Source organism: Leuresthes tenuis, unplaced genomic scaffold (genome assembly GCF_036924035.1).
Source record: "Leuresthes tenuis unplaced genomic scaffold, fLeuTen1.0.hap1 SCAF_21, whole genome shotgun sequence".
Lineage (NCBI taxonomy): Eukaryota > Metazoa > Chordata > Actinopteri > Atheriniformes > Atherinopsidae > Leuresthes > Leuresthes tenuis.
This window is the reverse complement of record NW_027325375.1, coordinates 25,349,597-25,464,215: the sequence shown is the minus strand read 5'-3', so window position 1 is coordinate 25,464,215 and position 114,619 is coordinate 25,349,597. Positions and strand designations below refer to the sequence as shown.

The 114,619-nt window shown below is 39.5% G+C and overlaps 6 protein-coding genes across 10 annotated transcripts in view; 4 read left to right on the top strand and 2 right to left on the bottom strand.

Moving 5' to 3' along the window:
• The window catches only part of kcnk4b (potassium channel, subfamily K, member 4b), a 10,463-nt gene extending 4,395 nt beyond the window's left edge, over positions 1 to 6,068 (top strand). Inside the window, exons 3-7 of the mRNA XM_072374730.1 lie at positions 1,100 to 1,214; positions 1,338 to 1,498; positions 1,595 to 1,781; positions 4,664 to 4,806; positions 4,995 to 6,068. Coding sequence (XP_072230831.1) covers positions 1,100 to 1,214; positions 1,338 to 1,498; positions 1,595 to 1,781; positions 4,664 to 4,806; positions 4,995 to 5,603 — 1,215 coding nt within the window. The 3' untranslated portion in view covers positions 5,604 to 6,068. The remainder of the gene's footprint in view (positions 1 to 1,099; positions 1,215 to 1,337; positions 1,499 to 1,594; positions 1,782 to 4,663; positions 4,807 to 4,994) is intronic.
• Positions 6,069 to 10,642: 4,574 nt separating this feature from the next.
• esrra (estrogen-related receptor alpha) lies at positions 10,643 to 26,675 on the top strand. 3 transcript variants are annotated; one of them, XM_072374210.1, is made up of 8 exons: positions 10,643 to 10,949; positions 12,409 to 12,510; positions 17,007 to 17,390; positions 18,671 to 18,787; positions 18,896 to 19,009; positions 19,791 to 19,958; positions 21,813 to 22,082; positions 23,507 to 26,675. In XM_072374210.1, exons 3-8 carry the CDS (start codon positions 17,012 to 17,014, stop codon positions 23,758 to 23,760), a joined length of 1,302 nt encoding a protein of 433 aa, XP_072230311.1. In that variant the 5' UTR covers positions 10,643 to 10,949; positions 12,409 to 12,510; positions 17,007 to 17,011; the 3' UTR covers positions 23,761 to 26,675. The 3 variants fall into 3 exon arrangements, with proteins under 3 accessions (XP_072230311.1, XP_072230312.1, XP_072230310.1); XM_072374211.1 differs by lacking the exons at positions 10,643 to 10,949; positions 12,409 to 12,510 and adding an exon at positions 13,381 to 13,577; XM_072374209.1 differs by lacking the exons at positions 10,643 to 10,949; positions 12,409 to 12,510 and adding an exon at positions 16,563 to 16,866.
• A 1,555-nt stretch (positions 26,676 to 28,230) lies between these two features.
• On the top strand, positions 28,231 to 31,064 carry prdx5 (peroxiredoxin 5). 2 transcript variants are annotated; one of them, XM_072375059.1, is made up of 7 exons: positions 28,231 to 28,572; positions 29,662 to 29,796; positions 29,893 to 30,024; positions 30,168 to 30,206; positions 30,289 to 30,353; positions 30,696 to 30,814; positions 30,991 to 31,064. In XM_072375059.1, the coding sequence occupies exons 1-6, from the start codon at positions 28,477 to 28,479 to the stop codon at positions 30,799 to 30,801; spliced, it is 573 nt and encodes a 190-aa protein (XP_072231160.1). In that variant the 5' UTR covers positions 28,231 to 28,476; the 3' UTR covers positions 30,802 to 30,814; positions 30,991 to 31,064. The 2 variants fall into 2 exon arrangements, with proteins under 2 accessions (XP_072231160.1, XP_072231159.1); XM_072375058.1 differs by having other exon boundaries at positions 30,696 to 31,064.
• A 2,238-nt stretch (positions 31,065 to 33,302) lies between these two features.
• banf1 (barrier to autointegration nuclear assembly factor 1) lies at positions 33,303 to 36,329 on the top strand. Its single transcript, XM_072374522.1, has 3 exons — positions 33,303 to 33,394; positions 34,273 to 34,409; positions 34,832 to 36,329. The coding sequence occupies exons 2-3, from the start codon at positions 34,284 to 34,286 to the stop codon at positions 34,976 to 34,978; spliced, it is 273 nt and encodes a 90-aa protein (XP_072230623.1). The 5' UTR covers positions 33,303 to 33,394; positions 34,273 to 34,283; the 3' UTR covers positions 34,979 to 36,329.
• Positions 36,330 to 37,491: 1,162 nt separating this feature from the next.
• Positions 37,492 to 70,578, bottom strand: LOC140279301 (uncharacterized). Its single transcript, XM_072374420.1, has 7 exons — positions 70,315 to 70,578; positions 54,251 to 56,328; positions 53,650 to 53,952; positions 52,279 to 52,538; positions 48,559 to 48,623; positions 38,952 to 39,051; positions 37,492 to 37,894 (listed from the first exon to the last, which is right to left on the bottom strand). Exons 2-7 carry the CDS (start codon positions 56,310 to 56,312, stop codon positions 37,766 to 37,768), a joined length of 2,919 nt encoding a protein of 972 aa, XP_072230521.1. The 5' UTR covers positions 56,313 to 56,328; positions 70,315 to 70,578; the 3' UTR covers positions 37,492 to 37,765.
• Positions 70,579 to 78,998: 8,420 nt separating this feature from the next.
• On the bottom strand, positions 78,999 to 103,795 carry slc8a4a (solute carrier family 8 member 4a). Of its 2 annotated transcripts, none has more exons than XM_072375359.1 (8): positions 103,684 to 103,795; positions 99,121 to 100,539; positions 98,456 to 98,973; positions 87,551 to 87,657; positions 86,813 to 86,931; positions 85,599 to 85,698; positions 83,176 to 83,448; positions 78,999 to 80,824 (listed from the first exon to the last, which is right to left on the bottom strand). In XM_072375359.1, the coding sequence occupies exons 2-8, from the start codon at positions 100,462 to 100,464 to the stop codon at positions 80,445 to 80,447; spliced, it is 2,841 nt and encodes a 946-aa protein (XP_072231460.1). In that variant the 5' UTR covers positions 100,465 to 100,539; positions 103,684 to 103,795; the 3' UTR covers positions 78,999 to 80,444. The 2 variants fall into 2 exon arrangements, with proteins under 2 accessions (XP_072231460.1, XP_072231459.1); XM_072375358.1 differs by lacking the exon at positions 103,684 to 103,795 and adding an exon at positions 102,988 to 103,677.
• Between the last annotated feature and the right edge of the window lie 10,824 nt (positions 103,796 to 114,619).

Here is a 114,619-nt window from a genome sequence, read left to right as displayed (position 1 = left end):
GGGTTTTTGATACATTAAACCAGCATGGCTGAGTAATTATATGGACATACAGTATCTGTATGTCTATTTTTATCTGTTGTGATACAAACTGACTCTAAAAAAAACTTCTAAAAATACATGAACTATTACAATACAGTACAATAGATTTGACGACAGCTTACAACAACTGAACTGACTTTATTTATGACTGAGGTGGGCAGCGCTCACATACTCATTCCTCAGATGTTGGTCCTTGCAGAGTGTCGGTATTGTGGATCTGGTTTTATTGAACCAAATGTCAGATGTTTCAACAAGTCTTAATTTTAGTCAAAGCAATCTGCTGCTGCAATCTGATCGAACAGTATGTCAATACAGCATTTTCTACATGTGCATATTAAGGTTATTGTTTGTGTATGGTGATGCAACAGCTGCTTTTTCTGTTTGTTTTTAATACCTGGAGATATGCACTGTCAAGTCCAAAGGAGTGTCAAGACAAAATAATTAGAGATTAATTATGTGTTTTGTTGTCACCTCTTTTCCTCTTCTGTGGGATGTTTTTGATACTCATTTTGAATGCTTGCTGAGATAAATCCAGTTTGTTACAGTAGTACTCTCCAGTAAATGGTGCCCTGGATGATCGCCTATATCACTTGAAGGAAAGATCAGCACTTACTCCAGTTGATGTACAAACGAAATTCAAAATCATTGGAAGTTCAATTATTTTCAGGCAGACATACTTCGGTGTGGTGACACACTAACAAATAGCATGAAGCAGACAGACATGTCTGTACAATCAAAAATGCTAATCTATTGGATTTAATGATGCCTTCATACATCATGTTATTTCCTAACCTCATCATGCTCAGGTTTATTTTAGGGTAATACAGATAAATGCGTCAGCTCATCAGTGCTGGCTGTGGTTAATGGAGTTTTGATCTTAATCGTGTGATCGTGACAATTCTTTCTATTCTATGTCAGAAATAAACATGTATTTATATGTCATTTTGTAATCCCTAATTTGTGTATTTCATGTTCTCTCTTTTTATTGCTCATTTAAATATCAGTTGCTCTACGGTTTCATATAATAATCATTACCCTCTTCTCGTCTGTCTCATTTCAGGAGGTGGTGGCAGCTGTCGGTGCAGGTGTGGATGCCACAGGCAACAGCACCTATGTCAGCAGTTGGGATTTAGCCAGTGCCTTTTTTTTCTCAGGGACCATCATCACTACAATCGGTGAGTCTCCATCAGAACATCCAAGATCACAAAATAAAATGGTGTATTTTTGATAGAAATCTCTATAAGTCTTGTTATTTCTTTTAAACGATTGTTCTTCCACCCCTGACTTGGCTCTCCCAGGTTTTGGAAACATCTCCCCCAAGACAGAAGGAGGACAGCTGTTTTGCATTTGTTATGCCTTGGTGGGAATCCCAATGTTTGGTATTCTGCTCGCTGGAGTGGGAGACCATCTGGGTACTGGGCTGAGGAAAGCTGTTGCCAAAATAGAGAATCTCTTCTTGGTCGGACCCTTAAATTGAGATTTAAATATTCTCTTTAACTGTATCTGATTTACTTTATTTTTCTGATCACACTGTCTTGTTTCACCTTCCTGACAGAAATGGCGGGTTAGTCCCACAATTGTACGCGTGATCTCGGCCGTCCTGTCCATCCTGCTGGGTTGTTTGCTCTTTGTTGCAGTACCTATCCTGGTTTTCCAAGAGGTGGAGAAGTGGACCCTCCTGGAATCTGCCTACTTCGTGGTTATTACCTTGACCACAGTGGGCTTTGGAGACTATGTTGCAGGTATTCAACCACTCATCAATCACCCATATCTTAGCATGGCTTAAAACACATTGACACATAAAATGGAAACTGGGGCACCTTTTTCTTAGGGAGAAAGATTGAAATAAGAGAATCTATCGGTCAATTTTAGGTCAAGATGTTTGGTTAAGAAACATGTATATTCTGTTTCTATTCTAACGTTCTGTAAAGAAAACGTTATCATCATTATAATGGACATTTTAGCAGAAAGTACACTGAGACAAGCAAAGCACTTCTTGCAAAGCTCTCAAGGGCAACACTAGTTGCCAAGTTATGTTTTAGAATGGAGGTTATGTAGAAAAACATGCAATTTGTTGCATCTTTTGGCATTCAAATCCTGTGACTGCCAAAGTTTTCAGCCAGGTGACAAAAAAGTCTTGTCCTGCCCAGGGCCTCGTGACAAAGCGTAGTCACAAACCAGAAAACTTTGTATTCATGCTGATTAAATCATTCAGTCTTTTTCTTGCCACCCAGTACAACTTTCAACAAATATATTAGGACATTTGTGCAGCATGTTTTTTTGTTTAGCTGACAGAGCAGTTGGTAATCCAGCAAAAGGATGTTTACATGAGATACATTATTACATTGCATGTTGTAATGCAAGCCATGGTGTTTTTGTAACCATAACCATCTTATTTTTTATATCCATTCTAAGCCAAGTAGTTTGTAATGTGTAAAATGGCAACTAAAAGTGCAAAAAACAGCAACTGAATGCAAGAATCTCTCAATCTCAGCTCTTCCAGTTGACAGTCAAGAGTGTAACACCGTCTTTCAGCCTCGCTGGCCTCCAAACGTGGACTTTTTCAACTCTAAATCTAAATCAGCTGTTGATGTGTTTATTTCAAAAACTTCTGCGACACTTCATTATTGAATGCAGTCATTTAGGTGTGCCCTGGCATGAAAAAAACAGCAAAAATCATGTAACACGTGAATATCAACGCATGCTGATGATTTTCCACATTGTGATGGCTGCTCTGGCATCACATTATTGATGAGCCTCATTAATGTAACTATCAAACGTTTTTATTAAAGTGGTGTGTTTGTGCCTGGTGACGCTCTTTGTTCTGTGTGCAAAGACAAAGAAATTGATGTATAATTATATTTTTTCATGAAGGTATGGCTTTAAGGCGTCTATTTGCATTATGTGAGATTTGAAAGATTTATTGGAGACAGATCAGAGCATGTAGTTAACCCAAGTTATTAATAGATTTAAACACTTAGGCACTTGCATTCATGACTCTGCATAGAAATACTGACCTATAAAACTGTTTTTGGGAGCCAGAGCAACAGACACAAAGCATACAACTGCAATTCATGCCTGACAGTTTCATGAGAAGAGAGGGAGAGACTGCCAAAAGAGCTGCTGACTGGATTCCTCTGAGCAGCATACATGGGAATAAATTACAACATGTTAAAAATACAAATGCTGCTGTGCTATGCTGCCTGCTCTGTTCTGTCTGTCCATTCACAGTCACTGTTCTTACGTTAACACTTCAATGCTATCGTTTATAAATTTGCCTCAAATCCTTACTCTCCTCCCTCTCCGTTATGTGTTTAACTCACACTGAATTTTTACAAGCATAGTAGGCTTCATATGAGAAAGTGTTTGGATTGAGTAAAAGGAAAATCAGTTAACACAATATTCTACCAACAGATGTTTTGAGGAGTTCATTTAACATAATCAAGAAAGACTAATTTTACATTAGTTGGTGCTACAACCTCAAGGGTGGCTGTAGCTTAGGATGTTGATTACTTATAAAATGACTGGCTCAATCCCCATCTGCTAGTTCACATGTTGGGATATCTCCTCCCATCTTCCTCCCGTCGCCCAATAACATGCATGTTAGGTTAATTCCATCCGTCCATTTTCTATACCTGCTTAATCCAATTTAGGGTCGCCAGGGGGGCTGGAGCCTATCACAGCTGTCATAGGGCGAGGGATGGGGTACACCCTGGACAGGTATGCTAGGTTAATTGGTGTCTCTAAATTTATCCTAGGAGTGTGAACGTGGACGGTTGTTTGTCTCGTTTTGGCCCTGTGATGGAATGGCTACCTGTATAAAGCAGTCAAACATAGAACATTATATCCATCAGAATTGAGTGTACTACAGTTTCATGTAGAACAAAACTCACCCAGAAAGTAGACAGTAAAAAGGAAGTCTCATTTCCGTGGTTTGCCTTGACTCACAAACTAGTGAATCATCCTCTTCCCTTCTGCATGGAGGGATAAGCACGAGGTGTATTTTTGAGGCATAAGAGTTAGCAGCTGTACACCACCATAAAAAGCCTACAGGAGATTGTTTCTTTTTTTAAGAGGAAGCTATTTCAACACCACCTATGTTGTAGACAGCTTGTCATCAATGGACATGCTTTTATATAAGATCCAACCAGGCATTTTCGTGTTATTGGTTAGCAGGGGAGCTGCAACTTATCCCAGCTGTCATAGAGCAAGTGGCAGCTTTATTAGCTATGTTGTTATTATATTATTTTTACTTAAATTCAGTTAAACATTACCCTGGAATGATCATTGTTCGCCAGCACAACTAAAATCAACCATATGTTGCAGTTTATTTTTCGATAACTCTTCACTTTTAAAATATTTTTTGCTTTTGTGTCGACCTAATTTATCTGCAGATAAATTAGCTGGTATAACTTAATTAGTCATCCATAGATATAACTGTCAGCTGTATTGCATTATGTTCACTTTGCACAATGTCTTTAATTATTCAAGAAGATTTTCATGTAAGAGATTAATTATTGATTGTATAATCTGCTTCACAGTACGTACCATCTTAACTGTTTTTGACTCCAAAGAGATGGATAGATAGTCTTTACCCATTACCTCTGCATACTTTGTGTTAAAGGGGATTCTGGAGTTCCAGGGAGTGAGCACTGGTACAAGCCTCTGGTGTGGTTCTGGATCCTGCTGGGACTTGCATACTTTGCATCTATCCTGACAATGGTTGCTAACTGGCTTCGTGTTCTATCCAAAAAAACCAGAGCTGAGGTAATTTCTGTCCCGTTTTGTCAGTTTGATTTTGAGTCTTGAGTTACACAGAGTGAAAATAATCTCTTCTAGAACAACCACAGATGTATAATGTGAAGTTATAAGAAACAAATTATGGTGTGTTGGATTTTACATTTTACATTTGTCAAAAAGACAAATATCATCAAACACTCATCCCTCTCTTTTAGATGGAGGAACTGCGAGCTCATGCCACTGACTGGACTCAGAACATCCAGAATATGTCTGTGGACTTTCGCATTCCAGGCAAAATGGATGACCCCTTCAAAAAGCGGCGGCGGAAGCGCCGCCACGGCCCTCGCAGTCATGGTCACACCATATCAGCTACGGGGCCCCCTGAGGGGACAGAAGAGCAACATCAGAGTCAAACAGAGTCTGGATCTTACTCCTCTACTTCTTCCTCCTCTAACGGATCAGAATCTGAATCAGAAACAGACTCCCAGGCCACTCAGACGGAGCGAGTTGCTGAGAATAAAACTGCCGAGCTTGAAAAGGAGGAGACTCCTCCAGATCCCCACTTGTCTCAGCCTCTGGATTACTTTGGGGAGAACCTAGCCTTTATTGATGAGTCCTCGGATGCTCAGAGTGGTAAACTACATTTGGATCCTCTGCTCGATCCAACACAACCCAACTCTCGTCAGGCAAAGAGGAGACGCCACAGACGGCATGTTCAACAGAGAAACACCAAACTCAACAGCTCCAACAATAACCAGAAGCAGCCCAATGGAAACCCTAAAACCCTTCAAGATCTGCCACAAAAGCCTAAGACTGACACTTAGAAAAGAAAGTCATATCAACTTGTGAATATATAAGATACACTGGGTATCTTAGTATGATAGAGGAGGTCTCAGTAATGTATTTGTGTGAATATGCTTCTTAATGCAATTAAGATGAAAACACGTTGCTGAAGCCTTACAGCCATTTGTGGTTTGCATTATATTTTTCCTCTAAGCATGTGAGTGTGTATGCCTGTCAGAGATGACGAAATTCTTTGATGCCATTCTTCCCATTACTTTGTGAGGAGCTACTGCTCTCTACTGGGCTAAAACTGTACTGCACCAATGTGTCAAGATTATCCACCTTTTACAAAAATCCAGGTCATACAGACAGAAAAAAAACCCTGTGGTGACAAACCTGCCACAGCAGTGCGATGCTCCTACTGGAGAGATGTTGCTCATGTCTGACACAGTTACTCTTGAATCCTGCCAACAATTAAACGGGTACCAAACACGCTCTGAATTGTACATTTTTGCTATGTTACATTTTTTAAAAACTACCGTGTATAATCATGATATTTGCCTTTTGACTGCCACATGCATTAATTCACACTGCATATGCATAATAAAGCTTGTAAAAATGTAATTTTTAGTGCCCATCCCAAGCTTTTTTTTTGTTTTTTTTAAAACTGACCTCTAAGCAAGGTGCTCTCAGAATGACACATTCTGACGCCAGAAGTAGCCAACATTTCCATCAGAAACGGCCACATCAAAGTTACAATTTTCTCCACAATAACAACCAAAAAACGAAGATCTAGCTACAAAATAATTTGCTAACATCATTCTGCATCATTCTGTCTCTTTTCCTGGATTCCTCTTGGGTTTAGGCAAGACAAGGCAAACATTTTCCAAGACACAATAAAGAAAATAACATTGTGGCTGAAGTACTATGAAACTATGCTGTGGGGCAATAAAGACAAAAGAAGTCGCCACCCAGATCTAACTAATCAGGGATCACGTTGGTAGAACTCAAGGCAATATTTAATAATGAAAGTAAGAGCATTTTCATGCTCATAACGGGAAGATTGATGGGAAATGTTTGGACTAAACAGCTGTGTACCCTGATAAAAAAAATCAAGAGAAAACAAAGACTTCAGTTTTCTAGGGAGTATCAAGATTTAGACTCTGGAGCAATGGAAGAAGATCATGTGGTCTTATGAGTCTAGATTGACTCTGTCCCAGAGTGATGGTTGCATCAGAGTAAAAAGAGAGGTGGATTAAGTGCTGCACCATCCTGCTTTGTGCAAACCATACAAGCCTGTGGAGGCATTGTTACGATCTGGGGGTTTGGCAACATTATGTGTCAGTTGACTACCTGAAGATACTGAACAACCAGGTTTTTCCATCACTAGATTCTGTCTTGAGAATAAGGGCATTCTGGTGATAAGGGCATATTCCAAACTGACAATTCCAGGCTCACATATAGTTGGTGGTTCAAAGAGCAGGAGATGTCATTTTCACACGAACTGGCAGTTAAAGACCCCAGATCTTAACCCCATTGAGGATTTCTGAGATGTGCAGGGGAGACTTCATGCAGTGGTTCGACTCCTCCGTCATCAACACAAGATCTTCGTGAAAAATCACCCCGACTTTGGATAGAATTTAATGTCGTAGCTTTTTTTTTTTTAAGGATATGAAGATCATCTGAGGACAAGAACAGTTTTCGGTTTCAAAGTAAATATCATTACTTCACTGTAAATGTCTGATAGTGGAAGCCTCTTAGGAGAAAACCAGATGAAGAAACTTTACTATTTGACAAAAGTCACTGCAGCTCATTGATGCTCATTGAGCAGACATACAGTGGCGGTACTCCATCGGTGCACTTTAAGTTGGCAATTTGGCCCTTTTAGCTTGTGCTGGAGCTCTGCAGGTGATCCATGTACAGTAAGTGATACTGTCCTGGAAACCCTAGCTTTTTTCAATCTGAAACCACCACCAAGGACAAGCAGCCTGGCTCAGGTCACATGTTTGTATTTTTTATTTATTTTCTCACACACATATATATACCACATTATATGGTGAAAAATACATGTGATTTAATCTATACTTAGGCTACTCTCTTCCTTCTCAAAGTCAATGATGAGTTTTTTTCTCTTTGAGGCTCCACCAGCAGATGGCAGACACATTTGGCGTCCAAGATTGAACTCTGTACATCTGTGGTCTCTGACTGAAATTCAAATTTGTCACTGTTTGTGTATTTGCAAGCAGATTCCAAGTTTCCTCATTTGATAGAAGACAATATGGAATCTGCCATCAGGGTTGCACGGTTAGAAAACAAAACGATTCAAAGGAGATTAAACACTGAGCGCAAAAACCTGGCCTTTGGAAATTTGACACTTTCCTGCAGGATATGTCCAACGAAAAGGCAGCGATCTGCCGTTGCAATCAGGAAGTCTGTAGAGAGAGATGATGTGCAACAGCAGTGGGTGACCTTTTACTGGAGGACACACACTCAGCTGCTATAACGTCATCCACACAGCCACTGCAGCCTCCATGTGCTGCCACTAGAGGACGAATAGTGGGCGGCGTTTGTAGTGCTGAGGCACACTCCTGACCTGGATTCAAGGGGAAAATCCTCTTTAAATTTGTATCAGAATCTGTTATTTCTACATCACTGCACATGTGCACGGACATAGGCCGCAGTCTTCATGTCATTTTCAGATGAATCATGAAGCTGCTCCATCATGGATACATTAAAAAACATTTACCAATGGATGCTCTTCGCTCGGCTGGATATCAAATATTTCAAACAAATCATCTATACAGCAAATTGTTAGTTAACCTTTAGACATCAACAACTCAATGTTACCTGATGTCACTTTAGGGAAACAATTATTCATACTTGTAGAGACTTACCTTGTGGATGATCAGAGCAACATAACAGACATCCTACACCCTGTTTTAAGTTGACAGCAGCATTCAGCTTTTGTTAAAAATAGGAAATGCTCTCCTGTGAACCTTTTATTTGTTCTCACGGTTGATTCTGTCCGGTCCTTCTGCTGCACCAAGCAAAACTGACTGAAGATCAGCATGCTGAATCCCTCAACCCCCCCTATTTTTTTAGCAGTGATAATGATAATAAATGAGAGTGTTTGGAATACAGGTGAAGATTGTTTTCTACCAGTTGTGTAATACATGACTCATTGATGCAGTGCCTTTTTTGTGTGTGTGCACTAAAGGCACAATGGGTTCTTGATATTTATTAAGCCTATCAGCCTACACTTGTCTGGGGTCATGACCCTCTGTAAGGAGCACCCCTGGGACCCCAGCTGGCATTCGCCATGTGCTTTTTTTGCTTATCCTCTTCATAGTTTAAATATGTTGTTATATGTAATGTTACACACTCCATAGACCCGTGCACGCGAGATGAGATCATAATGCAGAAAATGGTAAAACATCAGCCGCTTCAAACACGTCAGATTTTCCTTTCTTCGTGTGAATCTTTCAGCGTGACGTGTTTCGCCTCTCGTCGGATATTGCAGACTCTGCAGCAGAAGGCTGTGATGCAGCCCCGCAGAGTTGCAGTGTCTGCAGCAGAGACTCAGTGACCTTGCTTCAAGGTCGCAGTGACACTGCCGTCAGTTTTTCCTCTCACGCGCGCTCCACGAAAACCCAGTCCCGAGCCCGCCGCACACATGTGACACACATCCAGACCCGCACCTCTGACACAGCTACTGGAGCTCAAGTGTGACCGCAGTGGCTCTGGCCGGGCTAACGTTTATTGGTCTATAATTAGATTTTGCTGAGGTGTCGGAGCAATACACACTTATCCAATTCGTGGTGCCATTACCACAGATTTCCTCTTTTCTACCTTGAGTTTAGGCCATAAATCAGTGGACAAGGTTGACAACCCTTTTGTGACAACTTCTGTCCTCTCTCGATACCAGCTGTTGCCAGGCATGCTGGAGCGCGCGGGGGCAGCCTATTTCGAGAAGCGGGAGGTTACAAACTTAGAGAGGAAGAAAAATCACTAAACTCTTTTAATTGTTTTTTTTTTTTTTAAAGCTAAATTGATTATTTTTTAAAAATCCACCCTGTTATTGGTAGACCATCAAACAAACAGTGTACTCCAAGCAGCTGTTTCTTTTTTTAAAACTACTATGTTTTGACATCTACCCCTTTTCATCCGATTGAAGTGAGCTCCTGATCCCCACTTCCTTGGCTTTAGTCCAGATAGTTTAGTAGAGTGAGCCGGGTCAGTGTCATAAGACCAACAGCATGACTACATTTTCCATAGAGATGTGCCGACAGGGACATGCAGCCCCTTCCTTATGTTGGTGCCTTTTGTTTTATAATCTTAATGAGAACAAAAACATTTCTTAGATCTCCTTAATAAAAAAAAAAATTAAAGAATGATTAATAACATGATATTTCCAGTCAAAAATAAGTAAAATAAATACTGTAAGTGGACGAACTGTGCGAGAATAAATTAATAAACTTATATTTAAAGATACAGTATGACAATTGTACGTAATTTTAATTGAGGAAAGGTTTGCATCCACAAAAATACCTCCAGATTTTGTCATGCAGCACGACTTTTTGTGGGCAGCTGATCTGAAATCAGCTCTCTGAAAGGACTGAATGTAAGTTGAAGTACAGTATTAGCATAAAAGTCGATTGGTTCTTTTGTTTTTAATCTTTTTTCATAAGTTGCAGGCCCCTATTTTAATGCTGATGACGCTGGTGGCGGCGTTTACGGACGTAACGGAGAGACAACGAACGCAAATTGAAGCAGAGGGAGGAGAAAAGGCACGAGATCGAGGCTACGTCATTAAGCTTTGTCAAGCCAGCAGGAAAACGTCAGGTGGTCACCGGAAGTCTCAGAGCTGAGTGTTAATAATTAAAACCAGGTTTTATGTTCACTTTACATATATAAGCAGTTTCGTGTATCTGGAAACTATTTGGCATATTCATGCAGTGGATTTTAACTCAGTCCTTTTGGTATCCATGTTGTTTTAAAACGTCATGCCTGAGAAAAGTTTAAACGTTTTGCGCGTAGACACAGTTTTATTGTTAATCTTTCTTACCGGACGTCCAGCCCTTCTTCTTCCAGTCTTGACGCTAATATTCAAGTACAACCCTTAGTTGTAGAAGCCAAAACGGGAATTTATAACGCCAGTGTACGGAACCGAACAGTCGTGCAGGACATTGTGTCGCCGGTTGCCGTTATCACCTTTTTTTTTTTACTGTAACGTACTGTAACGTCGTGAAATATGATGTGATGTGAGAAACCCTTCGAGACGCAGACGGCGCCATTAAACCAGTTCGACCGACTGTGGACTTTCCACCCGCAAAAGACTTGACTGACTTCAGATAAAACAGAGCAACGCGATGGTTTTACAGTTCCCAGTAAGTATCCTTTACTAGCCTTTACCTCCAAGGTTGTACGCACAGTATGTTTGGGGTGTTAATCTTTCTCTGAACATGTCAGCGGGCTATACGATGGGCTGATGTGCAGACACGATTCTCCTGGCAGAGCTGCAAGTTCGCCTGGCCATGTTACTGGGGCCAAGGGGCAAGAACTGCTGAATAAATAGTTGCATATATTGTGTAATAAGCTTAAAATCCTCCCACATGTTTTCTCCTTCCTAATTTCACTTATGCTGCTCCACTCTGTTTGATGGTGACTGTTGCAGTTACCGATAAATCGCCCAAAAATAGGGTAAGAAACAGAGTAAGTGAAGACTTCAGGTATATGGCTTAATAGAGATGCAGCGAATTAATTAATTGTCCTTCCGTGGCTCACCTCAGAGATTCACTCAAAAGGCAAGTCGTGGATGTGCAAGTAACACCCTCCACTTCTACAACTGTGCACACCTCAGCTTTTTATGTGTTTTAATCTCCCGAGTTTTTCCTCGCTACCATTTTAACACACTGAACTGTGTACGTCTCCCGTGCCTGCTGGACCAGGATTGAGATCACTGATCTAAAGGCATAATCCACTTTGGCAATTAACCTTTCAGTGGTCCAGGATCAGTAGGCAAGGTCACCCCAGGGTGCTGTTCTGGCCATCTCCTCAGAGCCTCAAACTGAGTTTAACGCACAGTCTATGTGATGCATTGTCAGTGACAGATACCATCAGCACCAGGAAAAAAACAGGAAAAGAAAGTTTCAAACCATTTCAGACTTAGAATAGAATCACTTCTCTAAGCTTTGGTGGGATTTCTAGTTTGTCAGTCATTAGTTTATGATTAAAAACTAAATTTGCGTGTCTTTTAAAAAAAAAAAAGTCATCACTTTACTTCCAAACAATATGTGCGGAGCCTGTGGTTTCCACAAATAATGTTGAAGTTAAACTAATGAACTTTTGCTGCATGTGTTTTTTTTATGTTATCCTCTTAAATCTGGGATCACAAATTACAAACAAAAGTGACACGGCACCGCATGCATGTAATTTGTTTGAATTTAAACAAAATTAATTATTTACAGAGAGTTATCACCAAACTTCAGCTTGTGACTTTGCATGTGTGAGGGACAAGGTGTTGGCTTTACTCCGTCTGTCCTTCAAGCATTCCTGTGACTGTGACCTTTGGAGTGTGTCACGCAGCGTTCAAGGGGGAGGGTAGTCAAGCGGCGTGAAGATTCTGTACAGATACACTGAGTTATATATATATTATAGGAATATATCTACTTGCCTTTGACTCAGAAAACTAAAGTGCTGGCAATGATTAGTTCTGCTTTGGTGCATGTGAAGATGTACACATAGAGGATTGTTTTATTTACTAGTCAAAATAACTTTTTTTATAAAAATAAGTTATTGCTGTGACCTGGCTGCAACAACACACAGAAGTCTTTGCTTACTTTGCAGGTGTCCTGATAACTACAGATCCAACCCACGGCAAGATCACTTCACCGAGCTGCCATCAGGAGTGAGGAATATATAGGTTTAAAGTTCCAGTTCAACAAACAGGTAAGCTTGTTCCCACATTGCCCGTTGTGCTGATGAAAAGTTTGGCTCCGAGTTGACATTTGAGCGAGGATTATGGATCCAGGTTCAGTTCCTTTTGGGCCGTGAGGGGCCTTTAGCTGGCACTGTTAGCATCATATTCAGGAAGGAGCCACAGACAAATGAGGGATGTGGAAAGAGAAATGCACCAAAAAATGAAAGGATTAAGAAACTTATTGCGTTGAATTTCATGTCTAAAACACTGAGTCTGGGTAGTTATGCAGCATTTTGTTTAGGATTCTATAGTGGTCATTTTCTCAGGAAAACATTGTAATTAACTGCAATGTTTGCAATACAAACTGTAAAAGGGTCTGAGACTACCCTGCAGGCCAGAATAAAATGTAAACATGGGAAGTTTTAGAGATAGTGTGTAAGCAGTTAAAGCATCAGTCTGCAAGACCTCATGAGGCGTTTGAAGTTGTTTGCTTTGGGGACACAATATGCAGCCTAGGTTGAACTTAAAGTGTTGTGGAGCATTAAGAAATACTACCTGGTACAAAATGCAGGCGGATATTAGGAAAATATTTATTGTGTACAAACCATTAAGTTAACCAGAGAAAATTTGCCATTTATCCTGCAATGTTGGATTCAAGGCTTATGTGATGATAGATTATTCTCTCTGCACCAAGCAGCTTGTTTTAAGTCTGGATAATGTTTGTTGTTGGGACTGAAATATTTCTTCAGTGTGACCTTGTGGCATAAGCCTTTTTCTCTGTTCTTCTAAAATCAGAAGAGAGCACAGAAATCCTCCAGTTTAATGGCTCTCTAAACAGCCAGCAGCTTGATATGACCTTCAAGAAATGATAATTTCCAGGCTGCTCCTGGAGCTAATGTGTTCAGCTACAGCAGATCCATCCTCATCTTACCAGCTGTTAGGGAAAGCCGATTGTAGCCCGGCCCATATCAACACGCAGCCAACACGAGCTAGCAGACGCTTGTAGTCTGGAAACAGATTTTCTGTCAAACCTGTACCATGAGATCACACCGTGGGGAGACTTAACGTTGAGAGCTGTAGTAGTCGCAGCTGTAAGGTAAGAGGCATACTAGTCCGGGTAACGGTGACATAAATAAACCTCAGCTGTAGGAGGAGAGAGCTAGTCAGTAAGGATTAACACTAGCTAGCTAGCTTAGTTAGCTCAGAATAGCTAACCTACAGTTAGACCGCTGAAGCTCGCTAATGCTAACGTCTAATATGCTGGCACTGGTTTGCAGTGAGCTTCACACGTTTCTATGGCAAGTAAAGTAGATAATAGGCCAAATAAGCCAACACCATCTGGCTTTACAAACACTTTTCCTTTTCTTAATAAAGCCAGGCACCAAACTCGTTGGTGTTACCGATGGTTATTTTTATTTTTTTTGGTAACATTTCTTTCATATTTTAAACCGACGTACATATTTTGCCAAAGCTGATGTCGAACTGGCCAGCGGTGCACATCGTAGAGGAATTTGTCTCTCTTAACCCCTGAACATCGCTGAATCACACTGTCGATTAGTTATGTTCATGCAGCAGTTCTGCATGTATTTGGTAAGCCATTGGCTCGGCTTTTAAATTCAGCCCAAGCAGGCTAAAGTTTAAACAGGCTGGGTTTGCTTTGACCCCCTTGCTGCTTGCCAAACAGTGCTCATAACCTGAGAGGGCAAACTCCAAGATAAAGTGTATACCAGCAGCTATAGGACTGTGACAACAAATACCATAAAACATACTAGATTTGCAGTGAGTGCATGAGGATTAAGTGTTAAGGTCCTAGCTTTCCCTGAATCTCCCACAGTCACCTGTCCTTGTCATTTACTGTAAGGTGTATATACAACACAATGTGAGATTTCATATGTAAATTGTCTCTGAGGACTGACTCAGTTTTTCCTCATGAAGCATTTACTTCTACTTCTCTTTTTTTCTTTTTTTTTTTTTTCCCCCTCTGTGGGTCTTGAACCTAGTTTATATCGTATGCCTCATAGTAATCAGCTTTGATCACCTTTTTAAAACACTTTCTCATGAACAGGCCATAATGGAGGGATAAAGGGAAAGGTATTTAGTAGATAAGCTCGATGGTGGGTTATCAGCACCATGTTTGCACACAGAAATGCAGAACACTGTGCAGCGATACGAGATGTGTCTGGATGTAAAGTAGATGGTTGTTCATTATGGACATCTTTTTGGGTAACATGATAATTGCGCAGACTGATTCGGACAAACGGCATGCAGCACAAGTCAGGACTGTACTGTTATTGATTATATCCCATAAAGTCCCTGATTGCTGACTGCATTTATCTGAGCATTGCTTCATCTGCAACTGTGGAAGTGTAGATATCGTAACACCGAAAAATTTGAATATCGCAATTTAATCATCTGTATATACTATTAGTTCAATTTGTAAAAGAAACCATTTTTATTAAATTATTTGTTTATTGACTATTCCAAACACCATGGGCTCAGTTCAGTCACCCATAGTTGTGTGCACAGAACATACTATGGTGTTTAATGCTCTCAGCGTCTGTGTGATGTAAGTTATCAGAGCAATAAAGCTGTTAGAAACATTTCATCTTTGATATTGAAATGCTTCACAACTTACGAAACTGCAACTTGATTATCAAACAAACTTCTACAAAACAAGAAGCAATGGTTGGAAGTCGGAGTGGATTGGCACTGTGCGTACGAGCCAAGCTCACAAGTCACTTTCAAGTCTTAACTGGATTGAAGGTATTTGGGCTGCACAGATCTCTCCTCGTCTTTCTCATGCACTGACCTATTCAGATGCAGTCAGAGCACAGTCATTCAAGTCGTTTTTCACCGACTAAGTAAAATTTAAAGGCCAGTTTCAGTCAGAATTAAAAAGCCTCGAACGCTTTGCTTGCCAATTATCTGTTTATAGTTTTGTAATTACAAAATTGGTAAATGTGTGTTATGAATAATAACTTTTCTGTTCACCTCGACGCAGGGGAGAGATCCTCGGGACACAGATGTCCATCTCATATCACTAAATTATGTGTCAAAGAGCTCAAACTGTTTTTAAGCTATTTGTCTTATTTGTAAAGGATGTGATGTATGATTGCTGTTCTGAACCATGACACCATGACATTGCTTTGGAACTAAGTTACTGAAAGCTGAATGAATTGCAGCTCTAAAAGCACGAATCAAAGTGACTCAAGGCAATTGGAGCAAACTGATTAGGTTTGCATTTGAAGGACAGAGTCTGCGTGCACTTCTAAAATATGAAATGCACTTATGAAATAAAGCACCTGTTTCAGATTTAAGTTTTCTTGCTAACAAAAGTATACTTTTGTGCTTCATGTTGAATCAATTCAATCTAGTCGGAAAGCCTTTGTGAACTGTAATGCTATTGTAACTTCTCTGCTGTCCAGTGCCTGTGTTTGGGTGCATAAATGTACATTTTATTTCTTTTCCATTTATCATCCTGTGTTGTGTAAGGAAACTATAAACTGCACACTGCCTTTGTCACGCTTGCAGGTTGCTGCAGTACTCTCTCCGCCTTACTTGAACATAAGTCATATCTCTGGATAAGGAGGAGTGCCCACTATTTATGAGCATAGTGACCTTCATTCAGTCACCTTGGCTATTTTAACAACTAGAAATACGACTGACAAAGACTTCACACCACGGGGATGAGCTGAGGACTGTGGAGCTTTATTTTAGGAATGAAAGGTTGTGGTTTAGTGAATCTTACGTGTTTTTATGGTCGCTGATGAAGAAATGGCACAAAAAACACACACACTAAGCTGAGCCAAGCAGGCCTTTTTGGGTCGTCAGCATGCTGATGATGCAAAATCCATTTGCTTTTCTCAGCCAGTGCCTCCAGCAAAGACAAGTGGCAATGATCCTGTTTTTTTTTTTTTAAGCAGTGTAGTAAAAGTTAGTTGTTTCCTGTTGGAGTAAGGCAGCATTTACATCACAGCTCTTCACCTTGCGTGAAGGCTCCTTTTTTTTCAGCTGCTCAGCTCCCTCTGACAGCTTTGTTTACACTCAAATCACTTCCACACATCAGGGTAAAACTTAAAGGCTGGAGATTGGGCTGTTTTGAGTCCAGTAGCCCATGACGAGGCACTGCTGGCATTTCGTTAGTTATCTCTGCCAAGGAGGTTACATAGTTTATGTTTTTTAAGATTACTCGACGCTTTATGTATTTACCCCCCTGTTAAAAAGGATGTCCTGTTAGGCAAATTATCTACTACAAAAGGGAATTTTTTAAATGTATATCTTACAGTATTTGCTGAGCTATACTCTAACAGAACTTTTAGTTCCGGTCAAAAGGACACACCTACTGATTATTTCAGCTTATAAACAACTAAGGAAGAATCTCAAAGGTCAGATTACCTGCATTCTTCTGCTTTGTTTATGTCATGTGTTGGCAAAAGAAGGTTTGATCTGGAACTTGTGTGGGGCATAATGTTCTATACCATTATTTATGTTGACCTTTCTTTGTTGTATATGTTTTTGCCTTCAGACATCATGTCTTCCCGGGAGCGTCGGTCAGATGTCTACATAAAGGCAGAACCAAGCAGTCCAGAGGGAGGCGGGGGAGGTCGGATCAGCCCTGGCGGGGCCTCTTCAGACTCCTCTCAAAGCGGAGGTGGAGGAACCAGAGGAGATGGCGCTAAACGTTACTCACCGCCACTCTACACACCAGCTCTGCGCTGTCATTTTAAAGATGAAGGCGGTGATGGCGCAGAGGAAGGCTCCACGGGAAACGGAGCAGGGCGATGCAAGTATGCCCTGAGCACTCTGCCCAAGAGGCTGTGTCTAGTATGTGGGGATGTGGCTTCAGGTTATCATTACGGCGTAGCGTCCTGTGAGGCCTGCAAAGCATTCTTCAAGAGAACCATTCAAGGTGGGATGTGTTGGCCTAACATTACAAGCAGTCTTGTAATGTTATGTGTTTCCGTGCCCTGTTTGTGTGAACCCTTTACATGCAATCTGTATATTTTCAGAGAGTGTTTATTATACCTGAATGACAGTACGAATGGGGTGTTGAGTAGTAAAAAAAGAAAAACAGTCATTAGGTTTAATTTAGCTGGAACTGACCAATTCAGAGTCATTAGCACAATAATCATTTGTCAGAAATCTGCAAAGGGCAGGATTGACATTAGGATTCACATCACATACAAATGTTTGTATCTTTGCTTCAGGACAGTCCTCACCCAGTAACTCACCCATCTCATTCGTACTGATCTGTTCAGGCTCTTATTTGCCAACCTGACGATCGGCCGTCGGGAACATCTAGAGGGTCTGTGACTCTCTGTCTGACCCCGTCTGTCTTTTTTCAGCCACCTCGACATGTTAATTTGTTGTCGGGTTGAGCAGTGAGAATTGCTGTTCAACGTGGTGTATTTCTGCTGCTTCAGCTGTGTTAGTTTTCAATGTGTGAAGCCTAAATGCTTTATTAAAGCATTTATGTAGAAAACACACAATATTTAGTTAAAATCGAGACAGTTGGATACTAGAAACTGAACTAATAGTACCAGCCTTCATACAAACATTTACATCTTTTACCTTACTGAGTCATTTGTAGACTCCTGCTCCATTCAACACAGCAAACTTGTTTTAATTGTGCATCAGAGTTGATAGTTTCAGGTTGTCTTTGGGGTGTGTTCAAGAGCCATTGTTTTCCCCAACGCTGCCGACATAAGGAGACACAGCTGGGGGCTCTATCGTCACTGCTTATGCTTGGCATTGGTTCGGTGTATAATGGCCCTTAAACAAGAACCATGAACATGTGGCAGCTGTTGCTGAGCTAAAATGGCTGGTCACACTTATATTTTATTTGGCTGTCTTTTGCTTTGATTTTGGCCTGTGAAACAGTTTAATGCAATATCGCAACACTCGTTTCCATCTGGAGTCGCTGTAATTTTTTGCTGAAACCTTAGATTGATGATTGGCATCTGAGCTCCTTATTTGGACACTAAACCTAAACTAAAGCAGCCCCAGGTTATTTGTTTAGCTAAGTCCAGGTGATGTCGGGTTGCCTTTTAATACATTATAAATTAGAGAATGTGTTTTATGAAATTAAAGACCCTTCATGCCAAATGCTTGTTCGCATTAATTGTATTATTATGTATGTATTTGCTTTGTCGCCTTGTTTATTGTAAACTGATGTTTTTTTCCGTAAAGGTAACATTGAATACAGTTGTCCTGCATCAAACGAGTGCGAGATCACCAAAAGGCGCAGAAAGGCTTGCCAAGCGTGCCGCTTTACCAAGTGCCTGAAAGTAGGCATGCTGAAAGAGGGTGAGTCTTTGGTGTGGACAGCCTTAAGGGTCCTGCTTTTTTTTAAAGTCTATGTTAATCGTGTATTTACTGGCAAAACTCAGACATACTTTATCTTTCATTATGTAGGAGTTCGTCTTGACAGGGTCAGAGGAGGAAGGCAGAAGTACAAAAGGCGTCCAGAAGTGGAGAACGCAACATACCAGAGTGCCCCTCTACCACTGACTAAGGAGAGTGAAAAAGGTGACAGTTCTGTTATTTTTTTATGTATATTGCAACAGACAGCACACTGCAGTTATTCCAGTGGAGTATTTGTGCAAATCAGATTAAAAGTGGCTCATTAACACAGCATTAACCTCTGTGTAAGTACCCAGCCAAAGCTCAAAGTTTAACATAAACATGCAAACATCTCAAGCCTCATGTTTGCTTCTCATCAATGACTAAAAGTTGGATTTTTGTGAGGCATTTAGCTTTTGGAAACTACCACCTACAACCTCTTATTAAAGCATAGTTCACAATTAATCACGAGCAGAATAAATCTGTTCAGAAATGGACGTTTTTCTTCTTTAAAACTTGTGGTGCTTATGGAGCTCCTCCTCCTGTGTGGGACATGCTGGGTGGGTAAGACTCAAACTGACTGAAGGATGTAAGCGAACAAAATATCAGTTTAGATCCCAAACAGTGCCCTCTACTGCTAAGAAATTGTGCTGCTTTTTACTGTAATGAGCAGCTCAATGTATGATTTTGAAAGAAATTTGATTGAGCTCTGCTGTTACAGAAAGCTGGTTCCATTGTTTTCATGGAATACTTACACAAATAGGTTAGTAAGAAGTCAGTTGGCTGGTGTAAAGTCTCTATTTGACATTGAGAAATGGACGTTTGCAGCATGAATATAGTGAATACACGGAAAAGCGGTGCAGAGCTAAACTGAATGTAGTTGTTTAGAGTTCCTGTTTTTGGAAAGAGTGTCCCTCTGATTATACACTGCAATTAATCTTTTTTGTTTGTTTGTTTTGTTATGTAGGTTCCTCCAACATCATCGTGTCCCATCTCCTAGTAGCAGAGCCAGAGAAGTTATTTGCCATGCCTGACCCTCTGCAGCCTGACACGGCCCAGCGTACTCTCACCACCCTCTGTGACCTCGCTGACCGTGAGCTGGTTGTGATCATCGGCTGGGCCAAACACATTCCTGGTAAGAGATGCAGAGAGGATAAAAGAAAGGAGGAGAATCAGCAGTGTAAGAGACTTAAAGTCCTTCTAAAAAGTCCTTCCAAGATACATCCTTCTTCAGCAGTGAGAGAGGGGCCTTTCTTCTGTTTGAAAAACACAGTGAAGCAGTTCTAATGAGAGGCACAGCAGCCGCCCCACCTTCTGTTACACCAAAAACTGACATGACAAATCAAGAAGTTGGTAGCTGCTGCTACTTAACAGCCATTTATATTTAGCTGTCCTCTGATGGAACATATTATCAGGGTCTTAAAAAGTCTTAAAAGCATTGAATTTATAAATTTGGAAATAATACCTTAAAAAGACTTGAAAATGTCTTTGAATTTTTATATATGGGTCTTAAAACTCTCTCCGTATCGCATTCTCCTCAAAAGTTTTGTTTGTCAACCACTATTATTTTGATTAAATACAGCACGGGCCAGCACACAGACACGGACCACAAGCAACAAACCAAGCAGAAACGCAACACAAGAAGTTTGTTTTTAACGTTAGTTTACCCATTTCATGTGTTATGGGGAAATGTAAATTTAACGACGCTTGGATGCGTTTTGCAAGCATTTTGTCACTGGATAAAACCGGTGGACAACAATGTATTCCAGGCTTTTTGCACTGTATGCAAAAAAAACATTCAGCTTGGTACCATGGGCATGAAAGCTTTAGAGTCTCATGCCAAGTCGTCCAAGCACATCAAGTCAACCAAAGGGAAGAATCAAACTTCAACCCTCTAACGTTAGCCAGCTAGCTGCTAGCGCTGCAGCCCCCCCGGCTACGACCGCAACTAGAGTGGATCTGCGTGCAGCTTTTGGGTCCACGCCAATGATGAAAGTTTCATTTTCATCATTTGTTCAGGACTCTCTCTCCTCCCCATATTCCCAGCATGGAATAAGTAGCTAGCTGATGTAACCAATGTTAAAAAAAGAACTGAACTGTGTTAGTCAAACTTTTGTGTGGCCTGCTGAAACTTTTTTTTTTTTTGTCCACATTTTAACATTTGTTTGCGAAATAAATGAACAAATTAAAAAAATAATTCTTTCCCGGTAGGTCTGTGAAATAGGTATTAAGTTTTTATATAAAAGGTCTTAAAAAGACTTGAATTTGACTTGAAGAAACCTGTAGGAACCCTGATTATGATGCTAACAGCTTATTGTGCCAGATAATACACTAAAAACAAACCAGTTCATATTGCTCAGCTTTGATCCGTCTCTCGTTTGTGAAAACTTTGGTTTGCACAAAGGATTGTGGGTGCTTTGAGAATGCCAAGGACAAACAGAAGCATCCTTGAAATGTCTTACAAGGGTTCATTGACATCAAAACAGTCCTTTGGCTAGATCTTACGACAGAGCAACCTAAAAACAAACGTTGAGGATCCGACCTTGACTTTGAGAAGTACCTTTAGACTATCCGTTCTCACTGAAAAAGTAACCAATGTGTTTATTATTTTCATTCGGGCTATGACCAGAATATTGCGAATCTGATTCTTAAAGCTGGTCTTCATGTTCTTCACAGGACAAACGCATGTAAGACTGTCCAATGAAATCTGAAGCTTTTTGTTTAAAGAATGAGTGAAAATCCCAAAGTATTGCAAGCTACGATGTCAGTTTGCTAAGTTCTGACCATGAATGAAGCCTAAGATTTAGCTTTGGTCCCTTAATTTGAGACTAACAGATTAAAAGAGCATCACCTTGTATGTGTGTACGGTATCATCATCCAGAGTAAGGTCACCAGCTGCCCACAGTTACTGCCATTTATTTTTAAAAAGTCTTTAATATTTCAACCTGTCACATCTAAACAAACGGTCTCTCTGTCTTGTCTCCTTCAGGCTTCCTGTCTCTGTCGCTGGCAGACCAGATGTCAGTGCTACAGTCGGTGTGGCTGGAGGTGCTGGTTCTGGGTGTAGCATATCGCTCGCTCGGCTGTGAAGACGAGGTGGTGTTTGCTGAGGATTTTGTCCTTGACGAGGAGATGTCACGCGTTGCTGGACTGACTGAACTAAATGCGGCAATTAGTCAACTTGCCCGCCGTTTCCGCGCACTAAACGTGGACCGAGAGGAATTTGTCATGTTAAAAGCCATCGCACTCACAAACTCAGGTACTTGAACTTTAACTCATTTAACTCATAAATCTTTGTATTTCAGGGCTCCAGACGAACATTTTCCCCCTGCAGCACTGGTGCTCCTATCTGAAAAATGTTGAAGCACCAGCAAAAAGGATAAGGAACAACGTTTAAATCTATTTTATCTCAACAATCAATCAATCAGGCTGTATTTACATAGCACCCCCCCACTCAAACTGAATGTAACACAAAGTGCTTTACAGAATACAAATGTGTAAATAATCTAAAATGAATTTTTTTTTTCTATTTTGACCACATAAATAAATGATTTGGTAATGAATAGAAAATCTACAGAAATGAAGAAACTTCTGTTCTATTTTAAAGGGAAAAAAAAGTCTGGAAATGCTGGAAATCAATAAGATAAACTTCTGTTTTATATCATACCGTTTTAAATAATCACTTAATATAAATTCTTTTAATTGAAATGCATATTTATGTTTCTATGCTAATTTGTCTGTATATTACCAAGGTATTTTACAGTAATGCTGTTGGGATGGATAAAATATTTATCTATGAAGTTGTATATTCGTTGATTAACTGGTTGATACGTCAGTCGCCTCTAACGAACTGCACGTGTTGTTTGTGAGTCAGACATTCACTTAAACTGTGGGTCCTGTTCTGAATTCTACTCATTAGTTGATTCCTGCCTTTTAAATGCTGCTGGCAGACGTGCTGCAGTTTCATCAGTGCATCAGAGTGGATGCTTCATGCTCTTTTGGAGCTCTTTTGGAGTGCATTATGTTTAAAGTTTGTGGTCGAGTTTGCAGCTGCGGTACGTGAAATGTGTGGCGTCTTTCTTTTAAATGCGTTTACTGTATAAACTGTAGAAAACTGATGTCACCAGCTAATTCGACATCTTATCCTCATTAGGACTTGTTTGTCTGTGTGTGGACGAGGGTCTAATTGAGTCATAAATGAGCAGAATTTTTTTGTTCATATTTAAAAACAGTTACAGTTAACCTTCCCCTCATGAGCTTCATCATGATTTTAAAGAGGGTGAAGTTAGTAGCACGGTTGACTCGAACTGTTTGACACTGACACGTGATGCTGTCATGCACCCATTTATCTGCATGTTTCACTGCAGCTGAGTGTAATTCACCAGCACAGCTGAACACTTACCTAAACAGAAGAAGTTTACGCGATGCTTCTCCAAATCACGTAAATAAAGTAAAGCTTGAGCAGTAATCTTCACGTCTGTCACGATCATGGTGGCTCACGGATACTAGTATGTTGCACAGGACGTTGGTTTGTCAGCGTTATCAGTTCTCATCGAGCTGTTAAAGGGACATTTGAGGCAGCAAAACATTTGTTTAGCTGACCGGAGGGGTGCTTACAGTTCTGTAATAAAGGATTCAAGCCTTACATGCTGTCTGACTATGTGCTCCCTGCTGCTTTGTCAGACTCCGTTTACATCGAGGACATGGAAGCCGTGCAGAAGCTGCGAGACCTCCTCCACCAGGCCCTGCTGGAGCTGGAGTGTCAGCGGCGCCCAGATGACCCCCAGCGGGCAGGACGTCTCCTTTTAACGTTGCCTCTCCTCCGACAGACTGCTGGTCGTGCTCTTACCACATTCTACAGCATCAAGACCCGTGGAGGTGTACCCATGCACAAACTATTTCTGGAGATGCTGGAAGCCATGATGGACTCTCCTTAGAGCGGGGAATCTGGAGAATTTTTGAGGAAGCAGACAAAGACCCAACAGAGATTTAGTCTTGAAGAGTGGATGAGTGGTTTTTAAAAAAGGAATGCTTTGATTAGAGAATTAATAATGAGGAAATTGTGCTCTTCCCCCTGAAGATGAGGGAAGTAAATGAGAAAAGGAAAACTAACTAAGTGGGAATTGACGATTCACAGTAAGATGCAACTGCCAAACTTCAGTAAAAGGCGCCAAGATCCACGAGTGAAAACATGTAACATAAAAGCCGGAATCCTTTTAATTTTTATCTACTTCATGGCATGCTTTGTCACATCATTTACATGCAGTTACTTCAAACCACTGGAGAACAACTTTTAGGTACCCAAGAACACGCTGCAATCGTGTAGCTTTTGAACTTTTTCAAAAAAATAATGCTTCATCTGCACATGAAAGCCATAATAACACATCTGGCAAAAGCTTGAGGGTCCAGTATGGGGAGGAATCAAAATGTACATGAAGTGCTTGTATTCACTATAGTTTAGTGTGCCGTTGTAGGCAAACCATAGGAATAACTTGCAATATGTTAAAAGCAATATCATGACTTGATTATTGTCAGTCACATTAAAAATGTGGATAATATGGGGAGACGTTTATTAGCTTGTGTGTATCGGTTGTTCTCGACTCTGGGCCCTGAGTGCTGATTGTTATTCTTTAAATTTTAGCTTCTGGTAGGAACTGGTTTGGTCGCGAAGGCCAGATGAGTAGATTTTAAAAAAACACTTCTTAAGGGAGAGAAACTGCAGCACTTTGGGTGGGGGAGGGTGGGGTTAGATAGTGGGGTCGAGAGCCTCTGATGTGAACTGCAGAATGCTTTATCTAAGGTTGTGCAATGGATTTGTAGTCCAGAGGAAGTTCATATGAGGATTGTGCGTCCGTAAAATGTTGTATGCAAGTCTTATTGGCACACAGAACCTGGCTTCCAGCATGTGTGTGTGTTCGTGTGCAGTTGAAACCAGTGAGATCAGGGAAGAACACAACTATATGACATCAAAGCTGGCGCAGTGACGACGGTGATTCGAAAATCTACGTGTGATCCTCTCTGCTTTTTTTATACTCCCCTCCTCCACTGAAACCACAGCGTGACCCGTGCAGCTGTGTGTTCGGACAAAAAAAAAAAAAAAGAAAAGAAAAGGCCGGTCTTATTTCATACGTGTAACACTAACTTATGTGACTGATGTGTATGTGGTGATATTTTGCTGCATTTTCTGCAGTAGAGAAGAGACCTGCATAAAAGATCTCAAATGTTTCAGTTCGAGATCCCTCCTCCCCCTCCTCCTGTGGATTCACATCTGTTGAACTTGAACTTGTAAGTGCCCTGCGTTGGGCTCAGGGCTACAAGAAACTTATGCAACATCTTCCTTTTGGATGTTGAAACCTTGCTGATAGCATCCTGAAAGTCCTCTTCTTTGATTCAGAAGGTTTGTAAACCTAAAGTAGAAATGAGCAAAAACGGTAAGCGTCACATGCAGAACTACTTTATCTGTTGTTTTAAAAAAGAAAAAAAAGAAAAAAATCAGATCCCAGAAAATATTTAATGGCCAAATGGCCATTACTCTTTTAGCCATGTACAGTTCCATATAAATAAACATGCAATTTGTAGTGAAAGATGATTAAGCCAGCAAATGTAATACTAATTCCCCATTACGATGATAGTTGTGCAGCTTACAGTGTTCTGATGTTTGTAAAGACTTGAAGCTCGCTTTTTCATACAGTTTCCCCTCTAGGATATAAGGGTATTTTATTTAAATTGTGACACTCTGTTGTGGGTTTGATGTTGGAATTAAGCTTTTCAATTCAGCCATGATCATTGCTAATTTTCTTCTTTTCTTTTCTCCGATCAGCGCCGTGTTCTACGAGGCTGATTGTTGTTTTAGGGATCAGCTTGCATGGCTCCATAGATCGGTTTGCATGAGGCTACAAAAGGCTACCTCAGGAGGCAGCATAAGCCAGACGGCCAAATAACTGTGGAGACAAATGTAACTCTGTATTTAGATTTGTCAACTTGAATTTGGACACATGGCAAACTGAACATGTTGCGTTTATTTGTTTCTCTTTGGAGATGGCCCACTAACCCTGCTTCATAAAGGTCGTACAATCAAACAGAACAGCTTGATCTAAGAGTAATTAGCACCACGGAGCAGAAATCTGGCATAATGGGGTCTGGTTTTCATATGTTACAGCTGTAATCTGAAAATATTTTCATCTCTGCTGTATTTTCTAATCAAATTGTTTTAATGTTTCCAAACATAACTATAGATGCCAGGGCCAAACAAGAGCTCTGTAAGTTTCCTCCAAGTAACTCGGTCATATGTGCAAAGGTGGACTGTCATTAACTTACAAATGTGGGTTTTTTTGGTACGCTGGGTCAGGGTGGAGGGTTTGTCACTTGCAGTGTCACTGTTTAAATTCTCCATTTATTTCTAGGTTCTGTTACTTATGTGCACATTAATATAAATGAGCAATACAAATAAATTACCAAACCTCACACATTTCCTTGTATAGCCACATTGTACATTTAACATTGCCAGTGATAATTACAGATAGCTAATAAACGTCATCTTATTTAGAAGTTCAAATCAATGTTTGTATTTTGAAAGACTATTTAAATGATTAAATTCTATTTTTTACTCAATTTATTGTCGTTTGTTGACACTGCTTTGTTTTTTGTGTGTGATACTGGCTGTGAAGTTCTGTGTGTAGGCTTTTTTTTTTTCTTTTTCATTTAGATGAAACAGTTTGATGTCCTTGTCTAAACATGTCCACATTAAACTCACTGTGAAAAAAGTTAGATCTTCCTCTGTCCGACGCTACAGGGAGTGGATAATTGTAGGTGCTTTGTGTTGTGTAATAAATGGACACACCACCACCACTAATCACTGGTCTCATCTCTACCTGTGGATGTTTGTCTGTGTATGTTTGTTGTTGCTGTTTACAGTTTGGATGCTGTCTGACAAATGAATAAAAACACAAAATCAGAGATTTGTAAATCTCATAAACCAACATTTTAGTTACAGTAAAACATAGACCACATATTGAATGTTGAAAGACCAGCAGCTGGATCTTTGGGAGAGGAATGTAGTCTCATTCTTGTCTGATATAGATTTCTAGCCGCTTTACGGTCTTTGATCTTCTTTTTTATGTTGTATGAGAAGACAGCAGCGTGTCGGGGTCGTGTTCTTGTGTCTACCAATAACAGAATGATGTCTGCTTTTGATACTGTGTTGCTTGAAGGCCCAAAGATCATGGGGATCCATATGTACTTTAAATTATGTCATATTTAAAGCTGTGTCGGACTTTACATTAAAGAAAATCTTTCTGAATTTGCTGAGATTCCCGCACCTCGGTCCATATTTACGTCTGAGAGATTCTGCCTCTCTAAGGTGCCCTTTTACGCCACCCATGACTTTCCAGCTCTGTCACTGGTTTGTTGCCAAGTAACCTGATCATTTGCAACATGTTCCTCCAGCCGTTTCTTACTTTTCCAGCTTTATGCTGCTCCTGATCCAGCTTTTATGAATCTTGGTCATGCCATCAAAGTCAAAATGAGTCGAAATCTTGATGATAAAGAACAATATCTCACTTTGAGTTTTTGATATGTTTTCTCTCTGACCTGTGAGGCTGCCATAGGATGCCGGGGGCTGCCAGAAGGTGACATTGTCTTTTTAATGAATTTACTTTTATTTTTTGCGAGTATTGACTGTCTGTGATGCTTTTTGTGTGTATCGTTATAACAGGTATGTGACTGGATGAGAAGATTAGCGGGACGGGGTTGAGTGTAAGGGATGGAGGCCTGTGAGTGTATAGTTTCCATCTAAAGTAAACGCAGTGACTGTATTATAGCGCTAATACTTTTTTCAATTAAAGAATAATCAATAACTACATCATCATCTGAACGTAATGATTGAGTAACAGGCTATAGCTAATAACTATACTGACAACCCGTTTGCGGATAACCAACGTTGATTTCCACAAACGTGGTAAGGCTGCGGCAGCGTGTAACAGACTTTTATGGCTGCTCTGGCAGCTGCCTTCCCAAAGCTGTGGCAGCTCAGAATGCCACCGGAAGTGCCACTGCTACGATTTGATCTCGGCCCTGCTGGACTAATAAATAGAATAAGTATGCACAATAGTAATATGAGTGCCAATGCCCACATGTACAAGGCACGTGTGTAGTGATGCAATTAGGGACGGTTGTGCTCATGCGCGTAATGTTTTACTATCGTGTTACTATAAGTATTTCCACCTGTGCTTTCTTTCTCCAGTGTGACATGTCTGTTTGCTGTATTTTTTAAAAACTTTTTCTCAACATATTTTTCATACTCTGTGTTAACTGAATAAATAAACAGAAACAACAGCAAGTTAATTTTCTGTCAGAATTCCATCTGCAGTGTTGAAATCACACTTCAGCTTCTCTCCAAACCGCGACTCAAACAAACCGGACATATGGCTCCTAGCTAGCAGATGGCGCAGTAAATAAAGATTTAGCAGGCCTGAATCTGAAAGCTACGTTAAATCCTTACAGCCAAACCCAGTGTGGGACATTACTAGAGCTGCTGCAACTAGTTAAGCTAGAGTGACAGTAAGGTTGGGGCAGTGAAGGGTGTGTGTGAGCCCAACAAAAACCGCAACCTTCTCATACATAACGCTAGCTAGCTGGGTTGACAGCAAGCTATAATGCTCTCCATCTCAGCCTCTCTGTTTAAAACCACGCGAGTCACCCAGTGTGTCAGGCTGCTGCACGTCTCTCCGATCATCAAAATGCCAATTCAGGTAACAGTTACAGCTAACGTTAGCTTCACTGCACGTCCTTGGCGACTTAAAAGACGTAGGCGTATTATGCTGTAAAGTGGCTCAACGACACTGTAACGCTGTTTTTGCCTATAGCTCGTAAAGCTAATGGTCCTTTACAAACACGTCGCCATGACACCTCGATGACTCCGACTGAACAAATTTGCCTATCATTCAGGCTTCAATTGAACCGCAGAAAATCTCAGCACAGTCTGCCCGACATGTTTGAGCATAACTTAAGACAAGCAAAACACTTCGCAGCGTTTTGTAAACGGCCAGTGATGATACAAATGTTAACACCTCTGTAGTTAACGTTACTCTTCTGCTATTTTGCTGTATTCGTATTAAGTTGCACCCGCTGATTGTGTCCACGTATGCATAACTGTGTTGGATCACTTTACATAAAGCTTTTAAAAGGCAGTCATCTATTTCCAGCTGTCCTGCGTGACAATAAAATGGCAGATTCGTTTTAATAACAAGGACCATAACTTTTTGAGGGTGTAATTAATATTTTTAGTGCTTGTTAAAACTTATTTTAGGCAGTGATTGAGTAAAAACACGGTGCTAAACGGGTTTTAAGTGTTGCGCTAAATTAAATCGGACCATTTATGTAGATCAACTCGAAATATCGTGTCGCCCCCGTGTGGCCATTAAGAGAAACACGCCCTATTGTAATTTAGCAGTTTTAGTCTCCTGAGACTGAGGTTGATCTGTAAATTATGATAAATGTGTAAACGAAATGTTTATCTGTAATATAGGATCCTATGCATTCACAACAAATGTAAGTAGGAAGGGCATTTTATGGTTCACAGCTTATCAATAGGTTGCATAAAGTATGTTAAACTGTCTCAGTGTGTAAAAACAAGAAGTATTTAAAAAGCTGAAAACAGAAGGCATCGTCTTCAATAAATGTTTGATTTACTGTGTTGGGTGCTGTGTTGCTCCTTAAGTAGGCAAGCAGGGATTTTGAACATAAAAGAGCCGATTTTTACTTTACAGTGACACTCACAGGGCCTGAAAATGTTGGCATTTTCCTTATTTTTCTTCTGCCTCATCTCAATCACGTGTCAGGTCGGTGAGCATCTTCCCGCTGTGGAGGTTCAGGAGGGGGAGCCTGGAAACAAGGTGGCGATGGATCAACTCTTCAAGGGGAAAAAGGGAGTTCTCTTTGCTGTACCTGGAGCTTTTACCCCAGGCTGCTCGAAGGTGAGACCCCACCCCGTTAACACTGCTCGCCATTTCCTGTACATGTCCATCTTGGCGTCCCCCCCCCCGACCTCATATTTAATTTGTTGCTTTCAGACTCACCTCCCTGGTTTTGTGCAGCAGGCTGAGGACTTGAAGGGTAAAGGTATACAGGAAGTGGCGTGCATTTCTGTGAATGACGCGTTTGTCATGGCTGCATGGGGAAAGGAGCACGGAGCAGATGGAAAGGTGTGGACTGCAACTTCAAAATGTGGTTTACAGTTGCAACACTGATAAATAGGAGGGTCGATGTTTCTTCAAAGATGCGTGAAATGCTAAATGATGCTTCAGACTGAAAGTGTGTTGAGCTTTTTACTGCTTTTTTTGTGCAGGTTCGAATGCTAGCTGATCCCACTGGAGCTTTTACAAAGGTGATGCTAATGTGTTGTTTATATCCTCTTTAAAGTTTTATGACTGTCTTTACTCATCAGCTTTTTCCTTTCTGCTTGCTAGGCAGTTGACTTGTTGCTCGACAGTGAGCAGATTGTGCAGGCACTGGGGAACAAGCGATCCAAGAGGTAATCATTGCTTTTGCTTAGTTCAATGGCTTGAGTTTTAAGCTTTTCAGTTCAGCTTTGCAGTGTGTTTGAAATCCGTAACGCATTAAACGAAAGTGAGATTGAGTGGTTTCTGGAATAAAAAATAAAAGCATTTTCACCTCTACTATTAGGCTCTTTAAATGCTTCAAAGTTCAATGCTATCATTAGTATTTATGGCACAGATGAGATCTGATCTGGCATAAGTTTAGTCTCATTTAGTCCTCTTTATGATGGATTTACAGGCAGCAGTGTTACTTTCATTTTAATCCTGTAAACTAAATCAGATTCTACCCTTTGTTTGTACTTTATTTTGTGTTTCAGATATTCAATGTTGGTGGAAGATGGAGTTGTGAAGAAGATCAACGTGGAGCCTGATGGCACTGGGCTGACATGCAGTCTGGCCTCCAGCATTCTAGCTTCGCTGTAGGCTTAGGCTGAGCCTGTTAAACCAAATTACTCACCCAGTGTTTCTGTGAAAGTTTCACAAATAAACCCCCCCCACTAACCTTTTCAAGCTTACTCCTCTTCCCAAAGACGGATCTAAATGTCATGTGGGTGCCAGTGTCAGGAACTAAGTTGAAGGTTGATTAATGCGCACAATTATGACATAAAAGACAATCCCAATGGCAGTTAACCAGTCTATGTATACTGTTACTTAAGAGTAAATAAAACTCACTCTGGAAGCAATAATCACAATGTTTTCTCTTGTGTTTATTGTGCATTAATGTGATATTTTTCTCAGTAATGATTACAAACACGCTGTTCATTCAGCCTTTCTTTACTCACAGCTCAGTCACAGCGCTGTCCCATTACAATCAGGTGGAGGTTTGGACTTTGGAACGCCTCGATTCCTTTCTTTTTCAGACATTCTGTTGTAGATTCTTGTTGTGCTAGGGATCATTGTGCTGTGGCATGACCCAGCTCCATCCAAGCTTTAGCTGTCGGACAGCAGTTGGAATCCAACTGTGTTGTCAATAGTTCGCATTTGGCTTGAGAATATTTTTGTGTACAGAGGAGTTCATGGTGGACTCAGAGTTCTGAGGCTGCAGAATTGTCGAGGTTTATTTATCACATTTAACAATTTGTCTACCAAAGAAGTCTCAGGTCTTCCTTATTTATAGCAGGTCTCTTCTTAGAGTTAAGATGTCATTACCTGGTAGGGACCCAAGTCAATTTATTAATACTTTATTAGTCCTCAAAGGGAAATAATTTTTCTGTAATTAGGGAAGCTGACGTGCACCTCATCAGCCTTACATGTGACCTCTGTAATATCTCCCGAGACCAAATTATTATCTAGTTTAAAGTTTTAACCTCTTTCACAAAGAGGTCCGAGGTCACTTCAGAGAGTTTTAGGGAACTCATACAAAGGGAAGACGTAGTGGAAATGTTTATACAGTGTTATTGGATTAAGACACCATAGTGAATGGATTGGTGTGTTGTTTTTGTAGCTTGGCAACAACTTAGCTGATGATGTCACACATAGTGTCGGGTAACACAGGTAAACTCTTAACAGACAACATGGAAAGAAACTCACAGCCAGTTCAACATCAGGGGTGCAGAGAGTTCCCTCTCAGTGACTTGTCCAGGATTACACCATCTGTCATTAACAAGCTCTGTGATAGGATAGATTTTAGCATCGTTCTTGCCACTATGTCTTGGTGAAACACATATTCCTGCTGAATCCTTGTCTGTACTCCCACTGGTGATCTCACACTTACAGTGCTGATTAAGGAAAGAAATGATTTATACTTCTTCCTCTTTTTTCTCCATTTTGCCCCTGCTCTGCATACTTGACATCTCCCCTTAATCGTCTGGATTTTGGATCTTATTGCGGGCGTCACTTGGGCACATACAACAAGAAATAACATACAAACACAGACTGAAAAATGTATAAATTAGTCACCAACAAGCAGGCAGCTGTACCAGTGACTCCACAACTGGGCTTGACCTAGTGCCAAAATAATCTTCTTTGCTGAGACACTAAAGTAGCAAATAAATGTATGCATTACATTTCTTACAACAGTGCAACTGCACCACCTCAGTCTCCTCAGTAATGATCTCATAGCATCATTGTACTGTAGTCTCTGCAGACTAGCTTTTCTGTAATTTGACCACAAACAAAGACGTCTTTGCCCCACCTGTACACACACTGAACTTCCACAAGAGAATACTTACCTGTCCATATATCATGCGGCATTGCCTATAAATATTCTCATCATCTGTTGTTCGGTAATAACATGTCCAAGGTATCTTAACCAAATTACAAACACTAAGACAATAAGCACCAGACAATTTAAATTCTCAGTATTTAAGACACTGGTCTTCTTTGGTTCTACAAATCACGACAACACCCTGACGATCATTGTGTTCATTATTATGTTCCTTTCTATATGCAGAACAGGTAGGAAGAAGCTCCTGAAGGCCATCACTAAAAATCACAAGATCATTTGCCTACATTTACATGTTTTACCAGTAAATGACCAACTTTGTTTGAACTGGTTTGACCAGCTTTCAGCTGTCTGGACACATATTTTATATATAGATTAAAAAGAACCAGGGATACAATCCCTCATTGTCAGACACCACTGCTAACCTCAAATGGGGCTGAGACTCTTGCCCCACCTAATTTGCATAGTCTGATGGGGATAACACTAAGTCAAGTTTCCTACTTTATATTTAGGCACCCCTCTTGACTCAACTTCACAGATAACGTTCTATGATTAACACGCTCAAACGCTTTAGATGCATGAAGAACACATAAAAAACTGGTATCTAATTATTTTCTTTAAGTTGAAATGATGTTCTCGGAAGTAAAACCTCAGAACTGAAAGATAATTAAACATAAGATACTGTCATGTTAAAAGACAACAGTGTACACTGTGAATCCACGATGATTACGTCTTGTGACGTCAGCGCGCCAGCGCAATGCATTGTGGTCGCCGGTGCTTCGCTCAAAACAGAAACCATACAGCTTTAGTTATCAGTTACGTTATCGGTTTGCCTAGATAGGACGCTAAAAGGTAAGTGAACACGCACTGATATAAAGTTAGCTTTGTTTCTATTTACTAAGCTCTCAAATAACGCAGAAAACTGGAACGTTATATATCAACGGAGAGCAAATTCAAAGAGAATAAGCGAAGCAACGTTGAAGCAACATTAGCGTGAAGGCGCCTGAATTACGAGCTACAGGTTTCCGTAGCGATAATTTTAAAGGCTGTGCTACTCTATTAATTATTTACGCATCACAAAATGTCTGAAAGCAGGAGGCACCCACCGCCTGCAAGCTTTGGTAACTTATGCAACTTATGAGGAAATAACCAAAAAGATAAATCTGGAGGTAGTGAATGTTAGCTTGTGCCAAGATTGTTAGCGCTGAAATGAGTTGCGCGCCCAATTCAACACTGGGTTTGTGTCCTGACTGTATGGAAATATAACTCCCTAAAAAGCAGATTTTTAAATGAAGTAGTCCAGTTATGCAATAGTCAGGTAATACGTGATTAGATACTACTCAATAATCAACACCAGTTTAGTGACTTTTTGCGGCAGCTGCTCAGTTTCTGTAAATATCAAATTTCCATCTAATGACCTTTAACCAAACAGTCCATTAGGTACAAACACATTGGAGCAGAGTGGATTAAAGTTGCGGATGCCATTGCGAACAATTATCCTTAATATATGGGCAATTTACGGTAGTAAAGAACCAAGGGATATACAAGCAGGTGCTTTCAGATTTTAATTGTAGACTTGAGATGATTAATTCACTAGAAATAAGTGGTTTAAAAAAGAAGCTGCCAACCTGCTCGGAAAGGGTAAGAGTTTTATACAATCCCATTAACGTGCAGCAAACAAAGGTGTATTTTGTTATCATCTAACATCCATCGTTGTCTTTGGGTTACAGCTCTGACAGCCATGTCGTCAACATCCCAAAAACACAAGGAGTTCGTGGCGGAGCCCATGGGCGAGAAGCCTGTCATGGCCCTTGCAGGCATCGGAGAGGTCCTTGGCAAAAGACTGGAGGACAAGGGTTTTGATAAGGTGACTGTGTGTGATTGATTTATTTTATGCTACTTCAGATTTGTCACAAAAATATTCTCATGCTTAATTTAACGTTTAATACAACAGGCTGTGAAGTCAGTTCCTCTGTGCTGGGTAGTGATTTAATCTGCTTTGTCTATCATCCGTCTCTGGAAAAGGAAAACTTGGGTTTATGTAAATATGCTAAATTGAAATGAAAGAAATGTTTTTAAATACAAACCAGTAGAAGACACAGTTGCCATGAAATTTGCCAGCTTTTGAGCGGACACCCTAACCTGTTTATTGTGTATAGAGTAAGGACGAAAGTGGTGATCTGTCATTCTGTGTAATGATGGTTGAGCAGTTATGCATTGTGACATAAAAAGTGTCACACCCTGGCCTCTCTTTCATTTTCTCTTCTGTGTTCAACTGTACTTCCGCAGGCGTATGTCGTCCTGGGGCAGTTTCTGGTGCTCAAAAAGGACGAGGAACTTTTCCGGGACTGGCTGAAAGAAACCTGCTCGGCAAATGCCAAACAGCAAGGTGACTGCTACGGATGTCTCAAAGAATGGTGTGACGCCTTCCTATAAACATTCGCTCACTGTTTTCTACTCCTGAAGTTCAAAATGTACATTACATCTTCAGTGATCTTGATTCAGTTCAGCTGTAACATATGTGTGCGATCCACACCGTACACGCTAATTAGGATGATTGACACACGCTCTTCTCAAGTAGATCCAAACCAATAGTAGCCAGTTCACTGTTTCTTCCATTTGTCGTTGAATTAGTATGTTAAATACAGGATAGTAGCAAGATGGGATGATCCTAACCGTCTGCTCACTGCCAGGAGCCACTTTTCTGCCAACATTTTGACCCATTTTTAGTGCTTGTTTTCATTACTATTAAGTCGTGTTACAATCATGCAAATAGGCATGGCTGTGACACGCCTTGTTACTGTTATTACAACTGGATATGATGGGTAAACAGCCGGCTCAAACTGGCTAGTTTCCAGTTGTGAGGGAAGGGAAGTAGCTCAATTTCATCACCAGTATGATCATATCACACATCCCCCAAAAAAGATGGGAATGCCCTTATTTTTAGGTTAAAAAACGACTGTAATGTACTGAAGAATTTGCCTTCTCTAAGCTCAACAGTGCTAGTTTGTTCTGTGTTTCAACCTTTAACCTTTTTATGAAAATGTTTTCACTTGTTAGTTTGGCACACTTTTCTTTCTGTTTTATATGGTTTACATGTACAATTCAGACTAGCACACATGCTCAATAATTGACTTGTTAGGGCCATCGGAGGGTTTAGGTTTAAGTTCTATCCTCTTGAATCTTAAACCATATCACAGTTTAGTATAACGTACTGTAAGTCCACCGCTGATATTTAAGTGATTTGTTGAGGAGGCGGGCTGTCTGTTCTGTGTCTTGCTGGGAATGTAGCTGATCGGTGTGAAACATGGAAGCTAAACCTTAACTGACTAAAAACTGGGCAATGCAGAAGTTTTGATATTTTAGAACTGTATGTGTACAAGCTGTTGTTTTAACTTTTGATATTGCCAATGAAGAAGCAACTTGGCTGCGCCCCACCCCTGGTCAACTCTGAGCCTATTTTACCCCGAAGGAAATGTATGTAAATAAAGATGCTGAGAACCCAAACACTGTCACGAAACTTAAGCACCAGATTAAGAAGTCAAATCGTTTGTTAGCAATGGCTTTAAATGCAGATAAAATTCCACCCACAGTGTGTATGTGTTCATAGCTGACCTTGATATTGTCTTCAGCTGTATTTCAAAACATTAGAGGCCTTTACTGCATGCTGCTGTAAAGATCTGGTTAAGTCTCAAGAGCTAAAGTGCATGTTCAGGCTTTTATCACATAATCTAACATGCATATTGTCTTATTACATGTTCCGGTTTTTAATCAAATAAAATCACAAGAGACTGAAAATCTTTTGATGACAGCGTGTTTTATTTCACTGCTTCATACTCCATGGTTATTTTTTTTTCCTGCAAAATCTCCAAATGTCATACTTGCAGGGTTCTGAAAATACATGTTTTTTTTGTTTGTTTAGTTTGAAATTGTCTGGAACAGGGGTTCAAAAAAGTTTGATCGTGTTAAAGATGCCACGTAATGTTTCCTGTTTCTTGGGATCAGATATGCAGACACTATTAAAGACCGGCTGATCCTTGAGTTCTCCGGAAACCACTGATGGCCCCTCGGATATGAACATTTAAAATGGCCACGTACACTTGTCCTTTAATCGTACATTAGAACTGCTTTATTTGGTCTTTGCCTGAAAGAAATACAAAATTATTCATGTGACAGACTCTTAACAGCCGGATGGCTGATTTTGTTGCAATGGCTTAGATTGAATCTCTTATACACCCCTGGAATGTGTTGTTTTTGGGTGGGCTCTGTGTGCTATTGAACTACAAAATCTGGACTTTACAGTGATCAGATGCACATAATTGTTGCTTAAGATTCACAGTAGCACCTATACGTACACACACACACTTTCACATCCACACCACAGCAACAGTATAGAAATGAGCAAAATGCTGAAATCTTAATAAAACCTTAAAATAAATCAACCGCGTGTTAAAATCCAGTCATAAAACAGCCGTTCTCCTCGGTTAATACAAGTAACTGCCAAAACACAGCTGAATGGGGAATGAAAAATACGGCGGGTGGATGGACGGGATGTAGCTCTGAAAATCAGCAGAAAGAAATGGGCAAAAAGCTCATTTTCTCTACCTTCAAATGGAAACTGAGTTAACGATGGAGGATGTATTATCTACTGTCTGTCCCTCATTTGCCAGATCTGTCATGGACATTTTCTCAGCGTGGAGCTGTGGGACTTGACCTGTCAGCATCTGAGACGTGTACTGTAGCACCTCTGTAATCCACAGATCTAATGTGGGAGTGTCCATCCCGTTAAAAGTTTCCAATGCAGCCGTATCCGTATGAATCTGCTCCTGTGACGCTTGGAGTTGTAGCTGTTTGATGATCAGTGTGTCGTCCTTTTTGGCAGTTACCTGTATCTTGAATCATGAGATATGTGTTTTCGATCAGATGATAGCTGCCCCCCCACCCCCTCCTCCCCAGCAATTTTTCCCACTTTTTATTGATTAGATCTTTAAGTTTAGTCTCAAATTCTTCTTCTTCTTCCCCTCTTAACACGTAGATGTTCGCAGTTTGAGAATTTAGCTCAAGACATTTTCTAGTTGATCATATACTGTACATCGGACGCTCTTACGCAGGGTTACTATAGTACATTAATGTCTCGTTTAGGTTGGAAGTACATGTACACACTGTACATACATGTACATACTGTACAGTTGTACTTTTGATCACGACAATCCCTGATTCGTCTCAAAGCAGAGCGCAGAAGAATTTCTTCTCCCTGAAAGGGTTCTCTGAGGTGGGCACGGGGGTGATCAGGGGGTCATCGCAGGAGTGTGCGTCACAGTATGCCATCAGGTCAGCTGCTGCCTTCGATACCTGCAGGGAAGGACCATGTGATTTAGAGCAGTTCATGGTGCAAATGTTTTCATCCTCAGTAATCTCCAGTCAGAGTCTGGGCTCCATTTTGAGACTGTTGCTTTTCCTTTCTATTAACAAGGACAATCTCTACAAAGGATCTACAATTTGACCTGAAAGAAATACTGTTTTAGCCACTTTACACTCAGGTGTGGGATGTACTGTAGCCTGTGCTATTTAATCTGAAGACTGACATTCAGGGCCTGATGAACTCTGAATGACTCCACAATGACATCCCTCAATTCCCTCCATCTTCTTTCTGGGCTCTCTTCTTTACTCTCCTCCCACATCTTTCGGTTGCAAATTGTTTGAGAAAATGTACTCATCCGTTCATTTCCGGCTCAGGTCCATCCGTGTCACCGCACACGTTGTGTTGTGATGACAATACCTCATCATAATAAAAAAGCTCCGTCTAAGAGCCCAAATCGGATAATTTCATACACATTCATAGGGTTTGATATTTCACTCATGTTTGCCTAAAACTGAATGACAGAGTACTCTTTAGTTACAACCTAAAATCAAACATCCTTTTTTATGAATAATGTTGAAACTTTGAGGAAACCTTGACAGTTTGAGGAAAAAAAACAGGTGTTTTTTATATCTCAATACAGCAGCGGTAGGACAAGTATATTTGACTGGAAGATATCTAAATCTGCCCCTTGAATACCTAAAAATTGATTTAGCAGATTTTGCTTAAAACAGTTAAAGTTTTCACATCATACAGCTTAGTGTGAATGGATGCTACATGTCTCCTATTTTATTTTCATCTTATGTTTTTGTTTTTTTTTTCCTTTTAAAGAGGCAAGGTGCCTTTGCGATATGTCTTTGATGCCATTTAGGAACATTGAAGAAGCCAACACCATTTGGAAGCCCTCCAACTGGGAAGCATTGACGTGAGGTGCATTCGAGAAGGTCACAAGCGCCTCAGTGCTGAACTTAATCACTTTTGTATCTAATGAGTTTTTGAGAGTGTTGTACTGGTGCATATTTGGTGTCTGAGGAGGTCAATTTATCTTACCTTTATCCTGCAAAAACTAGCCTCAATCTTCAGTTGCTCCACGAGCTTCCTGGCTTGGCCGACACTCATGGTGCTGTTCACTGGGGTGTCTCCTTTCATCCTATCCACAAACACAACAGCATCAAAAGTCTTGATATGAATTCTGCAATTCTCTTTTATTTTGAATAATTTTCAATAATAATTAGTCTCTGTTAAATTATAGATCCAGTGTTCCTAGGTTTATTGATAGCAGATCAAATTAACTATACGTAAGAAACTGTAAATATAAAGACAAATAGATTGTATTACACTTTTCTGTAGCATATGGTAATTAGGCAATCTCAAAACTAATAGTACTTAACTGATGATTTATATATTCAGGCAGTTGGATGTTTCTGGTAGTAAAGTATGATTATTTGACAATTTTGTGTGCTAGAATCAGCACAGCTGCTACATTATGTCACATCGTATAGGAGCTAAAGGCTGAACATGAAAAGGCAAAAGAAACAGACTGACTGGGCCAAATGGTTCATGGCCCTCCAAATTTCTCCCACTATGAGCTTGAAAAGCCACAGAGATATCAAATGTAGAATGAAACAACCACTGCAGTCTCTCAGACATTGATGAAATCAGGAATTATTATGCACATGACTGAATAAAGACATGTGTCACAGATGGAAAAGGAACAAAATAAGATGGATTGTCAACAGGGAAGAAAAAAAAGCAGAGCAGCAAAGGAGCGAGTCAGTTTCAACCATTCTGGACCTTTCCCCGTTGTCTTCTTCCTTTCCCTCCGTCCACCCCCTTTTCTCCTTACCCGTTTTATATTCCTCTTCAGGTGCAATCTTCCCCCCTCTTCTCTCTTCTTTTTCCGCTTATGTTTGGTGGTATCAGTGTAGCCGGACCCCACCCCTCACAGACAACAGCCTGGATGGTACCCTGCTCTGTACAGTCCAGTGCACTGCAATTTTGCCACAATGAGCACTAGATTTGTGGTGGATGAATGGGACCACCCCCTCGGTGGTGAGTGGTAGCTGCCAGACAGCGGGAGGGGGACGCCATTAGTGAAGATTTTCTTATGTGGGTGGATTGTACCATATCTGTGCTTCAGAAATTGGGGCCATCTGAAATTTCCCAGGTTTCAGTCACTGGCATGAACCAGGGTGATTTATGTTGGTGTGATATTTTAAATGTTCAGGGCTGAGAGACTTTATCCATCGCAGGAAGTGGTCTCCATAGGCTTGGATCATGATGTGTCTCTGTGCCTTATGTGATGCCCACTCTCTCCTCTGTTGCTATGGGGACTGCTGCAGTCCGGTTTAGCGTTTACATCACGTAAAAAATTAGGAGATTTCAACTGATATTAAAATGAATGTGGGCTACAAATGACCGGAATGTCTAGTTTTGTGTATTTTACCGTGATAAAAAAAAATATCGATACGAGTATTTTTTGTCAGTACGTCGTCTTTAATGACGCTATCAGACCAAACACCTTGCGAAGAAAAGAGCTCCTGAAGCACGTATCCCACAACAGCTATGTCAGTTACATCGTGCGAGTTTTTAAAAGAATGACAAGGCCTTGTACGTATTTTATTATTCAGGAAATAGTCTATAACACAAACGCATTGTAAACTCAAGTAAATAGAGCGCCAAGCAAGAACACGACTGAGTATTTATGTATCGAAAAGTGTGCGACGCCATCTTTGCTAAGCTAGTGTTTCCTCTGATTTAATGGCGCTATGTTGTTACTCGTATTTCTGTTTCAAGGCAGGGGCCTGTCTTCCAACTTTTACTGTCTCTGTTAAGAAAAAAAGGTTCCTGCCAGTTGTCCCTCCTGCTTGCCGTACAAGTGTCTGTGGGTAATGAGCCCTGGACTTAAACATGTTCAAGTTCAAACATACATTATTACGTAGATGTAAAGAAACGACTGAATGTCCATTAAACTACAAGTATAGTCCTTTGAAAATGGAAATATGTGTGTGTGTAGCTCACCAAAACTTATTCAAATAAAACTTAACAAAGAATTGATTCTATTTGTGCTTATTTTTAAAAATTAAAAAAAAAAAATGAAATAAATCGTGAATAATCAGGAACTTTAAACATAAAATGGAGTGCGGTGATGAGCCAGTTGGAGAAAAAATATTGCTTATGTGGTCCTCAAGATAAGAGAAAACGAGGATGAAGAACAACAAACGTCTCTTACTAAACCTAAAAATGAGATTCAGATAATCAGAAGGAAAAGCGTTCTCAAAAATATGGCTTTTAAACTTAGTTTTAATTTAAACTAAGCATATTTGAATCTGAATCAAACAAACGTGATTAAAAACAACCTCTTTTAGAGATCACCTTAATAATCAATTCTTAAAGCTAACTCAAACAACATAGAACTAAACAACTGGAGTTTAGATTAAAATATCTTTGATTTGTTGCTTTTCTGAAACAATTTGTGTAACATGAAAGTCACAATCTTCCCCCAAAAAAGAAAGTTTGGTGAATGAAACTAAAACACCTAAGTCGAATGGCTAAATAAACGTCACTGAAACTTATGAACATTTCAGTCTAAAGTAAAAAATTGAGTATAAAACAACTGGCATAGCTGCTTTAAAAAACAAGCAAGGAAACATATGATAAAATAGATAAATGAACAAACAAATTAATAGATATACAAATGAATAAACAAGAATCTTTAAAAAGCTTGCTTACCACTTAAGGCAAATATTTTGCCAGATGTTTCACATGTTTTTAATACAAATCACCAACATTAGCCGTGATATAGCAGCCTTGATATATTTTACTTAGGCAGTGAAAAAAACTTGGTGTTCATCACTCCTCCCATGTGCTTCCCTTTTTATTTTTACAGTCTGGCAGAAATGATGAGTCCAAAATCAGTGGTCAACACCAAAAGTGTATAGTTTCCACCCTACTGACTCATTTTGCTCAACTCCTCTCTGTATAAAAAGAAAATGGGAGAAAAATCCCCAAAATCTATTTGTGCATGCTAAAGATACAAATAAAATCAGTCCAATTCTTCCTTCTGAACTTTAAGCTTTGCTGCTTGGTTCTAAACATCAGAGAGTTAAGACTTGCACACAGAACTCAGGGTTTTTTATCTTTATGATGTAGAAATGACTGATATTAGTGTTGATTACCTTGTTGCAGATGGACTTCACAAGAGTCAACAGCAATTGAATCCAATAGATGAGCTGCGGTTACAGTTTTAGGATTCCATCTGCTGGATGATCCCGTAAAGCCTGATCTATCATGAGCCTACAGCTTCATTTCAGGTATATTACAGATTCAAATCGTAAAAGGTCTGATAATATATATCTTAATTTAGAAGAAACAGAGGGGAGAATGTTCTATGCACAACAAGGAAAAGAGACAAGCATAAAATTTGTGTGAATCAAGTGAACCTAAACTTTTAAACGCTATTGATTTAGTTAACAAAATTACATAACATACAGAATAATCTAGATGTGTGAGAGTTGGATCAAGAGACTTATTCTTCATAAATAGAATATTCTTGGAGGATTATTTCCGGTTTCCCAGAGACACAAAACAACCACCACCAGACAGCCACATAAACTAGAACGATCACCACAATGAAACAAAATGACAACAAAGACACTCTAAACAACATGGCATAACAGAACAGAAGACTCGAAATAACCACCGTGAGACGCAAAACAGTCACCAAGACACACTAAATGTCAACAACGTGACTCATAATAACCACATGAACTCTCAAAATGATTGCAAAGACAGGCAGAATGTTATCTTTTTAAGGGAAGCCCACAGTCCCTGGCTGTGAAAACCCCTTTACATCACTTGTTTATATGTTATTATATCTCACAGAGAAACACATGTTGTCTGTTTTCTGCCGATCTTCACATGTAACATAGCTTTTTCGGTCATTTTTCGGTCATGTTAGGGCCAGTTGTGATACTGTGAGTACATATGTACGTTTTTAGCACATTTCCTGGCACATACTGTGAGGAACGGAAGCAGCAGGTACAAACCAGGACATGGCTGTAAGGGTTGTGTGCAAAATGTTCGCCAGATGGTCCCAGAGAGCTCCTCTTTCACCTCTGCAGGTGATTCTCTGTTGTAATTAGGCAGGGTGATACATCATGACTGCATATTATTTTCACGATTAAAAGTGGTTAAGCATTGCACAAATGAGTTGAGTGACGAAAATGACTTAGATGAGAAAAGAATAGGCCTTAAGATGTTAATTTAAGGGAACATAGATTTATTTTATCACTGTGTTTTCAGTGTGCCAAAAATATTGAGAATAATTGAGTTTTCTTGTATTTCTTTTTAGTTAATTAACTGATCTTAATTAAGCTGAACTTAATTACCTCTGTGGCACACCGGGACCTCTGAGTCTGGAGACGTCAAATCTGAGAAACAACGTCTCTTTACCACATTTTTACCTCATGCACTTCACTAAGAAAGTCAATTTTAATTTGTGACAAAAAACAAACAATATAAATTAGGCAATTATGACAAATGTGTATGATTATTAAATGAATTAAATCAGATCTACCTGAGTTACTCATGTTGGATAATCGCTGCCCTTCCAAACACGGTGCAGTTTGAAATAAAACTTGCAGAACCTGGTCAATGCGTTGCTGACTCTTTTTTACTTGATTCCATGCGACACGCAGCACAGTTCTGTGCCTCTAGGTTGTGGTCGATGAATATTGAAACAATGTGGGTAAAAGATTTTCATTTTAAGCCATTTGGGCCATTGATTCCATGATGGGACTGGGTGGCGAGCAGGCACTGAAATGCTGGATGTGTTTCAAGTTCACCAGTAGCTTTAGCATTGATATTGAAAAAACAAATTGCTTGATGCATTATCTGGGTGAGCATTACCGTTAGATGACTTGAGGCTCTTTAAAAGCAGAATATCAGACATGGCCTCTTCGACCTTTAAACACTGTTAACATTCTCTAAAATAACCACTGAGTTACACGCTAAAGCTTCTAATGCACTGATGACCGATGAGCTATCCTGCAACATGTCTGCTCTTTGATCTTCCAGCAGACTGATGATGGCAGATCTTAAATCTCATTTATGACTGCAATGTATTGATCAGACGACCATATACTATACTAACAAGTTATTGTCCATGAGCTGAGCTATATAGAACTCCAATTCTCAAAAACTCAGGGACACTGAGTAAAATGCAAATAAAACAGAAGCCAATGATTTGCAAATCTTATAAACTAATATTTTATTTGCAACATAATATAGAAAACATGTCAAATAGTGAAAGTGATCCATTTGACTATTGAATGAAAAATGTTGTGAATGATATTAAATATTTGATGGCAGCGAGATGTCTCATAAAAGTTGGGACAGGGCAATAAAAAGCTGGAAAGGTGATTGGTACTAAAAAGAGACAGCTGGAGGAACAGGTTGCAACCAATGAGGCTAATTGGCAACAAATCAATCACATGACCAGGTATGAAAAGAGCATCTAAGAGAGTCAGGGTCTCAGACATAAAGATGTGCAGTGGTTCAGTAATCTGCAAAAACATTCAGAGAATTGGAGACATCTCTGTGGACTAGGGACACAGCTGAAAATCTATACTGTGCTCTTCAGGCCCTAAGGGCAGCACTTCATTAAAACATGCATGTTTCTGTCATGGAAATCACTGCATGGGCTCAGGAACACTTCCAGAAATCATTGTGAACACAGTTCACCGTGCCATCCACAGATACAGTGTAAAGAGGTGACGCCACACAGTGGGGAAACATGGACTTGTCCGACTTCTTTGAGACTGCCATCAAATGAGCCAATGTTTTTAATTAAATAGAAAAATGTCTCACTGTCAACATTTTGATATGTTCTCTCTTCGGTCTTGAATACAATTATTGGATTATGAGATATGGAAATTCTTGCATTGTTTTTATTTATGTCCCAACTTTTTATTTATTTGGGCTTGTATAAACCTTATCCTCACATCCCAACACAAATAGTACAGTAGAGCTGTTTGAAGTAGTTACTGCAGGCAGATGATTAGTTTGTTTTAACCTCCCTGTCTCTGATTGATCTGCCCCTGGGTGCCTCATCTCACCACTGTGAATCCCAAACCAGCCTTATGTAATGATGATGAGCAAAACAGATGATCATCTGAATCATCAGTTGCAATTTGTATTGACAGTAACACGACTGCTCAATACTTTCCAAACACTACTAACTTCATTCAGAGAGTGCTGGTGATCAGATGACCGAGCGAGCACACCAGAGCTTTCAGTGCACTCACACCCTCACACACAGACACACAAAAGTAATAAATCAACCCAAAATTATTTCTCAGTTTGTTTTTATTATTAAAAGAGCAGGTTCCAGTTTGTTTACTAAAAACGAACATAGAGAACAATTTCACAATCCAGCCATCAGGTTTTGTACTGCACACAGTAGGATGCTATTATGGTAACATTACTATATTCAGCTATAACCAACATAAGAGGCAAGACAACAGTTGAATCACTTGATGGGGAAACTTCACTCATGTCACAAACACAGGTGTCAGGTCAGTCAAAGCTGCTGCAAATCAAACGTGAGAAATCGAAGCAAGTGTGCATGTCTGAACTGAGTTAGTCAGCAGCTGCTATCCAGAGAGCACTTGTGTGAAATACCGGGCCTTGTTTTCAAACCTCCTCATGCAGCCAGTGTGCTGGAGAACTCTTCTGCATGGATGGATGGGAGGAAGACTCCATGCGGGGAGGGAAACAAATCCAAAGCAGTCAAGACTTTTCTGATCATTTACATCCACATTTACATGTGAGAACCTTTTCTGTTAGTTACTTTGTAAACTTCAAACTTCCTCTGGGATTTCCTGTATAAATGGAATATTAAAAAAAACTAATAATCCTCACACTGGCTTTCAAGCTACACATTCTTTGAAGAATACCACTTCACTTTGCATATATTTTTGTGCTACACTGTGAGTTATAGATGATTTTTTTTACACTTTGTATGCATGTCAAGAACATACTTCGTATGAGGAAGCAAATTAAAACCAACATATTCCAACATATTTTACATTTTTCGGAAGCTTGAGGCAGTTTATCATAAATAAAAACACTAAACATAAGAGGCAGCTAATTCATCTTTCTTTACCGTATGTGGGATTATACCTTTGTCCGTTTTACCCAAATCTTGTCACATATTCATTTCTTCAACTTAGTCTTATTATTTCAAAATAATCTAATTATGGTATAAGATAACTACACATACTGTATGGAACCAAAACAATTAGTCCAATAACTGATTAGTTGATAGAGAAAACATAATCAGTAGTTATTTTTCATAGCTGTTTCCATGCAATATTTTATTTCAAATTCTATCTTCTGTTTGTTTTTAGTCACGTGATGCACAACAGAGTATCTTTGACTTTTTGGCTTTTGATATGGCGAAATACAGTATTTGAAGGGATCCGCTTATTAATATTTCCAACAGCATTCAAAAGATAAACCCCTCAGTCATGTAAATTGTCTGCAGAGTAGTTGTAAGTGAAGACAATAATGCCTCGAGGCTGCTTAAAGATTGTGTAGAAACTTGTGTAGAAACTCCTTGTGTTTGCACCTATCATCCACATGCAAATACAGTTTTGAGAAGTTTTGGAATACACCTTCCAGGATGAGGATTTTCCCTGACTCTGACTGTAAAGTTTATGTGTGGATGGAGAAACTGGGAGTTCTGGTTCGTAAAGTCAAGATTGTGCGCCATTATCTCCAGGGTTTAGTCTCAGAATATGTGTTGATTTTTTTGTTTTTACATGTTGTTTATTCAGGGGAAGGAGAGGGTTTTTAAAAGTTTTAAAAAATGCATGTGTTCATGTGTACCCAGCATTGTCGGCTCAAGAAGTTTTGTTTTTAAGAGCCAAAATCAGTACCTATCTTGCCACTGAAATACACGGATTTGTAACACAGTAAAGCTCGAGTCAACATAAAAATTTGACAGAAACACAATGTGCAGTTTTGTGCACTGTTTCTGCATTTGTTTAATTAAAATAAGTCTAACAGTCCACAGGCCTGCTGGCAGTGGAAGCACTTTTTTTGCTTGATGCTTTAAGCAAAGTGCTAATGTAATCACAGTAATGATATTGTTTAGAAGGTGATTGATATCCCAAATCTAACAGAGAAATATCGACCTGTAGATGGCACCACATTTTTTCAAATTTGTCAAATCATCCACTGCACTCACTGGATCACGAGCGCCTGAACAAAAGTTTTTGAAAACCATCTGGAAGTTCACAGTCTTTCAGTAGAGGACTGACCAATCATGTGTATACATCCTTTTCATAGAAATTAAATTTCAAACCATACATACAATGAGCAGGTGAGCATCACAGCTACACATCTGCACCTTATTATACTTTGAAACAAGTGATACAAATCTTGTCAAAACTCAAGTTTGAGAGATTTATGTCATTTTTCGCCACAGTGTTTTCCTCAAAGCGATATTCTCGTCATAATCTATTTGGATAAATGCTGATATTAAAACAGTCTTGATCTCTTTTGTCAAAATAGTCACTGAACATGGACAATATCTGCCAACAATAACAGTATTGTGAAAAATAGCAACACAGCGAGCAATGAGATGGAAATTCTTACAGCTCTACCTAACTCTCTCCGCTTTCTGTCATGCTTATAAAGGAAGACCACTGTGGGCAGCTACACATCCTTGTGCACTCTGAGATGAACAAATCGCACCAAGGCAGCACAATTAAATGAATTTAAGCCATTAAAGCAGAAAGACCACTTTCAGTCACATTAAGCATTACTCAGCATGTGCCATCTGCTAAATATGACGAACAGAATCAAAGTCTTGGTGATATAGCAGCATTGTATTTGTCACAGTGCATCTCAAAGAATTATGACGAGTATAGTCGGTACATTAAGGAAAAAACATCTAAGTACAAGGACAAGATATTACAATATGAAAATATTACATTTGCTTAAGAGAATCAATCAATTATGAAAAGGGAAGGGACGACAGAAGAGCATCACAGGTTAGATAATATGAGTTTTTGGGTCTCTGGAGGAGGCGGGACAGCGAAACAGCACAGCATTACTACGATAGTCATACCTGAAGAGTTCTTACCCCCGCAAAGAAGGAAGGAGGTGGTCTGCTTTTTTCTTGAGTTATCTCAACATCATTCCTTTGAATCCAGCTCCTTAAATTCAGTATTTGGTACAGGAAATAACACGTTTAAAAATGAGCAGTAAAATACAAACAGGAATAAATGAGTTCCCACGAGTAAGCAATGCACAGATATACAATGTTCCCTAAAAGTTATCATACACACAGCATCTAACAACTCTCCTCTTTTCAAATGCAAGACACAAACCGAGGATTTGTACACACACACACACACGCAGACACTCACAGACATACTGGCCCTACAGTTCATGTGAATTAAAGACAAGTTTCCTTCAAAGTGTCTCTCAAGTACAAACGTCTGAGGTCAGCAATGACTTAACTGCACAGCAAGTCCACACAGCGTGGCATCAAAGAAACTGCTTCGGCAGCCATTTTGCATATAAAGTCCATATAAAATTCAAAGAGCTTTAGCAACAGGTCCTCTTCAAAGTTGAAAACTCCAACCTTCTGTAAGCTGAGCTGGAGAGACAAGGAGGGGTGGAAAGCATATTTGGCTGAAGAATCTCCAGCTGAAAGAAAGGCAAGAGGTAAAAACAGGAGTAGGGCATGTTGGCCTTCTATAACCAAGGCCTGATGACAGCTGAAGTGTGCACCTGCACCACAGAGCCCCACTGAAGATCCATAGTGTCATAGCAGAGAAGGAGACTGTCATTCTGTCCAGATGGCTTTTCATACATAAAAAAAGAATCATGTAATAATAACAAAACAAACAAACCAAAAAAATACACAACATAATTAAGTTTGATTGTACAAAAATATAAACGCCTATATCAAAGTTATCTAACCAGAAAATAAACCCAACATATCACCAAGTCTTGACAGCAACTGAGGACCAAGTTACACAAGGCTAATCTGAAGGCATTTTGGTTTTTAGAAGCTGTATCAGGGCATTTTGTGAAAAATGGGCAACAAATATTACAGAAATTAACAGGACTTTGCTGCATCTCAGTTCATTGAACTAATTTACTTCTAATTTTGTTTGGATTTGTCTGAATACAAAACGCTTTTACCTTTTTTAAGCTCATGTGTTCTCAAGTGAGCTTTCGTTTAAATAATTGAAGAAGTCTGTAAAATCCCTCCACTTTCAGCCATCTGTCAGTCAGCACTCTCAATTAAAAGAAAAACTCCCACACTAGATTTCATTATGTTGTGTTGAGATGGGTTCCACAAGTAATGGAGGAACTCCATTAAATCAAATAAGTCTAATAAGAGCGCATGCCCCCACTTCCTACACCCTTGCCTATTTGAACTCTGTTCTTTACAAGTAAGTTAAACTTGACACTACTTCACAGCTGATACTTCCAAATTGACTGTATACATTAACATTACATTATCAAAAATGTGTGTGTGTTATCACTTTAGAAAAGTGCAAAATAACGTCTTTGTTAGCTTGCAGAATAGAAAACAGCTGCGCTAATCAGCTCCGATGCTTTGAATCGAGTGACTGAATGCTTATTAGTAACTGGTGAATAGAGACATTTTGTAACTATTTTATACTAACATACTTTATGAAGGCAAATTTCACCGACTCTTTCTGCAACCGCTCACAGTCATGTGAGAAGGAGAGTACACCATCTGTAAGATCTAATGTTTTACATGTCAGGGTGTAATCAGAAATGATCTGGTCCTCACCAGCTCTTAAAGTCAGGTAAATGGAGCCTCAGATGAACAACAACACTTACACAGTGTCATTATTTATTTAACAAAAACTAAGCCAAAATGTAGAGGAATAGTGTGAAACACTAAGTACATCGTTACTGCTTCCATAGGAATTAGGAAAGAAAGTAGCCAGGTGCTGCTAATCTGATAAATGATCATAATAAAGTATAAAAGAGGAAGTTTTGGCAATTATTTTAAAGGCAAAAGAAAGCTTGTTTGGAAGGGTTGCAGGAGAAAGCCTCTTCTCTCTAAAAAGAACATGGCAGCACAGCTTAGGTTTGTAAAGTTACCTAAACCACAAGACTTCTGGAACAATGTCCTTTGGACAGACCAGACCAAAGCTTAGATGTTTGGTTATAATGACCAGCAGCACGTTTGGAGGAAACCAAACACAGCATATCAGCTCAAATATCGGACCTGAACACCTTGAAGTCATTGAGTCCACCATGAACTCCTCTGTATACCTAAAAATTCAAGATGTGAGGCCATCTGTCCGACAGCTAAAGCTTGGTTGAAACTGGCTCATCAACAGGACAATGATCCCAAACACAGCAGCAGATCTAGAACAGAATGTGTGAAAAAGAATCAAGGTGTTGCAATGGTCCAGTTGCAAGTCCAGACCTCAACCTGACTGAAATGCTGTGGTGGGACCTTAAGAGAGCTGTGCATAAACCAATGCTGCAAACCTCAATGAACTGAAGCAATGCTGTGAAGAAGAATGGATAAAAAATTCCTCCATAGCATTGTGAGAAATTAATATCATCATACACAAAACAAATTTTCAAGGTTTACTGTTAAAATATGTTCAACAACCTACAAAATCATGGGATGTACTTAGTTTTTTTACACTAGTTTTTGTTATATCTGTGTAATATGACTGTTGTTAATCCGAGGTTGCATTCACATCATTTGAGACCAGATCAGTTTTTATTATGTCCTGATAAGTAAAACCTCACTATTAAAACATGCTATACTTCACACGAGTCTGTGTTCCGTCCACTTCTGATTCTTTCTGCAGGATAGCTGTACAGGGGCTGTAATTTCAGGTGTGTGAAACTACACTTGAATCTGAGTTACGGTGAAGAAGGGATCACAGTGAATCAAGTAACCTTCTCTAATTAAACCAAAATCTTCATAATGAAGATAATGCCATAGTCATGAGAAACAAGAATAAGAAGGTCAGTATGGACTATAAGGCAAAATAATGGATATTAGAAATAATAATAGCGAATAAGCTAAAACGTCACCACCTGTGGAAAAAGACGGTTCCAAATTAGCTCCATGCTCTTCATTTGAAAAGTAACACATCTAAACTGTCATAAGCCAGTTCAGTCACAAGTTCAGAGTTACGTTATTAAAGCAAGTCCTTAAATATGGAAAAACAAATCACATCCAGAGAAGTTAAGCAGGATGTTAAAGGTCGCTTCTTAACAGTAATCCATACAACCGTGTGCTCTTTTAAATTTAAGCACTAAAGGGCTGATTCACGCTACAGATTGAGCTTGCTACATCATGGAAAATTAACCAAAACAAAAAAACCAAAACTGTTTGAACAGGGTTTAAAACACATCATAACAGCGGGACAAATCCTGCCAATCCACACCTCTGGTCAAAGTTACTGTAATCATAGTGTGTATGAACAAAAAAAGCTGATTTGTGATTCAATTTCAGCTGTACTGTAAATGCCTTTATAATGAGCTTTTTTTTGTTGCATTGTATTACCTACATGTTCAACAGTTCACATTAACACTGTGAGCTAATGACACCTGCTCTTGAATTAACATGGAGCACAGCTCTGTAGTACTTCGCCTTGGCCATTCTACAGTCTATTTCACTAAAATAAAACCATTTGTCCTTTTTGTGATAAGTTTCCCCACTAGGTCCTTGCTGGTCTATTGCAGAGTTCTCAAATTAGAAAAAAAACAACAACAACAACAAAATGACCAAGAGCAGTACTTGAGGTCTTTTCTTTTTTTGTGATAAATCGGTGGGTGATAATAAATTGAATGCATGGGGAGTAAAGTGCATTGTAATGACCTGTTTGCTGCTACGTGTGGTGGAAACATCAGAGTGGTGATACGGATAAAGGACAAGAAATGAACCTTTCCACTGTTGCATTCATGTTCTGCATGCATTTATGATGTATGGCAACAAAGTCACTTTTTCTGTGAATGTAAACAAGGGCAACAAAAAAGAGGAGGTAAATAGATATTTGAATTAGTTAGAGCTATACAAAATATTGGCACATGATCTTATAAACAGTATACTGGATGAAGATCAATAATTACTACTTTAACAAATGAACCATTTAGTCCTTTGTCTCATGTTTCACAGTATTAAAAGTGCATTAACTGCCAAACACATCAACATTTCCCAGGTGTTCTATTTCTCATTGGATCTCTCCTTTAAACTGTGCTGCACTCGTGCGGTCATTCAAATATCTAGATTAATTCTTCTTCACCTTCAGTAATGCTACACACTCCTGACCCCTGACCTCTCTCACACCTGCGTCTCCACGCCGTCAAGTTTAGGCATCAAGATCCGAGGAGTCACCCCAGAGTTGAGGTCCCTCTCGAACTCCAAAAGCTGGCCCATAAAGTTTAGATTAGGTGACACCACGGGGCGTCGGCTCCGCACGTATTTGTAGGCATCTGTCATTGTCATGAGGGTGTGCTTCATCAGGTAGGCGATGACAATGGTTGCAGAACGGGACACGCCTGCCTGGCAGTGCACCAACACTCCCTGTCCACTCTGATATGCCTCCTCTGTGGATGAGAACAACAAACAGATTAGCTCAATTGTGTTTTTAGCTGTGAAAACCCTTCTTAGACAGGTCAATAAAACTTACAACAGACATATACATTTAGCAAACACGAGTGCATTGACAGGTAGCATTGCATTATAAACAAATAATTAAACCCTTAAACAACCAAAATGTCCACATCCATGCTTGAGTCACTATTTTTTCCTCATAAAAACACAAAACAAAAGTTTGAAACAGCAACAACAAAACTTTTCTAAAGGTAAATCACTGTGTGGGCGGCGTGAACGGGCCCAGGGATTCACCTGAGAGAAGTTCAAATTAGAGTCTCACTGAAAGTATTATTCTTCTTTCTCAATTTCAAAACACTAACTCCAATATGAGAACACGTGTCCTATTACTTGGCATGTTCTTAATTGTATAGTAAGTGTATTTTCTTTTTGGAAGGGTTATTGCCTTTATTTTGCCATGGGTCAGGATCAAACGCCGGTTTAACCTCGTTGATTCCTGAAACCAAATTATCTTTATAGTAAGTTTTGACCCCACTATAGGAAATGCTGCTCATTGTTAGCCAAAAGCAAAGAAGACACTTTTAAATAATTCCACTTAATTCGTTCAAGATTAAACTACTAAAATAAAACTTAAGCTTCCACATCCTGGTTTACTTTTTCTTTACTGAATGCAAACAATAATAATGCTGATAATATGCCTCCGTCAAACTGCCAAAGGAAGAGTAATTGAGCTGTTCCCCAAACCTTCAGATTAACACATGGCTACTGGGAGCAGCAACATGTGATGTAACAATTTAGTTAACTAGTAACTAGTTTAAGTTAGGACAACTACTTCTTCAATGTAGTTTTTACTGCCATCCTCTAGTGACACTACACAGCCTAGTTTATTCACTTTAAACAGGTCTATGGAATTTGAAATTTATCAAATGAAAAATGGAAGACTGTATATTAATCAACATGTAAACACTTCAAATGTAAATGTGCATGAGTTAGCCAAAATGTGAACGGAAACCCAGCTACTGTACTTAGTATTGGCTGATAGCCTCATTTGGCTTATGATTTACACACAAATGCACATAAGAGGAACAGCTGTGGGGCTCTCACCAATGAACTCAAAAACCTCCTCAAAGTACTGTCGGAGGTTTTGCTTGCTGTTGTCGGTGGCTGGGAGTCTTTTGTAGCGCAGGCCAGAGTTGACATGGTAGAGGGGCAGGTGTGTGGTCACGTTGACTACGTAGCCGATGTTGAGGCGCAGCAGTAGGTCCAGGTCCTGGGCATCTCTCTCGTTGCCCAGAAACAGGAAGGGCAGGATCGCACTGATGACAGCGTTCTCAACATCGGGAGTCATCGCAGTTTCATCAGACAGAGAAGCTGGCAACGAGGAGGAAAGCGGCAGAGAGAGGCGCACTGGAAAAACATTGGTAGTTTTTCATTACTTGCATGAAAGTGTATCCATGCTTGTGTAAATCAATGCAATTATTTATTTTTTTTAAGTCAAAGAAAGGGATTAACTATCATTAAAGCATTTTCAAAACATAACAGTTGAAACTGACCAATATGATTTTTTTTTTTTACATTTTTGATACATCATAGATTGATTTGATGTTAAAAACCCTGGTTTAGTGATTATAGTGGAGATTGAGTTTCTTCATCAATCATGTGCTTTTAATCTGCTGCACTCTGATGAATTGTAAGATTTTCTTACTTCTGTTGTTCTCCTCATCTTGCTCTCTGTTCAGGGAGTTCAGGGCCAGGTGAAGGGACTGAGCTGATGGTAGAGAGTGTCCTCCTTCCCTGTCTCTCTGCCAAGGTTTGGGCTTGATGAGTGTGCTAGGGGCAGAGGGTGGAGGGGAAAAGGATACAGGGGACGGTGGGGACACAGAGCGGGGAGAGGGGGATTGGGGATATGCTACATCTTCATCTTGCTCAGGACCATCGCTAATTCCTATATCTTCTGCTTTATTCAGGAGCCTTTTCAGAGAACTGCGTCCATCATCATACCCAGATCCCAGCCTACAGCCTACAAAATCAAGGGCAGCCATTTTTCCCTGCTGAAGACGCCGTCGGCCAGCATGGTCTGTATAATGCATCTGTGCGTATTCCTGAAGGTTTTGACAGTCCAAGAGGGCTAGGCCTGTTCCGTTACTACCATTCTGGGCCTGGCTTGCACAGGTTTTCCCAACTCCGACTCCCATCCCGGCACAGTTGTTCTTTTGAGCTTTAGAGTGGGTCATCTTCTTGGCCAGTTCTTCAGGCCAGATAGTACGCACACTGTAGTCATCATCATCTTGGAACATAGCCATTGGATGAGATGGTCCGGTGCCTCTTCCCAGGGGTTTGCCTCGACGAGGGTTGAATGTCACCACTATGGGGTCGCTGCTGCAATAGCTGCAGGTGGAACTGCCTGTTTGAGAGGCTTTGGGGTTGCAGCCTGTCACACAGCTCTGTATTGCCCTTAGGGGGGCAGAAGTGGACAGAGGAGTGCAGGGCAGGCATCCTCCTACTAGTCTTTTGCGAAGGATAGCAGGACTCTCAAAATTTCCAGCCTCACCGGAGCAGGAGGCACAGTGGAGAGGCTTAAATAAGCTTGCTCGACAGTCAGATGCAGTACTGTTAGTCGAAGAGGTGTTGGAGGTGGAGGCGGTGGAGAGACACCCACCCAGATTTCTCAGGCCCATTTCTTTACTTCCTCTCTTCACTGCTCCAGCATTGTGACCACAGGAAAATGAGGTGGACGTACTTCCACCACCTCCTTGGAAGCTCGAAGAGTCGCCCTTACATCCCCGGCATCTTACCAACCTCCAGCAGCCACAGATGAATGGATGTGTACAATCGATGGTGCAGGTATGGTCAGGGCTGGGGAACCCTCCGACATGGGAGGAGCAAGGCGAGAGGGAAAGACCATGAAGAATATGAGGGCGGTGATCCCTCGTGCGAGGTGGGTGGGGCTGGCTAAACTGCTGAAATGGAACATGGGTGGATTGGGAGGGAGGGGAGGAGGGATAGTTGGAGTTTAGGATGGAAGCATGGGGGACAGGGACGGAGTTGTGGTGGTAGGGCAGACTCTGGCTATTATGGCTTTGATGGACAGTTCCCAGTTTGGAATTCTTTTTGTGACTCTGACTTCTGTTATGAAAACTCGTGTTTTCTTTCTCCTTTTCAGCCCTGAACTTATGCTGCTGTGCCTGAGCGGGGACAAACTGTAGGACCCCTCCAGGGGAAGATGACAGCTGACGGATTCGCTGTGACTTGTGCTCAGTTCCACCCGGCCTCCCTGTACTTCCAGTTTTTGTCTCACATTGTCCTTGATCCAGCTGGAAAGAGGCACTTTTCCCTCTGCCACCTTTTACATTTCCATTTCGCCCTAATGAGTTGCTGAATAATCCCCGTCCTCCTTTGTCCACTGATACCTTGATATCTATTGTATGTGTGTGGGAGGGCAGTCGTGGGGCAAGAGTTACTATACCATTGCTATGGCAGTGGCTTGGGATGTGTCTGGCACCTGCTGGGGTGACCTGTGGCTCGTCCTTGAATTTCTGCACTCGTGAAGACCTGCGCTTGCATTCCACACTCAGAGATTTATATGAAGGTGAATAAAAATGTGACTGAGACGGGTGGAGATGCGAAGGGTTCGGAACATGTCCATTGGAAGAACTTGTTATATGAGAGGAGTGCTGCGGGATGGTTTGTGGGGAAGCCTCACATAGGGCTAAGTTTTTAGGGCGCTGAATAACCACTATGCGCTCGTCAAGAGGGAGGGGAGGCATCTGGGTTTATGCAAAGCTGTCCAATGAAGAAGAGGAGAGACAGAAAAAGAGCTGTCAGAAAATTACTGTTAAGTAACATACACTGAAAATATGGAGCACACTTTACGTTCCATAATTTTAGATACAAATCTAACATGCTAACAAAAGTTATTGACTAAATGGTGACATAATTGCATTACATAAAGTGTAATTTATTCTACTGTATATTAGAAATGGGAAAAGTGATTTATTTTAAATAAATAATAGCTATGTTAATTGTGAAATGTAAAGTAAAACTCCAAATTCTCCTTACAAAGAATGACACATGTTCACAAGAAATGTATATGTTTTGCAAGTCACTTCTAAGGTGTCTTTTGCATTAACAAAACATACCAAGTGCTAATACAAAAACAACCACTGTTGTACCATCTTGGTTTCGGTCTCTAACATGTGTCACACATTTCTCCTTCAAACTGGCTGCAATAGAGGGTGAAACTCTACAATGACAAAATACACTGAGGTGCATGTTTGACTGGAATGGATATCACGGTAGTGCTTACTTTTGTTGAATCCATTTAAACATCCATTTAAACATCCACCCCACAGTCTGTGCCTGATTACACCACGGCCATTTGCAAGACAGTTGATTCTCATCTGTGTTTACATGAATGTGACATTTAAAATCTAAATTGATTCCCAGTAATATCTGAAGGTGCATGAGTGTGTACCTGTTTGCTGTTAGCAGGACATAATCCCAGCTAATCCTAATGGGAGTAAGGCTTCTTAAAAGCTCAGCTCCCAAAGCCACATGAAATGAGCTGCAAAAACCTTCATCTCTCTGAGGAGTTCTCATTCTTAACAAGAGCATTCACGTGAAATAATAAGCCAAACCAATAACAATCGTGGCTGATGTTAAAAATAGCTAAATTATACTGTAATACATAGATTGACTTTTCATGTCAACCCTACAAAATAACTCAAAGGCAATGCTTGTGTTTTAAACTACATTTCTACAGTATCTGTGTGTACGCTGTAGGCAAATTATTGTTTGTCAGCTTGTGTAGCTTGGGACATAAGAAATCTTCTTGCATTGCTGTCTTTGCACTGCATTGTCATGGCAAAACAACACAGTGACTCACAGCAAATGGCTCAGAGGAATTCTTTACTTTAAAGACTGTTTACTGCAGATCCATGTGATTATCTGAAATGAAACACTTCCTGCCCTCATCCATCCAGCCTGTTCATCTTGCCTCTGGTATAAACCAAATTAACCAGATCCTTTGGGCCAATTAGAAACAAGCAATTGTACAGGCCATGGTATAAACAGGTCATCACATACACAACAATACAACAGAGCTGGAAAGGATATGTTCACATCATGACACAGCAAAAAGAGATTACCTTAGTGTACCTTAAATATTGCATTTTGTAAGAAAAAAAACTGATTTGTCTTTAGGGTTAATATTACAAATAACAGGTTGCTACAATTACTGTGGGTGTTTGGCTTTGATATCTTTAAGCTACAGTACAGTCATTATAGGACTTCTCTTGAACATTACAATGAAATATTACAGTTGTTAAGATGAAAATCCATCCCCTACACATGCTGTCAAAATACACCAGTCTGTGTTTAAGCGCTTTAATTTCCATTTTAACATCCAGCAGCTTTGTTCTGTGGGTGGTAGTGGTATTCAGTTGTTAAGTTGTTAGCATGCATTAGCGATAAGTTCAGTTTGGCTAACAATTTGGTTTTTGTTTAAAAGAGTTATTGGCTTGCCAGTGTATAATAAATGGGAATAATTTTACACTAGCAAAGAAAGTGTGCAGTCTATCTAACTAATTTCCATAGGCTACTTGTATTTATACGATGATGAACATACTTGCATTAGCATGTTGGAAATACAATTGCATACATGCTAGCATGCTGATATTATCAGCTGGCACAGCACTGCTGCGATGGCAGTAAACTTTTAGTTTTGTTTAAACAGTTAAAATAAAGAGACACTTTTAATTGCCCTGAGGGATATTATTTAGATTTTGTCTTTCAACCATTAGCAACTTGCCGAAATAACTCACATTGCATTTGTTTATTTAAGCTACTTTATATTGAGCACACAGCAGTGAAATTGTATTTTCAGGCATCCTCACTTCCATTGCACTGGGAGGCATATAGTTTGAAACGAGGCACATCACATATATCTGTTTTAAACAGTATCTGTCAGGGTGGATTTTCATTTTAAGCTTAGATTCTTGAGGCCTTACTTTAAACAAATCCCGCAGGGAGTGGGAGACCACTAGGAGGACCAGAAAAAAAAGTGGGTAGAAATAAAATACAGGGGGACAGATTATAATGTGACTGTGCAAACCACAGACTACAGGGGAGGAAGGAACATGTCAAAACAGACTTGGGATGCTTTCAGTCCCAACACAACATAGTTACCAACCCTTCGAGAAAGCACACCACGCTCCAGTGTCCCCATGCTTATATCCACACACAGAATCTGGTGATGGTATCCTCATCCTTTTTTTTTCCTTTTTCAGCATTGCCTGTGGTGGAGGGGGTGGGGGTTACATTGACCCAGTTTTATCATGGTGGAAGTCACTATCACTCTGATCACTTTTCTCTCACACACACAGTGTGTGACAGAAAGTGCAGGCTGGCCACTGACATTTCCACTCACCCACAATTATAGTTTGACTCACAGAGAGAGTAAGAAAATACTCAAAGTACACCAGTGATAATTTTACTCTTTAACATTAACACACTATTTCACAGCACATGGGAATCACAAAGGAATCCGATACACACAACTACTATACTACTATACTGCTGCTAATAGTCAAGCACTGCTACAGGAGCGTTACAACCTCTGATGGTTACAGTGATCTGCTTTGTCATTTCATCTGGGACGGTTTGATGAAGTTTCAGTCAAATCTGAATCTGAATCTTATTAATTAATATAAACTCTACTGGCAAAGATGCTGAAGAATATTTATTTATATTTTCTATATGCTTTAGTGTTGTACATGTCTCTGCCTATGTTAAAAGCCCCTCTGAATGATATGTCCAACATATATTTACTAAGATACTGTAATACCTAATTATTTTAAGTTGATGTGCTTCTACTGCACTACGTTTACGAGGAAAACATAGTTCTTTTTAATCTAATCATTTAACTGATTTTCACAGCTCACAATCATCCTTTTCAAACTGAATCTCTGCCAAGCTTGTCAAGCTTGTATTTCTCTGCCTCAGGCATTCTACATTTACACTACATTAGAACGACAGGGAGGCCCCAGAACCAACTCGATCCCACCATAGGACATGTAATAGCTATGTTGATCCTTAGCACAAAATGCAGCTTCTCATAATGAAGACTCAAAAATTGTACCTTAACTTTGTTGTTTTTTTTCTCATTTCCCAACAGATAAGCAGCTTAATTTTAGGCTATATGATAACATAGCATTCAACACTGACGTCTTGGTACATGAAGACTTTGACGCTTGCCATCTGACTACATCACAATATAGACATTTGACGTCTTGCTACATGACAATGTCCACATTCCAAACTGTTGATTTTGGCTGCAAGTGCTTATCAGGAGTTATGACGGAGCAGATGGAGGCATCCAACGACTCTGGAAGAAACCACAGCGCGACAACAAGCCCACTCAACATTTTTCACTTTTTTCCTTTTTTTCCTTTCTTTGTCAAAAATAAAGATGCACAGTTACCGTTGGAATTACTATAAGTGCTTAGAGTTGCACACTACAAAATGGTTTGGGGCTTCTGTTATTGACCTGGCGACCTGTCCAAGGTGTAATCCACCCCTTGCCAAATGACAACTGGGATAGGCTCCAGCCCCCCCCGCAAACCTTAATTGGATTATGCGGGTATAGAAAATGGATGGATGAATGGATGGTTAGGTTTAAACATTTCACTATTCATATGTCACAGTTTCTATGATGTCATAAGGACACTGCCCTTTAAAATACAACAGGCTAAGGACACATACCATTTCACAGTTTCTTCCCATTAATTATGATCCAACTATATTTTGGAGATGTGAACAAAGTAGCCGTAACACGTTTCCTACTGAGTCATACTGCCAATGATTAAATACTATATGATTGCTGCAACTACTATTGCACAAAAATAGAATCATCATTTTGACAAAAGTAGTCCTGACTGCGCTGTGTTTATGTGAAATCACTCCTGTTGGTTGGTCCTAAGCAATCTAACACTAAAAATAAACTGATAAAAGTCTTTGAACTAGCTGCCCTGCCACCATGCTGAGTGTTGTTGTGTGTTTACATCCTCCTCAGTCTGCTTCACTTGGGAACTACAGTCAAACAGAGTGTACACACTCTGCCGGCCTGTCTGATGCTTGTCAATTCAGAAAACTGTTACTGGTGTGATCAAAGAACTGACTTGTTTGTGATTTGACACCATTTCATTGTTATCTACTTGTTAAGAGTTTAAGCTGCCAGATACCAGATTGGCTCTGAGGTGGCAGGCAAAAAAAAAAAAAAAAAAAAAAAAAGCTCACTCTCACAGCAGTGAGCAGAAGAAGACAGACCAAACTGAACTGGCTTAGTGCTGACTATGAGATAACTGAAAAAGAAACTCCTACATCATTTTAATGGTCAAAATCAATGTGGTACTGACTCAGGACCATTAGACAATCTTTAATGCTCAGTCTTCTCCTTGTAGTATCTGCCTACAACATGACAGCTCATAACTAATATATCTGCCAGACATATCACATGATAACTCACATGATATGTCACATGATGAACACATATTAGTAGGGGTACACACAACCCTTTTGGTCTGGTTCTCAAGCAAGTACCTGAAAATGTTGATGGTGCTCACCTTCAAGCAGCATGGTTATTTTACAAGCCGCCATTGTCACTGTTCTCCTGACTTCTCTCTTTGCCATCTTCCTTTCTTTGAAACATGGTCAATGATGATGTAGGCTACTCATGTGACTACTTTCTGCAGCTACAAGTCAACAGCTGGCTTTGGGTCAAAAGTCTCTGTTGTCACCTTAAGACAAGTTGATGTGTATCAGGGATGAGAGGCAAGAATCTGACAGTCATAATCTGTACTTGCTTTTTATTATATTGAGATGTGACGAACGTTCAAAAATTCTAAACCTGGAGACAAATGTGACATTAAGCTAACGTTAGTTCAATTCACTGTAGCATTACTAAAGCTAATCTATTTGCTGGTTGGTTTAAACTTGCTAACTTATACAACCACTTAACTAAGACTAAAAGTTAGCATTACATTAGGTGATTAACAACTGACTTTTAACATGAACACATTTGTCATAATGGCTTTCTTACCACTGATGTATGAAGAGCCAAATCTTTCACATAGGAATATTAACTGTGTGAAATGATTGGTATGCAAAAGCATGTCTTTTCATATTAACCTTTGCACATTTTTATTTTGACCATGCATGCACATCAGTTATGTGCACCCCTGCATATATGGCTAACTGTAGCTCATGAAAAAGTTATGAGCTCCTTACAGATCCACTCAGTATCCAACACACCTGAACCTTTTTTGACACAGTGAGCAACTGAATGTGACAGGATGGATCATGGACTGGAAAAGCAAATGCAAATTCATGCCCATGATCAGGTATGAATATTTAAAGTTAAAAAAGAAAAAGCTTAAATAAGCTACGCTCTGAAATCACGTTAGCTGCTTTGGAATTGGAGCACATGAAAGTGTAATGATTTGAAATTCAAACTGACACAGATGAAAAGACATAAAAAAAACGACAAGAAGAGTGGCACTCAGTTCCAGTTAGAGAGAGCTGCATAAGCCTGCAGGGGAGATGATGACGCCCTCCCTTGGCTCACACCCCACCAGCAGGGGAAAGATAACAGCTTTGTAGTCACAGGCAAGAGCCGGGGGGGGGGAAGAGGGTGGTACACCAATGTTTTTCCAGAAGATTTAACTCTTCCAAACACCTGAGCAACACCTGCAATATAATGCATAATTATTTGTGAATTAAATATTTAGGCAGATGTCTGTTTTCATTAAATGAAATTCAGCCAGACAGTAGTGATTAATACATTTTGTTTAGAAAAAATAGAAATAGCACATATTGACATGCATGACATGATGGGGCCTCGTGCACAACTGTGTAATACATAAAGCAGAGGGACCATCATTCGACTGCTACAGTAATCAGTCTCAGTGCTCATTTAGGCTGCATTGTGTGCAGTCCTCCAGAAGCAGAGGCGGTACAGTGAGTGTTTTGGGGTATAATCTGTTGAGGGTTCTGGTGTTTTTGGGAGCAGATGGTTGTTTGGTTGTGCAAGATTGATGGCGATCTCTCTGTTCCCTCTCCGCCCCACTTTTATGCAGCTACTTCATCAACCGCCCACGCAACAGAGTGGACAACAACAACCACAGCAAAACCCCGGCAGTAACGTGGAGATGCTCAACTGCTGCATTGTGAAATTATTGGAGTTAGAGAATCTATTCCTCTGCTGCATGAAAAGAAAACAACTTTCTTTTTTTCCTATCCCAGGAAGTGAAGGGTTCTCAAGTAATGGTAAGAAAATTAGTCATCTGAGTCACTTATTCACACAAGCTGATAAGCAGAGCCCTTCAGTCAGAGGAATATTCCCATCTCTTAATTTTTGTTTGTGCTGAGCTCTGAGTTGGTGCAAAATGACATAAGTTGACCTACTTCTCTCTTTTCTAAGCCCATTCGCAACATAAGCAAAAATCCAGATGCATAGAAAGAGTAACAGACGCTGGACATACATGCAAAAGATGCAGCAAGACACTCACAATCGTGCAAATACCAGCACTGAGCCTGCTAAAGAGCTGATGCTGATATAACTGGAGATAAGTTAACCCATTCCTGTAGAGAACACTGTAGCGTCACTGCATAAGGCATAAGCCAAATCATAACTTTGTACATCTCATAAAACAGACACTGTCCCTGTTTGAAAACTAAGAACTTCCAAAGGAGACTTGAGTTGTTCTCTTTGTGTTTTTTTTCTTTTCATTCAGCTGTAACATTTGCCAGAACGTTCAAAGATGCAAGGCCTATTGGACAGATCAATTAACGTGAACACTGGGAGAAAATGTTGGGCAGATGAATAAAGAATAGAAAGCAAAACCTCTCTAACACCGATGTGCACAAACGTGGATATCAGAGAACAAGCTAATCCACACATCATTAGAGAAACAGAAAATGATCAGGCTCATTAAGATTCAAACTCTTAATTTCAATGATTTGACAAACCAAATGGCAGAAAAATACCTCCTTGTTGTATTGCTTAACACTTATAATAAATATAATACTTTTCTGACCATCAGGGCTTTGTGGTGAGGCAAGCACCACATACACAAATAAGGTTCAGCTCGCCTTGTAAGAAAAACAGATACTCAGCATAGCATCAGAGTGAGGCTTGACACTGATGTCACATCCTTCAGGGTGGAAATGTTAATTGTGACCACAGCAGAGTGGCTCATAGATGGGGGGAGGCAACAAATACTGAAGCTCTTCCTGTCCAATGTAAATATGATATGAATGATAATGACAAGTAAAAACAAGTTAACAACCATTAACTTACCAACACAGTTCAGTTACCAACTAAGAGGATGTTATGTGGGTGTAAAATATTTTATGACCAGCTGTATCTGCTGTACATGAGGAACCAAAATAAAAGGTCAGTTATTTGCACACTGCGGCTCCCAAGTGAATGCTGCCACAAAGCTTTGGAACAATAGCACACATGATGCTGTTATATTAAGATCAATTATTTATGTACAAACAATATTTTTAATTATTAACTGAAGCAGCACCTCAAAGCAGATATGGAATCACTAGAAGATAGTGATGCAAACATATAAAGTGAGTTCACTGTGGTTAAATCAGTGTCCTACATGCAGAATAAGTGGTGGTCTCTATTCTAGGGCAGAGGTTTTTCAGCTTTTTTTCCCTGAAAGTCTCATTGCTGAAAAAAACCGTGCCCCCTCCCTGCCCCCTGGCGCAAGAGGCATATTCACATGTGTATGTGCACAATGAAAAATCTCCAAAAGTCAGATTTTCTTTGACCAAAAATAGGCATATTTCTGCCCAGGGATGAGATATCAGGTGTTTTGTTTGTGGCAGCCTGCAGGCTTTTGTACAATTTTTTTTTTTTGGACAATAACAAGCTTTTTGTGTTAGTTCTCCAGGATATATATCTTTGACACTGAATCAGCTCAAAGCTCTTCTTCACACCTTGTGTTTTCCTCGCCTTAGAAGCTGTATACATAGAGGTTTGCCACTTATGACTACTTTGATAAATCTGCATCATCCTTGGTAAAAAACAACACTTAAAATCAAGACATGATTTTGCCTCTTTCCTCTGCAGTGGGAATTGTTGCGAACCATTGTTACAACCATTTTGTGGGATGAAAAGATTGGAACACCCCCTGAGATCTTTGCCCCCCCACTAGGAGTGTGTGAACACTGGTCTTGAGGATGTAAGTGGTTGCTTTTGATGCCATCTACCACGGGGCACCGCTGTAATACCTCATTTATCTTGATAGGTGTTGAAAATACCTCCAGAGGTAACAGCCCTTTGGACAAATAACCAGACAAAGACCAACAGTTTTTCTCCCTCATATTGTGACATTTCTCACATTTGAACATGTGGACAAAACACATTTTATTGTCATAATGTGCTCATTACATAGTGGTTTTCTCCCTTTTTAACCATGTTTAAGCAAAAGTCGTATTTGAGCTAAATAAGCTGTTAGACTGTTAGCTTACTTGTTGTTTTTTACTTAAGATAATTTGCTTTTAGTTTGAGGAGTGTGTGTAAAGGTTGTGTCGTGTCCATGTTCTATGCAAAATGAATCACAGAAGAAATGATTTTATTTGTATTTGCTTAACAGGCCGTGTTAATACACTTTCGCCACATGAATTTTAATCTATTTATTTGTTCTTTAAATTCTGTTTTTATTAAATTAAAGCAACATTAACCAGTTAATCTCGAATAATTTTTTAACTGCAGTGAAAATCAAATATTTATATGAAAACCAAATATCATTAGGTGCATTTTACAGTTCTTATCATTTTAGATACACTTTCAAAACACAAATTTCTAAAAACTGAAAAAAGGATACAGACTACTTGTTAAGTTCGAACTTAACTATAACTAATATAATGCCCATCAGCCATCAAACTGTGTACTGTAGTTGTAATACTTATTTTTTTAACTTAACTGTTGTTGATACTTGATAATAATAATAATATATATATACATATATATAAACTGTGTTTACCCTGAGCACAAGATGATTTCAAATCATTACAATTTAAACTCTATTCAGGCTAAAGTAGCATCTGTAATGATGCCAGAATAATTTAGATCAAAGGGCATGATTGACAACTTAGTTGAATGTGATGACCCTGATGAAAGGATTTTGTCATAGTGAATGATAAAAGCATGATAAAGACACAAAAGGATAATAATTTTTTTCATGTGTTTTCTATATGTCTAGCACAATGTGCCCTGCTGTTTGATTTGAAAATCAGCTAAAAAGGCAAATAAAAATGTACGTTTACTGCTGGTCTGCCATAGCCTTTTGCTAAATTTGCTTTCCACTGCAATCTGCCTCATCAGAGCTCATACCACGACAGGCTAGTACAGGGAAGTCAAAATAATTACATCACTTAATCTCTGCAGTCAGCGGACAGAAAATGATGGAAGCTACGGCACAAACTGGCCAATCAGTGAGCACCATGATGGCAAAACATTCAGTGATTTCCTCACCCCTCAACTGTTCAGTCAAACTGATTTATCAGACAGACAAGGACCTGACAGGACATGAGGCATCATAATCCGCACTGAACATCCAGAGCTGAACTGTCCTTATCTTTGGTTTAGTTTACATGTGAAGAAACGTAACTACTGGCTCTTTTGCTGCAAAGTTATATTTCTGTGTAGTCTTCTGTTTAAATACATTGAAATTCAAGCTTTTTGATGGAAAAACAAACCCAAGCGAAGCAGGTATAGACAAGACATTTATCATTTGTCAGCCATGCCAAGACAACGTAACAGCTCACAGTAACTATGAAATATTAAATCAGGAGATGGATTTCTATGCAGCTTTATCAAAAAGTTACAAAAAGGGCATCTAAAAATAGAAACAGAACAGAAACTGATAAAAGCAGCCTGGAAAAGGTTTTGTAGTTGATTGAGATTTGAAGTCTCTGTCAAGTAAAGATAAAAAGAACGGTGATCTGCTCAGAAGTGTTGCTTGAATGCACCAAACATCATCTCAAACTAAAACTTTCTGATATGCTGGACACTGTAAAACCAGGACATGGATGAGACAAACGGGGTGTAATATAACAAATGACATCCTATGGGTTTTTAATAGGTCCAATGATTTCAGTTCTCTAAAATATCTAACACTGCTTCACATGTAGCCTTTAAATTGTGCTTGAGATCTCAGATGCACAAAGACCTTCGGAGCAAAGTGAGTCCCCAAAGTGTGTCCTGCAGGCCTTTCTCATCTGAAATATAACACCGAGATATTATCTGACACTCTTCTTTTTGTCAAGAAGTTTTTCAGCTTAAATAACAAAAAAAAAGTCTACACCAACATCTGTTTGTTGTAGTGTGGTAACAACATTTCCCCTCTGGATTTTGTGCCAGACCATCTTTATTCTCGAAAAAAACCTCCAAGAAAGAATGAGTGTGCTTGAAAACAACAACTCTGGACACCCCGTGGCTCTTGCAGAATCTCTCAGAGTCACAGCTAGCCTGAAGCATCAACACTGGAGAGAACTTAATGACTTTATCATCAGTAACGGTGGGAGTGACTCGAAGGATATTTTTGGAGTACTCAGCCTCGTCTGGAGCCACAGAAAAACCTAACCTCACAATCTGAATCATATTGATTCTCCCATAGGCAGTTTTTTTTAATTAGGAGCCTCCTGTGCATTATTAATCAACTAAAAGTGCACTTATATTGCCTTTTTTAACATTTAAGAGCTCTCATGTCACATTCATGAGGTGCATTGAAAGAAATCCATAAATACGACACATTGATCTTTTTAATTTCAGATCCCAGCCGCAAGACATTCACAAGTAATTCAAACAGCAACTGCTGTACCTGCTGGTTCTACTCAGAGGCTGTCTCCAAAGTCATTCACTCCTCTCTACAGCGGAGCTGCAATAACCGTTTACGCCTCAACACCAGCGACAGCCACCGCCAGGCTTTATTTTTTCAGGCTGTCCTACTGTGCTGTGCATCGGCCTGAACACAACATCTCTTGAACACCTCCAGGGAATTTCTTTTTTGGCACAAACTTTAACTTAGACTCCTAGATGAAGTGATTATTTTAGTTGTGAAAGGTCAAAGCTGCTGAGACCTCACAGAGGGGGGTTAAAAGGTCAGTTAAACACTTTTCTGGCCGTCATTTTCTTGTCAGTGATCATACTCTGAATTGGTAACATTACATCTAAGTCACCACATATTAAAATCCTTTATCACATATATGATTCTTACGGACGTGATCATAAACTGCACAAACAATCTATCAGTAACAGTTGGTGTCTAATTTTCAGTTGTAAAATCAATACAGCTTACACTTAAGTTAGATTTTATATCTACAACAAGGTAAGATATTAGGGTTGTAAATATAAAGTGCAGAACAAATTAGAGTTTGCACATGTGGAACATTAGACTATCCCTGCATCCAACAAGCAACAAGCAGGACAAAAAACATGTGTAAGAAGGGAATGTGAGACTGAATAGAAATCCTCCATGATAATATAGGCTATATAAGTCCTTGTAGAGAAGGTTTCAACCATCTTTATGTGATAATACTTGTCTTTTACCCACAAATACTCAAATGTTGAGTACCTTGACTGTCATATCAACGTCTCTTTATTATCATACCAATTAATATGTTGTGTAAGTTTATACTTCATGACAGCAGTATATTCACAACACAGTCTCATACCACAATGTTAGATCGCTATGTTGGTGTGCAGCGCAAAACAACAGCATTTTACACGAAAGGCTCAAATGAATAATGCGCTTTCTGAGCTCCAAAAGTGTTTCACGCCTACATCTGCCTTTAAAAATCGTAGCATGCCAGTGTTTTGCATTGTGTGACAGGTCTGTCACATATCGGATTTTCACTATATGATTGTCACCAAATACGTCACAATAACCATATTATTGCAATATCAAAAGAGGACTTTGAAACATTATATTGGTATCAACTAACTCAGCTTTGATTTTTGATTTGTCTCATTTATTTTATTTTGGTAATCAAATTAAGCATAAGGAACTGGAATAGATTAATATCATTGATATTTAATTTTTTTTAAATCACAGTTATCCTCATATCAGTATACTGCAAAACACTTCACGCAAAATTATTACACATGATCAAAACATTTTTGAATGACCAAATTTCAAGGCTTCAAAAATGTTAGATGCCTATGATGCCTACGGAGTGCCTTTTGCTAACTGTTACATGCGTATGTTGAACAGTTATATTAAACTGTCAGAGTGATATTGCACAAGTGTAACTGTCAGTTTCTGTTGGGGTTAGGGATAAATTAACATCACAGTAGTTAGGTTCAAATATGAATAAATACATAGCTACAGGTTGGCAATGCGTCACCTGGACTCTACGTGGCACAAAAAAAACAAGCAACAGAGAACGTCAGCATCTCATAAGCTTTTGTGCCTTCTTTGTGGCACTATTATGTTTTGAACATGTGGATATCTTGTAAACATATCTTGTAAATATTTCCAGGCTTTAATCAGCTGCTGAGTTCATCAGTTTTAATGCCTTTTTAAATTTTTAACCACAGTTTTTCTCTTAGATGACGTAAAACGCTCAACATTTGCTGAGAGCATCAGTCATTTTCAGCTTTGTCAGAGTGAAACGCTGCACTGTCACGTCACCGGAAATGGCTGCCCGTGGTTTTATATAAGCACTCAGTCAACCCTAATGAGTGTGTGTAAGCAGCTTCAAACCGTGAGCAGCCCGGCTGAATGATGCTTCTCAGTGGGATGATAAAAACAAACTACCCACTCACATTAAAGACTCGTACTGACATCTAAAACACTGCTGGTTTGTCCCTACATCACCTGGACTTGGCACTGGAGTCATTTTTATTCTTTTGCAAATGCTGCATGCTTGACCACAGCCCAAGAGCTTTTATCTGGGCACTTCTGAAACAACTAATTAGCTTCAGCCAAACACTATGTGTGATTTCCCAATAGTTCCAGTCAGTTAAATACATATTCTTTCATCTCTGTTGCTGATTCAAACATGTAGGCTCACATGCTGCACTCCTCTCTTGTTCTGTCTCTCATCAGCACCACCACAAGGGGAATAAATCAGCCACATTCCTCCTCTACATTGCTGCTTATAGGGCTGTTCTGCAGGTCAGTAACGAAAATCCATTCACTCTTGTTTCTTGAATCACTAGATGGCGCGCTCCCTAATTTTCCTGTGCGTCTAAACGCATCTTGGTAGTCTTTGAACCTTTACTGTGGTGAGAAATAAAGCTGAGGTTGGCCCTGAGCCAGCAGGCCTGTCCCTTTGCTTTCTCACTCTGATCAAACGGGAATTTGTATAAATAGACTTCAAGAGTTATTTTTACACATGCCACCTTCACGTGGCTGCAATTATTGGCTTCAGTAAAACGATGCACGCTGCTTCTTATGGCAAACAGTGCAAATAGCTGACATCCTTCAGGCAGCAGTGAACAACACGAGTACGCGTTGCTTTGTTTCTTTCCATGTTTCATCAGTTTGACTGCAAATTAAAATGCAAAGCGTAGCGTCAAGACATGCAGGAGTTTTTATTATTATTATTATTATTATTATTATTATTATTATTCCTGTGCGTACAGCTGAACCTGACCAACACGTAGTGCTGAGAGCTGCTGCACTACAGTCATCCCTCTGACAGGCTGCAGGCCGACCGGACCGAGCGTTGAAAAGAAACGTCACTTACATTAAGAGTGGCAGTCCCGTGGTGAATTCATCATTTATGAGCAGCGGGATGACCAATCCTCATGTCTGTAGTGGCCCGAGACGCGCGAGGCGATGGGTTGGTATGATCCAGATGTGGAACACCTTCCCTGCCTGCTCGACTCCTACATGTAGCCTTTCACCAAACCACTGGAAAATAGTAGTTTAATTGGTGGACTCGGAGAGAACAGACTGAGAGGTGAATATCATCAGAAGTGCTTGGCTTACTCAGCTGGCGCCACGTCGGAGCGTGTGTCACTCTGAGTGCCGCGATGAGTGTGTGAGGAGACACTGACGGGGGAGGTGGGCTCTATTGTCTTTACTGTGGATGACATCATCCTGGACCAATGGCGAAACGCACGGGACGAGAGGATCAGGGGGCGAGCACGCAGCACGTGCGGACTGGTAAGGGAGGAAGAGGAAGAGGAGGGGGGGTGTAAGCAAAATAAACAACTGAATCAACAAAGCAAATTAAAAAACAGATTTTCTGATTTTGAACGTTACATCCTATCATATTAGAGATCACTGACATGCTAACAGGGGTAGTTCTTTTCTTTTATCGTGAGCTCTTTCACATGTAAGACTTGATGTGTCTTTTGATTATTACTCAGCAAATAAACAGTGCTGGACCTGAGAACTTGTTTTGGAATACTCATACATTTCGATATTTCTGCTTTAATACACACGTGGACAAAATTGTTGGTACCCCTCAGTTAAAGAAGGAAAAACCCACAATTCTCACTGAAATCACTTGAAACTTACAGTAACAATAAATGAAAATTTAATAATCAAAATCAGCCATTACTTTTGAATTGTTGATTAACATAATTATTAAAAAACAAACTAATGAAATAGGGCTGGACAAAAATGATGGTACCCATAACTTAATATTTTGTTGCACAACCTTTTGAGGCAATCACTGCAATTAAATGGTTTCTGCATTTGTCAATGAGCGTTCTGCAGCTGTCAGGTATTTTGGCCCACTCCTCATGAGCAAACTGCTCCAGTTGTCTCAGGTTTGATGGGTTTCTTCTCCAAATGGCATGTTTCAGCTCATTCCACAGATGTTCAATGGGATTCAGATCTGGGCTCATGGAAGGCCACTTTAGAATAGTCCAACGCTTTTCTCTCAGCCATTCTTGGGTGATTTTGGCTGTGTGTTTTGGATCGTTGTCCTGTTGGAAGACCCATGACCTGCGGCTGAGACCAAGCTTTCTGACACTAGGCAGCACATTTCTCTCCAGAATGCCTTGATAGTCGTCAGATTTCATTTTACCTTGCACACATTCAAGACACCCTGTGCCAGATGCAGCAAAGCAGCCCCAAAACATTGCTAAGCCTCCTCCATGTTTCACCGTAGGGACAGTGTTCTTTTCTTCGTATGCTTGGTTTTTGAGTCTATGAACATAGAGTTGATGTGCCTTACCATAAAGCTCCAGTTTGGTCTCATCTGTCCAAAGGACATTCTCCCAGAAGCTTTGTGGCTTGTCAACATGCATTTTTGCAAATTCCAGTCTCGCTTTTATATGATTTTTTTTCAGCAGTGGTGTCCTCCTTGGTCGTCTCCCATGAAGTCCACTTTGGCTCAAACAATGACGAATGGTGCGATCTGACACTGATGTACCTTGGCCTTGGAGTTCACCTTTAAATTCTTTGGAGGTTGTCCTGGGCTCTTTGGATACAATTCGAACGATCTGTCTCTTCAATCTGTCATCAATTTTCCTCTTGCGGCCACGTCCAGGGAGGTTGGCTACTGTCCCGTGGGTCTTGAACTTCTGAATAATATGAGCCACTGTTGTCACAGGAACTTCAAGCTGTTTAGAGATGGTCTTATAACCTGCACCTTTAAGATGTTTGTCTATAATTTTTTTTCGGATGTCCTGGGACAATTCTCTCCTCCGCTTTCTGTTGTCCATGTTCAGTGTGGTACACACCTTTTCACCAAACAGCAGAGTGACTACTTGTCTCCCTTTAAATAGGCAGACTGACTGATTATGAGTTTGGAAACACCTGTGATGTCAATTAAAGGACACACCTGAGTTAATCATGTCACTCTGGTCAAATAGTTTTCAATCTTTTATAGAGGTACCATCATTTTTGTCCAGCCCTATTTCATTAGTATTTTTTTAAAATAATTATGCTAATCAACATTTCAAAAGTAATGGCTGATTTTGATTATTTAATTTTCAATTAATTTTTATTTATTGTTACTTTTGTAGGTTTCAAGTGCTTTCAGTGAGAATTGTGGGTTTTTCCTTCTTTAACTGAGGGGTACCAACAATTTTGTCCACGTGTGTATGTCTTCATCACACTCCGACCCTTTGATGAATTAGCACACACTGAAGAGACATTCAAGGAATATGTAGGACTATTTCTCTGTGAGATCTTTCTGCCCTGAGGAACAGAAATAATTAATTCCTGATTTCATGCAGAGAAACTAAATGCTTGTATATACACAAACCTTGTTTCCTGAAATTTTCAAAACTGCAATAAAAACCTGAATCTGGGATTTGCTCATTTGTTTGAACCTTTATTTAAGAAACACGTGTCCAAAGAAGGGATTTGCAGTGTCTTTATTGACCAACTTAATTGTATTTGGAAAATAAAAATAGATTTGAAATTTCATGCAGCAACACACTCAAAACATTGTGGAAGAGGCAAAAGAAAGAAAGAAAAGTTGATCAACAGATCAAATGTAGACGTGTGTATTTGACTGGTTTCCCTGCAATCTGTTTCCTATTGAAAATGTATGCAGCATCACTGGGAGGACAATTAGACAACAACTGGGACTGTTCAATAGATGAAATCTTATATTTACTAAGGGTGGACACAATCTTTTGCAAAAGTCCAATGCTCCAATCCAAACTAATGCCCACACTCCAGTGTAGAGGTCACTGTAACTGTCTGGAATTTAGTCATTGACCCCGAACTCACTGGACAGGGGCTCACCCTCTTCCCAATTCTCACCAATTAACCCCCGTGTGAGTGCAGAATATATCAAAGTCTGGATGGTTCTGTGGCAGTGGATTCGGAAATGTTGCGAGTGATTCTGTGTCTCTACAGGGTCAATATCTGCAAGCTTAGTTTAAACTGACAGTTGGTGTGAGAGCTAAATGCGAGTGAGGGACCCAGTTTGGAAAAGTGTGTCTTAATGTGCATCATCCCTAATCACTGTCTTGCATGAAATCATTTGTTCAGGCCATTTCATAAACGGTCAGCTTTCATTATGTAGGGGTATAGGTGTAATTTATACTGAAGGAGGCTGGGAACACTTCTCCATCACATTTTGAAATCACAGATTTTTCCTCACCACTGTTTTGATGCATAAAAACAGCATCAAATGCACCTTATTTGCACAATAAGCATACATACGCTACATTGTAAACATACGCATAAGAAACATTTGGACTTTCTAAAAGAAGTGAGTCATGATTGGTCAGCATTGGCTGGGCTTTAATCACGAGTCCTTGTGAACTCTGTTTCTCTGATGATTAAAACAATAAAGTTAGCAGCACTGAAACAGGCAGAATTGTCAGGGAAACTGATCCTCAGAGTTAATTTTATTCCTAAACAATAAAGATTAGTCACTCAATCCAAAATAATATGACCCTCAAACCTGAATGTTAAACAAAGGTGAAGAAGGGAAACGTAAGTCTTTCTCAGGAGCATAAATAGAAGTACAGAGTAATCCATTAACTAAATAAAGCTCTTTTTTCCATTTTAGAAAATAAAGGTAGTGGTTTTTTTTCATTTTAACCATTGACTAAAAAAACAAAACAAAACATAAAACTACAGGAGCAGAAATATGTAGAATACAGTTTCCAACAAGGACACAACTATTCAAATACTGGTATCATATAGTACTAAACTGTAGATTATATAGTCCTAAAATTACATTATTCACAATTGAACAATGCATACATGTCTACATTAAATATCTTTAACAATCTGAAAGTGCTGACTCCTGCAGCCACAAACATTTGACCTGTACTTAATCATCTCTGCCTCATCAGTCGTGTTATCATGACATCATTATAAGCAACCTGCAGTTTCTGTAGGCAAGATATGTTGTTGTTTGGTCACAAGTCTGCAGCATAGAGTGGTATAGTATGTCCCAAACAAATACATCTTCACTCCATTTAACATGCACTAACCTTAAACAGGTGAGTTGCTTATGTGTTAATTATGCAGATTTGTTCGTAAATATCTTCACCGTCTATTATTTCTTTTGTGATAAAACATCCAAAATATGTAGCCTTATTACAAACTCTTAAATCACTACCAGCCTGTTTTTAGTCAGGGACATTTATCCACTTTATTTCTACAGTTTATGACAACACTCTTCCTAATATCATGTTTGAAATCACGTTCCATTGCAGATACAGAGCAAATATTAAGTGGCTGCAGGAAGTCAGCACGGATAGGAGCAGCTTATCTGCATACATGATATGGTTCAGCAGTAAATTACCAACCCCACACTCAGTCTGAACAAATTATCCACAAGACAAAAAATAAAATAAAAAATCTCAGCTTGTTTAACACCACTGCTGATCTCAAATGGGGCTAAAACACTACCATCCAATTTAATTGTCACGGTCCGGTGGGCATACCATTAAGCCAGAATTCTTGGAATATAATTGGGCCCTTTCCTATGACTTCCATGATCAAAGTTTTTAGATGAATCAATAAAGCCGGCTTTGTCCTCAATAACTGGCACCAACAGAACAGACAGCATTGAGTCTAGTTGCAAGCCATGAAACAGAAAGTCAGGGGGCAGTTTGGGGTGCAGGGAGGCATTTATGAAGACAGCCTTCAGTGCTGTTGTGGCATCAGCAGATTTTCTATGGTGTTGTCTGCCGTGGGGGGGGGGCGGCAGCTCACAGGAAGAGTCTGAACAATCTGATCGGAGAAGCCAGCTATGCCCTGGGATGCCCCCTTTACCCTGTGGTGCGGGACAGGAGGATGAAAACTGTTATCAATGATGGACAAAACCTCCCAGCTCCTCCAAGATAAACTCACTGCAGAGCTCTTTCAGTGGCTGGTTTCTACAAGAAGAAATATAGATATAACATCATAAGTGATGCATATGGATATTTGTGTTGGTACATTGTCAAACTTTTTTTGGTCCAGTTTTAATAATCTTATCTGACCTCACACTTTTTCCCTTTTACATGTATGAAAGCACAGACATGTTGAAGACCTTTTATGCTTGAGCCTTTGTGTTGCCACCACTTTTAAACACAAAGTGATGCTCTTGTGTAGGGTTGCAGCGGTTTTCTTTTTTTGTTTTATTCAATTATCTGTGTGGTTTTGCATTTACTGACTTCGCTGAGCCATCTGTAGAGGAAAAACTGTTTAGATAAGGTGCTACTATAGTTAATGTAGTGATATTTGATTCCCGGAAGAAATGCATGCTTTGTTGTTTGCAGTTTTTTGTAGTTAAAGCTCCAAAACCATTAATTAAATTGTCATATTTGGTGAGATCAGCAACACATATATATGTATATTTATATATATATATATATGAATTTTATGAGTTGAGACAATGAGTACTATTTTGACTCTATTTGGAGTTAAAAGTGTATTTGAATACTTTTTAACTTAAATGATGAATTTCAAAGGACTTCCAAACACTTTCAAAACAACTTTGGTCGTTTTTGTCACATCCACTGTCTCTGTAAGTTTGATTTCACATTACAGTATTCTAAAACGTGTATGCGTCACAGCATTATCTTGGTAATAGTTCTGCTCTCAGTTAGCCTGAACACAAAAATGTGACATTTCTCTCCTCACGAGGTGACATGGATAACCAGGAAATTGTCCTCTCATTGTGCGAAATCATGAAGTAGAACGGAGCCACCGGTTTTGGACTAATTTTAGCAGTTATGAGCAGTTTTGACTGTCACGGCTGCTGAGAAAGGCTGAGAGCAGAGACACTAAGCTGCTTCAGGGGTTATACTGTCTTTTCATAATGGAGGCTCTCTGCTGCTTTATAAGTGTTCTTCACTCTGAACTGACCACAATTCTCATGCCTTCTTTTATTTTGTGTACTTGCTATCACATTTTACATGATTTTTGTATTTTTTTTATATACAAAATCACTTTAAACCATTTCCTAACCAGCTGGCACTTCAACATCCTATCCCCATTTGGAGCCTTGGAAAAACCCATGGCTAATTCAATTTCTACTGTATCTACTAAAACACTTCCCAATAGAGAACAATCACAATCCAGCCTCCTCTTAATGCTGCAACTTTATGACGCTTCCCCTGCCAGCACTGGAATCACTTCATCCCACAGCCTCTGTTTAGGCTTAGTCACAGCTGTGACTGTAATGAGTTAAGTCTTTCAGATTCTCGAATTAACAGCATGGACCGGACAATAATTCACATCCCAGTTTTTGTGGATTATGCACCTGCTGCTCGAGATACAATAACAAAATATAAATCTGATAACTAAGTAGGTTATTGCATCTGACACCTGCAATCTAAACTAAATAATGTGACTTGATATTTTAAATGTGTCTAAGAAGAGCTCCTGAACAATGTGTGACATTTAAACACCACAGGAGGTTTCAGTTTCCATCCTGCAAGCCTGTTGGAGTAACAAAACTCCCTGTGTTTTGATTGAAAGAGTAAATGAATTATACGAGTATATGTGAGTCTGTCTATAAAGGACTGTATCATCAGAGGGAAAATTAAACTTAAACCTTAAACTTTAACCTTAGCTACTACTTAACAAATCCCCGTTAGTCCTGCAGTTCTACAGCAACACCCATGAATTTGCCATAATAGTGAAGACGCGACAAAGACGCCATCAAAAGCCTACAGAAATGTCAAGTAACTGTAAAGCAAAACAACGTGGTGCGGTGCTGGAAACCATAGTTACGAGCTTCTGTATCTCAGCCCCCGAGCACTCTAAGGCAGTTTCAGGCCAGGGAATCTGTATAAAGTAAATGCACTCTTTCAAAAGCACATCTTTTTAGGGTTCACAAGTTTGTTATAACATTTTAACATTTGTTGAACATTAAAGGTTCTTGCTTGAGACCCCCCCCCACAAATAACTGTTTTTTTAGGAGTTATTCTGAAAAATATGCCTAAAATAATCTGATTTCAGCTGATTCCGCACTGTCTCCATTTGTGATATGGGTGTTATTGTTCCTTAAAATTACACGAGTAGTTCAGAACAAGATGCTCTGATGCTCCCATTACTGCCGTTCAAAACAGCATTCAGTCCTCCGAACCTTCATTATGTACAACAAGTTAGACCTTCAATTCAACCTTACCAGCGAGTTGATAGCGTGTGGAAATCTTTTCACAGCCGTTAATGAGTCCATAAAATGCAAAAAGGAACTTTTTTGAGTCATTAAGCAGAGCACAAGGTAACCTAGCTGTGTAGAGAAAATTGTATGTGCCCACACAAAATAATAATGATCTTTTTTGCCACTGCGGGAGTTAATTTCCCAGTTAATGTGTTTGCAATTAGCACATCTAATTAAGACAGTTATTAAGACACAGTGTAAGCTGCAGCAGGGAAAGTGATAACATTATTTTCATAAACCAAATCCCTTTTCCTCTCTCTTTTTTCTTTAGTATTTCTGTAGTTTCTTGTAATTGTTGCTGCCACTGCTGAGCATAAGGCAATCATCAACATCCTAAAACCTTATCCTCAATGCTTTTCTCCCAAAACCAACCAAATTGACCTCACAGCTGCACCGTGGTCTTCAGCAATAGTTATTCAACAGGATGTGGTTGTCATCTGAGAAAATCACACTCTCATTCAGTCTTCTAAAGCAATTAAAAAGTTGTGTGATTATATGGTGTTATATACTATGTAATGACATAATCACAGGAGAAAATCTGAATGCCATGTCTAGTCATGCATTAATCTATATTGATTACTAGAAATTAGTTTTATTAGGGGTGATAAATACAAGTCGTTGAAATGGAATTTTTACATTAACAAGTATAAATCTGTGTAATAATGTACAATAATAATAAGACTGCAAACATCCAAGACTTCAGTAAGAGATTAGTAAAACTTTATAAATAGAACCAGAGGGGTTATTGGTTATTACCAATTATTGGTTATTACCAATAGCAGCAATGAATGTCTATCATCCTGTTTTTTTTCTGAGCTCTCTCAAGCAGTAAACTCCAATTTGATGTTTATTCTTGTCCTGTCTGTGGATGGTTTTCCTGCACTTCCTCTGTACTGTGTTTTTCCTTCCCCAAACTTAAAGTGTTATAGCAACAGGGTCTTTTTCTTACTCTATGTATTTTGCTGAAAGTGTGTTGTTACCTAGTTGATGTCACAGCTAGTACCATAAACCTGGTGCCAGGGTGGAAAACCAAGTTGTGAACTGCGGTATCGGAGCCACAGGGTGCTCCAGGCCTGTGATTGTGAACATCGAACATCAGTGTCAGTTCACACACTTAAAATCTAATAAAAAAAATGTGTTTAAATCCATCTAAACAAAGTGAAGGAAAATTGTTTTACCAATTCTTTTAGATTCCAGTGGGTCTTATTTCTTATAGTGTAGCATTACAACATGAATAGAGAAGAGAACAACAGCTTGAATGTGGCTATAATACAAACACCATGATTCTTCTAAGAATACCAGAAAATATCAGAGGAAAAAAAAGACACAGGCCATTTTATGGCATCATAAATCAGCAACATTTATTTCCACTTTTATACATTAAACGTGCATATCAATAAAACTAAAATAGATCATAGAAATACCTCTACTGTTGTACAGTTACAATAAATTTGGCTATACACACTCTAGGTTAAATAAAAAACAACTTCAGTATCAACTGCTGCATGACACAAGGAGACACTCTCGATAAATACTTAACATGTTTTCCCTTTTAACACATTTTTCAGGTCAAATGAGGGACCTGGTTAGTGGTTATGCTATCACAGATTCTTCTTCATATCATTTGAAACATGTCCCTCTGTGAGGTGCTGTGCTTTTCCTAAAACTAATTTGTTAAAAAATGTTCACAGTGTCAGCATGACAGACATAAACAGGCATCCTGCTCATATCTGTATGAAGACTCCAATGCTTTTTGGGTTTTTGTTTTTGCCCTTAACAACCCTGTACCACTTGTGGCGTCAAAGAGGAGACGGTGCCACGCCTTTCACTAATTTGTGCAGCAGAGAAGAGGCGCACACACTCACTACATACTCACACACATATGTAAAATCTATAAATGCGCTCAAAGAATTTGCACAATTAGAAGCGGGCACTTTGCTCCAGGTTGACTTCTGTTGTTTTAAAAAAATAAAATAAATACAAGAAAAAAAAAGGCATTTTTAAGACTTGGCTATCTCAAGCTGACTGAGAAGGCTTTGTGGGAGAGGGCAGTGAAGAGTGTATGATACAGCTGTTATTCACATGTACGGGAACACGTCAACACTTCAACAGCCATGTCAAAATATTACATACAGCACTTCAAAATAGATTACCAAAAAACTATAAATTTGAGAACGTGCAAAAATAAACACACCAAGTCTTTCACAAAACTCCCACGCACGATGTTTGTCTTTTACATGATATACAATGAATAATTAATGTATAGATTGAATATCAAATATCATCACACAAAAATGTTTTACCTTTCACCTCAGCCTCTCATCTTACTATACGTACTATACAATCTCATCCCATGCACCATCTTTAAATCCACACCAAAATACAAGAAAACTTTTGAATACTTGTGCTTTCTCAACACCAAAAAACCTAAATAATTATTCACACAGAGAGAAGAAATGATGCCTGAAGCTGTATTTGTCAAGTGAAAGTGGGCGTTGATGCAGTTTATGCTGATAACAATGATTAGATAAATGTCCTGTGTGACATAATATTTCAAAAAGGAAAACAAAGCTGAGAAAAGCTCAATTTCATTGGCTAAAGCTAACTTTCACAGCATAGTGAGTTTTCCACAGTCCTTAGATTCATAGTCAGTCAGATATTGTGCTGTATTAGTAATAACTAAAGATACAAATAGTTATAAACCTTTGTGAAAATAGACAAAGACAGAAAAAACATGTTCATTAGACTGTAAAAACAAGGAGAGGAGTTGTTTCTGTGCTCTTCCCTCAGCCTCAGAATCCAGGCACGTGGCAGTATGCCTCCAAGGACGACAGCAGGATGTAGATGAACCAGAGGGAGAGGAACATGAAGAAGGTGATGAGCTTGGCTGTCCGTGGGCCCCCGAGCTCTCCGCCCGACACACTGGCACGTCGGCGGTAGAGCAGCACCATCACACACACCAGCGCCATGATGGTGAAGAGGGTGACAGAGAAGGCCAGGGAGCCTGGGTCTACGTGAAATGTCTTGCCTTTGGCGTGCCAGTAAACTGCTGCAATGGTCCACGCCACCCCGATGCCGAGGAATACATTTACTGCGTTGCTGCCTGTCACATTTCCGATCGAGGCATCGGCATATTGATCCTGGATGGCAGCCACCTTACTTGCAAACGTGTCTGTAATAGAAAGAGAAGAGGGTGGATTTTCTTTAAATAAGAGAAATGGTCTTCACATACATGACCTGAGTACAGTTTCTAACACAACCTCAAATTGGAGGCACATTATAACTTATAACACTAATTCTATTCAGAAGATGGAGTACTATTCTTCAGAAAGATATTCTCTCTCTGTGTAGGTGTTCAGCTGGGTTTGGATCTAACTGTGTGTGAGGGCCACAGCATATAATTCACACCATTTTCACATTCATCAAAGCATTCAATGAAGCCTGGCGGCCAGTCGATAGCTGCATTGTCATCCTGGGGGAGACAACTCCTATTAAGAAAGAAATGTTACTTCATCGGACAAACGTGATTGCTCAGAACCACTTTGTATTGATCTGCTGTGACCCTTCCCCCCCGAAGAGACAAGCGGACCCAAACCCTGTCAGCTAAATTTCCCACGAGGAATAACAGAGCCATCGGCTCCCCTCCGAATATGGGGTCAAGGATTTAGGTTTTCCCTTTTTAGTTTGTCAGCGTTAGTCTGTGCTATTGATTAAATTAATTAATAAAACATGTAACAGGCAATATGGAAATAAGATAATAAAAAAATGTTTTTTACTTTGATAATTTCTGCCAAATCCTTTTGAAACATGTTTAAATATAGTTAGATATGAACTTATAATCAGCAACCCATGAGCTCAGGTAGATGGTGTCAGTCTAAGACTGTGTTTGCTATTTTGCTTGCTAAGTTCAGGAATCTGAGGAAGAGTATATTGTTGGTCCTTTCATAGTCAAGTGCCATGTTACTAATCATCATAGATATGTACATGTACATGCCTTCTTGACTGCTGGTGTTAATCAGTCTCATATTGGCCCAGAGGAAGCTTCGCCGACAAGTCTCTAAGGACTGAATCCACTACAAAAACATCTGAGCATTCTGAATTTCAGTAAACGTTTTAGGCTGTTTGGTTTGTTTTAATAGTCAGATATGCCTTTAAAGCATATAAAGCAACCGATTCACTGAAATTTGAGTTATATTGAAACAACTTAACTTAATTAAGTTAGATGGAATAAAAGAAAAAGGAAAATTAACTCAACAAAGTTTTATTTTTCTTTTACTATATCAATGGGATTTTGTAATAATCTTTACATTTAAATTTAAATTACTAAAAGAATAAAAGAAAACAGATAACAAGCACTCTGTTGCAGAGTATCCATTAGAGCAGTTCTTTTTTTCCTTAATGGATATCAAGATGTTGAACCTATAAGATATTAGATCAAGACAGACAGTTAGATTAAGATCCCATTACTTATACACAAAATATACTAAAATAAACACATGTCGAGCATTTTAATGCAGTACAAAAGTTTGGCATTTGTAACATGAATGGACCCACAGCCAGACCCGTGGAACAAGATGGTGGCCGATGCAATGTACAGTATCTCACAAGACCGGACACGGCTTCTCCATGTATATATCTGTGGCTATAAAAGACTATATGTTACTTAGTACAACATGTGGTTAACTTACTGATTTAAACTCACAGGCAGCTATCATTTTAGACGCCAGTAAAACACTTAACTACTGGGTGCTGTAAGGTGGATTTTGTTTTGTTTCTTACCCTAGTCTAGCTTAGCACCCCTATGATCATGATGCTAAACTAAACTGAATAACTTTTTCCTCCTAGTTGCAGTTTAGTGTGTAGGCAAGATTGCTATCAATGTTTTCATCTACCTCTGGCCAAAAGGCATAGTCTACATATACACCTCATATTCTCCAGCAACATTTTTTAGAAGGTAGCAGTCTATTTGAGGAATCTGTCAAACCAAGAAATTATGGTGAAGGATTAACAAAAGATTGTTCTTAAAATGGCTTCCAGCTTTTCTGTCGGATTAATCATAGACTTAAAGATACAGTAGTAGGTACATATAAATTACAGCAATAGAATATGTCTCTCAAGCAAAATGAGTGTCATATATGTTATTGTCCAAGACTGCCTGTGACCACTGTAAGTTTATGATTTCCTTCCAGTTAATATTTGCTGTTCTGAGCTCATCTGCAAGCTTGAAGGGTTTACTAAGGTAAAAGCTTTCAAAGTTAATTTAGATACTCTCTTTGTGCCTCTCTGCGACAGTGTTTAAGACACAGTGAAAAGGGAATACAAGCTGACATTAACGAGTGAAACAGTGATCTTCTTTGTTTACAGCTTGTTAATGTGCAAGACAAGAGCTTCAGAGATAATTCCTCTGACAGCACAGGGTGACGAAGGTTACACAAGCCCCACCAAGCAGCTGCTTCTTCTGCACAAGCAAAGCCCAGAGGGAGTAAAGAGCAGGTATACAGGATTTAAAGCACAGACACCCACCTGGAACAGAGGTGCCAAGGGCAACAAAGACCACCGCAGTGACCGAGTCTTTGAGACCGACAGTGCAGCCGAAATGTGAGGCCAAGTCTCCGGTCACAGCTGTCAGAACGCCAATAAGGGAAATGGAGACAAAGAAGCAGGCCCAGCCGTTCCAGTATTCAGTTGGTGGGACAAAAGCGAAGAGGACTTTCCAGAAAACTGTCAGGAAGTGCATGATGTAATCAAAGCAGGATGGCAGTCTTTCTTCCCCACTTTCCTCCTCATCGTCGTCACCTGGTAAAGACATGAAGGAGGTGCATGAAAGACAACAATACACATATACAACCCGAATTATGGCTTCTGCTTTTTCTGTTGATGAGCCTAATTAAAGCCTAGGTGAGGCAGAATTTGACTAATTGTAAGTGATCCAGCTGTGACACCGGAGTTTCCATACTCACACATTTTATTTATAAACTCTTTAAATAAAGATGTTAGGCATTTTCTCACATTTAATTTCTATTGACCCCTGATTCATAAGAAAGCAGGACTGGGGCAGAAATGCTTTGCAGACACTGCAGAATGGAACAATGTGCTGCTTTTAGCTACACACTGTTGCAAATTTCTCTTTTAATACAAAGTTGCACTGCACCACCACCATTTTCTGCTTCTGCTAGTGTTAACTGAAAAATCATAGTTTAGCCAAATGGGACTTGAACCAGATGGGACATGTGTTTAAAATACACATCAAGGGCTCAAAAATATAGTGGTTTAAATACAGTTAGTTCAGTTTAATTCACACACAAAATCCATGCATTTAGTTAGTCTCACACTGTTTAAAAAGCAGTGCATCCCCCCTGACATGACAAACAAAGGACAACCATTACTACAGCCACAATCACAGTGATGACCAAAATCATATCACCACTGGACTGCTCTCACCACCACAGCTGCAGCCTGTTTCATTTAGTTTTAGGAGCAGTTTAACATACTTTCAGATAAATTACTTTGGTCAGCCTATAACATTATAGTACATGATATCATAACATATTTTCTCTAAAGGTGCCTGCTCGCATTATGGATCAGAGGTAATGCAAAGCTTATTACACTGAGTGATTTGGGGAAAACCAAACATACATAATTCCCAACTTTTATATAATCTTTTAAAGATTGTATCAAGACTGTGCCCCATCCAATTGGGCAAAATTGCTATATTTTTTAATCTGGGCCCTATTTTCCAATCTTCGTTAAGTATGAATGATTGTATGTATGAGTCCAAATGAATGACCTGCAAACACAAAACAGCAATGATGGCATCATATTTGCCAAATGACAGAGAAAGTTTATTTCAGGAAAACAAAAATACTAATCTGAGTGAGAGTGGTCTAACAACACAGTGCTGGAATACAGAAACCATTGTTTAATGGTACTTAAAGGTTTACCAAAAGCAAACCAAAACAACTAAAATATGCGATGCGCTGAAATGAGGGTTTGTCGGGCAACAAACTGATGCAAAAACTCCTATCTGCCTACTGCTCTTTGCTGACCCTTCAGTGATTTTGCCTGGAATGAGTACTGCCATTCAAAAAGGAGAAGAAACTCAGTATCAAATTACCCTTTTCCAGTAGAACTGAGTGAACTGCTGTGTACACTACAGAGTGGAGGTAATTTCATCAGCCAGTTATTTTGTTGAGTACATATAATTTACAGTTAAGTTGCATCAGTTTTACAGTGGCCAGTTATATGTTCTGATATTCTTACTTAGAACTGGACCTTTTGAAAATGTTAGCCGTTTGGGATTTGTCATTTAATCTGAAAGACATCCATGATTCAAATATAGCCACAGAATGGCCAGAGGTGAACTCTAGTTATGTACACACTCTGCATGCAAATGTGACTGATGCTGACAAGAGAGAACCAAAATGACACATCTCTCGTGTCTAAGTAAACTTTTAGCTTTCACATTTGTACCTCAGTGCAGATCTAAAAGGTTCAGAAAGTCAAACAAAATTGATTTTGAAAGGGCAAAATGGAAAGGGTGACCATAGTCATGAATTCTTTAAAGCCACTAATTGTTCAAGCACAGCTAGTCAGTTTAGCTACTATGAAGAGCCTCATAAGGAATTCACCACAACATGAATTTTTAATCAACTGTCAGGATCAAATAGATGCAGAAAATAAACTCAGAATTACCAAAATGTATCAGGATTACGAATAAAGGATTTTTAAGAAGCTCTTTAATACATTATCTGATACATTTAGCAAAAAAAAAGATGATTAAGCCAATTTCAAACTGAAACATATGAGGTCTTAATGAGGTTGTATCTAAAAAAAACAAATCACAACAGGCGGCTGGTGGGCCAGATCCAAATAGCGTGCTTTAATCCTCTGCATGTCTGGTTATTAGGGGATGAACAGATGACACATTGCAGGATGCTGCAACTCACCTGCGCTGACAGTGACAGCACTAACAAACTGCTCCCTCCAGCTGCTGCTACCCACCACCAGAGCCAGGTTGGTCTTCTTGATCAACTTGTCCACCGTGCTCTAGAAAAAAAAAGGTACATTTACAGGTTTGAGATATAGAGCATCAGTATAATCTTGACAATGTACGACACAGGGGACGCTGATGTGGTGACTTAAGATGCAATAAAGAGCATTTTTCCTCCCATTGTGGTGCACAATGAATCACTGAAACGGAGGGAGCACAAACCCCACTATCCCTCACGTCTAAGGCACTTTGCAAGCGTAAAGCTGCTTTACATCGGTGCAGGGAAAAGAGATGGCACATCGTACTGGAACTTGAAGTCTCAGTGCAATATCATGTTGCAGCTTAAACGTTCTTAAATTGCCTTGAAGGGGCGCATACTCATTTTACATCAGGAGATCAGTTTACCCCTGAAGACGACTGAAATGTAAACCTGTGAAAACTGCTGGAAAATGTGTTCTGTGGCTGTAATAGTAGTATAATAAAGGTGATGTCATAGTGATGTAATCAGGATGATCTCATTTGGGATTAGGAGACTGCAAAGCAAACTAGACGATACAGACACGGACAGCCAAAAATAAACAAGCTCATGCTAATTTAATGGGAAATATTGTTTTACATCTGAATGTTTCTGCCTATACTGCATTGATTTTGACCATCTTTATTCATTTGACAATTTTACAATACAAAATTAATGGAATTCTGTTTTAAATACCCCAATCCGCTAAATGATACAGTTTATTTAAATTTAGTCGGCTATTAAAAGTGAATGTAAAATTTGAGTGAATGACCCTGGTAGAGTCACAAGTTACATGAGCAGGATTTATAATTTATCACACATCCCTGGTCAAGTTAAATATTAATCCCTGACTGTCTAACAGGAAATACCGTGACAGAACTAAACTGGGGTAAGATTTTACTTGATCGTCACTATCTCCCGAGTATCTGAGCTGTTTGGATTGTCTGTGTACTCTAATAGTGTCTATGAATTATTTCAAGGATTTGTAAGTTGTGGCTCAGAAGTCCAAAGAACGCTGCGCTGCTGTTTTTCTGCTGAAAGTTGAAATTTGTAAACTCAGTTTTTGTGTTCATCGGCACAATTCCAAAATAAGAGGACATCACTGGGGGGGATTGATGTGGCTCTGAGGTGAAAAGTTGCCCATTTGGACTTACCTTAAATTCATAAGATTCCTCAATGACTATTTCCAGCTTAGTGTGCTCTCCAAGGCAGGGACAACCCATCTTTGACACATCCTCTGGTCCCACTGCTGTCTTGTTATCATTAGTGTCTCCTGCACAGTGGAACAGATGTAAAAACTGGGATGTCTCCTGATGATGCCATGAAGGGAGTTGTTGTCAAGGAGGTGAAATGCAATGAAAGTCAGTCTGGAGAATTGCAATGATGCAATCTGACTAAATTTCTTTTTGTATGAATCTCCTCTGACTGATAGCTAGTCATGATGAAAAAAAAGGCTCCCTGATAATTTGACTGACAAGCTTGACTCATGACATGGATAAAAAGTCAGTTAGATTTCACAAATATTAGAACACCCTTTTAAAATGCATAATCAACCATATAAATCAGAGTCCACTCACTGAATTACAGCCCCCATAAATGCATGTAGAAATCTAAAAATTGACAATTAAACCCCTTAGCTTTTGTCCCTTATAAATTTTGGCCCAGACTGAACTACTTTAACATGTTCTGTTTTATATTCCAGCAATTAGGCCTCCAGCATAAAAATTGGTCATGAAATACGACAAATTGAAGGCACACAATTTTAAAGTTAAGAAGAATTTATGTCAGATGATAAAATTGGCACCCAAGGATTTTAATAGAATATAGATAGGGGTTGATGCAGAGTATAAATAAGGAGGAACAATTCTCTGCTGCTGTAGTCTTCAACTCACCGTGCCTCTGTCCAACCTCCAGCAGTATGGGCTCCTCCAACACAACTGTGAACGTCTTGTTTTTCTCATATTCCTCATCATCGATGATCTTCACGTTTAGCAGCTTCCTGGGGGCAGAGGAAGTAACCAAAGACATATGAAAGAGAGGGGTAATAGATTAATAATAAAATGGCAACAGCTGTGAATATGAGTTAACCAGGAGCGAGCCTCTGTTACCTAAAGTCTGTCAGAAATAGCACACATTCACAAGAGCACTTCATAAAGCTACCTCCATCCTTTTGTAGACATTCAGACCAGTGTAGCTAAAAGGTGGTCTGCCTACACAATGAATCATGAAACAGATGTGTTAGAAAATAGGATAGAAGCTCAGGAGCTCCAGTAATTAACAAATAACCAGTAATCCAGAACCAAATAAAACAATGAAATATATTTTCCCATCACTCCACAAGAGGGCGGACTCCTTCTACATCTTTAAGTGTTAAGAGTGTAGTGAAATAGGCTACAACCCTCCCACACACTTCAAGATATATACTGATTTTATCATCTAACTCTCCGTGGAAATCCACGCAGGTCAAAGCTGGCTCTTCTGTCTTATTTAGACATACATTTTGTGGTCTTAAATCTGTGTGCCACACAAACATACGATGGTGCGGTGTCCAATTGAGACCACCATATTTTCTTTAGCTTGCTTCATTCTCCTACACTGTCACAGTCAGTCTTTCTCCCCCTCTCCCTCTATCTCCCTAATGATATGTGGGTGGCTGTCTATTTCTGTCTACACATATACACTCAGGATCTGACAACACGCAGGGTGAGCGTTTGCTTGCAGAAGAGAAGAATATTATTTTAAACACCAGTGATACGTCATCTGCTGTCTAATGTCAGGGAGAGTCATGAGAGTGGGAGCAAAGTGAATTGCAGTACAGCCTAGAGACCTTGCAATGGGAACAAAAGAGTTTATGTACTTGGTAAGCTTACTTTGAGGCTTCTTGTTAAGGTCTTCGAATAAAATGTGAGTTTCTAGTTTCTATACAGTGTGCTCATGCAGCAGTAGTGGAGCCTACTCAAATGAGCACAACATAACCGCTCAAGATCTGGCAACCATTTACAATTCAAAATAACAAACTAGAAATGAAAGGCAGTCAAAAGACAATCGGGAAGTGGGTTTATATAATGCATTAGGCTGATTAGTTGGTAATTAAGATCTGATGTCAGAGTCTGATGCTTATTTGCACTCATGTCAAACAAAAGTGGACTATAATGCAAAAGGTGAACAAATTTAAAACTGACTTCAGTTGACAAGATACATTGAAAGAAGTCTGATGGATCCTGGTATCTTATATTTTACATATTAGATTCTTAAGTACTTCAAACACTTGTAGATCAAGTGGTTAAATCATAAACATCCCATCATTACATTACATCAGCTGTTAGCCCATCAGCTTCTACCTTCTGGTAATAGTGGGGTGAAGATAACTGAACAAACTTTCAATTCAGATTCTGGAAAAGTTTGAAATTGACACTTAAATTGCCAAACTCTGTGAGGCTATTTAACACAAGTTAACTTACCAAACTAAAGCAAATTTTATGCGTGAGTGCCACACTGATGAGCCTGCGGCGTCAATATGTACCCTACTTCCTAGCCTCAGCCATGGCTTCCCAGCAGCTTGATTTCCCTTGAAATGTATCTATATGTCATGTCGACAGAGAACGAAACAACTCAGATGGTATATATTTAAAAGGCACATGTTTTGCTGAAGAACATAATGCTCCAGTTTAACGTAAATTTAACGAGTTTTACAAGAAACAGTATTCTGCCTGCAGCCATCTTCTCACTTTAAAAGCTCTGCAAGTCCATGTAAAAACTTCAACAATCTGACACACTGTTTCCTCTAGTATCGTCCCCTTCTCTGTGTTATAGTAGTTTCGGTAAAAGTGGCTGCTCATTTGTTAACTTCCAGCATAGTCACAGAACTGGGATTACATCAGAAAACCATACTTTTCAGTCACCACTGTCTGAAGCAGCAAAACAGACTTCAACCACGGCTTTGGGGTCTAAACTGCAAACAAGACTCTGCGTGGATCTGAAGCATAAATCCCACTAATGCCATGACGATGGATTAAAGGGTTGGAGCAGAAAAGGTTAAAAACAACAGAACATTTACTGTGTGGGATAAACTACTTTATTACTTAATTTTAGTTTGTAACTGTCTTGAAGTCTGGCCCTACAGGGCTAAACCTAACTAGTCACTAATAACCTAATGAAGTGATTAAAGGAAATGCTTTATCCATGTGAAATAGACAGATTTATGTTCAACATTTCAACATCTGAAAATGTTGATACTTATCATGTCTGTGAAGATACAATGCTTGAACTTAGAGAAAATTAGATTAGTTAAACGTGTAATTTGGACATAACAGGAATCAGTTGTGCCCAAAAATTTAGAAAATGACCAATCAAAAACCTTTTGGCTTACTTTAATTAATCATATATCTATTCATTTTAATGTGTGAACATCAGTTCATGGATTTAGTGGATTTAGTGATTTATTGAAGATATGTCCTGAAACCATTTCCATGTTGTACATGTGACTTCTAATAAAAGGTTCAAGCTCATAAATCAGTTACCAGGTAAAGACGTTGTCCTTTTATATTAGTAGAAACCAAAAAAAATTACAATATGTATGTCCTAGTTTCTAAAATATGTGCATATGTGACTCAAAAAGAGATGCAACATGTATATTCCAAATGTGGAAAGTGTCAATATGCCTTACGCACCTTTTTATACAGATGCTCAAACAACTTTAGGCTAACGTTTAAATATTACCTTCATCTACCAACATATGAGCAGGTATTTAGGGTTAGAGTAGGGTTACACTGACCCTAAGCGGGGTATAGCTGTTACTGAAGAAGTGCTTTCATTTGGATATCACTGTTTCATTCTGTAGCTGGTTTGCCTGTAACTAGCGTTTTTTTTCTCTCTTGTTATGAAACTTTTCTTTGGTTTCACATACATCACATGTGCATCAGGATGAATAAAATACATGGTTAAGGTTAAGGACTTTAATACTGGATTAAGGATAAAAATGTAATACCTGGTAAGGGTTTGGGAACAAACACCTTACCAGGTAAAACACATGGAATGGTCTAATTCAAACACTTATATTCGTACATTTTTGGTATTTAAATGTAAAATGGCAACGTATTTTCCAAAATGCACTGTTAACTCATCACATTCTGACACTTTTCAATATCCCTTCATGTTAGTTTCCTTCGCATGGGGTAACCCTTTACAATCACTATCCAATGCACTGTGAATTGCTGCATTATCCCTCTGTGGCAGTAAGTGACCGATTGGCAGCATCAAGAGCAGAAGAACAGGAAAACTTCATAGTGCTGACTTTTTAGGTCTAACTGACTTTTTAAGTAACATAGGAGGGTTTTGTGGGAGGTGGTGGTGTAGACATTTGCCTCCTCAGCTAAAGACTTGTTTTTAAGTCCAACTTCCTTTGCAGAAAGCTTCTCTTACATTTTCCACCTTGCCATGGCACTGTCGCTTTACCGGCTTCTGAATTCCTGCACATCAAAAGTGATGCTTCAGTGGCATGCTTCAGGGGTATCCTCCACATTTAACACAAGACCACCCAACTCCCTGTAAAATTAACATTTAGGGTTGATCTTGTCATACAGAAATCAAGTAAGAGTCTCTGTCCAAGCTGAAATGTTCCTCACCATACAGTCCAGATTTCTTACAGGTTTTCTTAGGTTCTATCAGGCCTTTAAAGCTCTCTCTAACAGGGATATTGCATTTCCCTGTGCTTTTGTCATTTCTGCCTGCCTGTCGCCTGCACTGCTGGGATGGCTTTTGAAAAGCCACAGTGGGTAATATAGTACTCGGTTGTCTTATCTGTTACACAGACTGTATTGTTTGTGCTCTGAGGTTTGATCTCCGTTCTACACTGCAGTCGGCTGTCTCCTTTTAGAAATCATATTAAAACTGTAGTGTCTCACACTGTTTGAGAGACTGTTGAAAGTAAGAGAAGGTTAGTTTTTAATTATTTAACTGAATTAACCTTAGAAAGGAGCAAATCAGCAGGGAGAGTTCTTTGAGTGGAAAGGCTCTGTAGACAAGACCATAAAACTCCAGAGAGACGGGCTATGTAAAGGTGATTTGTATGGCAACTCTACAGTTTTTTAAATTTTCTCCTCATTCTGTATCAGTTTGTGAAAGATCCTTTGCTTTCCTCCAACAGTCCAAAGGCATACATGGAAAGTCATGAGGACTGGAAACTCCACACTGCCCACAGGCCTCAGATTGAGGGATTTTATGCCTCTGTGTTCACCCAAGCACACTTCATTTGAATTCTACCCTCTATATGTTGGCATACTGTCAGCTCCAGCCCTCCCTATAGACCCTGTCAAAAATTAAGTCAGTAGGAACCACAAGAACTATAAGTGAATGCATGTTGGTGTGTCAGATTCTTATGACTGAACCTGACAATGCTGTTCAATAAAGTGCAGTGAATCTAACCAGTGTGTCTGCACACATCCACACTACTGAAAAGTCTCTTAGGCTGATGTGCAATCTCTACAAGCTCCAGGGGCTGCATATCTTCACAGATAAAATAGGAACATAATTGTGTCTCCTCTCTGTTGCTGGATTGTCATGTAGAAGATATTCATATTGGCAGTAAAGGTTTTTGACACTAACAGTGATAAATGACCAACCGGCTAAAATCGTGAACTAGTAAAATTGTGTGCCAGCATAAATAAAGACTGGCTCAGTAATGAGATCTGAATTCTAATGCAGAGGAAAGGACAAGTGTGATGTAAAGCAGTTCAAATTCATTGTTAATCCACAGCCATGCTACCGTTTGCTACTGTGAAGCTGTATTTATGTGAAGTGGTATATACTAACAGTGGCAGGGTACCCTGCCTAAAGCCACAATTACAAAATGCTGATGCTTTGAGAGGGTTCACTCATTTTAGTGTCTTACCATTAAACGCGCTCATTAGCAGTGAACACAAAGTACAGCTGGCTGCTGGGAAGAGAACGATCTCAGAGGAAAGCATGAAATAAGCATGAGCCCTTCAACAACACATTATGTGGTGGTGGCATGTAATGAGTTGACACTGTGTGTTGTTGCCACAGAAACTGTGGTAAAATTAAGTTATTTAGCAGATTTTCTTAATTCAGGAAGTAACAAACAAACATACACAAAAACAACACATGCAAGATTTTCAATTAGGAGAATAACCCTAAAGTCTTCCAAAGAAAACGTTTTTTTTCCAGCAAATATTAGGCCTCTTATATCTGTTTCTATGTTGTTTTTACTTTCATTATCAGCTACAGTTTGGTTAGGTTCGGACACATGTTCAGGGTTAGACCTGGGTCAATAAACCATCCCCTTCTCATTCACAGAGGAGGTGGTGTCATCACCACCACCTGGAAAATGTGGTTTAACAGCTTAATGTGAAAGTCAAGAAACAGAGGGCAGCCTTTTTACAGTCTTTAAATGATTTTTCTGAGGAACGGAGGACTCGCCACCTGGTAATCCAGGAATATGATATTTTGATGCAGTCCAATGGCTTGCAAAAGTACACCCCACACCCCATAATTTTGGCATTACAACCTGTAATGTAAATTGCATTTTGGGGGGTTGCATTTTATGTGAAATAATCTACAAAAATGATCGGTAAAACCAATAAACAGAAGTGGTTTGTGCATATGCATTCACCCCCAAAGTCGGTGCTTTGTAGAGCCAATACAGTCTCTGAGGGTATGTCTCTATGATAATGGTACATTTTGCCACTGGGATTTTTGCCCATTCTTCAAAGCAAAACTGCTCCAGCTCCTTCAAGTTGGGTCACTGTGTGTTATTAAAGGGTCTGTTTAAAATTAAAAAAAAAAATTAAAAGTAAAGTTGCTTGATAACATCACTGGCAGATACAGGTGTTAGGCTATGCTTGGCAGTCATGTATAGCTCCAACATCAAACCCTTCTTACCTCTGTATATGGAATATTTTTGCCTTTTAGAAGTAACAAACACTGTTTTCAAGAAAAGTTAACAAAATACATTGAAACATTTTTTTGTCTATGTAGACATTTTTGTGGATAAACTTGAAAAAAATTGAAAAAGAAAATAAAATTGATCTCTGGAAACAAATCAATGATTACATTTTTGAGCCAGTTCCCCATTTTGCTGTTAGATTGAGAGGGCCTAGAGCTGGACTCATCACCCTGGAAATCAAGCAGTCTGGTCTGACTGATGTGACAGGAGCATCACTACTTTACATGCTGCGGTCAGTGAAGCAGAAGCTTGTTACTTTCTGTGGCACCAGCAAGTACCAGAAGGGAAAAAAAGAATCAATAAAATAAACACACTAAAAGATTTAAAGAAAATGGCAGATAGCATGCGAAGTGAAATTTTAGTGGCAAAAAGTACTTGGCCTTTTCCAAGTCTACAAAACACATGTAGACTGGATGGTGAAACTCCCATGATCCTCTGCAAGGGTAAAGATCTGGTCCACTGTTCCACGACCTGGGTGAAAACCACACTGCTCCTCCTGAATCCGAGGTTTGACAATCAGTCGGAGCCTCCTCTCCAACACCCTGGAGAAAACTTTCCTGGGGAGGCTGAGTAGTGTGATCACACTATCTGGTTCCCTTTCTTAAAAATGGGAACCACCACCCCAGTCTGCCACACCACAGGTGTTGACCCAGACATGCAATATCAAGGAGGCATGTCAGCCAGGGTCCATATCCAGAGTCTTTAGCATCTCAGGGGCGAATTTTGTCCATCCCCAGTGCTTTGTTGCCAGTACATTTTTTAAAGACCTCAACGACTTCTGGCAAGGTGATGGATGAATTTTCCCCAGACTCTGCCTCCTCAATGGAGGGTATGCTAGCCAGATAGAGAAAAAGAAAGTTCTCCTTCCACCACCTGACAATATCCTCAGTTCGGGTCAGAAGTTTTCCACCAGGACAAGCACAACCTGGGAAGGTCCCTGCCTTCCCTTTCTGAGTTGTCAAATGGTTTTCCATTCTTGAGGCCAACTGAAAGGCCAGTCTGGTACCGCTCCTTTGAGGTCTTTGCTCTTAGTGTGACCCCTTCCCTGAGACCAATTTGCCATGGGAGACCCTGCCAGGGGCTAACGCCCCCAACAACACAGCTCTCGGGATCATGGGGATACTCAAACCCCTCCACCACGTTAAAGTGGCGATTCTACAGAGGGGTGCACCTCATCCTGAAGGGGGAATACATTCATCCACAAATGTAACTTAAAGCCAGTAATGTCAGCTTCATGTTGGCAATAGAGTAAAGGTCAAAAGATAAAACAAATTCTCAAAAGTGCTTTGTTCAAAACATCAAAAATTCAACTACAAATATCAACAGAATTGGAAAAAAAACAACATCTAACAACATCTATTTACTTTGCAGCTGGAATAGAGAGCTAGGATACTTTGACTAATACTATTACCATTGTTTCATATCATATATTTCTTTTGTTTACGCTGAATAGAAAGCAAGGTAACGTTCCATTGTTTTAAATTTGCTATACAGATAAAGGTAGCTTGACCAGTTCCAGATACAAACTGGATTTTTATGATAATTTAGTATAAAGGATATTATTTGCCTATTATTTATTTTTCATGAATGCAAATACATAGGGAAATGACAAATAATTAAATCTTATAATCTTGAATAGGAATGGAAAAATAAACCTAACTTGGTAAAACTCTGATCCCTTGTTTTATGATTTTTTAAGCCAGAAAATCCTCCTTAAAGGATTCGTCCTCTAAGAAACTAAATATTTAATGTCAGTTAAATCTAATCTTTATTGAGGCTAATTTTGTCCTTCAGGTGATTCTAGAAAAAATTACCCAGGGTCACATAAATCCTTTCGATTCATTCTTCAGGGATCAATGAATTGTTCGTAGCACAAAACGCTGCTTTGAATACTTGTTGAGCTGTTTCAGTCTGAATTGGCCATGAATGCCATGGTTGATTTTGAGCAGTATCGTCTCCAAGAATAAGCGTGGTGTAATTTTATTTAAAAAAAGACTCAAATTAGATTGCTTTTAGTTTAAACTATATGAATGGATGCCTCACATTAGTACAGCTTAAATGGAGCAAACCTCCCCTTCTCCCTTGATGATTCTAGAAAAAGTAGAAGATTTCTGAGCTGCAAACAGCTGTTCTGAATGTGTTAGCCAGCCTTGACTCTGCTGCACCCTGTTTATTCATGTTCTCCAGGATGTTATTGATCCTACATTAATTGTGAGAAATAAACAATATCAGAGCTTTTTCAGAGCCAATCCCAAAGCATGTCTTTCATCTTAGTTTATGTAACTGCCCCCATTATCCACTTGATCCTGAACTAGTACATTTGCACAAATTTTGAGGCATGAACAAAAACAGATGCAAGCATCAAAGCATCTGTGCAGATCTTCCTATAATCCATAAACACAGAATGTAAAATGGTTCTCTATGTCAGCCTGTTTATTTTAGCTAAGAGGTTTGTGTCTGTACATCATAATCTATTTACTGCAGTGCCGAATTTAGATGGTAAATTATTATTCAGCCGCGTGCAGAGATTCTCAACTGTTCCTCCTGGCTCCATGTCAGGAAGATGGCTTTAAAATTTGTCTTCCTCCTCTTTTGCTCTTCCTCACGCTCAAACATCAGCAGGAAAAGGCAGATATACACAGACAAAAAAGACACACAAAGCCTGAGACACCGTAACTAACACAAACACAGAGGTGCCTGGAGGCCTGCTGCTGAGTGTCAGCTCTTTGTCCCGATCGCCCAGGGAAACACTCGGGCAATAAAGGAAGCTCTGTTTCAAAGGTGAACTTTGGCAGCCTGCTGGGCAGCAAGGAGCACACAGGAGCATTTACCTGTGGGTCCAAGTTCATATGATTAATGACACAAATACACCATTAGATGTAAAGCTGGAAGACTTTAAAAAGTCCCATACTGTAGTGATGGGTTTCACCTGTATGTATAAACAGGACTGACCGATTCACATTAAACAACCTCATGAAAAAAATCATGAAAGAGGGAACACAGAACAATCCGAGTGATTTCTTGTTGAGCAGTTGAAACATGGCCATTTTTGGCCTGATAGATCAACATTAGGATGATAAAACACCCTCAGGTGAAACATGAAGGGGATTGTTTTTCATATAAATATGAATATAAAGTTAATTTATATTCAGCTTATATGATAGGCACGTATATATGACTTTGCTACTGCTGTCAATTGCGACTTAAGATCTAAACTGAACCTTTTTCCACTCATGATCAAAGCAGTCCTGCAATCTCCTTCAATTTCTCACTTGCAATTTAACCCAAGGAGCATAGGAGAAGCTGAGCACTGCTTTGGTTCTTCTCCTTACATCTGCATCTTGTATTACTCTCATCAGTTTCTGGTAGCAAAATATACAGCTCCGCTGGTCTCCCTGCTCTCTATAGTCCTTCCTCTCTTGCTGCATGATGAATGTTGAAAGAAGCATAATTCCTACATAAAGTGTCCAGATGCTTGTGTCACTGTGGGCTTGCTAAAGTCTGATGAGCAGGATCTTGCCTCAGTAGTTAAGGATTTCATTTACCGCTCTGTCTCCATTTGAATGCAGATACAAGCAGCTGGCCTCTCATCTCACATTGTTATACACTACTGACTCATTATCTGCAGCCTCTGTAGTGGTCTGTACGGTGCTGAGAACTTTTGGGACCCCTTTAACTGCTCTTCACTCTCTTTAATTGCTAAGGATGCAAAAGAAGCTCTTCTCAATTCCCATTTGGAGCAACATTTTGTTTGATGTAGATTTTAAGTGGACTCAGCACAAGTACAGCCTTAATAATACACACAGACTACTCTGTGTGAATAGCAAGCAAATGCAGAGATAAGAGTGCACGAGCAAACTGCTAAGCACACAGCCCAATGTATTCATATCTCACCTCCACTGTGAGGCGAAACAGTTAAATAGGGAGATCTGCATTCTCTTTGACACCATGCATTCACCTGCCTTCCCTCCCACTCAGCCGACCCACACAATACACCTACACACGGGCCCTGCGCAGACAGATTCATCTGACACATTTCATTCTTTTGTTTTGTCCTTTGGTTTGCAGTAATTTTTTTGTAAAGACTTTGACTCATTTGAATTTTTTTTTTAAGTAAGTAAGTTGTACCCACTGTATGTAACTGTTAGGCTTCTTTGCCCATCGCATTATAAAGTAAACACTACACATGTACTCATCGTTTCCCAACCCTGCCACAAAACCTGCCAGAGAAAAGCTGGAAAACATCACACTTTTAGTTCTCTCTTTGAGCACTCTTCCTCCCTGATCTTTTCATCTGCCTCTCTGCTGGTGTATCCATGAATTCTTTTATTAAAATAATCTCACAGGCTTCATCTTCTGCACCTGTTTCAGAAGCTGCTCAACCTTCATTCCCTCCGCGCTCCTGTGTCAGTCGCTTGTCTGATTTTCTTTCTGCTACTCTGTCACTCACATGCATTTCCTGTTTTCTGCGTCGAAGTCTACTGTACAGCGTTACAATGAAGTATATAACATCATCACAAATCCCAAAGAGCTGCATTCTAGATGTTGTAGAGTACTGTTCCTTTCATCTTCTACATAAGGCACAATGTGTCATTATCTGCTCCATAATTATATCCTCTTATCCTCCCACGTCACCCCCCTGAAAGATCTAAACTTTTGAGAGCAAACGTATCTGTGACGCATAAAAATAGTTCTTGCAACCATTACCAGAATAGATAATGCACAGTAATCTAGCAGGACTGTTTAATATAACCAATATGTGGGATGTGATGTTGAATTAAGTAATGAGAAGCAGCAATAACGCATTACGTAGAAAAGAGGAACCGCTCCTTACATGGTCTCGTCATTCTGAAACTCCAGCTTGCCGGACACTTCTTCATAGTCCTCCCCTGCTTTAGCAGTGCCCTCAACAGTGTGGTATGGCACGGCCACCTTCCCCCTCGCTCCGGACGTCCTGTGAACCTTCACCTGCATGTTGCCGATGCTCTCACTGACCCTCGTAGATTTGGTCTCAAACGTGAAAATGCCAGCGTGGTCGTCGTCGTAGATGGTGACCGTGGCAATGTCGGCGTTGCCAAGGGCAGCCTTCGGGGGAATGTGGGAGGAGATACCCACCGTGCTGTTGCTGGAGGTGATAGAGTTTGGCTCCAGCATAGAAACCTCGGCTCGGTGCACGATACGTGGGTTACTAAGGCGCACGTAGAAGTGCTCGTCCTCCTCAAAAATGTCATCATCAATAACGCCAACGGTGAACTCTTTTGTCGTCTCACCGGGTTTGAAAACCAAAGTGCCCTCAGCAAACTCATAATCTGAGCCTGCGTTGGCAGTACCATCCTCTGTCCTGTAGTCCACCTGTGTGACAAAAGGGAAATAAACTTAATTAAATATTCAGTGAGAGGAGTTATGAGAAAATGCTGACTGGTTACTATTGTATGCCCCAAGCTGTTAAAGTTGCACCTTGTGCATTAAAAATATTTCTGTCCTTATTTTTCCTCTTACCTTCACTGTGCAGCCACTTTCTCCGCCATGTCGGCTCACTGACAGCTTCAGGGAGCCACAGTTCTCGAAACACTGGTAGAGAGAGGGGTCAAACTGCAGGTAGATGGTGTTAGGATCTTCCTCCTGCCCACTGGCCTCATGGCAGCTCACCACCTTCCTGGCCTGGTCAGCGGCATGCTTTTTCAGGATGTTTCCCGCTCCGATCATCATGCGTGTGGCCTGAATACGATAAAAGGCTCGACTCTTCTGTTGCTGGACCAGCACCTGGTAGTTGGCCATCTCAATCAGTTGCTCCATGTCTTTCTCTGGATGTCTCTGTTTTAACTCTTTCAAGGTGCGTGCCATCTCCCGACGGGCCTCCTCCTCTTGATCTTGCTCAGCACTCATCCCTCCACCTTCCTCCACCCCCTCAAGCATTCCATCCAGAGCCTCTTGGGGGTGAGTGTGAGAGTTTGCACCCTGTCCATCCATCTCCAAGTCCATTTTAGTGAACATGGCATCTCCCTCTGATTCAATGATAATGCCACGTGTTTTGTCAGCACGGTAACGCTTGTGGACGTACTTGTAGAAGAGCAGACGGCGGTCTGCAATCCAGGCTTGCAGCACACAGAGAGGGAAGAAGAGAAAGGTGAGGACTGCCTCCCAAACCTCCACCTCTCCGGGCGAGACCACAGACAGGATGAGGTAAAGCCAGATGTAAGCGAAGATGCTCCAGGCCGCAGTGACAAAAAATACCCGCAGGTGCTTTATCTTGCGGGTTTCGTTCTCTGGGACCACATAGACACAAATAGCAATGATAATGAACATGTTGAATGCAGCACTGCCCACGATGGTGCTGGGTCCCAGAGCTCCAGCTTCAAAATTATGGCCGATCACTTCGATGACAGAGAGCAGGATCTCTGGTGCTGATGAGCCCAGCGCCATCAGGGTCAGGTTGGATACCGTTTCATTCCAGATGCGCACAGTAGTTGTAGTTGTTTCACCGTTCGGCTTTTTGATGGTAATCTCCTTTTCCTGGGAAGTAATGACCTCGATTGAAGACATGAAACGGTCGGCGATGATGGACATGCCCAGGAACATATATATAAGAGCTGCAAAGTAAACAATGGCACGTGCCACCTTGTCACCCACTGCAGGGTTCTGGGGATTCCACATGGGCAGCACCACACCCTCTGAGCAGTTGTCCTCACTGGAGCAGTTACTTGGGGTGCTGCCAACCTCTTCATGGCTGGAGCTGCCATGGGAGAAACGAGTAACTCCCGGGAGAAGAACCAGCAAAAGAGCAGTTATCATATAAGGGGTGATGGGAGGAATGAAGTTCAAGATACGTTTGTCAAAACTCATGGTGATGTGCTGATATTTGGAATCTTCTAATGTTGGAGATGAAACCACATCACATTTGAAGGGTTGTTCAAACCTCTGAAAGAAAGAAGAAAATAGATTTTGAGATGTGGACAAAATGGCTACATTAATATTGAGTCAAATATTCATGATTGTATTCCTGACATAACCCTTACAGGGAAAGGTTTAACATCACTGAAGCACCCGCAGTCATGCTTTTTCTAATGCAAATTATGTGGGATCCAACACTTTGGTCAGTCCGAGTTTGTGGAGCCAGAAATATTGGCACCTACTTATGGTTGAGTCATTGGTATTGAACAATCTGGTCCGACTCCCACACATATAATGTGGTCATTGTGTGCTGAGCAGCAGTAAAAATTTTACCCTCTGCACCTGTAGTATCGAGGGAAAAACTGACTCAGTCCACTGCATACAGTCAAGTTAGATCAGATTCCAAAAATAATTTTTTGCTGGCAATAAAAATAACAAGAAAATAGTTTTGCTCTTGGGCAGTCCTCTTTACTGTTTAAAGGAGAAATAATTCTGGAATTTCATGGAAAGCCAGCATGCGTCTCAAGTGTAGTGTGGAATATACCTTTGAATGCTAAAATGTAGTAAACCCCTCTGTTTTAGCACATTACATAAGCTATATCAGGGGACAACTTAAAATAAATCTACAGTGCTTCTCTTGGCAGCAGCATCCTAACAGCTTTGGATGAACAATATAGACCACAGCATCAATACTATCGAGAGGATTAACATCTGCAGCTGTGTGAACAGTGAGAAAGAGGGCGGGAAATGCCCCGTGATGTAATGTGGTGCCACCTAATTAAAATTTCAAGAACAGCTCCATCTCAAAAACAGGTTTTCTACCTACAGCAGGGGAGATTTTACAATGCTTATTGTTTGGCACATGCTCTCATTGACATGCAGCAGAGGAAAGCTGCATTCTCCACTATGACCTGAGTAACCGGAGTGCACGTTTCCCATCAAGGCCTAATTTCAGGGGAAAGCAGCGTAAGACAGATGCAGAAAATAAGTTTCAAATCTTTTTGTCAGCTCCTAAATGAATGACTAACAGACTGTATTTGTGCAACAACAACAGTCCTGTGCAACAGATCGACACCTGTCTGCTTATCACAGCAAAACGCCAGTGAGATCAGCACCACGGACAGCAACAAGCAAACCAGCAAACTGTAAAACGTTTGCGACTGCTTGGAAGAATCAGGGGATCCACAACTCTGTTGCTTGACAGCATGGATGGATTTCTTTGCCATCAAACACAAATGAAAAAAAAAAAAAAACAATTGCTTTCATCTGGCACACAACCCGGCACAAATGTGCGAGTGGGTGACGTTTCTATGGCAAAAGCAAGCTCTCCAACTGGTGGGGATGCAGGAATGAAGATTTCTTTGATTAAACTATAAATAGAGAAAAAGTGTCTATTTCTCTCCATTTCTTCTGCTGCCATCAAACAGCGTTCAGCGACATGTATTTCTCAGTGAAATCACCAGGTAGCAACAGATACCTCCAATCTGAGGAGCATGTCTAAACTCTCTGGAGAATACAAGGTCTTTTGTGGTCAATACAACTGAAATGTTGCACCCTATTTGTATTGTATAACTCTACAAGTTATATAAGCCCAGCAAGATACCAGTTTTCCATTTCATGTCATTTAAATTTTCAATTCCAAAATTATCTAAAACTGAAAACAAAAAACATCTGACCCAAACAAATTTATGATAATTGAATCCTCAAATATTTTCCTGTCTGCTAAGCAGAAGTCGAAGGTCGGCAAATGAACGCATGTACACAATGCACCACACTTTGATGCCTGTTCTGGTTTTGACTGGCAATGGTGACAGTCCCAGTTTGAATTGAGAATCCTCAAATGCCATTTCTGTTTTAAAGAAAAAAAGAGCAATTACAATAACAAACAGAAGGAAAACAAAGATCTTGCGTTCAACAAAACCCACAATCAAAAGACAATGGTCTGAGCAAAACTGACCTGTGCTATTGATTTGCATGCAGACATGAGCTTTAGAAGCTAGAATAAAGAAGAAAAACAAGCTGCTCATCCAGAAATGTGGTTTGTGATTTGTATATATTATCCCTTTTTAAAATATGGTGAGAAACTGCATTACTCACCTAGGTGCAGTTATCAGTGAGTCAGCCCAGAATGGAAGTTGTGGCCTCAGTAAAATAACTTATCTCTTATATTTCTCTGTGGAAAGACAGGTTTCCTTTAATCTAACAAAATTTAAGGAGAGTTTTAAAGCCACCATAACAACTAGGCAGGCAGCAGTCTCCATAGGAGTTTTGAGAAGCTTATAAAGCCACATATGAAAACCAGCTGATTCAGCAACTGGGATAAAAAAATTAAAATAACACACAAATTTAAATGTTACAAAAGGGTTCTGAGACAACTAGATTACAAATGCAGACAAAAGACGATTATCCCTTCAAGTAGATTCTCCAAGAGAAACAAATAGTCCGGTCCATTGGGTGCGCACAGCAGATACTCACAGAAAGCCAGGAATTTCGGCTGGATCCTGGTCACAGCGTGGCTACCCTGCACCAGTTCAACAGAAGAAGACACCCCGTGTGCCATTCACACAGCAGACTGGTGTATGGTCTTGGCTTGTTGCGCTGGTGTCTTGGAAATGACGCGTATAGCTTTCCACTGAGCTTCTCCGCTATTTTTTTCGGACAGGTATCCTACCTCAGCAAACTTAGCACAGTCCGCTTAGTTCCTCTCATGAATCTCCTTTGTGGAATCACCGCGACACCTTCCGCTGAGCTAAGTGATATTTCAAAAACCACAATGCGTTTCCAGCTCTCTCCTATCCAGACTAGGTGCGATTGTTGATGCGTAAAATAATAAATTAAATTACTGTCTCTATCCTCATTCACCCTCCTTGTCTCAGCCAGAAATTCTTCTAAAACGATTTTTTTTTGTAAAAAAAAAAAGGGTTTTCAAGTGTTTCTTTTGTATCCGAAAAATATACTGAGTGAAAAAAAATCCCCGTACTCTTCAGTCTGAGCTGGGTAACACAAGAAAGCAAGAACTGCACATGAGAGTAGGCGTGAATGAATGGAGAAGAATTTAGAGGATGCAAACCACACAGAACACGGATCAGGACAAGATGGACATCAAACAGAGGGATGGTGGCAGACAAAAAAGAGGAGTGTGGTGCTATGCAAATGAAAGTCTTGTCTTACTCTTGCGGTGTGGGCAGCATTGGCACAAGAAACGATGAGCGAAAAGGAAAAGCAGTAACACTGCAGAAACAGGGGAGGAGACGTTCAGGAGCAGTGCTACACGCACGCCTGATCCTCCTGACTGCGCATCGGGAGTCCGGGATGAATGAACATCACACCCCGAAATCCTCAGAATTTGACTCGTTATTGATGTTGCCCAGATAGCCTGCTCTGAAAGAAAAAGGGGTGAACCCCCAGATGTTGGTGTCTGTAGGTCTGCTGTGGGTGGTGATTATTGCATTCTGTGCGTTTGCACCCTGTTATATCCTGGGTTATATCACAGGGAAAATAGAAAGTCTGAATCTAACCCCCAAATAGACACATATTTATATGTATATATATATATGTATATATATATATATGAAACCTGTAAACAAATGCTAAAGGAAGCTTAAGAGAGGGTCTTAAAAGGGCAGAAGGTGCATCTCTGCAAACATATTCCTGATGGAAAACTGACAGCTTTACAGTTCTGATCTTCAGCACCTCTGTGGTAAGATAACAAGCAAAGTTTGGACAGGGTAAATGTCAGCGATTTAAAGGATAAAGGCAAGCTCAGCCCATGACATGAAGTGATTCATTGTCATTATTATGTTGACCCTGTGTTAACATACTTACAACTAAAACCTAAAACTGCGGGATCAGCCAAAGATTTTTGACCGTAAAAGAGCGAGGGTGACAATAAACACTGAGGTGGTTTAATAGGCCGGTGACTGCAGATCAGACACGGGCAGCCTCAACTAAAACCTAAACTACAGGAGTGAGACACCCTGAGTTGTCTCAGAGCACTGAGATGATGTATATATTGAGAGATGAATAAAGAACTGACTGAGCTAAGTGTAAAAAATATATATATATCTGTAAACAAAGAGCTGAAGTAAAACTAACAAAGATCCACAAGAACAAAACAGTTCTAAATTAAACAGGAAGTGCCTGCAGTGTTACTATAAGTCAGACAGAGTCTGTCATTATCTGTGTTAGATCAACTTCCTTCTTTAGGCTCAGCATTGCTTTCTGCTTACTTCTGGTGTCAGAATGTGAGCATACTTACAGGTCAACATGCATATTTTTAGATCTTTGGTGTGAACAAACCTTTGAGGTTACATTTAGTACTAGATTTTGCCATGGATTTATCCCGAATGTTCCCATTCCAGCACAATCCACTTGTTTTTTACTCTGAATGCACTGCAGTATATCTCTGGAGGTGAACTGCTAGCAGAATCCAAAAGTTATTGCCTTAATTTAGACAACTTCATTTAGTTTTATTGGTACATGATTGCCTGTTATGATTGTAGAATGCATGCTTGAAGGGATGATTATAGCAAACATTAGAGGGAAATAAAAAAGATTAGACTGAGATCTCCAGGACAGAGAGCATCAGAGGAGGAGCAGCACAGCAGACACCTGCATTCCTGTACAGATGAGTCGGTTTAAAACTACATACTGACACCGTAAAGGTAGATCTGTGGAGATGGTTCTCATGAACAAATCATACTATCTAAAAAGCAGGAAACTATCTGCATTAAACTTTAACATGCTTATTCTAGTAAAGAAATATAAACTCTTTGAACATTATTAATAATTTCAAGGGAGCAGGAGCTCCAGTATGTGATGATAAGGCAGTTTACCCTCTTTTTGGCTACTGAATTACACTCAAAATAGGATGTTAGGAACTTTAATGATTATACAAAAAACAGTCTGCATGCAATCATATTTTGATTGTATCAGCCGACATCAAACCATGATATCATGTGTGTGTTAACACATATGGAATCATTCATCATTCATTTATCATGATCATAGTTAATATTTGTAATGTGACTCCCCTAATGTGATCAATAATTTTAAAGTTATGAATTGTGTTTGTGGTTTATGTCCCGGCTCAGAGGGTGAATCTCCACAGGCGATGGGGGCTCTGCAGAACTAACAGGTTAGTGTTCAAGTAATTATTCTTGTAATTTTAGAAGAAGTAAAGTAAAGTCAACTGGCCCACATGTAGACATGAACAGGTTCTCCTGGCGTGGTAACTGGGGTGGTGATTGTTTTTCCACAAGGAATTATTTCTGAAGTGGTAATTTGCTTAGTTTCAAAGTGCAGGATTAGAAGGCAGAAAAGCTAGCAGTAAATTGTTAGGGTGAGCGAAACAGTTCAGCGGTCACAATCCTGATAGAACAGAGGACAAATTGATCAAACATTGGAAAAAAGTCTTCACTGGACACAAGAATAAAGTTTAGACAAAGGCAAACTGACGTAGACCAGAGTATTTTTAAGCAGCTGAGAGGTAATGAGCTGCAGGTGAGTTCAACCCAACAGACCGCCACACACAAGTGAAAACAGAGAGGAAATGGAGGCAACTGCCAGGTCGTACCAGTCGAGGTGCATTCAGAAACATTTGATGAAATCCAGGTCAGACTGTAAACAAACATATGTGATCTTATACTGAAAACCTACTTGTGGATTATCTGTCTTTCCATCTCGGCAGAATGTTTCTTGTGAAATATTAAATACCAGTGGAGCTAGTTTATTCTCATTGTAGGTGGGAGCAGATGGTGATGTATGTGCTTTTAGCTTTGGAGAGGAGAAGGTGTTGCTCAGAGTAAACTGCAACAAGCAAATCTCTTTTTTTTTCACTGCCTCATTTCAAAGAGGCCCCAAAGGAAACTATCGCATTCTTCTGCTTTTTCAAACTGCCATCAGTCAGCTTGAACAACACCACTGCTGTCCATCACTGTTCAGCTCTCCGGTATTGTAAGTGTTATACCTTTGTCACGCCCACTTGTCAGCAGGTGAATTACAGGTGAAGTAAATTTAGTTAACAATGAGTTCATCTAATTAAATCTTCCAGTAAGTTGTGTCAGGAGCCTGACTAAACGTGAAAAAGCATTGAGAACATTTACCTTTATGAGCTCATCATACATGTAAGCATAGCTGAATTCACTGCACAGATCTTATCTTTAAGTTAGTTGAATGGTGATTTTATCAGATATGCCGCGGTTATAAAAATCAGGATTTTAAAAGAGCAAAGCGACAGTCTTAATATCTTAAGTGACTGCAAAAATGTTTGATTGAGAGCAGCTTTATTTAGAATTTGGCTGTATTGATGTACTCTTGTGCTTTACTGTTTTTCCAAAAACAATGAATTTTGGAGCAAGTGCAAAGGACCTCGGCCCCACACATGCACATGTACTCGTAATTTTAGTCCCAACCTCATTATCCAAGTGCGATTTTGTACAATATTTGTCAGACTAACACAGTGATTAGTTTTTTTTCTTGTCTCATGTAAATAAATGGAAACCATGAATATGCTAATCTGGCCCCACCCACATCTCAGCCCCCAAGCAGTCTCCTCCAACCCAGAAACACTCAGTATGATATGTTCGAATTGTAAAGACCAAACAGAAATGAAATAATGATCACCACTGCTAACTTACACTCGTGGGCTTTTCACATAAGAGGTTCTTGTACTCGATTAATTTTCAACAAGATGCCAGCAGGGCTGCTGATTCTCCATCTGAAGCAGAAACTCAGGGAGACCCAGGCAGAGACCATCTCTCAGGAGTCTCTAAAGTGATAAAACTCAGGGGTAGAGGCCACTTTCTTGTGGGATTCTTGAGCAATTAGCCCTTGGGCAGCATCTGGTCTCTCAAGCAATGAAACTCAGGGCATAAGATGCTTTCTCATGGGGTTCTTACACTGTGAGCCCTGGGGCAGAGACCGCTCTCTGGTAGGTCAGCAGTACACGGCCACAGCCTTGTGCACCTAGAGATTAACAGCGTGAGTACAGCAATCACAAACAGGAGCAAGACAGAGAGCAAGCACATTAAGAAATAAGACTACTGGTTAACTAACATGCCTGGTAGTAATTCATTTAATGAAAAAAAAAACAGCTGTTTTTGAGTCAAATTTACAAAGCAGTTGTCCTTGATATGAATATGCAATTTTTTTATTTGACATGAGGAGACATGAGGGCTTACATAATCAGGTTTTATGCTATAACAGCCATAAACAGAGCATGTCAGGTTTGTCATCTTCACTATAACGGCAAAACACACCAAACAGCCTCTCCTCCTTTCTTGAGCTAGCTTCTCATTTAATTGGTTTCTGCACACAACCACTCTGCAAGATGTAAGGAATGGTTCCTCCAGTCTTCTACATGGAACATACAGGCTGTCTGACTCTGACTATCTTTCTGAAATTAAGTGGTACTCAGTAGATTCCAAGCAGATATCTTCAATGTGTGATATGTATTGTAACATAATGGTTCATTGTTTTGTTTTTTTAGCAAAGTTTTTTATTCCTTTTTTTTTCTCAGGTCATGGGCAAAAAAAATCATGGAAAGAGATTAGTTCATTTTGAGGTTGTAACAACTCATTTCATTTGAACATGTAGTTTGTAACGCACACACACACACACACACACACACACACACACAGCAAAGTGACAGTCAACCATAGTTAATAAGAGGAAGCAGTCCTCTTTAAGTTTCTTTGATTTATCTATTTTTCTTATGAATACTAATTCATTTGGATGTTTTTCATTATTTTGAGACTCATAATAATGTGGTGACACTGACAGCTACAGACCTTGAGGGGAGTGAGAATGGTTCCTACTTCCCTCAGTCATATCCTCCAGTTGTTGCACAACTTGCGCGCGCCATGTCAAAAGGAAGGCCGACTCAGTGTTGTAAAGAAAGGGACAGACAGTTTCACGATGAAAATAAGAAACTGAATTCTCTTGCAGCTTTAAGAACATTGGAAAAATACAAGATGGACTTTCAGTAATGAAGTTATGTCATACCTTTCCCTTATGCTGCAGTACAGCATATCAGATTTTTTCAAGCCTTATGACTAAAAGATGGTCAAAATAAAATTGGAACACGATTTAAAATCAGACCTAATGTGATTCATGTTTTGCAAAGCAAAAATGTGTCTTTTATCAGCTCTGTCTGTGCCCCCCCATTGACTCCATAAATCTGATGCATTTTGATCAATGCATTTGTTGTTGCAGACAGTATAAACTTTGTAAGTGACAAGATGAAATGGAAAAAATCCACCCAAAATAGTGTGCTAAAATTGTCTCCTACAGCACTTGCCTGTACTCTAGTTTCTTATTTTCAGGCATCTGTGATGAAAAAAAAAAACAGCTGCTATTGTTTTAGGATCCAAAGGTCAGACATTTTGCATGTCTTCACATGAATCTGGCTGATGCACATGGTTTAAACACTGAGTTGAGGAGGGGTTTTTCAGCTTTAAGTATTCTTGAGTATGAAATTCCTGCAAGAGATGGTAATGCTACAGTATATTGACTCTGACCTATGATCTTTACTTAGAGAGCAGCTGAAAGAGGATGGATGAGAAGTTTAAACATGAATTAAAGATATTTAGAGGCAAAGGCAACAACAGCTGGTCCCTGAACCAGCACATCAGCCTTTAATGCACATAGTTATGAGGAAAAGAAAAGCACTTAAATCAGTCAAAGGACAGAAAATGTCCTCCGATAACTCTAAAAATGTGAATTGAGATATACATTTTGCCTGATATTTTAAACCAACGGCACTGTGGAATAGAAATGAAAAGAAAATGAGCTGAGTACCTGGAGGTTTTGCTTTTCTTTGCCCTGCGCAGTCCATGAATTTTATAGCGGTGGTTTTATAGTGGTGGTTTTATAGCAGTGGCAAGTTTTTCATTGCATTATCGTGCACAGAACTGTGCAATTCTGTCTATCTATAGCATTTATAAGATAAGAGACAAATAATCCACATCACATATAATTAATCCTGAGGATGTCTTTCATAAATCAGCTAACTTTCATGAAAATACGAGGACATTCTTCAGAATGATTAGAGCTGTATTCAAAGAGGAACAAAACATTTTGTTTCTGATTAGAGACTGAGAAGCAGCCTTACAGGGTTTGTTTTCGTTGCTATGGCAACTGTTGCTGTTCCTTGGTATCCATGGATGTTAAAGACGTTTCTGAATGTTGTCATCCCAAGCTATTTTTTGGCAGATGCATACATTTTCTTAAAAGTTTTTAATTAATATAATAATATAATAGGTCCTGCAAACCACTAATATTTAGTTATAAAGACAGTTATCTATCCCGACTATCATAGACAGTAACAAGTTCTGTGGTCTCTACAAATTTCAGAGGCAGTTCCTTTTTTGACACAGCAAAGCAGCACAGCATGTGAATGATCAACTATATCACCTGGCCAGTAATAGCTTTTGGGAGGCTTGTGACGATTTATTGCATCTTATTGGACAAGTGGCTTCAGGAGGTTCAACAGTTTGACAAAAACAGAAGGCTGTTTAGTATTTTATAAACGCATAACTCATGAAACATGTGTAATAGATATTGATTTCTCTATGTCACACTGTGCTACTTTGATATTTTTCATAAATAAAATCATTAACCTGTTTAAAGACACATTATTCTTGGTATCAAAGGGCAAACCATCAGGAGTCAAGAGATTAATCCCATTTTGTCCCTATGTTAGATGATTTATTTTACACCTGCAGCGGCCCTCTGGTGTTCTTCATAGCTTATCATTTTTACAATATTCCTCTAAACCCTGCTTTTAGATGTTAAATGCACCAAAAAACAAAACAAACAAAAAAACCACTGAGGTAATTAAGGGTTAATGGGTATTCTCTCCAGTTTCCGATCACCAGGGCCCTGCTGCACATATTTAAATCTGGGAGCAGATCTTCATGTAACACTAGTTTTCTCCGTAATATCATTGGACACTTCCTCTCCATCACATGCCGTCAGGCGGATATCTCAAAGTGTTCATGCGATGCAAATGAATACAGAGGCATTTGGAAATCAACAGGAGTGATTAATTTGTAAGTCAAAACTGCTAAAATGACCATCTGTTGCTGCTTCTGCCCCTCATATGTTGCCATCTTGTGGACAATGTATAAATCCGTTGGTTTTCACGTGAACTAATGCACAGGTTAGCATGTGCACTTATGAACTACAAATACCGATCTGAATCAGATTAATATAATGATGACGGTGCTTTGGTAGGCCACTTTACAAACGTGTTCCATATAGTTAATTACGCTAAATGAGTGCTAATCAGCTACATTATGTTTAAGTTGAGCTAAAATTTTGAAACTAAGTCAGACTGATGAAGAAGTGACAGCTTAATTTGAAAATCTACAAAAATTACATTGGAACAACTAACTTGTCAAGAATCTTGTAAAATATTCTGCACAAGCAAAGAACTGGCGGCATCTTACAGGAAAAAGATGCTCAGATCCGATACTGATTGTTTTTTGTTTACTATACCTTGAGCACAGATTGGCAGGCATTGTTTTTGACAGCATTCTGACATTGACATTATTTCCACATACTTTACAAATTGTAAATTTGTCATTCCACTTCATGTATTTGCACTCTTCCACTCGCTTTAGGTAAAATCAAAACAAGAACGGTTAAAGGCCATGACTGAGTTAAAAAGATTGGTTTTTATACCAGCTATCAATGTCACTCCTTTGTAGCGTGACACACAGCTATATAAAAAGACACAGGAAGCTGCAGTCACTTATTACTGCCACTAGTGGGAAGCCTAAAACCAGTAATGAGACAGCAACAAGTCTGTTGTGAGCTATATATGTATATGTATTTCAGAGAAAAATTATGTCAATGTTTCTCATTTCAAAAGGTGTTAAACATTCGTAAAATAAAACTAAATACATTGTAGAGGTAGGATAAAAGGGATAGAATGGAAAAGTATCACCCTTGTTCATCTTTAAACATCATAAGACTTCTAATTTTTTTTCTTGGTGGCTCAAGCAAACCAGCATCGAAGTAAAGCTAGGGTCAGCTTTAACATGATTTTTCAAACTGTCATAGGAAAGCCACAGAAACCACTGCAGACAGAAATGAAGATACTTTATTGTAGTTACATGCTGTATGTAAGTAAAGAAATACCACCAGACTGAGGATCAGGTGAAATAGTTGTAATGAGAAGGAAATCAGGACTCTAAATGCTCATAAGGACAGAAGACTAAGGACAGAAGGACCCTTTCCTGTAGTTTCTTTTGTGGTGGTTATGCTACTGGCTCAAGATGGAGCCAGAGCCTTAGTCCAGGGCAGCCTGGCAGCTTTCAACACCAGTGACATTTAACTGCTGCTAATATCAAAAGAGACACCCGCTCTCATTTGTTCAAAATCAAAATACTCGCTGGACTCAGCAAGTTGTAATAAACAAAATGAATAATTGCATCACATCAGTTGCCTGTGACATTTCAGTTTCCTAGTTTAGAAATCTGAATGGCGTTAGCTGAAGTACAACTTCAAAAGTAATTTACATTCTAGATAACATCTCGACACAGTTTGACCAGACTGCAGGGAATCCCTAACCGCTGACAACACAGTGGACCAAAATAGACCAGCAACCTCTGCATAAATGTCAGATGGCTAACGCACTTATCTAGATCGGCCAAAACTAACCATTCATTGGTCAGCTCAGCAAGCCAGATTGCTTTCTTCACACCACAAATTTTATGACAAGCCATCATCCATCTGCCATATGTCCTGCAATGTGCAGCATATCTGATACTAACAAAATAACTCAACTGTATTTCAATTTATACTCAGCAGAGATCTGGACTCTACTTGCAAACTGTCCACTTATCCACAATGTCTCAGTGTCATTCATTTTTAGTCAATTCTCAAAGCTTTCACTTTGACATGACAGTATTTACTGATAATCTATGTATAGAAATACAGTTCTACCCTTATGGGAGCTGTTTAAAAGGATTTGGAGATACATCAAGCTTGACATGATGAGTCATATAATCCTAAAGCCTAGATTACAGAACATCTAAAATATGTCCCTTAAGAGCAGAATTGACCTAAAAGGAAAGTGGACATTGATCGGGTTCATTCAAGCATGATTACAGTCATTCGAATAGCTGAAATAATAACTCAAAGACAACATTTAAATAAATCCACACAGTCTTATTATTTTTATACTGTCACCTAAAATTCCAGCATGTGGCCCAACAATCGATTTGAAGGTTTTCTAAATGGTATTTCAGAGTTTGAGATGACTCAGAATACGGTATAATAATTATGTATGCAATGGCACGATCTTAAGTCTTGTATTTCAATATCTAATGTAGATTGATAGCTAATGAGCTTCTGTTTGCACAGAAAGTATACAGAAGTAGCTAAAACTCTGCTAACCATTTCATGGAAGCTTATTTTCAAGCTCCTGTTTAAAAATGCAATTTTTTTTAAAGAAATGCACAGAAAGGGTTAATTGTAGGATACTAGTGTACTGAAATGAGAAATATTAGCTTGATTACCTTATTTTCTGTAAGTGATCTTGGGGTGTTGTAATATACTATCCAATGTACTAATGTATTAACAATAACGATGATGTTAAAAGAGTGAAATATCAATGTCATGTTAGTAATATACAGATGATGATATTGTGATTCTATTTTTGTACAAATTGCCGAAGTTTTTCACCTTTTATCTTTAGTCAAACTCAAAAAACAAAGCTGAATTAGTATTATATTTTAAAATGTTCTGTTGATATTGTTATAATGAAAGCCACATTATCAAAGCCTATAATGTGGCCTCTGGCCACAATAATCTTATACAAAGTTTAACTGTTTCATTAAAAAAGGCAAAAACATTAATTCTCTGGAATATCAAACGTATATATAGTTACTATATATACTATATACTATATTTTTAACTCGTAGTTTTTCTCTGCTATTTAAAAAAATATATTTTGCATTGCATGAAAATGTCTTTACTGTGACCCTAAAACGTTTTGAAAGAAAACTATCACATGTTTTCTTAAGAGACTGGAGCTGAAATGTTGGAAGTAGGTAAATTAACACTCGAGTTTATTAACCTTTAAACTATGTGCTTCTGACTTGAGGGACACAGACCTTTGTTACACACATACCCGGGCCTGAAACTGCTCTGGAACCACATAGTTTTGATTCATGGCATTCTTTTAGGGTTTTTATGCCGTCTTTGTGGCCTCTTCAACGTGACAACAAATTCATGTGTGTGTGCGCGACAGTGGTATCACATCCCGATACTGTGGGGGAGCTGAAGAGCAAAAAGAATTGCCAGATCTAGTGTTACTTTAATAGTAATAGATAAACTGTTCAAATATAGAAAAATAAAAAATAGTAACTCCACTTAGTTAGAAATATTTGCTGCGGGATTAAACATTTTCTCAAATCAATGGATAAAAAGCTAAAACGTAAATTGTTAGTTATCTAAACATGAAGAAGCAGTTAGCATGTTAGGTAAAAACATTGACTGGCACTCAAAATCAAAAGTAAGGTGCTTTGGAAATGCAACATAAATCAATTTCCATTCAATAAACTTTTGATTTTATCAGCTGAGATCAAATCATATCATATTTGTATTATTGACGCAATATTGATATCTCATTCTTTCAATATCATGATTATTGTCGACACCAGTTTATTGCAATACCTCATAGTTCACTCGTAGAAAACAAGTTATTTCACGTTTTACTTTTATTCACCTCCTTTAATGTCAAAAACAGTGACACTGGTTTGCTAAAAATGGAGAGTGGTTGTAACTGATCATAAATAGCTAATATTTGGCTTCTTCTACTCAAAGGTAGCCTTAATATTATGTGCTTGACCAACTGAATATTTACAGTGAAAATTCCTTGTTTCTTGTTACTAATAGTTTTAAATAACCATTTTAGAATCTATCAATGAGAGGATGTTTGAAGACCATGAGTGCTGAATGACACAGTCCATGTATATCAGAGGACAACATTGCATGGTTTTAACCCAGCACTAAAATTAAATTCACTTATACCTTTTATGTATTTGGTATTTTCTGTCACTTTTTGGCATTTGTCAAAGAAATTATCTTTGGTCGG

Excerpts from the sequence above, each read along its gene's own strand:
- banf1 (XM_072374522.1), top strand. The coding sequence starts at position 34,284 with ATGTCGTCAACATCCCAAAAACACAAGGAGTTCGTGGCGGAGCCCATG. Across the intron at positions 34,410-34,831 it reads AGGACAAGGGTTTTGATAAG|GCGTATGTCGTCCTGGGGCA; the intron begins GTGACTGTGTGT and ends GTACTTCCGCAG.
- LOC140279301 (XM_072374420.1), bottom strand. The coding sequence starts at position 56,312 with ATGCCTCCCCTCCCTCTTGACGAGCGCATAGTGGTTATTCAGCGCCCT. Across the intron at positions 53,953-54,250 it reads AGATGAGGAGAACAACAGAA|TGCGCCTCTCTCTGCCGCTT; the intron begins GTAAGAAAATCT and ends ATGTTTTTCCAG. Across the intron at positions 48,624-52,278 it reads TTGACGGCGTGGAGACGCAG|CTGGAGATTCTTCAGCCAAA; the intron begins GTGTGAGAGAGG and ends CCTTTCTTTCAG.
- slc8a4a (XM_072375359.1), bottom strand. The coding sequence starts at position 100,464 with ATGAGTTTTGACAAACGTATCTTGAACTTCATTCCTCCCATCACCCCT. Across the intron at positions 87,658-98,455 it reads TTTCAGAATGACGAGACCAT|GAAGCTGCTAAACGTGAAGA; the intron begins GTAAGGAGCGGT and ends CTCTGCCCCCAG. Across the intron at positions 83,449-85,598 it reads TGCTGTCACTGTCAGCGCAG|GTGACGACGATGAGGAGGAA; the intron begins GTGAGTTGCAGC and ends TGTCTTTACCAG.
- esrra (XM_072374209.1), top strand. The coding sequence starts at position 16,752 with ATGTATATCTTACAGTATTTGCTGAGCTATACTCTAACAGAACTTTTA. Across the intron at positions 16,867-17,006 it reads ACTAAGGAAGAATCTCAAAG|ACATCATGTCTTCCCGGGAG; the intron begins GTCAGATTACCT and ends TTTTGCCTTCAG. Across the intron at positions 19,959-21,812 it reads CTGGGCCAAACACATTCCTG|GCTTCCTGTCTCTGTCGCTG; the intron begins GTAAGAGATGCA and ends TGTCTCCTTCAG.
- prdx5 (XM_072375059.1), top strand. The coding sequence starts at position 28,477 with ATGCTCTCCATCTCAGCCTCTCTGTTTAAAACCACGCGAGTCACCCAG. Across the intron at positions 29,797-29,892 it reads TTACCCCAGGCTGCTCGAAG|ACTCACCTCCCTGGTTTTGT; the intron begins GTGAGACCCCAC and ends TGTTGCTTTCAG. Across the intron at positions 30,025-30,167 it reads AGCACGGAGCAGATGGAAAG|GTTCGAATGCTAGCTGATCC; the intron begins GTGTGGACTGCA and ends TTTTTTGTGCAG.